The sequence below is a fragment of the Ciconia boyciana genome, chromosome 3 (assembly GCF_034638445.1).
Source record: "Ciconia boyciana chromosome 3, ASM3463844v1, whole genome shotgun sequence".
Lineage (NCBI taxonomy): Eukaryota > Metazoa > Chordata > Aves > Ciconiiformes > Ciconiidae > Ciconia > Ciconia boyciana.
The window spans coordinates 81,684,218-81,828,396 of record NC_132936.1 but is presented as its reverse complement, the minus strand read 5'-3'; the positions used below and the strand labels follow the sequence as shown (position 1 = coordinate 81,828,396).

The following is a 144,179-nucleotide window of genomic DNA, read 5'->3' as shown; positions in this document are numbered from 1 at the left end:
TTTGCATCTGCCTAGATCCCAAGTTCTTTAAAGCCCTGCCTTCCGTGCATTCACAAAACCCTACAGGCACATCTGCAGCCTTTCCCCCTGCACAATGCAAAGGCTAGATTGTCAAAGTTAAGTGCCTAAAAGGCAGAGAGAGCCGGGAGCATTAAATGCCTGAAGGCACCTAACTACTAGATTTCAGTGAGAGAAGTGTAGGTTCTTCTGGGGGGGCAATCTTATCTGTATCATTGGGCATCAAAACCTTTTTTAAAAAATCTGCCTCTGTATTCTTCAAGTTTTACAGCACTCAGCAGTCTCAACCCTTGCACTACGCTACAAGCAACTATTAATAATTTCTACTTCTTCACTTGTACTAAAATGGGATTACAGTCTCAGTCTGGGCATCTAGGTGTTATTGTAACAGAAACATCTGTTTGACACTCAGGACTTCACTGCCAGCACACACGAGAACTGAGACTCCAGCAGGTTCCGCTGAGCGAGAAAAGTGGATGAAAATCGAAACCTGCCAACGATCTCTGTGTGTGTGTCACTTTAAGAAGATGGCAGGGCATATATTTGGAAAGCCAGCTGTAAACCCCTTAGATAGGCTTTGGAAAAAGCCAGCCCATCATGCACAGCAGATGCTGGCTTCATAAATGTCACAGAAGGCAATGATGTAACCTGCTGTACTCTTCGGCTGACATAATTTATGTGTGCTATCATACAGAATGCTAATAGTTTTTAAAATACATTTTTTAAAAGTGTTAACCAAATTAATAAAACATGTTACAAAAATCTTGGCTAGTTTTGCATTTCTCATATGATTAACATATGACAGTGGTTAACAACTAAGAGAAATTTCCAAGAACTTTTCAAATTTTTGATTCATACAGTCCCTTTTAATCAGAAACTTTCTTTTATCTGAATTCAGTTGTATGCTTTGTTAAGAACTGTAACAGCAACAATACCAGGAACTTCCTTATTATTATCCTATTTATGCCAAGGAGTCTGATTGCTACCCCCCACTCCCATCCCAAATTTAAAGGAAAATGGAAAACTGTTAGGGAAAATTAAACCCTGCCGAGTGGTTGCTATGCATTTTGAATAGCCCTTTTGTGCATGTATTATACATACATACATCCTACATGAACCTTTTATTGGCTAAATTTGTATCTAGTGTATGTTTATTAAACAGCCAAAAAAAAAAAAGCTGCTGTTAAGAGGCTGCCTGTTTTCAGCTCTCGCTGCATTGCAGCAACACTTACAAGATAGCTGAATAAAGGACAAATGCTCAAGTGTTAAAGATCCTTTTTTTAGCATATGAAAACTTTATGGCTTCACACTTGGAGTTCTCAGAAGTTCCCTTGTTTCCAGGATCTTTTTGGGCTCTTACTGAAACCTTTGAAACGAATTTTTTTAAAGCTGACCTATTGGTCATTAAAAACAAAAAAGCAGGATTTTTCTCACCAGCCTTGCTATTAGCCTATTGAAGATATTGTACAACGATGACAAATCAATATACAAGCTATTTTAACTCTGTGAATTCCACAGCACCGTTTTATCTGAGGGATGTATAGACCCAGACCCCACTGCTGCACCTGGCTGCTGACAGAGCAGCCTTTTCAGACCCTTAGAGAGGAAGAGAAGGAATGAAATTTAATACCGGCACCAGAGCCTGCTTTAATTTAGACCTAGGACTGAAGGCATTTTGCAGTCCTTACTTAAACCTTCTCCTCGCAACATCTGTACTGAAATCAAGGGAAGCGCCAGCTGGAGTGAGGACCCCTTTGGATTCAGCCTGTAGGTAACGCCGTGCAAAACAAACTCGTTGCTGAAATGAGGCTGCCCTTGGCTAGGGTGGCACAAGGAAGCAGTTTAGCCTAACAAGCGCTACCCAACAGTTGAGGTCAATACATGCAGGAGAGAACTGGAACCATGTGAGAAAGACAGAGAAGTGAAGTCCAGTTACTCCAAACTGGAATTTAGCTGCGATGCCCAAGTTGGCACTTGACAGCTGTGAAAAGTACCAGGAGACATTCAATAAGAAGAAAGAGTCAGGACCCTGACTTTAGAGTTTATTTGAAGGAGAAGTTCAGGCACATCAAACAGCATCTATGATGGACCTGAACTGTGTTTGCAGAGGGCGGGATGCTTTCCTCCTCTTTTAGTCCATGCTCATTAAGGAGGGCAATTTCCTTCTGCTTCCTCTGGATGTGAAGTCTTGTTCTGGAGATATTTGCAAGTGAAAAATCTGACACTCAAGTGAAGTGAAGGCTTAGAAAACCAGTAGCTGATGGAGTTAATGACAAGAGGTATATGCTCCTAAATGTTAAATCATGGTGTGTCTAAGAGGAGTGACACAAAGCACTCTACAGAACAGATCAGGTTGAACTGAACGGCATTAATCTCCTCAGTTACACATTTTGCCAATGCTTTCTACCAGGAACTCTGCCCTAGCCTCCCTGTATAGATCCTCCCAGCTGAACACACTGCTGAACTATCAATACGTCAGAGTATGCTTCAGGAGCTAAGTTAAAGCTTTTAGAAAAAATGCAGCTCCAAACGATTTCCTCATTTCTTCTTACAAGCTAAGGTTGAAGCGCTTTTACAAGCGCTGTTATGATACCCTGCCCACAAGGATTCTCCAGGAATCCCCTGAGCTTGGACTAAAAACGTAAGACAGCGTCTCCACCATTCCTCAACACCAGCAATGACAGACGTGCTTGGAGAACACCCTGCTCCACCTGTCCTCTGAGCTGCAGCAGCAGTGAGGCTAGACAGCCATCACACCCATGTCTCACCAGCCTTTGGCTGCCACGGAACGGACAAGTATGCGTGGCACCAACATGTCCCGCTATGGTCTGAATGCCACCACAATGGAAACACTGAGGGACCGAAGGGCCAAAAAAAGACAAGTGCAAAATTGCTAGGGGATGTTACTCTTCACTGTTACCGTAGTGCTTCTCGACAGTCAAATAATTTGAACGTTTCCTCATCCATAAGCACCTCAGACAATTTATTTCAGGTGTTACATCTGTATTTTCTTGTGGCAGATAAGATCTTAAATATTGTTGCACACCTTATTGGCAGCGGTCACCTTACAGCACTGCTCTGAATGGGGGCTATCACAGCCATCCACAAGCAACACCTCCCGCTCACGTCGCTCACTCGGCTTGCAGAGCCTGAGAAGAGGACGGTGGTTGTTTCTGTCTCTCCCTTTCTTTCACCTCTGCTGCCCCACTGACAAATTTCTGGTGGACAGTGCAGCCTCTGGGGAGCACGGCTCAGTCTGCGGGGCCCAGCAGCTATTGTTAGCTCTGCTTTCTGACAAGTCTAATTCAGGACAGACTCTTAAGCTTGTGTCTGGAGTGTCAAGAGGTCCTGTAGAGGGATCTTCATCTAATCTCCTCTGGGATAGTCTTAAGTGTCTTGTTTTCCCTTTTCCTCCTGCTTGGGCTTTGTCCCTTTTGGTTTGCATGGCAGCTAAATTCTCAAGTTGACAGCAGTTACTGAGAATCTGGAGGTAACTTCAAGTATCTCTTTCACAGGAAGAAATTCCTCCTGTTTTCCTCAGCTCTACTTTGCATAGAGTGAGTAGTTGCCTTGGCTAATGACCTTAATTGCTCTGCTCAAAGACAGATACGGTGTCTGTGTTTGTCTCACAAGTTTTCCAAGGCATAAAAAAAAAGGCAAGAATAACCAATGGTTTTGAGCATGTGGTGCATGTTTTAAATAGGACAAAACCTCATATTTGAAGAGCTATGTCCATGTTCCTCTGCAGTAGGCTGGGAAAGGACACAGAAACTTTGTACCTCACTACATTTCAAAGGGAATAAGCCATTAGGAAAAGTGACCTTCACATCAGATTCCTAAATGCACACATAAGCAGATAAGAAAGTGCCCAAAGCATCAAGGATTCACAACTGCAATGTAGTCACTAGGAGCTGATGGAATATTACTGCACAGAGGTAAGAACCTGATGTTCAACAACCATTTTAAGCCAAGTTTCCTGAAAAAAATAAGGTTTGTTCAATAATTTTCTGGATGTTTGCCTATCTTCATGTATGCTCGGCTCTCTTAATGGCTTTTGAGTTAAATACCCAGTTTCCACCAAGTTTGATGGAGGTTGAAATTACACTCCAAGATACTAAATTCCTGCAAGTCTCATGAAAATGGACACCTGGGTTGAAGAAGGTGGTTCTGTTTGTGCCCTTATCGAGGAAAAATCTTCAGCAGAAGCTAAAGCTTACTAGGTGCAAGGAATCCACATGGGAGACATTATGAATGTCTCAGTCATGGGGAAAACCCTCAACTAGAGCCAACACTTTTTTAAACATCAGAGTATACAAGCACAAAGCAGAAGTCCCACAGAGATCACGCTCCTCCAGTTCCTCTGCCCTTGCCACAGAACTTCTTGCTTAAATTTTTAACAAATATTCTTAGGTGGATGATTCTCAGGTTTCCCGGTTTTGGTCACTATGGGCCATTTAAAACATCTGAATCAAAGGAGAAATACAAAGTATTATATAGGCAGTCAATCTACCTTATTCCTAGATTATTTAGTCTGTTACCACTTGTTTGTCTGCTCCTTCCACTTACCATCTAAATGCAGGTAATCAAAGAAAGATGAGTGGGAGAACTGTGCTAACAGTGTTCTGCACGGGCAATTGCTTTCTGAGGGTAATATTTATTTCATTTATGGCACTACCAAATACTACTGGCTAGGGCTGATGGGGGCATTTGCAACCACATGAAATTTAGCCAAATATGTTGTTTTACTAAGGATAAAATGCTTCCCAGAAACATATCCATTTCAACAATTTTCTGGTCCTGATCCCTCTAGTCACTTCTTATTACAGAGAGAGTGGAGAATGAACTGAAAGGTTTGAGTTTTCAAGGCTATATATATGAAAATCCAGTAACAAACGAGTTATCCATCTGATTCTGAAGGGCAGCCAGAAAAATATTAGTAATATCAGAAATTTATGTGAGTTGAATAACACAAAGCATTGAATGAAAGCAATTTGTTCTGAGAGGAACCGATCTTTGCATTATTTTGCTGTTGTATCTTACCCAGCTGTTGAATTCTGCCCCATTGCTAAAATTTCACACCCTCTGCTTGGAAAGTTAGGGATAGCGTAAAGAATATCTATCTTCCTCCTCCTATTACTGTTCAAGTGCTTGCTGAAGTGGAGATAACAGCACTTTTCCTCTTAATCAATGACTCTGGGTAGTTAAGTGGTATCATTTGAAGGGGCAAACTTTGAGTTAGGTTGGATTTATCTGTATGAATCAGCAGACTTTTCATTATCTCTATGGTTTGGCTGTTGTTACAGAACTTATCTATGTGGTTTAGGAGTTTGATGACAAATTACAACTGTCAATCTGGGTAGCTTTTCCAAGATGGTCACCAAATGAAAACTGAATGCCACAATATCAGGTTTTGTTATACATGTGCTCATTCTGTTTATGTTTGCATGATGGTGAACTTTGCTGCTGCCTCCAATACATGCATCTTTTATTGCCGATTTGAAATATTAGTGTCACATCAATGAAAGTAAGCAGTAAAGAGAGGAGGAGTGAACATCTTTGAAACTGCACAGAAAAGGCATGCACTTCCCACAATTTCAGAAGACCAAGCTCTAACCTAAAGCCACATCTCAGAATGCGTTCGCAAATACTCTTCTGAAAGCTGCCTAAATCTGCAACCAGATTCTGTTTCAGGATGTTGCCAAATGCTTGAACAAAAACAAAGCACCACAGATTCAGGATTATGAGAACTATGAATAACCACAGCCAAAAATAGGTCTTTTGGGATGTCATTGGGTCAAAGGAGTAAGGCAACAATGGCTGAGAAGGGAGAAACTTCTAGGAAAACAAAGAAACAGGATCCAAGGAGTACGAATGTGTCTTCCACCAGAAAAAAGCCCAAAACATAAAAAACCCAGCCCCCAAAACACCCCCCCCCCAAATACTTGGAAAGACAAAGGACTAGTAACCGCCTGTAACATGTAATACACCATGTGCTGATGTGCAAGTAAGGAATATTGCAAAGAACCAGGAACCTTGCCATTTTCAATAGAGAAACTGTGGCTGCAAGAGTTCATTAATTACTGGTGGTGTTCCTATTTGTACTTTAAAGCAAAGGCAGCCAAAATAACAGCGCTGAAGAATACCAGAGGGATAATCCAAATTCTGAATATTCTGCAGGAAAAAAACCTTTGTATACCAAGTGATCTTTGCATTTATGATAAAGTATCTTTGTTAATCCAGATATGATAGCAACTTTTATCTCAAAGCAATAGTGGTTCTAGCGAAAAAGAAAAACCGTAAACCAATAAATAATATTTCAACTGAGAAACAAAACCCTTGGAGCCCGAAAGACCAGGTTTGAAGGAGACGCTAGGTATGTATCAGCCAGGGTGACAAAGGGAAACAGATCACGTATCCAGACAACTTGTTGATGGATATGCTTGCCAAAGATAATTTAGTGCTGAACACAGAGCTGAAAGCAACCAAGTAAAAATCAATAGGCATCCAAGTGGTGCTGTGTAGAGCAGTTTTACAGAGGACAGCAGACATCAAAGTATGCAGTGAGAGTGAGCTGTGGCCTTTTCAGCCCTCAGAACTGAATTAAGTCAAACGCACATGGCTTCTTCATACAATGCTAACAGGATAGAAGGAAGACTTAAGCCCATCAGCAAGAACAGAGCAACGGATAAACCTCTTTGACTAAGACTTAGTTTATTTAGTCAGATGGGGGAAAAAAACGATCCACCAAAGCCCCCCTGAAACCATCACTATCCCATCTGTCTGTGTTATTAACAAAGACTTGTCCAAAGGCTGAGTGGTGTTAACAAGGCATCTCTGCTCATTTGAACTATACGAAGGTGCAGAAAGTCATAAAGTTAATACATTGTTAAACATTTACCAGACAATAACAACAAAAGGTGGTGAGAAATCCAAGAGGATCCACTACCAGCATTTATTTAAAGGATACGACTGCAGGCCATGAAATCCAAATAAAAGACAAATTTTTCTCTTATCCCATCAGCAAGTCAAACCTCATCAAATTCTTGCTTAAAAGATGGTGTGCGTGTGTGTGTAAATCACAAAGGTAAAGCACATCACATCTCTATTCAACCGTGATCCTCTCTTTCTTCCTAACCAGAGATCGCCACAAGAAAACAGAACTTCTCAAAGCACCGTTAAAGAACGAAGATGTGTGTTATACTGCATGCTCAAATGATGGGTAAAATCCAGCAGTAATATAGATCTTGGCTAGTGCACGAGAAAGTCAGAAAACAGACACAAAGCATCACTCACTGACAGTAATATAATAGCGTGCTCCCCCGGGACTGACGCATGCGGAGTACTGATTGGCCTGCATGTCTTTTTGGGATGCAACACTTAGTGGTTTTTTTCAAACAAAAGGAAACTGGGAGCCCTAGAACTCATGCAAAGAAAATGCCATTATCAATATAACTTTTCAGTGTTTGGACAACCCTGGGAGCTTTCATCAGGCTTCTTTCAGAAATTACAAGAATTCACATGCCAACTGTTTGTCCCTAAAAGTGCAACAACTGATGCCATTATCAACCCTTCCCTGCCAACAGGGATGAAATCGACTCCAGCCAGCTTCCCTCATGCAAAGATTGCTTATTCCAGCATGAACTGCATGCAAACTATTAAGCAGGAATTTGGAGATGATTCCTGCAATGTGAACCCACTCTGCTGGATCCAACAAGTTATGGCTGGACAACTGATGCCAAAGGGAATTTGGACATTCAGTGGATGCCTGAATCATCATCACCCAAAACTGTCTTGACGCTTATGAATTACAGATGTGTAATGTCCATTCTTGCCAAATTGATGAATGCGTATGCATTAGTAATGGACTCAAATGCACAAAGATATGCCAGTTCCAAGCCATACCAAGTGGCTGATGGTGGAAAGGAACAGAGTTTGCAAGATCACTCCAGTGAAGATTTGGCAGACAAAGATGAAAAAGAGAATAATCATGTTATCTGAAATACCATGTTCAAGTGTAGTCTTATACAAGACCTGTGAAATAAATATCTGACATGCTTCCACAGGGGGAAAATATGTTTATTGATGGTATATTTAAACTTATCAGTTCCCTACTTGTGTTCAGAGTCTCTTTTTTACCCACAAACTATGTAATCAGATAAAGTAAGGATCATCACCAAAAACATGCTTAGCAGCACTGAACTATACCACTGAGAAAGTTCTATCACATCCAAACAAAGGCTAGAGGTAGAAACACCTGCAAGGAGCTTCATAAGAATTTCAACCACAGGAACCATCAGCAAGAAGAACGCCTGACCTTGGCTCACCAGCTGTTGGCTGGACAAGATGCTCACTTGTACTTTGTAAGATCACCTCAAGTGGCTTCTTTTGGCACATGATCCAGCTGCTAAAAATGGGCAAACTGTCCTTACTGAATGGGAAAACAGACTTCAATGGAGACAATAAGCTAGTGCTAACAGCAAAAAAAGTGGTCCTGCTCTCTCTCTCTCTCTCTCTGCCCTGGCTGCTCAATTCCATCGTTGGCGGTACCATGTGCTATCTACTGACACAAGGATTTGTGTAGTCGTGCAGTGAACTAGACTGGGGAAAATGGGTCCAGCTACATCCCCTCCACCCCCACCCCCCTAAACTCTGTGAAGAGGTTATTTCCAGCTGAATCTGCTCCAGTCCACCATTAGGCTGCAAAAAGAAAAGCATGGTAAAAGGAAGAGAATACTACAAGGGCGAGAACAAGCAGCCAGAAGCAGAGGAAGTGTGGACCTACTGCTTTTATCAACACTGGCAACTTATGCCAGCTTAAAGTATTTGTCTGACTACAACCCTGGGATCTTCCAAATAGCATCTCATTTCAGCTTATATATTACCACTCCATAATCCTGTAATCACTGCCTGAAGCTGGTCAAAACACTGCTAGGGAAGAGTTTTTTGGAAAAGAGCTTCTTTTTCAAAAACTAAACTCCAACCTTTCTTCAGTTGTGAAAAGGACTGAATACCTGAAGACTACTCCTGCACATTTAGATCCAACATGATCCCTCATCCCAAAACATGTCTTGCCTCATTGCCCTTGACAAGTAGTGCTTCCCAATTAGCAAGCACCAAAAGTCTAAATCAGAGAACATCCTATTGGGAAGACGACTGAAGAGACTGAGAAGGAAAACCCAGAATAAACTTGCGAAAGCCAAAACTAAATAAATCGATCACACGTGTTCATAGACCATTTCATCCCCGTGGCTTCAGCACTCCTCTCCCAAACCACGGAAGCAATAACCATTTCCCATTCCCCTCTTTTCTTGCGTGCCATGCACAGTTTGTTGTCCAGGTCTGATAGCGTGCAAAACCTCTGCAGGTCTCTCACCCCCAGTGGGAAAAGCAAGCAATCTTCACGCAGTTCTAGATCACTCATTTCTGCTCACCAACGGTGTCAGCAACAAGTGCCAGCTTGAAAGCTTTAGGCCAGGATTTTAAAATAAATGTGTTTCTGTCCATCAGCCCCCATCCCCAAGATGCTTCGATTTTTTACATTGGTATGAAAAAAACCTTCAAATATTTATCTTTTCCTTTTCATTCTGTTCATTTTGGCTCAAATTCTTAGTTTCAATTCACTTGTTATTAAAGCAAATTGGCTTTTGATATTAAAATATTTTAAACATATTATACTAAATATTTAATATTAAAGCTTGCCATAATCTGCCATATTTTATCACAATGTAATATGCATTTTAATAGTCCGGTTTTGTGTCTTTTAATATAAAAAGCATAAAGAAACCGAGATGACTGAAATAAGAATTTCAACCTTACTGAAATAAAAACATTCAATCGATCTGAAGGAATAAAAAGTGGCATGTCTCTTCTATGACCAATATAAACACTTCTGCCTTCCACCCTGATTCTGAAAATAAGCATCCGTAACATTCATTTCCCGTGTACTTGCCAGCCCTAAAGACACTGACTGCGGGGCAGCCGCGGCGGGTACCCCAGAGCGGTGTTTGCTGACTCAGTGGGACGGGACGGCTGCTGCTGCTGATCCTTTGGACAAAGCACGCAGCCTGCAGTGCTCTCCCTGAGCTGCAGCTCCCTAGTAACAATTTTACTTGTACTTTTTTGTGAAATTGATTGCTGGGCCAAAACTTTTAGATTCAGCACCAGTCCTCGGGCTTCTGCATACTGATTTACTTCACCTGAATCCAAAGTTTCTTGGAGATCGGGGTTTTTTTACATGTGAAACAAACTCAGGCCGATTCAGATGATGATGTTAACCTTCTCAGTGTTCAGGTGATGAAAGAGGTCTCGTTTCAATCTAACGCCTCAAACCCACCTTTGCTGTAAAAGCCTCCTATCCCAGCCAGCCTATAAGACTGCCTGAAAAACTCCCGGGGCTCCAGGAGTCATTCTCTTTCCCTCATACCCCTCTCCAGGCACTTGCATCAGTGCTGAAAATAATACCAGAAACAACAAGAAATCCCTACTCGAGGGAGGGACCGCGCGTCCGGGAGGGAGGCAGGTAACGCAGTTCCCTCCTTCTCCCCAGCAGATCCTCCCCTCGACGGGAGCACACACGAAAGGTTTTTTGAAAGTGACATATGTCTAATTGGCTGAAAGGTAATATTCAAAGGCCCGCCGCTCATCTCTGAGCTCAGGGACTGCAGCTGGCAGAGTGTTAAATCAGTTAACAGTTGGGCCCATTACTGCGCTGCACCACTGCTGCTGCTGCTGCTGTTACCGGGGCTGCTGCCCAGTTTGGCTCATTGAGCTCCACAGTCAATGGAGAAGGCATCTCTATTGTGCACCTCAAAGCACGCTCACAGCCCCTGAAAGAGAAACAGGCCCCAAACTACTGGGGCAGATCGTATGACAGGATTACTTGCTTGTTGTTCCTCTTTCTTTCTTTTTTTCTTCTTTAGAGGACCTCTATTGGACTACAGGAAGGAATTATGTGAGGGGGAGACCGTATTACATAGTGACAGCTGGAAAACCGGGGATTGCAGACTAGTAACAGAGCTGGGTTCCTTCTGTGCCGGCTGGACACCTACCTAAGGCATCTTTTAATTAATTTGTGCGGAGAGTGATCTCCAGGACCCGGGCAGCGCAGAGCAAATCCTGGCGCAACTGATGTTAGTGGCAGCCTGCCCCCCGCGCTGAGGCGACGAGAGGATTTTTTCACAAAAGCAGACGCAGCGGCCCTGCTTTGCAAACCTTAGAGCACAGCAGCACAAGCAAGTGGTTATTGTTCTTACGGGATCCAACCGTCCAGATTCAGGAAACGTGTTAAAGCTGTGATTAAGCAGAACTCTGAACGCCTAACACTCCAGCCACAGCAGAGATCAGGTTCCTGGCTGGTAAAAATCAGTATTTCTCTAATGGTGTCAATAGACATTGACCGGCTGAGGAAATTCCCTAGAAGCTCAACAGTGCTTCTGTAGCTAGTTCTGAACCCCTGTCTAAGCAACATCAAACAGGCAACTTATATCCTGCCCCCGCCACCCCCCCCCGCTTTTTGCAAGCCAAGGCTATGTGTGCACACCTCAGAATCTTGTATGTGTGCTTGCAATAAAACATCCAGTTTGCCTTCCAGTGCTGTAGACAGCACTACGGACCTCCACCACCGCTGAAGATCAGGACAGTAACCATTACATAGCTACCCATGAAGGCAGCAAGGGCATCGCTATCTGGAATTTCAACATGACCCTTAGCTGCTACACTCTCCTAGAAATGTGCAGAGGTTACACATTTCTGGTAAAGTACATGCATGTGCCTCATCTCACCTTGTTAGTAGCATCTCAAAGCTTTGAAACTCTTTAATTTACCACTCTCACTGTTCAAATACCACTCAGTAAAGCCACACTGTAATCTATCTTCTCAGCCACATGTAGAAATCAGTGCAACCGTTTAATCTGAGTCTAAAAACTGCACAAAACATGCAGTCCTATCCTGTGTAAAATAGCATTTTCAGCTGGGAACTGCAAATCCTGCTGGAAGCTGGGCAGATGGTGGCTCATGCTACCAGTTTTTTGATTGAGGGAAAATCAAGTTGTCAGATCTTAAAGCAAAGTGTTAAATTCTGCATTGTTTTGATTCAAATTGCATAGTAGTCCAGGCCTGTAAAGGCAGCAAAACCCCCAAGCTCTATGACATTCTTGGAGGGCAGAAAAGATTGGCCCAATTTTCATCTCCGTACTGGCACATTTGCACCATTCTGGCAACAAACAAGGACACCAAAGTGGATTTAAAAGCAGAATGGCACCAAACGAGTTGCCACAAGAGAGGGTATAAATTTAGAGTGCTCAGGCTCCATTGTGGTAATTGTGATAAACGGCAGATAAATGCTTTTATCATAACCACAATAAAGGCAAGGTAAGAGACCTGGCTTGCCACTCGACAGAAGCACAGCGCACTACCTCACGCGCGCCACGGAATGAGACCCAACACTCAGGCACTCACCACAAAGCAGATGAGGCAATGTAAGTCCCCACCCTTGCTGGCCTTGCGGTAATTTGTTCATGTACTCGTCCCCGGGGTGAATAAAACCAGCCTGTTATGCCAAAACATCCTGAAATAGCAACATATGTTGAAGTTGTACATTATTATTAACACCTAGGATTATGTCAGTATGTATCATATCTTATCCAGCTCTACCACACACATCATGTAGTCTCTGAGCACGCAGGATTATTGTACTATTCAGTCATTTAATTAAAACGGTAATTGATGTATGGGGTGAAAAATAAATAGCCCTTTTCCTGAAGAGCTTACAACTTAGCCTTATGAAAAGATGGTATAGATATCTGACAGGATGTATGAAAAAATGGGAAGAGGATTTTTGTGTAGGAACAGAAGAAAAGAGAATTTTAGAAACATGAGAAGCAAGGGGAACTGGCAGAAAGGCCAGCCAGAGGACGACCGACTGGCCAGGCTACGGGTACGATTGGCAGAGGACTGTGGTAGGAGACAGAAAGGACAGGCTGGAGGACAGAAAGGCTAAAAGGTTTGCTTTTGCTACAGAGGGACTGCAAAGGGACAACATAGCTGAGAAAAGATTTTGGGAAAACAGGAAAGAGGCAAGGCTGGACAGAAGGGAAGGGAGAGAAATGGAAGGACGATGGGAGAGTCTTTGGCCCAGAGGCTGGGGCTGAGAGATCATGTAAGTGACTGCTGTCATCCAGGGACCAAAACCCCAGGGTCAGCGGGGACAGCACCGAGGAATACCAACACAGAAAACGAGAGCCCAAGACATTTCACAGCTTCAGAGCATTTAACACTACTGAGCATCCAGACTTTCTGCATCCTGAAGGCTGTCACTTTTTACCCTAGCTATCGTGGGTCAGCTTCCCCACAAAGTTCATTCGTCAGACGCTGCTCTATTCCCTGCACGTATAAGATGGTAGGAACTACAGGACACAGGCTCCTTGGCCCTCATGTCTGGTACGTAGCTCCTGTTGGCACCATGGCTGAGCTGGGGCTCTTGGGGCGTAGCGAAGGGCAATACGGTCTAGCGGTCTCAGCAGGCGAGGGCCGGGAGGTGGGCATGCTGCGCTTCTGGGGCCAGCTCTCACACTTTGCTTCTCCCTCTTTAAAACGGCGATACCACCTGCCAGCCCCACAGGCTTGTCATGAGGATTGATGAACGTTTGTAGGCATTTTTAAGAGAGGGGGAAAGCTCACCAGACAGAGCTGCAAAAAGGCTGCGTGTGGGCAAACAGTTTTATTATCACCGCTACGGCTTAGCATCGCTTTCGCTCCACGAACCGAGGCCTGCACCGTAAAGGAATGGTTACGTTTGGATTCAGTTATGTCAAGATTTGCGGCTGCCGGGCACAACTACAACACACAGCAATTACAGAACAAGTGACTCTTAACCAAGGGGAAAGTTGCCCATCTCTTGCCTTTCGCTTGGCTCCAAAGGTCCCTCTGTAGCCTTGCACGCCTTCGGGCCTATAGGTCTTTCTGCGCCATGCCAGTCACAGTCTCATCACCCAAACTTTCCGATCACCACCAGACGTGCTCCCTCGACCCCGGGCTCCCATCGGAGAGTGTGCCTGCCCCTACGGCCGAGCCTGTAATGCCAACAGTTTATCACGGGCACGGTAGCTCTGCTGCAGCCTTCTACATTTGCCCGAAAACTCGTAACTGGAATTTTGACCGCGCTCCCCCGGCAAGTGGAGGGAAAAGGCAGGGATGGGGCAAGCCGCACCACGGCGGGGCTGCCATTCCAGAGCACAGATAAAAGTGAAACCTGAGCGGAAAATGTTTGCGGTGCCACTGGCAATCAAGGGCTGGGTTGTCCCAGCAACGGGAACACTTCATCAGCTCAGCTAACAGATGGTCAGTGAGCAACAGGCAGCATATGTTCCAATAAGCACTGACATCAGCACAGATGGAGGGTGGGCAGGAGGCTGGCCCTGAAACATAACCTGACATTTCCTTCTCATTTGGTGCTGCATTGTTATAACTCACACAGGAAGATTAGCAGGGAAAAGTGAATAGCATTAGGGAATCTGCTCAGGAACCGATTACTAACACTTCACTGCAGTTTTAGATTTTTACTTAACCAGAGTGCAACATTGTTAACAACATTCAGGGGCAGAAAAGGAAAATGCAATGAGTTTTAACGATGGGGCTTTATTTTCATCACAGGCCGGTTTTCCCAAGAACACTAATTAACAGATTGCCACCTTCTAGGACTCTAGATCTCCAGTTCCACTGATTTCTACAGCTTTTTCTTTTACTCCTTCCATCCCTCCCCCAACAGAATGCACCCAAATACCCCACAGGATTAAAGAAAGCCCCACAACACACTGTCACAAAGGGTATAACTTTCCTCGGCCCCCAAATAAACTTTAATGGTTGCTACAAAAGACAGAAAAACAGCCACAGAAGGAAAAAAAAAAATAATCAAGCATATATCCCTGCTGATGAGCATTCAATAAAAACTAGCAATCAAAGGAGACTATAGGCCTTGGAAATCAACAACAGATTGATCCGGGACACAGGGAATCAGTATGCAAACAGGTTACACACAAGTTGTATATTTATAGACTTGCATTGAGGATAATGGGAAAGCATGCTGGACCGCTCCGAAAAGCCTCTTTGTGACAGACAGCAAGATGTCAAGTAGATACATCCAAGTGATGTAAGCGTACAGCTGTATCACAGGCAAATATTAAAGAAATGCAACATGTGCAGCAACAACCTTCTGTTACCTCGTGAGATACCTTTAGAAGTCTTTTCCTCCGCTAAATGCGTGGGAAAGTTTAGCAGGCACCTCCCTTCAATGCTAATGGGACTTGTATGTACATCCATCTCTTGTGTCAGCAGCAGAACAGAGCCTCCAGTGAAGCCAGTTTACAGTCCTGGGGGACTGCCAAGCTGTTTTGGGGATGGCAAACCCTTCCGTCTCTGTTCCTTGTGCCTTTCTTCAGAGAGCATGAATTTGATCAGAGATTTGCAGTCTGGATAAGCCCTGTACACCCCCCTATTTATTCACACAGTTTCTTCTCTGAAGCTTTACTCAGATACTATGCAGTCCTATAGCCCACTCACAGAAGGATCACCTGCCCTTCTTCAAGCTATAATCTCTCTGAGAGGTAAATATCATCAGCCCTCTTTTAGCAAAGAGCAGCACAGGGAGTCAATTGCCGATATTTTGAAGTGGCTTCTAGTTTTGCACACCTCGATATCTCGCCTTAGCATTACAGAGTTATTAGGGGTGATATTCCACATGTTTAGTGGCCACCCACTATAGCAATCAGTGCCCAATGGATCTAAGCTTCATAGAGACTTCTAAAGACGGCAGGCTGTGCTCCAGCAGATGACAATGGGCGTCACAAGATATTGGCATGTCTTGACCAAAGTCAGAGAGTTAGTAAATGACAGGTCTAGGAAGGTGCAGGGGAATTAATCAGGTTTCCTAACTCTGTCCCATATCCTACCGATTAGACAGAATCCTCTTACAGCAGACCAAATTAGATACTCATCAACTCTGAAAACATGTGTTCAGTGAGAACTCCCTAACGAACCATGTATGTCAATGAGCGGATAGACAATCACACACTAACTGCAGATTTCTGCGTAAGTAGCAAGGCGTCCCGAGCACGTGGTCTTGTTGCTGACTTCCAGAGGCAAGCACTGTAACTCTAGTAAAGCCATTTAACAACACTTTTAACCTGAAAAGACCGAGTAGCTCAATTATTTTTGATTCATTTCCAGCACAAGAATACCAGACTGCTGAGAGGTGCCCATTTTATGCTCTGGGCTGCTTTATGCTTTATGCCATCAATGACTTTTAGTGTATCAAAAAGGCAATCTGCAAGTCTGTAATTGTGTTGTCAGAAGCCCACCTCTTTCAGTGCTGTTTGGGGGATGCTCTTCCAGTCATAGGGGATGTTTTGTTTATTTCCTCCACCACACGTAAGCCAAGCTTGTACATACTTACTAGTTTGGTGCAGCCTCTCTGTCCCCATTACACCAAAGACTTTGTATTTCAAACATCACCTTTTAGTTCTTTGGCAAATCTTCACCGAGGTTAAAGCCGCACAGATCCTTTATCATCAATGGTCTTCTTACATGGAAGGTGAAGATGGTCGAAGATACACAAAGTCAAAATGACAAATTCAAAGCATGTGTTTTAATTGTGGCAATAACACTGACTGTTTACGAAACAACTGCAGGGTGAGCACATACAGCCAGTATCTGCCGGTTAAGGACACTTGGAATGACATTTAACAAATGAAGCCTTTCAGGATGAGAAGGATTGGTCTGGTTTTGTATAATGTGCTCTTTACCAGAAAAAATATCTTCTGTATCCCTATTTGCACTACATACGTTCCAAAATATGAGGCGAGGAGGGCATTGGGATTAGTTATCCAACAAGACAGGCACTGAGTGTGCCACTTCTCCCTATGTATATATCTGCATGAGACAGAGTCTGGACAGAGCTAGTTTCTCCAGAAAAACCAGCAGCCTAAGGCTGTTAACATTGACTAGATCTCTGGAATATTCCTGCCCCCATGTACATCCGTTAAAGAATCAGCCTGGCCAAGGTACCTGAGCACTCCCTTCCAGTGATTCCCTCAGTTCTCTGGAGCAGTACGGATAAGGGCTTGGACAGGTGGCTAATCTGAGCAAGGAACAGAAAGAGAGGAGATTGCTTCCATCTCTCCTTCACTCTCCAACTTCCTGATCCTCAGAATGAGCAGGACATTCATGTTTATTGAAATAAAGGTTGTATCTCTCTCCTGTTCACTGCCTTTGTTCTGGCTCACTGCAGCCATCATTCATAATGTAAGGCACCCACTTGTCAAAGGTTAATCTACATTGCTGATGACACTAAACTGGGTGGTGAGGTGGACATGTCAGAAAGGAGAGACATCTTGCAGAAAGACCTGGACAGGCTGGAAGAGTGGGCTAGCAAGAACAGTGTGAAGTTTAACAAAGACAAGAGCAAAATCCTGCACCTGGGACAACATAACCAAAGCGCCCAGTACAGGCCAGGATCTGCGTGGCTGGGGAGCAGCCTTGTTGAAAGGGACCTGGGGGACAACAAGCTGAACAGGAGTCAGCAGCATGCCACCACAGCAACAAAGGCAAATCGGATCCTGGGCTGCATCTGCAGGTGCATTGCTAGCAGAGACAGAGACATGATCGTCCCACTCTACTCAGCACTTTTCAGGCCACCTGGAGTACTGTGTCCAGTTCTGGTCTCCGTAATTCAAGAAAGACACTGATGGACTGGAGATGGTCCAAAGGAGGCCCTGAAGATCATCAAAGGGCTGGAGAACCTGCACTATGAGGAAAGACTGAAGGAGTTAGGTCTTTTCTCCCTGGAGAAGAGAAGGCTCAGGGAGGACCTCATCACAGTATTCCAGTACTTAAAAGGGCAGCCACAAAGGGGATGGCAGCTCTCTCTTCACAAGGAGCCACATGGCGAAGACAAGGGGCAACAGGTACAAGTTGCATCGGGAGATGTTTCATCTCAATACAAGAATTCTGGTCCAATATAAAAATTCGTTACAGCGAGAACAATCATTCACTGGAACAAACTCCCCAGGGATGTGGTAGGGTCCTCATCACTGGAGGTTTTCAAGATGTGATTGGACAGGGTGCTAGATAATCTCATCCAGGCTCCCTTTCCCATGAAAGGTTGGGCCAGATGATCTTTCGAGGTTCCTTCCAACCTGGGCTGTTCCATGATTCTGTATCTCCCACTGCTTAAAAAAAAAAAAAGAAGTTTTACAAAATGCTTTTGAGAAGAGAGGCTGGGTTCACCTTAATGTGGAGCAAGTCCTTCCACTAAAGGGAAGGTCCTGTGTTCCCTCACCTGCTCCCAGCTACCAGTTTCTGCCCCTCCTTTGTACTGGCACTAGCTTTTGGGCAGCCACAGCAGATGGACCGAGTAACTGATCAAAAACTAGTATTTATTTTTAGTTTCTTGAGCAGGTTAGCTGTCAGTCAAGCCAAGTCCTTGACTTTGTAAACAACACATGAGCGAAGCAAGTCTGCGGACAGTAGTTTTCAATTCGCTATAAAGCAGTCCACAGGAAATTTTCAGGACAGACGACAATAATATCAGTTGACTTCAACTTCTGTGGACGTGCAGTCACAAAGGTGTCCAAGAATTAAGTGGCAGACACTGGGCAATGTGGGTCTTTTCTTTTCTTGAATTTTAGCCATCAAAGCTGCAAAGTGCTAGTACAGACAGGACCTACAGCAGATGTGCTATACCTACAAGTAAAATCTCTGACAGGGCAGAGAAACGAAACCAGGGCATTAAAAGTCAGTCCACTGGGGGTTTCCTGAACATTGCCTTTGGGACACGGAGAGCAGGGGCCATAAAATACAGAAGAATCCTTACTGAGAGCAGATGCTGGAGCCTATGAGAGAGCACGACAAATGGTGTAGTTGCTTTGCCTAACGTCCCCATTAATATGAGGGCTTCAGTGATACGTTAAAGCGTTGCAAATAGAGAGACCCCAGCAAAATTTGCTCCGAGGAAGCATAAACAGAGCAGTTCTAACGAGGCTCATGCAATGTTAGGAGCATATTTGTGCAGGGACTGGCAGTGTTTTACAAGCAATTGCAGGTGCCTGATCTTAATGCTAGCAACCGCTTCTTTTTGTCTGTACTGTAGCCAGGACTTCTGAGTGTGAGAGAGATTGAATGCTTTGTAATGAAGGTATATTGTAACATTTCTCTCCAGGTGGCACTTTGTTAACAACAATTAGATCCTGATTGATCTTTGAAGGGCTAATTCTTATGTGGTTTGCAAGGGTCCTACAAGGAGCAAGTGTTGAGTGGGGGCACTTTAAAAGTATTAGTGAGAAAAAAAAGAAGAATAGTGCCATAAGAAATTTGCAATACAATGCCCAAGCCTCCTTTGCACCCCATAGTAATTTGTTCTTATTCCTGTTATTATCCCCTCGGGCACTAATGGTCACTTTATTAATTAGTTGAAAATTGCATTCTAGGTCAAATGGCAGCTTTTTTCCCTCCCATTGTTGCAAATTGCTAGTGGTATGGCCCAGTAAATGGCAGTGTTACTGAAAAATGGGAAAGATCCTTTGCTTTTCAAGATAAAGCCCCTGGACCAGCTGCACTTTCCGTGACATTTCTAAGCAGAGCATTTCCCCAGGCCTGCTTTTAAGCAGTTAGAAATTAAACAGAACTCACTGTCATTGTTAAGATTCCTAATCATAGGCTGTTACTGTATTTGCTCTCACCCTCCCCCCCATTTTAATTCTAGCTGAGCCTGTTTTCTAAGGTGCATCTCTGCAGTGCTTAGCCCCATTTTTCAGGAAAGTAGGCAGCGTGTTTAGGTGCCTTCGTTTCTGGTGCTCTAATGGAAATACTTTAGAGACATCTGCTTTAGCAGAAGAGGACAGATGCTTCGCAATTTCTGAGAAATAAGGTCCTGTCTGTGGCATCTGAAGTTAGAGACTCGAAAATTACAAATTGCTCTTGAAAATATTTGCTGGCTACTGAATGTAGAAATAGAGCAAACCACAGTCTCAGAAAACAAAATGGGAAATTACAGATTTTGTGAAAGTTTTTCATAAAGAAAACTCCTACTGAGGACAATAGATGTTTAGCCTTTAAACCAGAGGATCAGCCCACCAGAAGTGAACATCAAAGCAGTCTATTTTCCATTAACTACTCTCTGCAGCCTACTGTGCTGGATGCAATCTGTCACGCGACTTTGTAGTCCAGCAGTCAGGAAAGCTACCAGAAGTCAGAAGGCCTGGGCTAATTTCCCAGCACTGTCAGCCTAACACATCTAAAAGGGTGCAGTTAATCTGAAGTCAGTTGCACAAGCCATCTAAGACAGAACGTAGCCCTTAATTTCTATTTTTCAAGCAATTCTGGCCTCATATCCTCTTAATCTTCTTCTGTAACATTACCTTTAAACTGATTTATCTCCTTTTCTGGTGGGCCCAATTTAAAACCAACAGAATTCACAGGAAAAAACCTCCCTCTGGCCCTTCAGAGATTTAACTGAAGTCCTAAAAGAAGTGAGGGAACTTTTTGTACGGGACAAAAATGCTGCAGAGTCTCTTACAGAAACTTCACACATGCTACCCTCATATACCTAGAAGTACAACTGTTTTGGGGTTGAAACTATTCCCTCTCGAAAGATAGATCATGCCCAGCACACAGAAAGGCAAATGCATCTTATGCTCCAGCAGGCCGGACACTCTTCCTCGCAAAATCTAAATGCTGCGGGCTGGCACCAGCTGTAGCCCCTTAGCGAGCATTACGCGGGGCGGTTAACAACCCCGAATCACTGCACTCCTGGAGCACGAGCAACAGAAGAGGAGCTTCCCCCCCATCCTAATTTCTACAACAACAAGCTATCAGCCTTGCTAGGTTGGGCTCTCTCTACAGACAGATGGGGGTGTTTATCAGGGAGAGGGATGGTGGATTGATTAAGCGATAACACGTTAGCGTAAACAAATGCACAATGACAAATTTGGGATTTCTTTCCTACTCCCAGCAAGTAAGTGTTAGGACACACAAACTGGTGCCTATTAGCGCTTACAATTTTTTTCTTTGATGCTTTTTTAACTTGCTTGGAGCAAAAGTTTCTTACAGCACTATTTGTTGCCAAGAATTAATATAGTAATCAGTAATGCAAAGAAATAAAAGAATTCCCTCCTCAAAATAAAAGGAGGATGAATTTGCCGGTTATTAATTACTTATTTTGTTCGACCACTTCAGGAAATAATTCAAAACGTAACCTTTATGTAAAGCAATCACTGTCTAGACTTGCAGAGGCATCACACACAGTTGCAAAATGAGTCCAGATACACAGATAGTCAATTAAAAAAACCCCCATAACTGCATTAAGTGTATTGCAACCATGATGGAAGTACAGTATGCCCTAGGTTTCTGAACTGTTTTTAAAACCTAGAACTTTTGGTCTAGATGCACTAGCCACCTTCTTAATGCTCTGTGCTGCTGTGCATCAACTGTGTAGCTGCTCTCCCTCTTTTGTTTGGAAATACAACATCGCTAGTGGATGTTTTTGAACCTCTCCTATTTGCTCCTTTGTGGAGTCTCCCCTCTGCATAGGGAAGATAGAGTAGAAATTAAATCACACCTACAAAATGAAGGCTTTGTTAAAAAGAGAAGTATTGTGATTTGCCCAAAGATGGTTAAGATTCTTAGTCAGCCTTATCACCATATTTAAATGTGGTGATCTTTCATATGCATATTACGTAACAAGAGCTCTAGCTTTATCACCAGCATGCCTCAAACCTGGATAAACTTTACTCAAATTGAAAAGCCTCCAGCAGAATGTAGATCGGAAGGACTAAAGGATCTGATGGGTAATTAAACCAGAGGGTGAAGATGATTATCAAAAGGCAGCACATTATACACTTACATCCTTTTAGATGAGCTGCAGCATCATCACAAATGAAAATCCAAGTATTCTCAGAAAGTAAATACAGAGCCTGCTGGGCCCCTGCTATTAATAAACAAACAAATCCTTGACTAAAATAAAGCTGGATCTGATAATGCTAACTCCTGAGTGGTTACCTTGACTTAAATTTTCCAAATGCCATAAACGACATGAAAGTTTATCATCACTTTTCTAAAAATTATGATTTTTTTTCACTGAACAATGACTTTTTGAGCTATCTACAGCATATTTAGAAATCACATCTGAGATCAGAACAGCTCTTACAGTAGTTTTGCTCTTTAATAAGAGTCCAAAGGCCAGCTGCATACTTGGCTAATTTTTGAGACAGGGGGCACCATTCTCTATTAAAAAGCCTTCAGTTATCAAGCATTTTCAGAAGTCTTATATCCAGGATTGGTTTCTGTGCCTAGTATTTCTTGTGACTTCTGGCATGAGAAAGACAAGATTAATATATTTGAAATATCAATATATTTCACATAAAAATTCATGCCTAGATTAAGTATGTTAACATTGAATATATCCCTTTTTATCTATGTGACCGCTACTAATAATAGGTCATTCAATAAGTGATCTCATGACTAACTGTGGGAGAATAAAAAGAACCAACACAAAGATAAAAGCCTAAAAATATTAAATGTTGTACGCATCCCTCGTATTCTCTGTCTCTTCCTTGCTTCTCTAGACTCTGTGGTTTTCAGGTATGTGATTGTATCAGATTAGCAAATCAAGTCCTTCATCTCTGAAGGACTGGTGAGCAGTAGTTGCAAATATAATCAATGAGGAGAGGAGAGTCTTGTGGTGATGCTTATTGATGAAACACAATTTTGATATCAAATATGAACACCCAGTGCAGAATGCAACACTGTGTGACTGAAATTCTGCACTCAGAGCAGTTCTTTGGCCCCAATTAAACGTCTACCTCCCTATTTGTAATATATAGAGATATGGGAGACAGAACGTGAAATTACTGCCGCTGAATTTGTGCCTGCACTCTGACTTCAAGCGTGTTAGAGAGTCTTCAGGTGTGCGTTACTGTAACTTCTTGTGCAATGAGCAGCACTCAATACAAGATCAGAGCCAGTACTTGGTTTTGATTCCTTACCTGAACAAATGAACATTCAAGACTGTAGGGTTGGGTTTTTTCAATACAATAAAGATATATGTTCCCAGTTGGCACAAGCAAATACAAGCATTAGTCCTGAATTTGGTAGTAAGATGAAATAACACATTTAGGCCAGTGAGTATTCAGACAGAATACCCTGCCAGCTGCCTCTTTGTCTTTTACAGACAACTCTTCAACTCATCATGTGTTGTCTCAACTACAGAGCCCCAAGCGAACTACATACTTCCAGGTAAAAATCCTAGCCAAGACACTGTAGGTTAAACTTAACACCTAATGTCCTATCTAGGACTTCAAAAGCAGTACAAGCCAGCAGAGCTCTAGGAGTATCAGTTGCAAGAATGTATTCTTTAACAAATGAGCTTCCATGTTCTGAACCAGCTTCACATCTGTGGTGTGTAACGTTGAAACATGGTGTATTCAGTAGCCTGATTATGGGTGAGAAAGGTCTGGATGTCAGCTGCAAGGTCTAGGAAAGCAATGAATGCAAGGTCCTAATTGTATAGAGATACACAGACACTTTGCTGCTTGGAGCTGTTTTCAGTTTTTCAAGCTGTTTTCAGCAGCAAGTAATCCCATAGGCCGTATCTGTTGTTTTGACACTGTCCAATTACTATGGTACCTACAGCCAAACTTTCTGAGCACCTGTGCTGTCAGGGCCTTGAAGCCCACTGTCATGGAGCAGCAAGGGTGTGCTGCTCCACAAGGGAAGGCGAGCCAGCAGCTGAGTGGCAATGTGGATAGGGCAGCCACCTCACTGGGGAGCATGCAGTCCCACAGTACCTGAACAAGGGCAGAGCAGGTCTGATGATGGTAACCAGGTTCACACACCAGTCCTGTGATCACTGGATGAGTCTATGGTGATGAGGGACGTTCCAGGTCAAGCCAGGAAGTCAAATCAGCAAGGCAAGGGCAGAATGAGCAAGGTGCCAGGCTGGACACAGGCATACCTGCAAAGCAGATTAGGCGAGGACCAAGGGCAAGGACCTGGGCTTAAATGCAGGTCTTGAGCCAAGGGGCAGAGGCCTCCCGTGAGACTTTTCACAGCTCTCTCACACAGGTCTTTCTCACACACCAGCTGGATCCAAGGTCACGCAGCTGCAGGCAGCCAAACCCCTTGGGGGCCAGGAGGAGAGCCTGGTAGAGCATTCAGGGTGCAGACAGCCATGTGGCTGGCAGGCACCTCTGCACCTGGGACACTAGGAAACACTGGAGCTTGTACACTCAGCATCACTGAGCCCTGTCCTGAGCAACCTCAGCAACTCTGAATGACCTACCTTCAGGAGCAACCTTACCAGGTCATCAAAATGTATCTAAGAGAGCAGCCTCGCCAGACTCACAAAACGTCATGATATCCCTACACTCTCAAGCATGATATGCCTATGTGGCACAAACAAGTCAAGGTTTCTGCTTATTTACTGGGCTGGCCATGCTTCTATATCACCTAAAGATACTCTCTAAGAAGGAGGCTCTGCATCACAGAGGAATCTCCCATCAACCTCCCTAGGGAAGAAGCATATACCAGCCTGCCTCCCAGCTTAGCTGACAAGGGTCAATGTTTAAACGTGAACACGTAAACTTCTGATCTTCTTCCCCAACGTTTAATTACAGACCACCTTTGCAAAATAATACCATGTGTTTGATTATCCTTATAACCTTGCCCAGACAGCATGGCACAAAAAGATTTGTAGAGCTTTAGCACTGCTGTTCCCCTCTGCCTCAGTGCAGTGCTTGCTAAGGTAGCAAAGCAATTAAAACTGTAGTTTCCTGTTTTATAAAACAAGCATAGTCTATATGTTTTGACACTTATAGTGCCACAGCATCATAAGATTAAGTCAGTGTTTCAGTGTTTTCTGCAGTCCAGATTCAGATTCCCAATGTGATGGTGTCACAAATGAGCAAAGTAATGTAAGATGAATGATAGACAGAAAGAGGAAAGTTGACAAACGTCTTCTTGTCAGTCACTCTTTCTCTTACAATGACCATGTCACGATTTCTCTTGAGTCACAGTTGACTAAGTTATTGATGTTAATGAATGTTCTCTGAATCCCCTTCCAGAAGGGGAATAAACAATGGTAATAAATAAATCCACAATTTCATTGAACATTTGATGAAAGGCAGCTACCCAGTGCACAGGCTAGAGAAGGCAGTAAGCAATATAGCAAACAAGAAATAAGAACACTTTTCTTCACAAACATAGGTTCCTTCACTTCAAATCCACGTCTGTTTTTCGCCTGTCCTGTACCCCTTCAAAGTAACCCTGTAGTCCACATATTAAGGAAACCCTATTAGAATGGAATCTTTCTTTCAGGTCATGTTCTTGTATATGATTTCCTTCTACAGTCCATAAGCTTTATGGTACTCTGACCAATTTAAAGTTCAGTGAGACAGGAAAGTAGCACCTCTATGTTTAAACTTCATGCTTCTGCTTTCACTCTACAGCTTCATGCTTCTGCTTTCACTCTATGACTCCTGGTGGCTTTCACTCTATGACTCCTGGTGGGAAAAAAAATCTTTTGGCTTGGAAATAATAATAAGCAGCTTCTGCTTATGGTCTAACATTAGGAGGAAAAAAAACCTCACAGAGAAGCTAACAATTCTTCAGTAGTCAGGGTAATTATTACCAACAATTCATAACATACCACAACTAGCACAGCAAAACTCCCACTCTAACTGTATTTAACTTTGTTTATTGAGGCCAACAGAAATCTTTTCTCATATCAAAGCCTGAAGGGCAAATTACCAACAAATCCTGGCACACAGTTACATTCTTTTCAAATACACTGTTATACATCATGAGATTCCTGAAACTAGAGAACTTTCCATAAAACTCAGACCACATTATTCCAAATGGGTTGGGGGGGGGGGGGTTTTAAGAAAAAAGTGGTAGTACAATTACAGCCAGTGACAAATCAATAGAAAAAGGAAGCAGGAACGCCCCTATCATGACAGGATCCTTGGAATGCAAATCAGACACTGTGTTGTGTAAAAATTGTCTGTTCAAACTTTTAATAGAACTAGAAATCCTGTATTGCTGCCAAATTATTTGTTTAGCTGGACTGTTGCTATATGCAGAGTATGAAAGAATATATTTATTGGGTAACAAACAGAAAAATACATGCAAGGAAAGTATAATATTGAGTTACATATGTCTGACAATACTATTCACTTTGACATAACATGTATACCAAATAGGAACTAAGTTCCCCTGACAGTTGACTCAAAGGAGTTACCTGCAAAGGCCTAAGAAACAACATTAACTGAACAATAATGGACTAAACCCAACAGAGTTTAAAATCGGTAATTGTTGTACCATAAAGATAAGTGCAAGTTGTACAATAGCTATAGTACATCTTCTAAAATCAGATTTCAAAATTAGAGCTAAATTTTCTCTTTAGAATATAAAAATAATGCTTCTTCCTCATGCTAAGCACTTCTAAAGACATTTAATTTCAAGTGTACTTATGTACTATTCTAAAAATACACATATCTCCATAGTAGTAATAAAGTCTGTGTGATGAATAATAAGACCAGTGAAAATTAACACAGGAGATAACCAATTGCCCTACCTGTACTCTGTCCATTTACTCAGATCTCTTGGGACTACCTTATCAGTAGAGAGTGAAATCATGGTGCCACTAATATCTGCAAAAGATGCACCAATGATGTCAACAGGGAAAAAATATTACCCTGTGTGCTTCAAAGAACTGCCACTTAGGGAAAAAAAAAAAAAAGCATTCAAAATGTCTGTTAGTTTCCCCTTGATTTAGAATTTCCTTAAAATTATACTGGCCAGAGGCTCACACTGACACCCTTCCTCTGGGGCTAAAGACAGACGTAAGGTCTGGCATAAATCTTGAATGTTTCATAAATGACACACTACATATGGAGGAGAATTCTATGTATTCCAGAAGAGGACTACGCATTTGACTCAGCTCTGAAAGGCCCCAAAATAATAGGACATTAAAGCTGTAGCAGTTTTGTACATAGAAACTATTTTTATAACTTTCTGGAATGTTTTAGCTACCCTTTTCTCATTTTCTGAGACTGAGGAACTCTGAAAGTAAGCCATATGACAGAAAAGTAACATTTTTTTAACCATGATATGATTGCAAACACTTTAGAAGCACCCTTTTTTGTCCGAGACTGGGCACTTTCAGCCTCATGTAGCATAAAGGTTTAGCAGAAGAGACATTAACAGTTTTCACAACAGAACCAGATGAATTAATTAAATTTTTGCAGCTTTCTTCAACACCTAGGACTGGCCTCTACTTTTCAGACGTAATTTTTTAATGATAATTTTTCATAACTGTGTCAACAAGGTTTTCGTAAAGTGCTCCAAACAATACTATCTGGAACCTAAATTATACAATAATTCTTTCACAACATTCCATAATTTACTTCTCTAAGCTATAGGCTAGAAAAAAAAGTATACAAAATAAAATGGAACTGAAAATGAGGCATGATAAATTTCTGATTAGGGCCTTCCCACCACCATTCTTTAATACTGATGAAATTTTTATGATCTTCAGCATACAGCATTTCATAAAAATGTATCTTGTTCTCTTATTCATTTTCATCCACTTCCAGTAATGCATAGGGTCACCTGTGTGATCTAAAGACAAACAGTTGTGAGGAGCCAAATAAGACACGTGAACATCAACACTGAAACAATTTTAGGAGTTACGGCCTGTTGCAGGGTAAGATTTTGTGATCTGTGTTATGCAGGTGATTAAACTACCATAATGATGCGTTCTGGCTTTAGTGATCTATGTATTAATTATCCAGATCAGCACTTAACGTTTTGAACCTTAAGTTCGGCAAGTCTTAATGCAAGCATGAAGTTTTACAGCGTCTGCTACTCTCTGTTAGTATGGGTCATGAGATAGTTTTCAGATATAAATTTAATTTTCAAATGCTTATAAAAATAAATAATCCTGGCAGTAATAAAATAAGAAGCCTAAAACTGTGATACAGTTTCTGTATCAGTAAAATCTAGAATGATGATTATGAGAACTACACTAACAAGATACTAATCAACATTATTCAAAACAAAGAAGAAAAATAATCCAAAAGAGTGTATTTCCAACATGATAAACATTAAGGCCACAGTTCTCTGTGTAAATAGAAAATTTTGTCCATGTGCACCACCCCTGACTTCACTGTTCAGAATAGCCATAATCGTCAATAACTAAACATGCTCTTACGAAAATCTGCAAACTGTATCAGATTTCAAAATTTGCTCTTAACATTTTGCCTCTATCTTTGGACATCCTCTTTTACTGCTGCTCAGTCTTTTTTGAGAGCAGGAACAGGACATCATGCTTTCATTTTTCTTTCATCATATACCTCCCGTATGAGAAGAAGAGAGGTTATTATATAACTTCATATACTGAAAACGCTGAAGTACAAAATTAAAGATACTGTGATTCCAAAGCACATAAACAGACATCGGTTCCATAAACATCCACTTGAGCCAACCCAATGCAAAAATTGCTAGAAACCTAAGAAAAGCATGAAACTGCTGAAGATTACATAGATGGAGACAATTTTCAAATAGGTTGAGATGCAGATCAGTAAAGAGATAAACACGGTTCTAAGTGTGTCACCCACTTTGTATGTGACATAAGTGTTGTTGACACTGTTTTCCTCTGGTACAATTTTTACACTTCAGGATTTAAAATGGGATTTATACATAAATGCCTAATTTTTTTGCCTGAAGACAGTAATTAAGTAAAGTACCTCTGATTATTTTTAACTGAATGGGTATGCAAATGGAAGACATAAGAAAGTTGTAATCTCTAAAACAGTTTCTTAAAAAACACAAGTAATGACTTGAAGAGGGTCTTTTGTGGTACCAATTTACCAATATATGATCCTATGGTGTTGTTAAAAGTTTCATGTGCTCTGTTATTTTACATTTCTTTAGTGTTATTTATATTAACTCTATTTAAAATGAATTAATTTTATAATTAAAGAAATACATACATGACTGAAATTGAATCACAAAGTGAAACAAATCAATTTTTAAGAAATAATTCTGAAGTCAAGTGTTTAAATTAGAATTCTGGACAGGAAAAAATACTTAGTTCTCATAAGTAGTATTTATTACAGAAGTAAAGCACGACACATTCTTTCTGTCCTCAGCAGTGATGTGGTTCACTCCACACAGTCAGCTGAGATAGACAGAAAAAGTTGCTTAACCAGAAGTGCCAAAAGTAATAGCAATTTTTGGCTCTTGTAAGAAAGCACTGCATTTTACAGGAGGGTCATTTTGTTTCACCAGCAGATAATGTTTACATCAGTGATGTCACGTTTCAAACTTTTCAACAGGTTTCAGTAACAATGGTATAACCCTTAAGATAAAGGGTTAAGACACAAACCACAATTCAGCATGGATATGCCACATTATTCATGGTGAGCAAACTCATGTAATATACACAACTGTAATGAAAATATGCAAAACTTATAGTTTAAGTCTTAAAACTTATAGTTAGGAATATCTAACGATGTTGTAAAAACACTTCAGACTTTCCAGTGTCAAATGGACAAAATAATGTAGCTATACTGGGATGCTACCATGCTTCAGCTGGTACCTTTAACTTAAGTTTTGGTGATTCCGGTCTCATAGCAAGCTTAGACCTAACATGACAAATGATTAACAAGCTGAATAGCCTCAGCTTTGAGTGATTTCCTCTGCAGTCACATGGTTCAGTTACTCTGTAAAGTTCATAAAAGGAAACTCTCATAGATAAAAATTATGTCAATGGTAACTACCCCATCATCTCAGTTTGCTACCTGTACAAATGTATTCTTTACCGAGGAGGAAGGTGGAATCTTCTCCTCCGGTCTGGATGCCCCAATCCATATTCTCCACCTGCAGGGAGTAGGAGAGGAATTAAATATTTTTAATTAGCATTAAAACAGGAAAACAAGAGCTTATTCAGGTAGTCTGCAAGAAAAATTACATTTACACATATTTTGAAAAAAGAACATGTCCCTCTCCAGTTGGTGTATAATTATTGCTAGTATTTTGAGATGTTGGAGGATAAAGTCCATGGTGGCATTGCTCTTCTTAAACCTCTTGGGCCACTGTAACTTTTAAATCTAGTCCAATTAATGGGTTGGGATAGTGAATCATACAGGTCATACACTGTGGTTGGTAGATCAGACTGTGTAAATTCAGGAAGGGAAAATACACTATTAAGAACCAGACATAAGCTATATCAACAAACATTTTCATACTGGTTTAAGTGTGCCTATGTACAATTCTGCTTTAGTTATAGATTCCTGTAAGCAAAGTAGTATTCAAACTGTAAATGAAATCTTTTTTTCAGCACTGAAGTTCTACCAAGTCCCACCTACATTACAGTTCTGTCAAAATCCTATTAATCAGAAACATGTTTGAACACAGAGTATGCAACACAAGTGTGGAAGCCTTCATTAAATACCTAGCAAATGAAAACTTGCTACAAACTCAGACCCTTCAGTATAGTTGTATTACATTCAGGTACATGGTTTACAGTGTGCTAAGACTGAAGCGAACGTAGCCTTCTGAAGCAATTACATTCCATGAAGAAACGGGACTCTGGATAATTCCCTTTTGTCTTGGACAAAAGAGTTTCTCTTGAGTGAGACATACCTCCAACAATTCTGTGTTGTCCATATCTTTCCTTAACACTCATCTTTCCTTTCCCCTGAAAAACTGCTTTCAATTTTCCATAAAAGCTTTTCTCCAAGACGTGGTTTTAAATGAAAAATAAATCACTTTTGAAAAAGTGATATTTTCTAAGTTGAATTATTTAAAAAACAAAAGCTGCCCATTTCCCTTTTTCTCTTCTTTTCCAATAGAGAGATGGAAGAAAAACAAGGCAAAGGTGGATGGAAACAAAGAAAGCAAAACTATTTTTTTGGAGAGAACATAATTTTCTTAGGCAGAATATAGCTGACCCCCAAATCCAACAACTTCTAAATGCAAGCATGAAATTGTCAAAACGTTTCACTATTTCCCCATCTCACTGTTTATGATTCTGGTGGTAGATGACTGGTAGCTGAAATTATCATCCATTACTTCTAGCTCTCTGACAGCTCTTACTCATTATGCTCTCATCCCTTCCCTGGGTCCATCATACAGAGAGTTCTGATGTTTAACTTATCACCGGCAGAGATTCTCTATCCTTGCCAATACCTTTCACTACTTCTGATGTATTAGGGTATCCTTGATTTCAACCTTTCATGTAGCTGTTACACCAGCCCCATAGACACTCTCTCCCCTATCTCCTTTCCTTAACTTCGGCTCCCTTTTCAGATAGGTTTTCAAATACTAGTAGGAGAACCATTGTCCAAATCACTGAAATTTTAAAATATAGCTATAAAAGTATATAAGACAATGCATCGATAAGGTTAGACTTACTTTATTTTCTTTTTTTGCTATCTTTTGTATGTTGATTTAGATCTAGGTGGTAATTTGTATGCTATGACAAACAATCTCGGTGTTTATCAGTTGGACTGCTGAAGAGAGTGACAAAGACACATGATACTCAATAGTGATTTCCATAGTTCTTAGTGCTCAGTTTATTTTTAGCTATTTATAGAATGATGTAACAATGTGATTCAAAACAATGTATTACTGGTCTTAACTGCTAATTAATGAAGTTTTGTCTACCGATAAGCTATATGGCATGGTGTGTGGTGTTTCAGTCATGAACCTAGAATCCATAAAGTCATGCTTTATTACAGATGTCTGTGCTACCTCAGCTAAGACTTTTCAACTCAAAGCACACAGATTACGAAGTGCTGCAATACAAAGTTTTATATCTCAATAACAGAAGCCTAACCTTAGCTTTAAATTAGATACCTATAATCTGTTTAACAAGCATTAGAATGGACAGACACTCAGAATGGGATACAAAAAAGCCAGTGTGCTAAATAGGAAGTCTTCTAAATTAACAAACAAGAAACACTAAGGGAAAATCTTCCTCCCTGTGAGGCTTAGATGTCCTGCTGAGTTACATGGATGCACTCTCCATTTGTGACATACAGCCAAGAAATTTATGAAGAGAACTTTAAATAAATGAATCAAATCAAAACAAAACAAAACAAAAAAACAAAAAACAAACCCCCTGAAAACCCCAAACCCCCACAGCTGAATTTCTTTCTCTCAAAATACAGCTAGAGGATGAGATGTTAATTACAACAGATCAGTGGTTAGTATTCACCATAAAATGAGAGATGCCTAAGTTCAATTCTTGTTCTGCCTGAGGAGATTCAAACCATCATCTCAGAGAAATATCAGTGCTTCTTAGGTTTATGTTTTCTGGGTGGAGGCACTCTCTCCTCTGCTGTTGAAGTTGAGACATTGTCATGGAATTCTTAAACATTAACTGGTAAGAGAGAGCAAAGGCTGCCTAATCATTAGGTACACTCCTGACACAGAAGATATGGGTCCCACGGTTACTGTTCCATTACTTTTTAATGCATTTAATACAATGATTTATATATAATATGCAACAGCAGGAATCATACCAGTATACCATGGGAAGGTATATAAAGGAAGGGATAGATAGATATCAGTAATATTACTAGGAAGTTTTATCACGTAAGCTATCATGGAACACAGAATTGCTACTTTTTTGTTCTTTTTTCTCTCTCTTTGGTAATACACATACAGTAGAGACAACAGCTACATAATGAAGGAACCCAAATACCTTTCTTAATATTAGCAAACCTAGGAAAAAGAAACTTTGTCAAAATGAGTCATCTTGGCAGATCAGTTTAAAAGGAGCTCTAAAACATTGCAGGGCTCTCTTGTAAGGACAGATGTATTTTTCCAATAAATGTATTTTACTTATAACAGGGGCAATTTAACTGCACTTATGGGATCATGTTTTAAGAGCGTCCTGAGGTTAGTAAATAGGGCTAGTGCAGAAGAAGTCAAGATATTTTAATAATGCTACTGAAACACATTTATAACACAGTTCAGCACAGTTACTATGGAACATACTTTGTGCAATACATCTAGTCTTAAGATCTCTGGAGCTGGTCAGAGATGACCTGACCCCTGAATAGCAGGCTTCTTGAGATGGTCACAGTAACCATAACCAGTTTTGGTTCTGCTCAGCATACACACTCTATATTTTAGCTTTACATTTTACATGCACGATTAAACAATCTTATCCGTGAATCAAATGATAGTATCTCACTCTCAAGCATACAATAGTGGCAGCTGAAACACATTAAAAGACTTTACTGTATTTATTTATTATTTATCCCCCCTAATCACATCATCAATCTTCTTTGAAAACCTCACCTAGAAACATAGAAGAAATTCAGGCTCTGCAGACTTAATAAAATAATTGATCTTTCTTAGACGCTTCTCTTCCTTTTGCTTAGTTTCTTTAATCTACACGTATATGCTTTAACTCAGAATAATGAGGAAGTAAAACTGAATTATGTTAGCTCAACAGTGTTATCCACAGTGATGCTTCACTGAAATATCTGTTCTGTTCAAGAAGTGAGATTGGTGAATGACTTAAGATTAATGCCAAGACAAGACAGAACTGGCATTTGTATTACTTAGGCAATGATCTGGAAGCTGAGACCCTGATCTAGAAAACCACTTAAGAATGTGTTTAACTTTATTCATATGCTTAAGTGTTTTGTTGAAGTATGAACTAAGATCTGCAGCTAAAGACTTCAGACAGACTCTTCTGTGCAGCTGTGCCAATTTGTTTTAGAACTATTACAATTTTAAACACAGTTCAGCTGAGACCAAGCATGGAAAGTTTAAATACCACATGAAAGCTTTTTTCCCAGAACATTGTGAGTAAAAGATGACTGCAGATTATAATGCTACATTCTACCTCACCTTGCAGAGTTAGTTTTTGCTAATGGTAGTACACAACTATAACTGATGCAAGTTTTGTTACTGACTGCTGTAGCCACAGGGTAATTGCATACATACAAACACAAACTGCATATAGACACAGAGCTGTTATACTGTTGATAGAGACAATTCCAAATACACACATGTGCACACATTTTTTACCTTGTGGTTGAGGATTTCTCCATAGGAACCGCCTCATCTGGTTATGATATGGAGGAACAAAAGAACTTCTGTGTGTTTGTTGGAACCTGGGATTAAATTCTCTTTGTTGTGTTCCTGAAAAACAGTATTTACTAAGCAATTCTGACTGTGTGTAAGATTAAATGAAGAAAAAGACACAGCATATTCTTTTTCGGGAAACAACATTTCTTAGTTTTATTCCAAAATACTTATGCACAATTACAATTTTTCCAAACTAAAGTCAGCCTAAGAAGCATGGTTCTTGTCCTCATTTCCATCTATGCACATCATGATTACAAGCTGTTAACAAGTGTATTTAGAAACCAGATCAAAATTTTATGACACAGATTTGGACACTGCAGTCATTAAAACAAAACAGAAATCTCTGTCCAAATTGGAATCACAAATCATAATTAAAATGGTTAAGTACAGCTGTCAAGCAATAGCAGATGCTAACAAGGTCTGGTATCATAAATCACCAACAGATACCCTTAGTTTTGAATGTCCAGCACCAGTATGGTATAGTACCACATCAGAAGTATTGCTGTCACATAATACAAGGTACTGAACTAGCATAAAATCATTCTGTCGTAATTTGCTCAAGAAATTCTGAAGGGGTAATTTTTATCCTCACAGACATTGTAATTGATCAGGTATTAAGCAGGTAATAAACATAATACCAACATAAACACTGAGATTCAGTGTGAATTATTTCAAAACCTCAAAAGGCTGAACATTCAGGCTGATCTATGAATGATGCTAAAAACCTTTTAGATTTTTTTTTTCCCTGAAAGTCAGGCAGATCAGGTGGGGAAAACAAATGTCTTCAGTAAACCAAGCCATAAAGTTGGGGGGAAAAAAAGCAAGGTCTTAGGCAAAAAAGAGCCCAAGGTTGCCCGAAAGCCTTCTTATATTTTGAACGGTATCAGTCAGACCAATAAGGAGAATTCTCTCTTCAGTGCCACACTCAGACCCTTCAACTATCAATGTTAAAATAGCTCCCCTGAGGGAAAGGAAGAAAAAACTGAGTCATCTAACTCCTCCTGTAAAAATAACTTTAGTCACTGAGTAAACAGCAGTGATGTTTCTGTCAGTGAATGATATTTTACTTACTGCATGTATCTCACTATGTAGCTAGATGGAAATATTATTCTATCCAAACTTGGGAAATCAAATTCACATCAATTCCTAAAAGCAGGAAATATTTTCTTAGATCTCTCCTTTGGTTTCTTGGAGAAAGACCTTACAATTTACTTAGCTTGATGGGCTGCCTATGTAAATACTGCTGCTGTTGAAGGATAATTAAGCTCATCCATATATTGACTTTATTGAGAAAATTAACACAATGCCAACCTGTGATAAATCCATTCCCTCTTGGTCTGCTCTGTATTGTTCTTTTCTTTGCCATGCAAGCCTTGCAAATGAAAGACTTCAGATTCTGGAAGGGCGTATACAAAGACTTCTGCAGACAATAGGGTTAAAAATCAATGACTGTTCTGCTTTTCTCTCTTCAGGTGTAGCACAAATCAATCACACAGACAACAACTAAAAGACTTGTCTTAGCCACATTCATGCATATATGAAGGTGGTAGATCCGGTTTGCATTTTTTCAGGAAACAAAGTTCAAACATTTCATATTAAAAGTGGATCCTTGGAGGGATGAGTAGGGGTGCAGAAGGAATGTCTTCCCCTTTCTCAGTGAAGTTTGTTTTTCTTCTCTGCTCACATCTGTAAATCACTTGCTTTCCTATTCTATTACCTCGCACCCGTCGATATACTTAACTAGACTTCTATCAGCAATACCTCAAGCAGAGATGGTTCAAACCTCCAGATAAGGACTGATGAACTCATGGAAAACACACCAATGAAAATCAAAGTATCTTAATCTCATACATTAGAAACAAAACACAATAGTAATACATCAACTGACTCCTGACTGATAAAATATAACCAAGTCTAAAGAGAAATGGGGGAATTAAATAAAAATGTTTACCTTGTGGTGTCATGAAAAATTTTGTCCTACTGTCAAAAGGACAAGCTGAAGCTATTTAAAGACGCAATACTAAGAGATGTGATATATCCTTAACTTTCACTGGTTTTAGTGAGCTTTGAAGAAGTGTCAGATCTTAGAATCTTTTTCTTTTTTATTGATTTGTACTGGGCATGTGGGCAGTAGTACACATTGAAAAGAATTATGAAAAGACAGATTGTAGAGTAATAGCATGATTTGTGCTTTTCATAAAACTGAACTGATTTTTACAGGATGACAATTCCTTTTTGTAACCACCAAGACGGAGGGGGAGCAGGAAGGAGGGGAGAGGATTACAGATAAGGTAAAAATCCAATAGGTGGCAAGACTGCAGCAGCTAGAGATGTTTCTTAAATTAGAGGTAGAGTCTGAATCCCTGAATCCTCCCGCGAACTTTCCTAGCACATTTTTTGAGTTAACAAACCTCTTTATAGAGCCTTAAGCAAAACCCACAGATTTTTTTCTTCCACACAAACTGAGTACAGTCTGTGAAGAATACACACTAACAGGAAAAACCTTTCATTGTATTCTTGGGAGAATAAATTCAGAATGTGTTTATGAAGGTTGGATGAAAGGCATGATCGGAAAAGGACAAAACATATCACTTATGCTGACCCCATTTGGTAATTTGGTTTTAATTTAAAAAAATTGATCATGAACATACTCATTAGTGAGAAGCACAATAAAAAGGCTAATAAAGTGATAATATCATTGCCTCACTGCTTTATGAGACTATTATATCCAATCTTCTGTGTGGATAAACAAACTAATATGATTACTGTTATGAAAAACAGAGAACTAGCATAATATGAGCTTAGCATATTTTTTTTAAAAAGCAAGATGGCTCTATTTTTGATTCTTATCAGAAGCTTTCCATTTTTTATCTTTAACAGCTGCTAGGCTACAAAGAGCTGAGCTACACAAAAACTTGCCCACAAATATATCAACTGCATTGAATTTATACATTTTCTTCTTTTGGTACAAGAATCTGTGGGAAGCAAACCCTAAAATGTTCAAAATTTCTAGGATACATGTAAATATTTAACCAAGATTGTATTTCTACTGTAATTTTCATAAAGCTATTAACTGTATTTAAGCCCACCATAATCAAAACAACACTGATTCTGAGATCTCCTGAACTCCCTGAAGTAATGTTAACTGTCCAGACCATACAGAAGGGACCTTAGGAGTTAGGAGACAAGCACCGAACACCAAAAGGAGTAACTTTTTCCTACTACTTATCTTTCCTATAACAAAACGTCCCATGTAGAATAACTTTTTTCTGAATACAATGCTGTCACTATCATCAGATTAGATTTATGGTGCTTAAGGGTAGATTGCTAACAAACAAGTGCTGAAAGATCTTGGCTTCCAGCAGTACATTAAGCTCTGCCAGGAACTAAGTACCAGTTTTATTTATTAAAGTTGAACTTATAATAATAGGGAAAACCAATCACATAGGCTTGTTGCCTTGCCAGTGTCCCCAGCTAAACTGGCATCTCTTGGCAATTCTCCCAAAAACAGATTCTTGCCTCAAACTGATAAGCTGGAAAGCTATTTTATTAGTCTGGGAGCTATCTCTGCCATATATGTACCATAAAATTGTACCTAAAAAAGAAAAAGATATTTAAACTACTCTAAAAATTCACAGGGCTAGACTATTTTTCCCCACAACAGAACAGTTTATCTGGGGTTTGTTTAAACTCGAGTATCAGGCTTTTAAAAACCCTAACCTAGATATTGTAGTTGATCAAGCAAATTTCCAACTCTGTTCTAGGGATCTAAGCATCTTCCTTCGAAGACAAGTTAAAATATAACTTTAACCTGACCACATCAAGATTTTCAAATGTTAGCTAAAACATAGTACCTAACACATTTAAAAATACCTCTCAGCCAATATAAATTTTGTACAGATTTAGATACATATTGTAAAAGTTATTCACTAACCTGAATTCTACCCAAATGGAAAAGTATCAATTTCACACAGATCCGTATAGTTTTACGTTTTCCCATTTATTCTTTAGACCCTCTATTGTTTTGCAAAAGTCCTACATGAAAAACTGGATGAACCACTGGCCCAATCCAAAATCTACTGAAATCAGCGGACCAATTAATGGGAACCACAGGATTTGGATAGAGGCAATAGTCCTAATCATATGATTGATTCCGTATGGAAAGGATTATCCTCCTCCTCCATCCTGAAAACACATACATTCCACCCACCCACACGCGTTCCACTCATCACTCCAGATCAGGATGGTATGTAATTGGACACAAAATTAGAAAACAAAACTAATTATACAACAACTGGTATTGAATGCATGAGATTAAAATCATTCAAAACCTAAAACGTTTTTCTCTGTAATCACTTTTATTAATTTTAACCTCAAGTGATATATGTAACAGCAGGTAAAAACATTTCAAAGGTAAACTTTTCAAAAGTAATTAAATGGTACAGGATTTTCAGTTCCACACTGAAAAGAGACACATTAATTGAAGGTCTTAAGAGCTATCTGCACAGATGAGTACAGATCTACCCAAGCATCTCTCCACATATTCTGTGCTGGTGGGGCACGAGCCAGGTCTGGTCTGAGACTTCACTAGTGCATTAATACAGCCTTGCACCCAGTCTAGCAGACCCTACCTCCGAGCCTGGACAACATGCCACCCTAATGCAGCAGATATGGCCCATACCCGGCAAGACTCTGCTGATATCTCCCTGCCCTTGCCTGGGCAGACACGTTTTAAGTCATACTGGTTTTCTGGTAACATAGCATGCATTTGTACAAATCCCCAGCTTCTGAAAAGTGGGATTGAGAACTAAGTAAGTACTTAGAGGTACAGGAAGGTACTTGGTGAGATTCTAAAAAAATACCTAGATATATACCTTCCTCTGACTTCCAGTTCCTCTTTGAATTCACCAAACCTGCATCTCAAATTTTAGGTTCCTTAATACCTTTAAAAATATCACTCTTAAACACTTTAAAAATTATACCCAGTATTCTTATTTAAAGACATTCTTAATATGTTGCCTAAAATCTCACAGGAAGAAGATCTCATTAATAACTTAGTACTAGAAAACCATTACAGGCATTTTCATTTTTTGAAATTGACAACCATTTTGACACTTCTTTATATTATTTTCTGAGTAATGGAAACAAAAATAAAGGTAAAATTATACCTTCCTTCATAGTCTCAGTATTTCTATCTTCTTAGGGTTTTTTGGTGGAGAGGTTAAAAACAGAATAAGGAAGAAAGAAAAAATACAAAGAAAGGGGACCAGTGTAAACATGAATATTAAAACAACAAACAAACATGGACAGGTACATTTTTCAAAGCATACAGGACTGTCTAAGAGGATGCGATTACTCACATTGCCTTCCAAAAGCTCTTCCAAAGAGCAACCTCGGTGTGACTGCTGGTATTTTTCTTGAAAAAGTTTTCCATCGAACACTTCCCAAGGCATCAAATCATCCATTCTGAATGGAAAGCCACAGGCACTATTGGCCATGAGCAAAGTTGTAAGGCCACGAACAAAGACAGCGCCAAGATGTACACCTCTGGAGTCCACTTGTGCAAGCTGTTAACACGCACAAAAAAAAAAAAGGTAGGCCTCACAAATCAGGAAATATAAACAATCTTACCATCACATATAACCATGCGAACAGCAGAGCAAAGGATAAACAGTCCCAAAGTTGTGACAATGATGGTCCTCTACTGCACAGTAGAATTCATCAAAGGATTCTGTATCTAGTTTTATTCAATAAAGTGAAAGAAGTGAAGTTTATTTTAACAAATACAGCATCTCACTGAAGTTTTTTAAGACAGATATATTCAAAATGAAAACTGAAAGACAAAATAAATGGCTATTCTCCATCATATTTCTCAAGCATTAGCAGTTCCCCAGAAAGAATTCTGTTAGTGGAATGCAAAACATGAACTGGGAGTATACAATGATGTGTACAGTGATGCATTGACCTTCCACAGTTTGATCAACCGGGAAATGTTACAGCACTTAGAGATAATTTAAATTATAAGATTTGACAGAACAATGTTTATTGTACCCAAGGCTTTTATTTTAAACACTCTAAAATTTCCTCTGACTATAGTCTGAAAGTCAAATTATTTCACTTCAACATGGATGTCTCTGGAAGAAATACTGGAATGGTATGACAACATCCAGAAAATGCAAAATGGGAAACTCATCAAGACAATTAAAACTCACAGCCAAAATAAACTTGATGGGTGAATTTAACATCCCGCTGTGGCAGAGCATAGCAAACTATAAAAGTCTTGAATCCAATATGGGGAAAACTGTGATTTTAAGTATTGTGTAAACAGTACAAAGCTCCTCAGTGGGGAATGTCTTTTCCACAGTTTGTACCGAAGCAGTCTGTCAGGACCAGGGGGGATTCATAACAGTGTGGCCATCAATACTGTAATCCGTGGCAGCTGTTGTACTCTTACAGTACAGTTTTCCTTACAGTATAAGTCATACCAGGAATGGAATAGCATCCAAAATAGTCCAGAACAGAAAGGACAAAAATGTGGCTCAATTTTGTCTTAGCCCTAGCTCCTGAAAAGCTGTGAATTGCTTGTTTGAAATGCAATGGAAAGGGTTGGCCCATTATTACTAACAATAACGACATCTTACATCTTGAAAGATCCCCAAAGGACTTAAAGGTATGCAGATACACCATCAGTGCCCTATTTAAAAAAATCACAAGTAATAGCAGACAACATGAAATATTGTACTAATGGATCAGAACTTTTTCCTCCCTAAGGTCCACATAACAAAATCAGGAAACCTTTGCTAGGCAACACAGAGCTACAAAGCTTCTTCCAAAAGAGACAAACACAATAAATCATTTGGAGAATACAGCTAGAACCTGGTCAAGGACTTAAGTTTTCCATATTATTATGCAATGAGCTAAAGTCTGTTGCATAATTTGACTATGTGAAAGTGGCTTCTGTGATAGGGTTCCTCCTAGCCACAGACAAGGGGCAGTAGCATTCTGTTAAGCCGACTTGAAGATATGAGGTGTACCTCCACTGGCTGCTTTTTCTACAGTACAAAAGCAAAAGAGGACCTAGACATGATGATGCAGGCAAAAGATACTAGGCAGGGTGGTCCAGAGCCCTCTGGGAAGAACTTCTTCTGCCTCTAGTAATTCCTGGAAAGGCATCAAGCTGGCCACCAGGACACTGACCCAACATGACACTCAGTACTTGAAATTCACCCCATACAGACAACTGAAGACAACCACTGACATCCAGACAAACGCAGACAACACAAGCTAATTTGAGCAGTCATTTAGAAAATGAAAGGCCCATCCTATTCTGACTGTGACACTTCATACTTGAGTGAGGGACACCTTCTTCTCCCCTCTCTTGAAAATAAAAGTATTTTCAGCACGGGATCAGGCTATTCAGTTTCAGGAAGTTATTGTCTCCAGATGTAAGCTATCATTTTGCCAGCTGAGACTAGGAACTCCATGCACACTCATAACTCTCTTGCTCTGGCAAGTAAAGCAGGTTTTTGCAAATCATTTAACAATGCTGAAAGGTACTTGAAAGAGGAATGTGGTTTAAGTGAACCAGTATTATTTGTACTAAAGTAGACTGTAAGAGTGCACACAGCCAGTTATCATGTTGCAGCTGAGAGATTCTTATATTGCACTAACCAGCTTGTTTCTGATCACCTGATCAAACCTTAAGACCTGCTAAGGAAATGAGTCTGCATCATTACCAGCTTTAAAATGTAATCTGCTTGGTTTGTAATCACAAACTAAGACTTTATGAGCAGGAAGTACAAAGAGTAAGAACTGCTGGGAATCCTCAGAACTCCCTTTTTTTTGTAAACTAATCCAGCTAGGGAATTCTTTCAGAATTTATGCACCCTGGTCTTGTTCTCAACACAACAATAAATTGAACTTTAAATAACTTCAATAAAATAGAGCACTTTGACAAATGGTAAAGTTTTGCTCTTAAGCTATAAGGAAAACGGACGTGTCAAGCTACAATTAGCAGTAAAGGCCAAGAGTGACAGTAGCACACCAACCAGCTGAATCAAACTGGGCCAAATTTATATCAACATGATTTATACCACCAATAGTCTCTTTATTATAGATCAGTACAAAACCAGACCGAAATTCCCTGTCATACAAATCAGTATCTTCTGTCACTGAATTATCAGTAAGTACTGATAACGTCAAAAGATTTAAGTGCTGGAAACAAACTTTCATGAAGAATAATGAAAACGAGTATTTAAGCTGCTGAAGAGAAAAGAGTAAATGCTGTCATCTGCAGCAAGCAATTTCCCATCTTCTAATTTAACGGCTGTGTACTATATGACTATTAATTCATACCTTTTTGTCATTTATTGACAAAGACACTTTTACTGTCCTTTTTAATTCCACTGGTACCAAGGATGTAAAACAGCTGTTAGAACAGATTACTAATACTATATGTGGATGCTGGGTGCCATCTGGGCCATAAATCTTAAAATAAAGCTTTTATATCTTTATTTTATTCTGAAAACTCTAAGCATAGACCCAACACAAATATGGGATTAACCCAACTTTCTTCAGTGATGTTATTCAAGTTAGTGCAAAACAAATGCATACGTATTTGCAGAACAAGTGTCTAAACAAGAATTTGAAAAATTTTGCTTTTGATGGTGACGCACAAAATAGTAAAATACAGAAGAGGATTTGAAGTGCTGCCTCAAGCTGGAGATCGGTGTAGTACTATCATTGATGCTGTTACTTCTGCCTAAGTGAGTATGAAGTCTGAGCCGCCAATACAACCCTAGCTGTGCTCTTTTCAACTACACTTGAGACATACTGGTTAAAAAGATAAAATAATGTTGCTGGTGACAGGTTTTACAGGTACAAGACTTCACTGTCTAGGGGTATTAATCTAGATCTTTCCTAAAGCACTAAAGTATTGGGGGGGGAGGGGAGGGTGGTGGTGTGTGTGGATATCAGGTAAGGCTTGTTTTTTTAATGGAAATCAATATTGGCAAGACCAAGGCAAGAACTATCAACAGTGATTTCTTTATTTTAATAAGACAGGAAATACATTCACTAAAGGGTAGTTTCTATTTTCTATTGCCAGTTTGGCAATGAAAAACAAAGAAAATGAAGGCACAGTGAGTCTATAACAATGAGCCTGTGCACATGGCAAACCACAGACTTGTTTTGCCATGGGAATGCTCACAAGTGCTCGGTGTCTGCAATGCAAAGACGTCACGATGAGGAGAAGTGGAAAATTCCAAAAGAAAAGAAGGCTTGCCTTCCAGGGCATTACACCCTAGAGATTACTTCTTATTGGAAATGGTGTCTGTTCTTTTTACTATTTTTATAAACTCGGGACCCCAGTGAATCATGTGAGATACACCCCTGTGATCCCGCTGCTGCTACTCCTCCCGCCAGCTGATGACATTTGTGTGAGAGAGACAGGGAGTGCGTGAGAACTGCTCCTCCTGCACCAGCTGCCTGCGCTGTGCCCCTGCTGCTGCTCCTACCAACAGCAGCTCCCCACCCTCTCAGCGTTTGGGGAACAAGATTACTTCTCCTATTTGCCAACATTAACTGAAGACTGAGAAGAGAACTCAAAGTTCACAGTTCTCTAGTATCATTGCAGCAGAGGTTACTGATATCATGCTTAGAAGGCCTGAGCCGAACTGGGTAAGCCCACTTGAAAAGAGCGAGAGAAGTGCTACAGCACCCACGTCACTAATGTATAATGGTTTTTTCTAACAACTTGAGAAATGTCTTTGCTAGAAGAGCCATCATCATAGACTTATCTCATAACATGCCTTTTTCTGCTCTAGAAACATAGGGCTTTAGCCCGTGGACCACAAGTTCAGGCTGATCTCTGTGCTCGTGCGCATCCTCACTGACCACAGAAAGAAGGAAAGTGTTTGCTCACAGGAGCAATTTGCAAATCTAGACCCAGAGACTGTATATCCTGCTGAAGAGTTTTTACTTACAGGAAGAAAAATACATTGATCTGGTATTGCAAATTTCAATTTCAAATTACATCTAAATAAATAATAATTAAAAAATAATCAGGATGTAAAAATACCTTTATGTTTTAAGGAAATACTACTAGTCCTCTGAGTCATCTTTGTGGATTCACAAGTGATTTTTTGATAGAGGTGTAAACTTTATCCTATGCACTTTGAAAGCTGCACAACCTATTTTCAGGAACATACTAAAAGACCCCACAACTCTTTCACCACTCTACTCTATGGAGTTTAGAGGGTTCAAATTCTGTTAAAAGGATGAACAGGTTCTACCACAGTTGAAATGTGAGGGCAAGTATCTAAACATGCCAGATGTCAGCAGACACAAATGAAGGCCAGAACCATACCAACCAGCAAAGCCGCCTCGCTATGTTCGTTTCTAGAAACCAAGGAGAAAGGTAAAGATATGATAATAATTTTACAGTTCTTTACTTGTGCTACTTTACACATCATCTGTATCTCAATGCACTAAATACTACACTTCATTTAAGAACTGGTTCCTTTAGTAGGATTTTCAACAACATTCTGAGGACACACTTTTTCAATGAAAAAAATTTGTATTAATAATTGTTACTTAGGCTAAAGTTGTTCTTATGCATTTCATTTTTTTCCTAATCTGTTGCCTTATTCCTGTGGTTGAGCTGAATACAGAAGATATAACTATGCATAACATTTTGAAATATAAATTTAAAAAGAAATAACTTAAAAATTACATAAGGCATTTCGCCCCCACCCTCTAAAGAACATACCTGTTTCTGTTATAAAAAGGAAGACGCAACACTCAAGGACAGGTTAGTATTTGCTAATTTCTAGTTAAAATTAATCAGTTGAAGAACAATAATTAAAAATCTATGAAATTTGACCCAAGCAGTAAGCTGCTGGAATTCAAGTGATGGTGATCAAAATCTGAGTACTTTCCTAGTTTAACCGGTTCTTTTTAGATCCATTTGAACTCAGTCAGTATATTATCAGTATACTACTTCTTACATTACCTCCCCCAAACCCACCTGTATCTTAAATGATCAAATATTTAACCATAGGCAATTTATGCTTGAGCAATAAAAGCAGCAGGTAGATCCTATCTCAGGAACTTGTCATTAAAACAGTAAGGCTTAGCTTTGCCTGGGAGATGTAAGGCACATTGTATTCCAAACAGAAAGAGATGAACTCTCAACTGACAACAACTTCACTAAAGTTAAATTCTCTGCAACGGAAAGTATCACTAAACAAATTCTTTCAACCAAAAGACAGAGTCCTTTCTTGAATTCCAGATCTTCCTGCCTTCAGCCATTAGTAAAAATTCCCAGTGTGAGTTGTCAAAAGATGCTAAAACACTGTGCACTGGAGCTATATGCTCTGTTCTTGAGCAAAGATAACCTAAACTGATGCAATGGTGGTAAATTTAAGGAGTGTTATCCTACAGAGATGGGCTGGTAAAACAGTACGTTTACTTGGCATCAGTCAGCTTTAAGCAATAGGCTGCTGGGAGTGCAGTACATCACCTGCTTCCTTGACCTGTCAAACTGAGCGGGGAGAGGAGCACCAGTATTTTGAAAACACGACTAAGGTTTATTCTGATAAAAGATTACAGCTTAAATTAAGCTCTTCCTGCTTAAACACGGTGTGTGCAAAGGAAAATGGGGTTGAAGAGAGATCCTATGAGGGCATCTGCTGCAACAGAAACTAGAAGAACCAGTTTTTAAACACTTTTGAGGCTTCCCAGTAAATATTTAGCAGTAAACAACCCAATTGTTTAGTGTTTATACGTCGAGGAAAGTTTATTTACTGGGTTTTATCAGGAGTTTGATGTAAAATGATACCTCTCTGTGGAACAACACTGTTATTTACATTAAGCCAAAAACTCCAATGAAGTCAACCTAAAAAAATCTTAAAAATTGCTTTTACCTTTAAGCACCCTACAAAATAACACAAAAGTACTACTGCTAACCAATCTGCAACCAGATAAAAATCTCCTTCAGTTACAAAAAGATTGCTTCTCATTTCTTGTTTAATTTTCAAAAATATCAGCCTTTATCAGAGCTCTTAATTGTATCTACAACAAAACCCAGCATAAATGACATTTCTGTGATGATGAATATCACCAGTTAAAAAGTTTAGCCCCTTCAGCTTATTTGTACACAGTTATGTAATGGACAGCACACTAGCACCTGCAAAAAAGTTTAAAATAACATTACTTTTCTTATTTTAGCCACAACTTCTCAACTCTGATCTAAATGATTACTGGGCTAATGACAGTCCATAATATACGTGACATTTACCGAACATTTGAATAAATTTTGAATTATAGTCATCAGGCTAACCATCTGACTGTAGCCCAGCCAGCAGCCACATCCTTTCTATAAAAGTGAATGGATTCATTAGGATTTTAATTTTTACTGTCTTAAATACATGCTCTTGGTTTTGGTGACATACTTATCTTTGAACTTCCTCACCTTTCCCTTTCCCTCACATAGATAATACTGGATTTATTTGGTAGCAAAATGTATTTTATTTATTTGGGACTCTGAAAACTCTTATGATCACATTTTCTTTCCTTTTTTTTTTTTTTATACATTAGTTAAATGTTGTGGAATTATGAGAAGGGGAAGTATTGGTAGCTCCATCTGCCTTGCAATTAATGAAGTTTGTCCCTGATGGGGGACAAACTGCTGACAGACTCCTGGTACATCTGCACCAGGAACTGATGGGCTCCTGTATGTGCTATGGCACTGGCATCTGAAATGGTTCAGTAATTATCTGAAATTCTTCCCCATGCCTGTAGCAACGCCTCCCTCTCACATGGATGCCTAATAATGTGATGTCACATTAAAGCTTCCTCCTGTTGGGCAATTTAGAGTGCCTTCCCCTTCTCCCCAGCTGTCTATTTAAAACAATCGACAGTAACTTATTTCTCTCAGGGACTCCTACAGCTCTGTCAAACGTGGCTGAAATTAGCCAACATATTCAAAAGTTATTAGGGGACACGGAAAAAAATTTAAAAACCATACAAAAGGTCACTTCCCTCTCTTAGTTCCAGTAACTTTCCATGTAAGCCTTCAAAGATCAAACTTCTTCCACTGCCTTACTTTCTGACACTCACTATGTATTTCTGTACTCTACACTGACTAGCTCCTTTACCAAAATCTTTAAAATGAGGGGCTTCATTTGCCACTACCTGCATCTTGACCATACTCTTGATCTAAAGTCCTTATCCACACCTTACCCCAGCCCTTTCCCTTTGTTTAATCACAGGACTGGTCCATGGAATGAAGTTTTAGGAGTAGAAGTTCTGCCACCAACACAACTACTCAGCAGAGTGTGCTTGGCTACCTTTGCTAATGCAGTGTGTCCTTTCACAGCCGCAGATGATGTTCGCAAATGATAGCTGGGTTAGGCATGCAACTGCTCAGTGTGCTGCTGTCTGGTGGAGTATCTTGTGGACATTTTTCACAGTGTACTGTGAAACTGTTGCTGTGGATTAAGACATCATTGTGACTACAAAGAAATTTTCACAGGTGGGAGTTCACTGTTAAACTGTCCAAGGCTTAATTAGCCAAGCTTAAAAATTAGCTTTGGTTTTTTCTCCCCAGAATCAGAGTAGATGTTCAGATCTACTTAATTGTCCTAATGTATGACCATTCCCTCTCTTAAGCTGTTTTGAGTATATACTTTTTAAGGGCCTGATCTATTACCCACTGAAACCAACAGAAAAAACAGTGAACTTCAGCAGAATTAGATTAGGCAAAATTTAGTATGTCTGAAGCTCTGCAGCTTCCAGAAACATTATGACAACTGTTACTAAAGTCATGTCTGGTATATAAGCTCTTCAAATAAAACTGTCATTGAACCAAGATGGCTAGTATAGAGAATTCCAGGAGAATAAATACTGTTTGCCAGGGCAATACAGGTTTTGTTGTTTGTTTTGGGGTTTTTTTGTTTTTTCTCCTAGGGTTTCTTTGTATTGCAAAGCAGCTGCACAATAAGATTGTTGATACTAAGGTTCACCTTTTGAAGTTAAATGGTCCAAGGTAAACAGTTCTGGCTAAGGAATTTTCCAGGTGTTAAGTCCACAGGTTGAGGAAGAAAAGAACTGGTCTGCTTCCATTTCATGACAATCCCGAGGTCAAAGACAAACCGAACCATGAATCAATGCAGCAGTATCTCAGACGACCTATGAAAGGAACTGCCAACCTGCAACCTGTGATCAGGTATGTTCAAGATACTACGAACTGATTTGTAATTAAGCTGCAATAGAGTATCCACTTCCAGAACACTTATTTCTTTTGGAATGGAAAACTGCCATACAGGGCTTGAAAGTTGCTACCTTCTAGCACAAGAACATCAACCCCACGCTGTAGTTTAGATGAACACATACAGTGAAATTAGAGAATCCTTGTTTGGTGCGTACAGCTGTTGCATAAAGATGGTCTTCTGAGCTATTCCAGACCGACTATGAATAAAGGCTTTAAAGAAAAGAACATTACTTACATGTAATAGTATTCTACATTTTCTTGTATCAGCACTATGTCAGAGCAAATTGAATAAAATAGGGAAACAGTTTATGTGAGAACAACTTGGCCATTTTTAAAGGTGTACTTAACATGGAGAAGAATGCTGTTTAAAAGAAAATGCATGCTCTGTAATAAGCCAAACTTTGGGATCTGAGCACTTCAGCCAGCATTGGACTCTGCAGGCCCTCTGCTGATGAAATAAGCATTCACTGACGTTCCAGCCTCAGGAACTGATCCACAGCCATTTTAAAACAAAAGGTACCTTTTTTTTTTGGCACAAGGTGCTGTGCCAGAATAAACTTCCTGCAGAACTACTACACTTTCAGCTTCCTATAATTGAAAAATATTACTTGCCATTGTTGCTAGACTGAAGTATGCCTCTGTGGTATTGAAGCCTCAGTGTACAAATACAACATACAATTGTATAGTTTTGCTAAAAAATAACACTGAGCAGACTGAGGGATTGTTTTTCAAAAGTGTATTGGCATAGCTCTGCTTTTATTAAATTCAGTAGTAAAGCTCTCATTGACTTTAGTAGGAACTTATGGAACTTCAGTCCTAGCACAGAAATATTTTCTGCCAAGATGTATTTCTGTATCCTATATATATATTCTGTATATATACGCAGAAAGTAAATAGAAAACTATTGCTAAATAGGAAACGATACTTAGGTATGCATTAACCACCCTTGCTAAAACCAATACATACATAATTTTGTATTTGGCAAGGAACTGAATGTCTCTTCTTTTAAATCTATCAGAGGAATATGTAGCAGTCTAGCTGAATGTAATATACTTTTTTAGTTAATGTGCACATGCTTCCTACTAGTGCTGGTGTGACACTAGACACGCTGATTAGATTCCTAAACAATAACTAAATCTCCCCATAAATCACCAATTTTGTTTGGAGGTAACACACAACCACCTTTACAAATCTGGTGTTTATTGTCCCTGTGTGTTGTTTCCTCGCTTATAACACTGGGATAGAATTGTCTTAACGAGTGATGATGTTTTGAGGTGCTAAGATATAACACTGGTAAGGGATGTTATAATGTACATGTATCACTTTTCTCTTAATACAGCTCCATTTCTTCATAAAAACCTCCTCTAACCACATCTCAGCTATTGTTCGGTGAACGTCAAATGAAATAATCCCAAAATAAAGGTGAAGGGGAGGAGAATATACACGCAACATCAATATTAATGTTAAGAATATATTAAAAATTCACATTTATACAGCACTTTTGGCTAAAGAACTTCTATTATTGAGACTACTGGTGCATGAGTGTTACACGTAAGAACTAAAATACAAGAAAGAACTGAACAATTTGACCAAAATCATAGAGGAAGCAACAGATAGGAACTGGACACCATCTTGACTTTTAACCCCTGGACAATGATAATGTCAATCAAGAATACACTTGAAAAGAAAGGGAACAAATCAGTTCTTGGTTAGCCTGGCTGTTTCTGATATCTTCAAGATGAACATTTCTACGACAGTAATTTGAAAAATTCCAGTACCTCCTACAAAGCACTGTAACCATATGCCTAAAGGCTTGTTTTATCTTCTTTCTCCATCCACCTATAAATGGCTCCTTAGGTCATTTCAGAAAACAGTTTTGCTTCTCCAAAGTTACACATAGCCATCTGCTTCTCCAGGGAAAGCCTAGACAGATGTGCAGCTTGCATTCCTGCTCAGGCGTGACAGGGGCACGCAGGCAGGTGCAGGCAGCCCTGAGCAGATGACAGGCAGGTGCACGCGTGCCACCGCTTCCTGATGGCACGCTCCCTTCCCTCCCCGGCTCCAGCCCCTGCACGTCACCTGCCCTGTGGGGACACAGGTCAGCCCTTAAAGGCAATGGAGAGCAACCCCACCTACGCCATGCAAACACCACCTCCAACCCTCGTGTACTGCTTGTTCTTTCTAACATACAATATGCAAGGAAGTGAAAACTATTTATCTCATGAGTAAACGTACACTTTGACCAACATGAGCTTGGCAGGAAAATGTCAGTTGATACCAGAAATTATTTGCCCTCTCTGTAATAAGTTATCTCTGACTTTTTCAAAGCTGTCAGTTTACTTAATATTTTGGGAGAGGTTTATTACTCTCACTACCAATAAATACATTTCACCTTCTGCAGTATTATTGAGCATGGATTAAAAATTAACAGTAATTTTGTTATCTGAAATTCCAGAGTGTCTTTTAACTTAAACATCACGAAAAATTCTTTATGCTATATAAAGCCTAAAAGCATTTTATAACTGAAATATTGCTCCTATTTCCTTGCTGTTGAAACCTCCCTAAAGAGCTACAGGGCAGTAAATGAGAAAACTCACAGAAAAGCAGAGCAAACTTATACAATTATGGAGAAAAATGCAAGATTGTCTTCCACGGAAAGGAATATGAATCATCTAGTTTAAGGCCCTTGCTCAAAAACTTGCTCAAGACTTTCTCTGTAAGCTAACTGCGTCCAACTAAATGAACACACTTTTCTCAGAAGGTAGAAGAGCTGATCTAGTCATGCTGGGGTTTGTGTTTGTGCCAGTGACACATAACAGAATTCACACAGTTATGTGAATTCTGATACTTGAGCTTATGTCAAATGTAAAAAATGTTCAGGGAAACAGACTCTAATAATACTAATAAATATACCCAATTTGGTAAAGAAGAAAATGGAGGAGAGCAGGGCAGAACAGCAATCTTGTCTGGAAGTTGAGTATGTTAGGCTAAGAAAGTTTTTTTTAATATGTTTATGAACCAACAGCAGCAAAGAAAGGTAGAGCCAGTTGTCCATGCAACAGGACCAAGAAAACTTGAATTTCTTCTGAACTTCAAAAGATGATTATGAAAATAGGAACAGATTTAGAGATGAGACTTTCAAAAAAATACTGTAAACAGTGACTAACTTCAGCTCCTGAGACCTAATTGTATTTGCACTAATGCTTGATCCATGCAAATGCAATACTTCACTCTCAGTAACAGAATGGGGGAGCCATACCCACCACTTCAAAGTCATTAGAGAAAATAAATAGGTTCTGCGGTACTAAACTAGGCATGCAGGCCCGGGAGGCCAAAACACAGCTATTAAGAAAAAAGCAGAGGACGGAAGCCTGAATACATTCAGCCTTAATATACAGATTTAATATAAGCAGGTTCCTTTGACGCAACTTTCTCTTGATTAATCATGTAATTTTTTTTAATGTTTTAAACCAAAACTAATTTAGCTGCTGAAAGACTTGAACTGTTTCTGTTTGGATTAGTTTATTTAAGACTATCTTGAGGAAATGAGAAGAAAGTTATATTTCTGAGGTTGAACAGGGACTGAACCAATCTCAGCTTGCAATCACATCCCGTACTGCTGACTTCTGTTCCAGATTAGCCCAGAACACTGAGAAAACCTGAATACTGCAGATGAGAGAATGGGCTGGGAAGCAATTCCAAGATCAGTAAACCACCTCAATCCCTCCTGTTCCCTACCCCCTGCCAGTTACAGTCTCACCTATCATTTTAAAAACACTTTTGACAGATGCAAATTTGGTGGGACTATAAAGCCTCAATTCAGTAAAGCATTTGGGAATGCACCCAAATTCCACTTTAGTTAATACCAACATATGTCACAGAAGCAGGTCCTATGTCAGAGAGGTTTATCTTTGAGATCTTTACAATATTCTTACTTGTATTTTATGTTTTCCTCAATCCAGTTAGACTTCCAGCAAATATTTATTAGGAAACAATCACACAGGCACAATAAACATACACTCCCTGGGGAAGAAAGGATTTTTTTTAAACAATTATATTTTGAAAAATATAGATAGCTCATAAAGCCTGTTTGGAGTCTGTCTGAAAAGTATCACATCTAATAGTGTTGACAAGTGTAGCTTGGCTTGCCAAATAGGTCAGAAGACTGAAATTCTGGAATGTTCAGAATCTGGTTATTATTTATGCTTTTCTGTCTGCATGGCAAGGGAGAAAGAATACCGAGTTTAAAAATACAGAATAGATTTAGCAACATCCTTCTGAAGTTTGTGGGACCCTAACCAAGATACCTACACTCTACTCTAAAACATACTGCTTTTTTGCATGCATGTGGCTAAATATCCCTCAGGAAAATATTCAGAGAAAATATCTTGTGTAATATTGGTATAATACTATTACCAAGCTAATTCTGCTTCCATGACACTGTACAACGGAAAATATTTGAAGGTTCCATGCAACTACAATTCTTGCTAAAGCTACTTCTGCCTGTGAAACTAGTTAACTAGTTGCTGAGTATTTTTTATTATTATTATTCCAAAAGCTAATTAAGTAATACTTAATATGTATTTTGTGAAAGTTCATTTGCAATCAAATTGCAAAGACTCTCTGGAGCTTATAATTTAAGATCTAAAATGACTGTGCTCATTTCGTATCAGTAATACTTTTAAATAACGGAAAGCACTTGAAAAATTGAAGGAATACACTTCAGTGCTTGACTTTCTTATACCGCATAGACAGCCAAACTGTTCCTTTTACGGGTGGTACAAAAGATGTAATTACTCCAAAGCAGATATTAAGGCATAACTGGATATTTTACGGCAAAGCTATAAAGAGCTTGCAAATGCCATAAATTCCAGCAGTGATGTGTATGTCAGCCCATGCATCTGCTACTAACTTTGAGTTCATATTTTCTGACATACTTTTCACTTACTTTTTAAAAGCATTTAACAGGACGCAAATGTCATCTACTAATTTCCAGGTGTATTTCCTTTTTAACCAATTTTTCCCATCTCATCTTTGGCCACAACTTTCAGAAAAGATGTGATTCACAACTTTACACCTCCAATACAAATTTTTCACATATTCACATATTTAGAGAAATCGTAGAAAAAATGTCTTTGTGTTTATAAGTCATTAGGGCCTCTCCTGTTTGGGCAGTATTTTACATGCATTACAGGTGAAAGATGATCTACAATTGCACTTGTAAACAACCATGGCCAGTACAATATAAGAAACAAGACTGCAAGCATGACTGCTGGTGCCTCTTTTTCTCCATGATAGCCTCAAAGTTAGACTGACGGCTCTCTGGGCTTTTTGCCAAAACCGCACAACAGATTAAAATAGAAAGAAGGGAAATAGGCAACCTGGGGTCCAAAATTTAATTCTGACCTTATGTATAAGCTCTACGGGAGGCCTGGGCAAAGCAGAACGTTAATCTACCATATGAGGGGGGCACAAGGAAACTAGAAAAAAACTTATGAGAAAAAGAACATATAAAATCTCTTCTCTATCATGTGCACATTTTGGTATTTTGAAACCATCGATCTTGAAAAATAATCAAATCTTCATGTATAAACATTAAATAGTTACTTTCTGAGAATAACATAATGTGCATTTTAGTTATATGTCCACAGCCCGCCTTCTTTCCGCATAGGATAAACTATATTTTTTATAGCTTTAACCCACTTTATTCAAACCATGGACATTTCTGTTTCATAAATTTGTGGGTTTATGGATCTCATTAACTATGAAATATGGATAGCATATCAGAAAGCAGATTTGAAAGTGAAGGCTGAAAAGTTCTCTTCATCCTATCAGAACAACAGGCTCTATTTACATTTTCTCTCATACTTCACAGTGGAAGTTAAGTTTTCTTCTGCTAAAACTTATTTGCTAATGGACCCCTTTGCAGAAATAGAGCAATTTTTTTTGATCAAATCAGTGTTCTTCACAGAACTGTTTACAAGGAGTAAACACTTTTTCTACAGTTAAAATTACAATATAGTATTAAGTCCAAAATTGCAAATGAGCAAACATTTTCATAAAATTTTGCAGATGCTAACTAAGTTTAACATAACTTCCTTGAAAGCTCTGTTATTAAGTTGTTTCTAGGGACCACTTTTAACTCCTCAGTGGAGAAAAAAAAGTATGGTAAACAGATTAAACTCTGTTCCTCTGCTTTCCTACTATAAAACCCATATATTAATTAGCTATGTACTAGTGTCATTCATTGCACTTGAATCCTTAAATTTTAAACACAAATACCTGGAAAATTAAGCTGTTAAATACCTATTGATACCCTATTTACTAACTACTAAAATAACAGCATAACTCAATTTTGTAAAACTACTAAATAAACATAGTAATGAGTAAAACCAGTTTAAGCTATTCTGAGATGAAAACTTGAAAATGAGATGCTTGAATTACAATGCTCAGAAAGCTTGCTTTATTGATCATTATTTTTAGAATATTTATATAAGATATTCTATGAGTTTAGCCTCCTGCCCTTCCAAGAGAAAATTCACAGGACATTATTAAGTTCATCTACACACCACATTTCAGAAGCACAGAAACAAGAAACAGACCATTTTTTACTCTTCCTGTGAAGTGAGATTAACCTCATACGAATCTTCAAATTGATCCTGGTGCTACCACAAAATTGCAGGTGGCTTATATATGAAGAAAAAAAAGTATTTTTATGGCAATTAATACACCATAACATCCTCTCTTGATATAGCTTGACAAGTCAGAGATACACAACAAGCTAAGAAACAGCAACTATTTTCCACTGGGAGATCCAGATCATCAAAACACAGGAAGGGAGGTTAATTTGAAGGCAACAGGGGAAAGTTTTGAAACTGTTATTCACCTATTCACAACCTCAGAAGGGAAAGAGGCCAAAATCTTTCCTCACTATTCTCTTCAGTGGGATTTATTCTGGCTCAAACTACTACCAAAGGCACTACTGCGAATTTCAATAGAGTAAGACAGTAAGGAAGCGCTCTACAAAATAGCCTGATACAAAACTTTCAACTGCATTATATGAATCTTTTGTTGTTTTTTAGCACAGCAGGCGGCATCATGCGTCAGTGCATGAAGTGCTAACATAAGCAGCAGAGGGATGTAACTTTGGAAAGTACCTGCCAATAGCATGCGTAAGTCAATTCCAACAACATACTGTCGCTTCATAGTAATACATGATACAGCGAAAGACCAGCTTCATGTTTCAGGTACTTTTATGTCAACAGTGGAAGAGCAGACACTATCTGATCTGCCATAAGCTTTCTGGGAAAGTTACAACATTTTCTGAGCAACTTTGAGTTAGTAGATTGACTGCTGATAAGTAGTATACATTGATTAATATTATGTGTTTGGATGCAACACTTAGATTTATAATTTCATAGAACCACAACACAAATGAATCACACAAAGACATCTAATGCAAACGGAATACACTTCCAAGCACTTTAGAAACTTACAGGATAGTACCTGTAAGTGCACCTATAAACAAATTGTTTCAACACTTCCTGCTTGTGCTTGGCTTCCTTGATGTTTTTACTGAATGACTGCCACAACAGACTTGATAAAATGATACTCTCAATGTTAAGTGCACCTCTATGTGCAATAATGTCTTTGACAGAAATAAATCCTACATTTTTGCTGTTTTCCATATTGCCTTCATCTCATTGCTTCCTTTTTGTTACACAGATCTAACACTTGATCAGCTGCAGAACAAACTTGTGATGAATTCCGAAAAAATTGATAGGAGGCTGGACTTTATCTGTTAATAATGAATCAAATAATGAAACTGGAATCACACTGGTTTTGTTATTTTGGTCCCTGTGCACTAGCAACCAATGGATAGTAACAGGAGTGGTTGGTTTACCTTGCTATCAGCAAAAAGTACTTTTAAAACTCTAACATGGGCTGTTCAAAGTAACAGAGAATTTATTGGAAATATAAGTAAGATTTTCAGAGTGAAGATACGTTAAGGTTCCAACCATTTCTAAACCCTTCCCTTCCTATTAAGTAAATCCACAACTCAAAGAGCCATTGCCATGTGCAGTCTGTGCTGTACACTGCTAATACTTTGAATACAATCTCAAGCTATGAGATTGAAAATACTCTTGTATAATTACATATGCAAGAAGAACTATTTAGAAGGTTCTACTGCAATAACCATCTAGGAACCTGCTTTTCCACATGTGGATTCAAGAAGATAGGAAAGAAAAAAATCAGATTTGCACAGAGTATATAAAAATTTTAAAAATAACTCCTGAATAATTACAGAATAGAGTGATCCAAAAGGTCTTCACTACAGTGGGCCACATTAGGTAACAAGACATTTCTTCTGGTTGCGTTTATGTTATGTTCTCCTACAAGTAGTAACACCAAACTTTATTTAATATAGTGATTTTCATACAACTTATATCTCAAAACACTATCCTCCTCAGGAAAAAAGAATGAAGCAATGTTGCAAGACAGGATTCACCATTACAAATTTTCCATCAGCTGGAAGTCTGGAAGCCAAGTCAGGAAGAAACCTGAGACTAATTTGCTCACCCCTAGGACTTCAACCACTAGAAAATGTCCTTTCTATTTTTTTTTTAATGTGATTAACAAATGTAAGTATCCATATGAACTGTAGAAGGTTAAAAGGCTATATATTTACCATGACCGTCAGTTCCTGTACCTGACAAAACTTAATGCAGAAGAATTTTCCCCAAAAATATTTATCCCAAAGTTATCGTGAACATTTTATGTTACTCAATTATTCCAGTCCATACCTGCAAACCTGCCAGTTGAGCAGCTGACTTCCCCTTGAGGCAGAGCACAAGTGCCAAAAATGCATTTAAGTCCTCCAGAGAGAGGCTACTGACCTAAAACAGATGAACATATAACACATTATCTGAAGGCTCTGAAGAGGAACTTTCTGAAAATTGGCTCCTCCTGCTCAAGCACATCAAACTTAAATCCATGACCTCATGAAGTTACGAGCACCATGAATGCATCGTCTAGGAAAAGACACTTAAAGGGAACAAAATATTTACTTTCACAACTTGAATGAAGTGCAAACCCCAATACCTGTGCATAGTGTATATACGTGGATTTCCACACACCAAACAAAATGCCCACCCTTCGTGTTTTCCCTTCTCCTCTTCCCTTGGAGTTTCTTAATAACAGGAAATTTCTTCATCTCCATAACACTAAGCATAGTTAAAAAATGAGATGTAAAAAAAAATAAAAATTGCTTTATAATCAAGACCCGGAATAAAAAACACCTCAATGAGCCTACAGATGTGATGACCATTAGGATTTCTTTCAAATGCTTACATGGTTATTTGTTGGAAACTCTAAAAATAATCTAAAATATTTCAATTACCTATTTTAAGCTAAATTTCAGGATTTAACAAAACATATTTGGATTCTTTTAGTTTTTTAGGTTACATATTGAAGTGGGAAGAACTCAAAACCATAAGAAAACTAAACCTAAAATGTTCAAGTGGGCAAACAGAAAGAAAAATTCTAAATTGATGTAAAAGTTCACTCTAATACTTCTAGCAGAAAAGGGAGAATGGAGGTATTTACTGTTGTGAAAAAATATTCTGAGATTCTATAGAGGCACATGGTCACCTCAGTAGAAAGACAGCACCTCTAGACCAGCTGGGCTGATTCCCTGACAGTACCAGTCCAGTTCTGATCACTTGCTTCCTCTTGTAAGAACACTATAGATTATACATGTGCACCAAGACCAAATATCTGTTGCAAATGTTGAGGCTATAAAGAGGGCTCTCAGTGAGATCCATAAAGCATTACAATTCTTTATCAATTAGAACTTGAGGGAAGGTTTCTCTTGCAAAGTGTGGAAACGTGCATTGTGGGCTTACAGCACTGTTCAAAGGCTGCCTAAAACTCTGCATTGCCTTTCTTTTAACAGCTTGATTTTCAGGGAATGTTGTGTATTTCCCATTTCAATCCATTAAGAGTTTCTATTAAGGCTATTAAAAATCAAAAAGCGACAGAAAAAATTAAGGAGAGAAAAATTAACAAAAAAGTATGATGTAAATCAATAGAAAAAGGAAAAAAAACACTAAGAAGCTGTCTATAATTACTTCATTCATTTGTTTGCTTAGGAGGACTAATCCATTCTTTCCTCCTCAAGATAAAAATTATTCAACCACTATTGAAAATTTCTTTTCTTTTTTTTTTTTTTAAATCAGGCCTTGCTGCATATCCCACTGTAAAATACTTTGTCTTCTATGACTCTTTTAGAACTTGCATAAAGCACAGGAATGTGAGGGGTATCAGAAAAGTTTTAAGCTTTCAAAATGCTCCTTGGTATTCATTAACTCCACCTGGCTGCTAAGATCTGATAATGGCCCTACTTTACCCTGTATTTCAGTCAGGTGTCACCTTTGTGTAGATGGCAACAAGAGAGGTTTACTAAACCTGCACATTTTATACATTGCAGTAACAGAAAAAGTGACTTTCATCTACAAAACAATTCTTAATGCTTGCACAATTTTGTCCTAAGAAAAGTAAGTCAAAGACTGCTTGCAAGTACAAGCAAGGAAATGCCCCCAACAGAGCAGATCAGCCAAAATGCTTACAAATATCAAAGCACTTCTTTAGAGAAATATTTTATTCAGTAACCAAACTTGGTGAGTTATCACACTTCCATTGTCAGATTTCTTCCAAAACTGTGAGAGCTTGAAAGAGAAGTCTCCCCTTTCTTTGGAGGCTCCACAGTTTGATATTTGAACTCATTCACTCCTTTTCCTAACTTTAAAGACAGACCTATTATTTTGTATTTTTTTTCACTATTTTTGTTGTTAATTTGGAGGATATTTGAAAAGCACCCTCACTGAAAAGATTACTCTTCAAATCGACACTTTCTTTATATAGTTAATCTTTGCTTATTGGAAATTTTTTCTCACTTTAAAAAAAAAAGCATCTGAAGTTTTCATTAAATACTTGCACATAAATTTTGAGGAAGCCAGATGAGTTGGTCAGTATGCTGGTTCCTGCAAAAACCTAAGTTTTAGGTTAGATTAAATGATAAGTAATGAAATTTTTAAGAAGTTTATTTCTCCCTCACATGAGCTGAAGGAAATGATTTTAGCCTGCTTCAAGGCAAGCTACAATTGCTCAACTTAAATCACCTTTGGGGTAACAATCCACCTTTCCTCTCTAATACAAATGTAAGACTAAAGTGTAAAGTAAAGACAAGAATTAGGCCACAGTTAGACAGCATTGTTTTCTCAGCTATAAAACAAATGGAAGCAATATGGCCAGCTCAAAGCATGGTTGCTGACACTCTTGCTCTCATGTTTTCCTCTCAAACACCCCAAGAAAACAAATGGAGAACTAACCAAAGTTTAAAACAACTCAGCAATGAAAAACATTTTAATCCAAATCAATGCTCTAGTCTGGTTCACAGGGTAGACTGTATCAGTGCAACTCAGAGGGCAGAAGAGAATCAGGAAAACGGGATAGGTGTTGACAAACTGGCGCTGCCATGAAAAACCTTCCATCAAACTAAGCCCTTTGCATGATCTCTCTGCTATTATTCTTGTTGAAAACATGAGCTGCAAAACTGTTTTCATTTCTGTTTTTATCATTGGATAATAAGTTCTGAAAACTATACCCCTAACAAGCTTTTTTTTTTTCATTTTATTAATATGCTGTGGTCAAGGCTCAGTAAATCCACATTTCTGTAGCTGTTCTGTCCTGTTACGCCTCTTCTTAACCCCACTAAAGAAACCCTTCTCAAATAATTTAGTAATCATGCTATGAAAGGGTGTACAGGATAGCAGAATAAATAAGTGAAACAGTGAAAACTGATAAATAAATGAATCTGTGACTTCATATCCAAATATGAAAACCCTTAAAGTATGTTTAAAGCTAAGTACGATACGTATCTTGCTGAATTGAAACCGCATGGCATGAAATAATGTTTAATGAGTTTCATCTTCAAAAAACTTTCCATTTATATTCTGCTATACAAAAATTAAAGAAAAAAAAGAGCTATATGGCTCATTTGTATAATTCCCATACGTACTTCCTCAATGCATCATCTAAGTTTGAACAAACATGCATGAAGGGAAAAGAAAGGAAAAGTCAGGGAGAACTTGTTTTCATGTATCACACACTAGTATAAATTTGTTATTGAGGAAAGTCTGAAAAAGCAAAACAAAAGACAAAATGCAGTTCAGTGTAAGTAAAAGTGCAACAGAGCTTATCAGATTAGATAAAGGCATTATAATTTTCTCATCCTCAGAGAGGAAAATCTGCTTGCGAGATCAGCATTTGAAAGGTGGCAAGTACAGACAATATATTACATATCTAAGAGAAATGTAAATAATGAAGCAATATTGTATTTAATCTTGTGTTCCTTTTTATTACGATTAAGGTAGTCTGCAGGCTGCCAAATGTTTGGAATTATAACAGAACTGCTACCTAATGATCACCTATTACTCAGAATTTAATGAGAAGAGCCATATCCTCAGTTCTGGCTTGAAACTGAGTAGATTGACAAGATGGTGTGAAAAAGTAGTGAGAGCCGACTAAATATTTATATTGTCTGTTTGCACAGCCTGTATAGTCACCTGAGGGAATGTCTTCTTTTGACAACACAAAGGAAACACAAAAAGAGAAGCTTTAATTTGCAAACAGGTCCCCAAAAGCAGGGGAAATCCCTCAGTTTATACTCTCTCTTTTAAACTGCCCAAGGGGCTTTGTCATGGGCATGCAAGAGTTATGATTAACTACTAAAAAACCCCAAGTGTTTCTTGAACAGGATGATGCATGTTAAATGGAGTAATTAAAAATACTGTAATGCAGTACTATTATATTTGATCAACTATGCCTACAGTAAAGAAAAATCCAGCACAGGCTAGCAAGAAACAGTTTATTAGTCAATCACATCTATCAGGGTTGACAGCTGAAGAAAAAGCAACTGTCCCAGTTACCTGCATCATAAGATAGGCCAGCAAGCAGCAGAATGCTGCAACAGGTGCTTCTAGAGCTTGGAGCTCTTCCATCCTGTCCTGAAGGTGAAAGCATGCCAGAAACGTACTATACCGTTGCTTTTCCACGTCAGGTCCTTTGGCAAACCACAGTGTTTTCAAATTAGGTGTTCCACCTACAAAAGAAATCCATTATTTTATCTTGGCAGCAACAAGACAAAACATGCCTACTTCATTACAATCTGAAAGGAAACAACTGATCTGCTCTTGGCACTTGCAAGGACCACAGAGTTGAAAATAAAATGTATTTGACAAAACTTGGCATTTGAAAATAAAAAATTAACAAAAAAAAATTAAGGCCTGTAATTTAAACAAATTGTATCAAATACAGGCACGTTTAAGCAGAGTGGACTGAATTCAATTGTTACAACAATATAGACAACTTGAGACATCAGGCTTTTACCCTCTGCAAGAACAGTTTGCCTACAAGTGTGTCCTTTCCCTTGGGGATCCACAGCATTAAATGAGGTTAGCTTCATCACAAAATAGTGATTCAGCAGAAAACAACCATATCTGTTTCTTCTCTCTCTCTCTCTCTCTCCTAGAGCTAGCGTATCAGGAGTCCTTGAAGGATCCTCGCATTGCATCCCTTATAATCACCTGCCTTAATGAACAAACTGGTCACCTATGCCATTTGCTGGCAAACACGCTGTTGTGGTTTAGCTTCAGTCAGCAACTAAAAACCACACAGCCACTCGCTCACCCTCCCCCTCAGTAGGATGGGGGAGAGAATCAGAAGGACAAAATTGAGAAAACTTGTGGGTTGAGATAAGAACAGTTTAATAATGCGGGGGGGGGGGGAAGGAAAACAGTAAAAGAGAAAGAGAGAGAGAGAGCAACAAAATCCAGGGGAAAAAACCCCAAGTGATGCAACCACTCATCACCTGCTGACCAACGCCCAGCCCATCCCCAAGCAGCGATCGCTGCCCCCCAGCCAACTCCCCCCAGTTTATACACTGCGCATGACGTCATGTGGTATGGAACAGCCCTTCGGCCAGTTTGGCTGTGCCCCCTCCCAGCTTCTTGTGCACCCGGCAGAGCATGGGAAGCTGAAAAGTCCTTGACCAGTGTAAGCACTGCTCAGCAACAACTAAAACATCAGTATGTTATCAACAGTATTCTCATTCTAAATCCAAAACACAGCACTATACCAGCTACTAGGAAGAAAATTAACTCTATCCCAGCCGAAACCAGGACACACGCATTCTCCACAAAACACTGTGCTGGTAGGACTCCTCTGCAGTAGGTCCTAGTTTGGGAACAAAAATCAAAGCTATCTGGTATTTTGCACTCCCTAGGCTACTGTATGAAACGCTGTTGCAAACACACACAAAAGAACTGTCATCAGTTATGTATAATGTATCTTTCCACACTTTCTATAGTATGATTAACCCTGGTCTCTAAATCCTTAATATTTACCCCATGATGCCATCTCCCAACTTGTGACATGTGTGAACTAATTTAAAATTTGCTCCCCATTTAAATTACATTTAGTCCATTATCAAAATAAACACTAAGGCACGTGAAATAACAGAACAGCTAACTGGTTATGCCTAAGAATTCCAATTAAAGACAGAATCGTCCCATAAAGTACTGCTGCTTCTGTAGTTAAATAAAAAGAGGTGTGAATTTTAAATGTGGACTAATTAAGCTACATTTGGTAACAACTTTTCTCTTTTGTGTGACATGCAGCAGCTGTAGTCCAGTTAGGAACACTTGGTGATAATAAATGGTTAAAGTGACAATGTGCTGAAATCTACATAGATGATGTTTATTTAACCAAGAAAGCCCATTAACCAAATGGTACTAATTATTTGGAGAGGGGGAAACTAGAAGAGAAGTTAGTATTTTCTTTCTTAGTCTCCCTGATGGATGTTTCTTTTACTATTTTTAAGACTAACTCTCCTGTCAAAAGTTTTAACCATGTAAAGAACTACCATCATACAATCTGTAGGGAAATATATATATTAAGAAAAAATACCAGTTGCTTGATTGGAGTTGGAAATGCAGGTTAGTGATAAGACAAATACTGGCAGTGAGTGGGCCAGTACAGGCAGCACAGTAAGACTCAGATTACTGGTTTTGATACTGGTAATTGCTGCCCTAAGGAAACAAAAGAACAGCAGAGACTGACTTCCAGGAAGAAAAGCAAAGATAACATGCATAAAAAAAAAAAAACAAAGCCAACTTTTCCTACCAAGGCTGAGCAACTTTAATGTGTGAGACAATTTTTACATGGGTAAACTCAAATAGTTTCGACAGTTTTTGTTTTCCAGAAGGTTCTCAATCAGCTGCACATGAAAAGATACACCAAGAACCCATTAAAGGGAAGTACTCTTCCCATCTGTATAGTTTTTTTAAATTAATTGCATCCAGAGGTATACCTAATAATAGAAATCCTTCTTTCTTCAGAGTAAAACCATGAACTACATCAATAATCAAGATTATGTATCTATATTGAGAGAGCTCAACAAAAAATTCAAGACATCTCTTCCATAAACAGTTTCTTATACTTTCAGAAACAACATCTACTTGCGCCTGGGAAAAAGAGGTACTGATGAATTATGAGTTATTTACTCTGGGAAAGAAAATTTGACGCTATCTCCTTTTAGAACATAACAACAAAAAGCATTATTTTTCTGAAAGGATCTCTTCTACAAGTAATTCAATTCCATGTAATACCTAAGAGCAATCCATTATATTAACTCTTAAATGAAAGACAAGCAAAACAAAGAAACAAATACACTGAAGTTTAATGACTCTCCCATCATGCGTACAGTCAACAACAGACCTAAGATTTACATACAGTAGTGTCCTGGTTTCAGCTGAGATAGAGTTAATTTTCTTTATAGTGGCTGGTGTGGGGCTATGTTTTGGATTGTGCTGAAAACAGTGTTGATAATACAGAGATGTTTTAGTTGTTGCTGCACTAGTCAAGGACTTTTCAGCTTCCCATGCTGTGCCAGGTGCAGAAGAAGCTGGGAGGGGACACAGCCAGGATAGTTGATCCAAACTGACCAAAGGGCTATTCCATACCATATGATGTCATGCTCAGTATATAAACTGGGGCAAGAAGAAGGAAGGGGGGGACGTTCGGAGTGATGGCGTTTGTCTTCCCAAGTAACCGTTACAAGAGCCCTGCTTTCCTGGAGATGGCTGAACCCCTGCCTTCCCATGGGAAGTAGTGAATTAACTCCTTGTTTTGCTTTGGTTGCGTGCACGGCTTTTGCTTTACCTATTAAACTGTCTTTATCTCAACCCAGGAGTTTTCTCACTTTTACTCTTCTGATTCTCTCCCCCATCCCGCCGGGGGGGAGTGAGCGAGCACCTGGGTGGTGCTCAGTTGCTGGCTGGGGTTAAACCACAACAAGTAGACCCCCAAAACTGTTCTCTGCTCTAGTTACATCCTCATTACATACTTTACAGCAATTAGAAAACATTCCTGAAAGAGAGAAATTTACTTGGACAGGGAGGAGAAATATTTTACTTTCTGAACACATCTAAGTGTTCACTAAATTAACCTTAAAAAACCCCAAACCTGAGTAACAAAAGGGAAACAGAACAAAACAGATATATATAATTGATACATCTTTACTGTGAAGATTAGTCATGAGAAAATTATCTATCCTACTGGGGTTGTAGGAACCACAAATTCCTATGAATTACAGAGAGATACTCAAACGCTGCATATGCTGATGGTTATCCTCAGCATGCACAAAACTGTGTGAAAACCATATTCAGTACTATGTAAACTGTAGTCCTTGGGAACTCCAAGAGCATCACAAAGACCTCCATGGAGGTCAAGAGGTACTACTTACCTAAGCACAAAAATGGACAACCAACAAGTTAAGAGAAAAAGCATTGATCAATTTTTTTTTTCTTTTTTCCTTTTCACTCACACATTTAAAGACACTGTCATATAGAAAGCATTGTGATAAACAAGAGCACTTCAAGGGAATACATAAATATTTATTTCATTTGTTTGAACTTCAATAACTGACTTACGAATATGCAATGCTTGCAAAAGTTGTGGAAAGCATTAATACTAAGATATCCTTGAACTCAAGGCTTATACAAAGGTGATCCTCACATTCATACCAACTTAAAACATGTCATCATTGTGTATATAGATATAAACATATAATATTAACTGTTCATGTATATTTGAAGTAATGAGTATTGAAATTTCATTTTATAACACCAGTAATAGAACTTTACCACTTCATCATTTTACATGCTCATGTAAATACTGAGCAATAAAAATAAGTTTATAAAAATGTACTTGCTAGGAACACTCAACATTAACTTGTCAACAACTGTGGCCAATTTTAAAGATACCATAAACCCAAATGCCGATTAAATCTGACCATTAAAGAAGCATTCCAGACACAGCATTTTGAATATAAGCGTATTCATGACATATTCCTGTAAGATGCAATGATTAGAATACTGAAAGTACATCCAAACTCTTGTGGTATGAAGCTACAATATCCTACATATTTTCAGAAATAAAATGAAAAGCAGAATCCATACATTTCCAGTAAAGACTTTAAAACTTCCCCTGTTCCATATAAACTGCACACATATCAAATAGATCAGCTATGCTCACAAGATACGGATGTTAAACAGTATTTTCTTGGATCACAGATCTTCTAAAAAAATTCATTTCTCAGAGACATTTTTTATCAATTTAAGTGCTGCTCTGTCAATGCGTGGGAAACATCATGATCACATTCATTCAGCTGAAAGGAAACACTCCAGAAGGGAGAAAGAGAGACAGAGAATGCGAGCAAGCGCAGATGCGAATTCAGAATACTGTCTCTCAAGAAAAATACATATACATAATACACACTATATTTTAAATATATTTTAAGCTATCATCTTACAGCCTTTAGGATTTGATATTTCATTTGAAAAAAAAAGGTAACATTCACTCTATCACTTGCAAGCTCTTCAGATGCAAGACTGTTCTGCTGTTTTATACACACATAAAAAATCAGTGGGAATTCTGCTTTTTTTTTTTTAAGATCAATGAAAAATTTAAAATATTTATGGTCATGCACGTTACAGTTCAAAGTTCATATCAAATATTCTTTCTTCAGACTTTTTAATCTAAATCAAATTCAATAGAGTCAGGATTTCCCATATATTCTCAGTACAATTCTAAAGTAGTTGTAATGATGAGGTTATAATTTTTTCCAAAAGAGATAAAACAAAGAACCTTCCCAGATTAATTGCACCTGTGATTTTTCAAATAGTTTCTGGTAAGGTTTCTTCTCTTTTTGAGTAACCTGATCTTGATTGACAGCTTTGAACTCTAACTTCCTATAACAACTTCTTTAAATTTAGCTCTAAATATGACCCCTGTCTGAAAAATGTGATGCGCTGTTGAGAACCTTATTTGGTGAATTAGAAAGTCATGCTGTGGAAAATAAAAGATGCATGAGCGAATGTAAGGCATACAAATATGGACTGCAAAAATTTTAGAAAAATATTTGTTCGCTGAAGGAATGACAACAGAGCACTAAAAATAAACACCAGAAGTCCTCCTCCCCTTTTCTAATAGTCTGCTTGAACAGCCTTTCATTTCTGAGTTAGTAAAGATTATGTCTGAGAAGATGCTGTTTTTATAAACTCCTCTTATGTGGTTGCTATAAACAAACACACACAGTGATTTTAAATCCTGTTTATTGTCAACATGAAGGTGGGTTTTATGTGTAGCATGTTTGCAGAGCAGTAGAACCAGAGTGCATGAGATTAAGTGGATTCCTCTCCAGAAAGGGAGGAAGGTACTATATTATCGGGGAAGGAAAATTTCACAACAATAAATACAGTATATTTGCCAAGCAAACTGAAATGTAACTACATAGCTATGGTTTACACTTTGTTGAGTTTTGTTTGCTTGTTTTACAAATGCATGTTCCCAAACCATTGTATGCCAAAATAAAACAGTTGTACAGGACAGACTGATCAATTTTTACCCTGCATATTCATATCCATTTGGAAAATTTCACAGCAATTTCATGCTATCATCAAGTCAATTACATAATCACTCTCCTAATATTGTATCGGGGTACTGGACAGTGAAAGTACTGTATATCAAATGAAACCTTGTTGTACTTTGTCTATGTAACTCATTTCTTTCCAAACAGTTCCTTTCAAAATGATTTTGAAAAGACTGATATCTAAAGAGCAACTGTTTCTCCTTCATCCTTTAATTTGAAGACGCTCATTAAATATACGAGTTTCAAATATGAAAATAAATGTACAATCTTAGCATACCTTAAAAGAAAATTTACTATAACCCTAGCAAATTAAAACCAAGTAGGTTCTAAAGCAATCCCTAACAAAAAAAAGAAAAAAAAAAAAAAAGTGCATGCATTTCAATTTCTGAATCTGGATTTAGACCAGATCAGAACAAGGACTGCTACAGAAAGCTCTGGGTACTGAGGGAAGAAGCACTGGTAATTACTCTCAAAAAGTCGAGTAGATAATAATTTTTCTTAACAAGATATCAATGGTATTGTATATCAGTGGAACTAACTCATTTCATATGAAAGTCTAAAAAAACCTCTGAGCTCCTGATGATAGCAGATGACTAGACAGAGCGAGCAAGCTCTGTGAAACGAGAGATAGAGGGGTTATAACTACAATAGCATGGACAAATGAACAATTAGAACAATTTTCCCTCTGAAATAACAAAATTGGTACAGTACTGTTTACTTCCTATCCTAGACTTGTATTGCATGATACAATTTAGCGATAAAGAGCTGAGTGACATATACAGTGCCCAATTTTTTCACTAAAGTATATGATACCTCCTCATAAATGTAACACACTCCTCATAACACTAATATCACTAAGAGTGTTCATGAATGTGTTCCTTTACCAAAGGAAAGAAGATAAGAACACACAAAACACTTGATGCTTAAGACAGTAGAAAGAGCTTCACAGAAACAGATAGCCTAATTATTTTTTATTAAAAGCTGGATTCTCTTTTTGGGTTGTCACAGGTGATCTAAAAATGGCAGTTTTTTATGTTCTCTACCAGTCTCGTTAAAACACACTCTCAAACAGCTTAATAGAAGAATTTTAATATGGCCCTACACACCACTTATCCTGGCCTCAGAGCAGTATTTAGAACCTCTAAGAAATTGTTTGCATTTTAGAACTGATGTTTGAATTAGCACTGGGTTTAACAAGACATAGTAATAACATGTAGCTCAAAGCTGAATCCTATTATCATTATACAAGGTAATTAAAAGCAATTACAGGCATGCCACATTTCTACTTTAGCTCCTTGTTCTCCACAGTCATTTTGGATTCCATATCAAATGTGATGATGGATTGTCTAACCTGATTTTAGTGATGTCATTATTTCAGTTCAGATTTAAACACATTTTTATTCTACCTGGCATAGAAGGTTGTACAGGTTGTATCAGCTCCGGCTGCTGGAGAGGATTTCCAAAATAGACAAACCACTCTTTTACCAAAGGATAGGCTCCACCTAAAAAAGACAGAATTGGATCAGTAAGTCAAATGCAAGTATTGACACTAGTGCAAAAGTTGGAAGCAGTGGTGATCAGGATTCTAAAGTAATAGAAAGCACTTCATAATGACTTGTTTGCTCAGCTTCTTTAAAAACAAACCAAGAGAAATTAGTTTTAGTATCTTTATGACAAATCATCAGAACAAATGAGGAGAGTTTGAATTATGTACTATAAACATGAGTTTCGAGTTGGGAACTGCAGCCAAAAATGTAAGTACAAGCGTCTGTGGAAAGCATTCTAAAATGACTTTCAGCCAATTTTAGGCCTTCCCATTCCAAGGCAGTTCAGGAAGCTGTGGAGGCATCTGGCAGAGCTTAGGGACCTGCATGAGCTACCTCAGTCTCAGGGCTGTCACACTACCACATATGCAGGCAGTCCTTAATATGATTCTCCTCCCAACTTGCCCTGACATTTCCTGTGTCAGGGTTTGAGACAAAATCTTTATAAGGAGGCCTTGATGGCTATTTGAAAGCTGACAGCAATGGAGTCATCCCACTGTCAGATGCAGGCTTTTACAGCCCATTGTTCCAGACCTTTTATCTAGTATAAAGGGATTGTTTATGCATAATAGCTCAAGTGGCTTCCTACCCCCTAACCCCTACTCTGCCCTGCCCCCCAGTAAAGAGTAGGGTGCCTCCTAAATTAAAAATTTCACTACTTGAGTTGTGCATCTAACTACTTGATGCTTTAAAAAAAACAAACAAAAAAATTAAATATCCTCAGAAAAAACTCGAGCATCTAAGAATTTTTGAAATGCAGTCTATCCAATTTCCAATAGTCAGCTTATAATTATTCCAATGCAAGTCTCTATTAAAAAAAAAACTAGAGTCATTACTGTTGTTATAAATGGTGCTTCTGCATTCTGTCCAGATTTTGTTTATGGTAACCATGTCATAGTGCCCTAAATTTCCACTCTCTGTAGTCTGGTAAACAGTATGAAGTAAACAGATTTAGCTAGTCCTGGGCACTTAGAATAGTGTTTTCAAATCTTTTCCAAGCAAATCTCAAAGTTGGGGTTTTTTTTTCCTTCCCTTGCCCCTTTCCAGATTCACAGAATTGCATCTCATTCCTTCCAGCTCTCACCCAGTGCTGAAGCCACTGTTCTTTAAAAATTCCTGCTTTTTATAATCAATTCCAATCACCCTGCACTTTACTGCACAAGTATTTCTGATGCCACATTATGAACCCTAATCAAAAACTTCACCTAGCTTAAATCTCTAGGTGAGAGATAAACCAAACAAATCTCTCCAACACTCTCCCTCCCTTCCCTCCACCACCCCAAAAAGTTTGGTCACATTAATTTCCTGATCTCATTCATAGCTCAATGCTGCAAACGACTGTTAGCATGAATGAACAAGTAGTGTGCTATGGTGCAAGGGCAGAAATTCCTCAGATGGAGTTCTAGTGTCAGGGATAAGAGAGAGGGAAAAGAACATGACAAAATCTGTTTTACAGCCCTGCTTCTCCTTTCTTCCTTACCCATGGACCTGCAGCACAAACTCCCAATAAAGGTGAGGGACTGAAGAACCAACAGCTGGACTATGAGGGATGGCATTACACCTGGCTTGCCATGCTTCACTGTTCAAAAACTGATGACATTAAGAATAAAATGAAAAATGCCTACACTGGGGGGAAAAAAAGCCTTAAACTGCACATTCCAGTAGCTGAGTAGTCCCACATCTTGATTATAAATCATTGCCTATGATAATGCTATTTCGTGAACTAAACCCTCCAATTTAATATCCCAAAGTCACTTTCAGAAACACTCTGATGTTTTAACATTCTGTTTAAAGATTTATTATGTAAATTACTCTGCTTTATTCAATCTATTCAGCTCACTCAGCCTCCCATATTTCAGCCTGGCTTCTTAAGGAAGCAAGCCTAATACAATTAGGACATCTGTCTTATAATTAATTCTTATAATTATAATTAATTATAATTAATAAGTTACCTGTTGTATCTGAACGCACTCGATGGCAAATCAAGACACAAGTAACTATGGAAGAACTAGAGCTGAATAAAAAGGTAGATGGAATTTGGAGAGAGCAGGAGGCAATATACTTGAGAACACCATATATTGCAGGAGGGAGTTGTCAAGGACATGGGGAGAAGTTAAGAGGATGTTAGGAAGGAGCATGGAAATATAAAAGCTTTGCCGAGGGGAAGCTGGCGGGGACAGTCACTCTGAGTTCCACAACTCACAGAACAACTTATCAAAATGTCTCTCGATTCCAAATGCCAGTGAAATACTATTTTTACATCACTGATTGAGCTCCAGAACAGTAATAAGAGAATTACAGCAATAGGAAATCTCTAGTTTTGTTCTTTTAATGTATGTGAATGTTGGTACAGGACGTAGCACCACATCATCTGAGTGCTCTTCACTATTATAGTCCATTAGTAATAAAAGTACATTACTGTTCACATAAGTAGCCAAATAAATATAGCTGAAAGCAAGGTCCTGCAAACTGACAACACATTAACACACCAAGAACAAAATGGAGACATGATTACTAAATGCCAGCCCTCCCTGCATGGAAATATCTCTGGAAAAAAACTGATTTTTCAAACCTTTTTCCCCACAATGTACAAAATAGCAGTTCCTTTGTTTAAATAGATTCTGAACGGCCTGTGGAAGCACTGCTTAGGAAGCCTAAGGAAAATATCAACTATGTGCAAAACACGAGACAGTTGGAAACGCTGTTATGTGTGCTGCTCTACACCTGCAACAATGCCAGCCCTCCTGAGTGGTCACTGGTGATAACTGGCAAAAATTCTGCTAATGGACTGTTTTTGACAGTGTCAAAGTGAGGGTCAGTCTGGCCTGCTAATGTTAGAACTGGGAGTGATGCCAGGACTTCCAGGAGCTGGCCACAGGCTTAGGCTACATTACATAACCTCCTAATTCGCAACAGTCATGCAGGTGCAGGTATTTCCATGGACTGCACTACTGCCAAAACCTGCCAGCTTTGTTCTGGAATCTTCACACACAAAAGAAAGAGCTTGTCTGGCCTATCAAGGCGCATTATTTACTGTTACTTTCCCCTCCTTCTTGAATTTTTTCCAATAGTACTGTTTTCCTAGGAAAGATGCTAAAAGTTGGCAATTTGTATATCACTATATGCAATATTCCATGTAATGATCAGAAATAGCTCAATTAACTATAAAGATACTTTTAAAATCACAGGAAATAAATGCCATGTTATCTGGATCACCATCAACCCCCTATTTATTTTTGTAGGGTCAAAAATAAGGCTGTGATTCTAGCAACATTTCCATGAGTAAAGGAACACACACGCTTACCATATACCAAACTATACCAAAGGCATAGATAGCTACCTGAGCAATTCTTTCAGCAGCACTGCTAACTTTTACAGGCGACCACTGATTTGCCCATTCCCACTCCCTGCCATTCCCTCGGGCTGTTCCCTCACAGCTGTTTGTCGCTACACACTTTCAGATGGGGAAACCAAGAACCAGGTTAGTTACCTGACTGTGGGAAAGGGAGGGAAGAGAGAGAAAGGCTATTTTCAGTTTCTCAAACTAGGTCACCACGCAGCTGCACAAACAACTGCACCAGCACAACTGAAAGGTTGCACAGGGACTGAAATGAGTGGCTGTGCAAGAGAATTACTTAAACTGGCACTGGCAGCAAAAGAAACACTTATCACACTATGGCTTCAGGCAAAGTGGCATAGTCTAGGCAGGTGATTTCAAAGGATATGACAACATCCAGCTCCTATGGATTCCTGGGTGTCTTAGGCACCCTTGGAAATCTCAACCTAGACATTCAAAACTAAGTTTCTTGTTTCAGGGTAGAGGAAACAGTTTACTTTATTTTTAACCTGTTCTTATTAAAACTGTAACCACTGTTTTTACTAAATGTTGGCTGCTTAGCTATCCCTATTTAACAGTAAATAAGCAGATTAGCAAACTGCAAAGAGGTCAGTTTCCAACACAGGAATCTTGTAATTGAGGGATTTTAAGGAATAAAAAGGAGGATCATTAACATATACATCTCCACTGCAAACTCCACTGGAACGTTGTGTAGAGTTAGCCAAGTTAGCTTCAAATGAGCTACACCAGCAACTGTATCAGAATGGCAGCAGACTCCACATGGACAATTTAATTGGTTGACTCCTTCCAATAAGCTCCTTTTTAATGCTAATCCAGAGTAATTCTACATTATACTACAACCTACATACAGTGTAGGTTACTTCTTCCCATCCTACCCCTCATCGAATTACAAAAAAACAGTCAACTTGACCTCATCTGAGGGAAACTGTCAAAGGATTCTACTTTGCAAAGAACAAAACTTCCTTGTAGGTCTAGCAGCAAATTCATAAAAAATAATGCTGACATTTACTTATGAATTCCCATACAGACTCTGATTAATGATCTACACTCTTGACTTAGAAGCAACTATACACTGGAATAAAAAAACAACCCATGAACTACTAGGAAGTGACATGGTTAAAGCAGTTAGAGGTACATAACATGCACTAAAAATGCAGATTTAATAGGGGTGCCCATGGAGACACACTCTACCTACCTTTCTGGAAGGATTAAGGATTGATGGTGCACTATGATTTACTTTAGAAAATTATCTCTGGAATTTGAAGCATGAACTGAGAACAAATTATACATGTTATCTGTGGTTTTATTCTAAAATCACTTTCCTAAAAGAAGACCTCTTTCACGTTCAAATTTAATTTTCAATAAGATTCTAAATTAATGTTTTTGTATTTCAATTCTAATCATCTTCATCTGAGTACTACAAACACTGTAACACAAATGCAAATCTGCCTACTACCCTGCCATCTCACAGCAACAATTGTTAATGAGAAGTTTTGGTCTGGGTGTTTCTGAAAACATCAATGAATATCCTGCTGCTTAGAGGAATAAACAAAACCCAACCAAGTTATAATTGTCTACAAAATTTAGAGGCAGTAGGCCGAAAAATGAAAAATGACAGATGTGCATGACTACTGCTGAGATTTTTGCTACTCTCTCCAAATGACTATGTAAACTCTGATTCAGTTTTTCCTTTTTTTTTTCCCCTATTATGGCGCAACTTCAACCTCTAGTTGCTGAAGGAAGTCGGGTACTTAATTACCTTTCTGTGCCTTTCTAAGCACATAGTTTGAATATTAGTTCTGATGGCAGTGCATTTTCATCAATAAAATGTAAAGCGATTACCAAGGAGAAATCAACATATTAAAAAGAATAAAAGTTCAGTACATTTTTAATCTTCAACTCGCTGCCTGAAAGACACTGTAAAGATAACATTTAACTAATAGAAGTCTTAAGGACATAAAATTTGTCCAAGGATGTGAATAAAGAATTTTGTCTTAAAGCAGAAGAATGGAAGCACAGATATATATACTTGCTACAGAATCTGTTCATACCACTGGATAAAGAAATCATATTTTCTTCCACTTCGATGAAAGAACTAATAATGACTGGCATGACTACTTGCATTTGTATTACTACAGTAAGTATATTTGACTATCCACTGTTCTTAAAGCTACACTTATCAAAGCAACATAAGGTTTCATATCCTCTCAAACTTTTACAATCTTATAAGTGTCATTGTTTTGCTCAATCTTTTGATCATTAACAACTTTCACAGCTTCCCATTTAACAAGGAAAAAAACCTCAATTTTTAAAAATCTCTTTAAAAACACTGAAATTGAACAGCATGTAGAAAAACTGCAATTTCATTGTCACATCTTCTCTTGATTCCTTAAGAAGTACACTTCAGCTGCCCACAGTTTTTATCCTAAATGCCATGATGTAGCCACTGAAAGAATGAATTCAAGATTTCATATTTCAAAATTGAAAGTATACTTGAATAATGGTGTAAGTAGTTTAATCCTTACCTTTTCCAGATTCCAACAAGACAGAATAAATATGCTGACGAGCAGGGCGGTAGATAAGTGCCTGTCCAGGAATCTCTGTATCACATTCATCTTCCAAAGAGTTGCTGCACTCAATCTCTCCATTACTCAGGATATTGAAGATTGTATAATTTTCAGATTGGATATGCTGTTCTTTAGCTAACTGTTTGTTCAAAGAAGGAAGAAGGCATTATCTCCAAAATTAAGAAGGATCAAAAAGTAACAAAATGTATTCACTGTTCGAGGAAATAGTACTTTCTCTATCAGTGGAAATGGAGGGAATGGCCAGGGAAGGAACAAGTGCTTTTCCAAATAACACCAGGATAGTATATTTTCAGACATCTATCTTTTTGTGGACAGGAATCCCCAGGAAACCCATCATTGCCTTTCTTAGCCCCTCCTTGAATTCTTAAAACTTGGGGTTTTTAATGACAGTGTTTTACAGAGTAATTATTCTTAAAATGAATTCTGAATTCAGACATAGAAAAACGAGCTGCCCTCCTTTAGTCACCTGAAAATGTATCTTCCATCTTTAAATAGTGAGTGAAGGCATGACAAAACCCAAACTTTTAATTTTATTGCAAGATGAACTACATAAGACAGCTCCATTCCTTTCCTGAGCTGACTTTGTGTAGTTTACATTGCGGTGAAATTAAAATACTTAACTTCACCACACTTCTACTTTGCAATAGCTCTTCCCCAAGAAAAGAAATACAATCTACTCTGGCGAGGAAAACCAGGTCTGCAGGCTGTTGCTGAAAAGCAGAATCACAGCATCACTCAGGCTGCATCTTAACCACACACTGGATGCAGATACATCTGGCTACAGCAGCTGGCTACAAGCAGCCTCAGTACCAACAGGGACTGCTGGTCTGGAGCTGCTTAGATGCAGAAGCAACAAAGCTGCTCTCAGGCAGCTCAGAATTTCAGTAACAACTGTAACCTGGACTGGCCAAGCGCTGACCCAGACAGACTTTCTACTTCACAACCCCAGACCAAAACTACGGGGGTGTTCAAACAGCTGAGCGAAGCCAATTATTTCCATGGTGTGCCACTAATAAATTCTCCTGGACCCATGCCGTATGGTGAAAAGGCACTGAAGTTTCTCTGCTCTGCATTCCCTGCATGTGTCACGCCATCTGTATTATTTGGGTTGTGCCATCCATGCAGTTACCTCAGCCTCTTTCACTGGGAATTACCAGACCACTGGCCAGAGCCTAATTCACCATTTCTGCAGAACTGCAGTATCTGCAAGCCTGGGAACTCAGCAGGTCAAAGCTGCAATCAATCACTCGGTCATTACTGATCAAATCTAATTCTACTGAAATGTCATACTCTCAGAATAAATTCTCACATGAGGATAAAATCAATGATAGGCTTCTGTGTACAATGCCAATCAACAGAGCATTTTCTTATAGCAATAAATTAATGGTTGCTCTGGAAGAAATACTTCAGTATTCTTAATATATGTAAACAATGTAATCCCCCAAATCTACTTTTGTATAAAACAAAAACAAAGAGTTAAGTATTTCCTAGCGTGATTTGAATGAAGCATTGAACTATTTCATACAAACCACTGTCACAGATATGAGATAATTTGAAAATACTAGTTTCTTACAATTTGCCAATAATCTACACATCCTTATGTACTGAAAAAAATACAAGCTGATTTCAAAAGTATTGCTGTATTCAATGCTGTATCTTGAAAAATATTTCTGATTTATACCTACTGTCAGCTAGAAAGTCATGCTCTTCTCTGAGAGAAGTGGCAACATGAGGCTATGTCCTCAAGGTTGGAACTGAGCTGTATGTCATTTACGTGCAGTTCAGATTATATGCAAGGTAAGCAGAACTACACATGGGTTTCAAAATATGAAGCAAAGCACATGCATTACATATACAAATATTTAAACACCTGTAATTAAAACAAAAGACGAGTTAGCGTGTCTAGAACTTTGACTGTAATTTCCTTGGCCCAGGGACTGGCTTAACATAGGATTTATGCAGCAACAGTGAGGCATTCTTCAATGGAGTTTCTAAACATTATTATTTTATTACAGCAGTAGCTCAGCATGACACTAGAGAACTGCAACCCTTCAAATGAAAGATCTAGCCAAGAAATAATGACCACTTGTCAGAAAGACTGCATGGTACATTCTCTTAAGGAGCAAGGATATTACCACTATTGTCCTGGCCATAATCCAACCTAGATAATTACATCCTGGCTAATTTTTCCTTGCACTTCAAGCATAAACAATATTTTTCAACACTTTATTAGGATGTAGGGTGGTTGTTTTTTTTAAATAACATCTTCTATTTAACTACTACAGTCAAAAGTGACATGTATTGTATCTATGTGTGGTTAATTAAAAAACCCAAATATATCTGCAGTTTAGGTGAAATTAGCATTGTATAGGTTACAATGTAGTTTTTAAATATTTTCAAGTCTTTTTAGAAAAGGAAAATGTAAATTATAGGATTACTTTAGAGCAATATGAGAAAACAGAAAAATAGTTTTAAAGAAAATGCTCAAGGCAAGTAAGAGATAGACAAAAAAAAAAGACTCTCTATTTGAAGTCCATAGGTACCTAACAAAATAGGGAGTAACAGATGGCTAATATAGAGTCTAAAATACACTACCTCATATAAATTTTTTTATCAAATCTCAATATGTTATCTTAATTGCCATGAATTTACAGAATTGTACTTTAGACTTACTACTATTGCATAAACTCTGATGCAAGGTAGCTCAGTTTTCTATTAGCCAGGTAGGCTACCCCAGCTCATATATCCAATCTCTCAGAGTGACCCAATCCAACAGTACTGTATCTCACCCCAGCACTGGCATATCTCTGCCCATGTGGGAAGCCATAAGTGAAGCTTGCTAGCGTAGCCCTGCCCTTTAAGGATTAACAAGCCACTCGAAGTGCTTTTGGTTCCTTCAGAGACAATGAATCTGAAGGATATAATTAACCTGATCCAAAGATAACAAAATACAGATTTATAGGAAGTTTCCTCATCTCCACAAGAGCAACTTCAACTTCTGCATTCTTAGCACAGCTCCCTTTGATACCTTGACTGCATGTGCCAGGCACAGCCAAGCAGACCACTAACCAGCTGCAGCTGACCTGTGGGTTCTCAAAGCAAAAAGCAAGTCATTACATTGTGCAATACATGGGAAGTGCATCTCTACACCCAGCTACAGGCCTATACAGGAGCTGCTCCCCATTATTTGACCTGCCTGACACTTCAAAAAGAGAGGAACCACTTTTAATTAAATGTGCAGCATCTGCCCTCATCGTGATGCACGTAACAGTCCTAACCATGGCTGTACTTAACAGACAAAAGATTTTGCTCAAGGAAATTTAAATCATTGGGTTCGGTGTACTCATTACCAACTTCCACTAAGTAGTCATAGCAATAAAGTGACCATTAAGCTTTAAAAAACCAACATACCTGAAAGATTTCCTTATCTTGACACATGGCTGTTTGTTGTTGAAGGGAGAACATTTGGCAATTTGTTACATTGGGAGGAATCCATGGAGACTGCTGCCCCGGCAAAAGATAGGACTCCACTCCTCTGTAAAGTAATGTCTTGTCTGATCCCAAAGGTAGCATCTCTTCCAAGTGTTTCAGGCTGCTGTACGAGCATGGAACTTTTGAGATGTAATTTGCTACAGCTAGAAGTATGTTTGTTCTTCTGTTGTAGCTGTTATTCTTGTGGGGACTGGTCACTAAACATTTACGCCAAAAGCCTTCCAACAAGCTTTCTGGAACAACATCATTGCCAAGCAAGCAAGCAAAGAGAGGAAGGTGTGTCAAACTAAGACCCAACGCACGGCAAAGATCTTCTCGAGAGTACATAACAGTGACCAGTCTGTCCAAACGGAGCTTCTCAATGGAAAAGTAGGGGCATGTATTATAGATGAGGTAGTCACTATCTTGCCCGAGAATTCCTATGCAGTTATGTTGCAAACCATATGCAGCCACCTCAAAGTCTGCCTCTTGCAGTGTGCACACTGTTTTTTGACCAAGCGACTTCAGGGCAAAACGTGTAAAAGTAGGCAAAGCTGAAGGAACAACGAACATTCCTCTCCCTGGTTGTTTCCTGTGAGTCTTGATAAACTGAAATATTCTGGCTATTTCCTTGTTATTCTGCAACCTCCGTTTGATCCACTCATCTCTCTTTTTCTCTTCTACCACTCCGTCAAAGTAAAACACCAACTTGATACCAGCTGCCATAAAAGCTTTAATAAAATCCTCTAAAATGGCAAGGTACTCCCGCCACTGGCCACCACACACCCAGGATTCTGGTGTGTACCAGTATCTAACACAACTCATGGCATCTACTACAATAACAGGCGGGAAATCAGGATGATCAATGCGATGTTTTTCTGCCATTTCCCTCAGATCTACTGTTCTGCATGCCTCAGGGCAAACTCTTGCCACAAATCCCTGCAGACCTTTAATGCCCATGGCTGATCTCCGAAACTCACAGCAGTCTGAAAGAAGAAAAATAAAGACATTCTAAAATGCAATACTGAGAAACGTAATGAAATTCTACAATCAAAAAACCAGCAGCTTGGAAACTGAACTGTTATTTTTCTGCTTTTGCTGATAGCTTGTTGCATTGTCCTGGCCTTTAAACAGTTTCAACCAGTTTTCTTCCATTCAACAAACTGGACGTAAGTGCCCATTCACTTTGCCTTCCACTTCTGCTCTTTATATCACTGAAAACTCTAAATAGCAAAAGGTTTTCATAAATATGACTTTAAAAATTTCAGATTAATAGCGTAAAATATAGAAAAGTACAGGCTGCTAGAAGAACAAGTATAGACATAATTAAAAGCTTCATAACATCTTAGCCGTCCGTGTACAACACAGGAATTAATGGCTTGATTTTCACACTAAAAGTATACAAATGTCTTTAATTGAAGTCAGTGGAGACAAATACTGAATAACTTTGGAAATCAGTCTTATATCTTGATTATGCAAATGGCTCAGTTACCACCTGAGTTTATAGACAGTAGTCCATTGATACGGCACCAGTTGCAATACCTCTACTTCTGGAATGGTTTTGGTAGTATCAGTTCTGCTTTGAATCAGAAATTCAATCCATTTTACCATCCTGCCATTTGAAGACATAATTTTCAAGACCTGTTTAAAGAATTAGAGGTTTACCTGTATTTTGTGAATCTACAAATCTGACCATCATTAATAGTGAAGTTAATATGGTCAATGGGATTTCTAACACACACAGCAATTTTGAACCAATCTATTTTAAAAGACACACATGCAAACATTAGCTAGACATTAAATAATTAAAAATGGAATAAGCCTATTTTCAGTTTAGGAAATACCAAAAGACTGAAGAAGAGAGTCTCCGAATTCTGTGGCAGAACTTAATAGCATGCCAAATGAACCAATTTACACATTCTGTAGAGAGTGAGTTGTGGGATAAAATTAAAACTGTTGATGACCTCCATTTTTATTTCTAGAAATCTCAGTGCAAAGAAGTTTGTCACAGCCTCTACGATAGATGTGCTCTTTCCCCTACTACAGCATTTCCTCTACCACAGCACCATTTTATTTTAAATGACCTTCCAATGAAAAATTGAGGTAACAAGCTCCATCAAGCTTTGTTTTCTTCTTTATTCTCAGAAAATCTGTTTTGTTTTTATTTTTATTCTACTCAAAAGTCAAATCCCTTCTCAGTTAAACAGTGAAGAAATTAACTATGTTTTAATTAAACAGGTACAATTTTTCCTGGTTTTCACACTGCTGATTTCTGACATTTCAATTACAGACTGTCTCAGAAGTGTTACATTACAATATACATGCTTATGGCATAGAAAAAGAAAAAAAGGAAGTTGAATTCACAAAAGTATTGTGAATTGACAGCTTTTAAAGATATTCCTGAGTCCTCGGAACCTAAATATCTAATACCCTCCAGATACAGTTTTTGAATACCATCCTCTTTAATCATAGAATGGTTTGGGTTGGAGGGGACCTTTAAAGGTCAGCTAGTCCAACCCCCCTGCAACAAGCAGGGACACCTTCAACTAGATCAGGTTGCTCAGAGCCCCGTCCAACCTGACCTCGAGTGTTTCCAGGGATGGGGCATCCACCACCTCTCTGGGCAACTCATTCATGTTTCATCACCCTCATCGTAAAAAATTTCTTCCTTATATAATGCAATATTAAATACATACAAAATAAACCTGAGAGCATACAGTAGACCTCATTGTTATAAAATCAGAAATAAATGTGTATGAATCTGCTTCATTGCTGCACATAGATACAAGGTAGGGCACTGCTCTCTCTATGATGCTACTTCCAGTGTTACCTGGGTGCCCTTAGGACTCCAGCCATTTGCTTTTCCAGGAAAGCTGCACCTCTGATTCCAAACGGTTTGAGCACTGGTAGGTTGTCGTTTTTTATTACCTTCCATGGAGACCTAGCAATGGGTGTGAAGGTCTTCATCTTTCAGTCACTAACACATGCGGTCAGACTAAATGATCTGAGGTCACTACACAGACTGTATGCCATGGCAGGTCTTACTTCTGCAAAAATGCATCGCGTCCAAGCAAGTTTTAGTTATGATTCAGTACAGATTCTGTCCATAGTGGCTAAACACCTAGAGCAAGAACTGTGGTAAACAACTTACTAGCTATACTGTACTGTAATAAATGGAAAGAAACATTTTCCCACCTCCTCACATCTGTATTTGAAGCACTCTTCTTGCCTAACAATTGAAGCAAGTCTATGATACAGAGATTATCAGAAAAATTTCCATTACCAGTACTAGTTTAGCTTAATCAATAGCAAGTTCACACCCAAACACATAAGCAAGCACCTTGGCCACTACTAGCATTTTAATATTACTATCAAACACATTCACTGAAAGTGTAATCAAAAATAAAGAGTTTATATTCTGTCAACTATCCTGTTTCACTACTAAACAGTAGCAGTCATGTTAAGGAAATAATCCATCACAGCAGCAGAAAAGAGAACAAGTAAAATCTACTGACTTGAGAAGTACTTTCATCAGAGGCACCTCAGTAAAGTTGGCAGAATCAGGACTAAAATGTTTTATGGTGTCATGCTAAGTTTCCCCAAGAGTGGAAAACATGCACATTCTGTGCAACAGATGAACAGTTTAAGGCTGGATGCTTATTTCTAATGTTACTTGTATGAAATAGAGATCTCGGGTTACCGTAGGATCTCAACTGCACTACTATCAAGTGCATGAATCTGCGGGGGGGGGGGGGGGGGAAGTTTTCTTCACAAACTGAAATAATCAAAAACATTTTCACCCTCAGTTTTGTAGACACAAAAATTCAGAGATGACCCCTGCAACAGCTGATAATACCACTAAACTTCATCTTGTCAGCAAGCAACTACCACGATACAAATTTTATTATGCCCATAGTAATACACAGCATTACAAAAGGTTGTTGGCAGTAACGTTCAGAATAACGGCTCTAGCCCTCACAACAGCCCTCTAGCCGGGGCCCACAGCACAAGGGACGAGGAGCAAAGCCCTCCACTTCTGATGGGCAGCAGTGCACGGACAGGCCCGCAGCCCCCCACTGCCTTGAAGGGCCGGAGCCTGTCCCAGAGGCACGAGAGAGGGAGGCTGCAGGCAGGCAGGTGAAGGGCCAGCGGTACCTCCTGCCGCTGAGGGGAGGGCCGAGGCCTGCACCGGGCGAGGTGCGAGGGCCGCTGCGTCCAGCCCCGGAAGGGCCGAGCCCCTCCCTCGGGAGGCCGTGCGGCACCCGGGACATGCTGAGAGCGAGAACCGGGGCTCCATCCGCTCCCACCCCCGCCAAGGCCCCCCCCTTGCACTGCCCCCCGCGCGGCGTGGCCGTTAAACGGCCGCTCGCCCCGTCCTAACAGCACCCCGACACTGACCCGAGCCTGCGCTTCCGCTTCCCGCGGGGGCGGGGCTGCGCATGCGCCCGGCGGGCGGGCCGGCCGGGCCTGAGGGGATGGGGCTGTCGCCGTCCCTGTCCCTGCCCGCCCCCCGCCCTGCCCGCTGGTAGCGCCGTCCCCGCCCGCCCTGCCGGGGACAGCCGGCTGCAGCGGGCCCCTTCGCATGACAGCGGGCGGGGGGTCGAGGGGGGGCCGGGCTGGTTTGAACCGCGGCGGTCCCCGCCCGCGGCCTGGTGTCCCTCGGCTTTGTACGGCCACAATGGGGCCGGAGGGGCCATTGTGCCCCCGAACAAACCCAGCCGGGACGGGGGGGGACGTGGGGAGATGAAAGCGTCGCGCACCGAAATGGCTTGAAAACCCCCGAGTCGCACACGGGAGATTTATGTCGCCCCTTGGCTGCGCGGCCTGCTGAGCGGCGCTGGCCTCGGGTGAACAAAGCGGCCCACGGCGGCCTGGCGGGCGGCTCCAGCAGGGCCCGGCCCGGCCCGGCGCGGGGAGGGGAGGGGAGGGGAGGGGGCCGAGCTTGCCTTGCTCTGCGCGGCGCTGGCCCGCGGAGGGGAGCCCCCGGTTCCCCGGGGCGCGCCCCGGCGCGCAGCGCGGGATGGCGGCCTGGCTGCCGGCGTGCCGGCAGCGCGACCCGCTTCCACCCCGCCGGCAACAGGTGGGGACCTGAATAACTCCACATCTTGTCAGGGGGGAAAGAGGGACGTGGGGGAGCCGGTGGGAGGATTAGATCAGATGTGATTGCCGGTGAAAAATTAAACAGAGCGGTGCTCAGGGGAGCACAGATTAATATATTTGGTGACTCCGCATGCACAAAGCCTCGCCATTGTAGCCGTGTCTGAATGCCTGTGAATAGGACGGAGCATATGTGGCCTGTCACCGCAGGTGCCCACATCTGTTCGTCTCCGGGCAGATGCTCTCAGAAAAGGGGAGAGCATTTCCAAAAGCTCGGGTCCGCCCCATCCATACCCATCCTCTCTCTCATAATCACCTTCTGCAGAGGAGTTTCTGCCCCCTTCTCCCCCCCGCCTTCCCCGCACATAGATGCGGAAAGAAATAAAAACGACGCAAATTGGAAGTGGCTCGGAGAGCCCTGGAAACATACGATTGAACTGCTGCCCCCCCTCCAAAGTTTATTAACAGCAGGTTTTGCGCTGCAGCCAGCGCACAACGCACGAGACGTGCACACCGTGCAAAGGGGGCTGCAGGCCACAGGGGAACAGAAAAACCCTTCGTGCATGAAATGCAGTACGGTACGGCGGCACGCTGTGCTGGCTGTCACAGGGAAGAGGAAGAGTGGTCTCTGCAGCTACTGTCAGGAGTGGTAGTTTGCAGCTACTATTTACAGTTCTGGCTTAAGACGATGAACAATAAAACCGGGGAAAAGAGCAGAGGGGGTTTCCCTATGAGAACTGGTGAACGCAGCGAGTATTGCTACTGAAGTCGGTAGCAGAAGGGAGTATTTCCAGCCATCCAGCGAAATCTCGTAGCCAGAATGCAAAACATTTTTCTGAGAAGTGCTGTCATGTTTTTTATCCCACATACATGATCTGAGCCCAGTGGCTCTCCCTCCCTGCTCTGTGACACCGCGCCGAGACAAGCCAGGCCTCAGCGCTGCACGGGGTTATGCTGGGCTTGCCCGACGGGGCAGACGGGGTGCTGGGGCGCAGGGTCCAGGATCATGGGCTATTTCGGGTTGGAAGGGACCTCAGAAGGTCATCTATTACAAACGCAATCCGTGGTTTCTAGCGTGGCGAAGATCGTGAGTGTCCTCGGAGTGAAAGGGGGGCAAAGAGGCCAGTTCTCCAAATGGGAGGCTGAGCTGCTGCCCAGAGGGGCGCGGGCAGTGAGAGCATTTGAATCGCCGTGTCCCAGAGCCGAGACCGGGGCAGGCAGCGGGACCCGCCCGGCCCAGGGCACCCACGGGAAGTTTGGGGCAAAGATGCTGTCCCGGACCGGGGGGAGCCTGAGGGCCCGGGGGAAGCCTCCTGCCCCCGGCCCCCTGATGTCCCCTCGTCCCCGGGAGGCCCCGCGGGTCTGCCCCCCGGGCGGGCGGTGCGCGCCCTGGCAGGGGTCCGCAGCCCTTCACCCTTCCCGCTTTGGGAGCAAGGACAGCTCACGCACACGAGTGACCAACTTTATCCCTCGTAGTTTCCCACGAGCAAAATCCCGTCGGAAGCAAGCCAGGGAGCAAACCCAAACAAACAAGTAGCGCAGGGGAGCGGGGCGGGGGGGGGTGGGAGGTGGGGGGGCTCGCTTTCTCCTCGTGTGCAATCAGTAAAACACATATAGGGGCCACTTCGGGATTTGCCCAGGGAAGGGTTGGAGAGCAGCTGGCTGCGGTAATCTCCTCGGGAGACAAAGGAATGCCCCGTCGGTCCCAGGATCACAGGTAAACACACAACTATTGTCATGAAAATGAGGGGCTAGGATAGGGCCGGAGCAGATGATTTGCGATTTGAAAAAGGGGGCTGGGGGGGAGGGAAGGCCCGGAGCTGCTTATCTATCATCTGGCCTCGCTGTGTGCCAGCTGAGCCACGCGACTGCCCTTTCTTATTCTAATCAGCACATGCCTTTGCAACTTTGGGCTAACCTACACGCTAAACTTCTTAATCCCCCTCCCCGCACACGGCAAGGGCGGCGGAGCGCCCCTCCGCCACCGCGGCATCTCCACGCCCCCCGCGCCCGCCGCCCACCCGCCTCGGGTCGGGGCGCCCGGCGGCGGGGCCCCGGGCAGCGCCGGCACCCCGGGCACGCTGCCGAGCCCGGGGCCGGCGGGGGAGCCAGAGCCGCGGCCCGGCGGCTCCCCGCCTGCCCTCCATCGCGTCCCGTCCCGTCCCGTCCCGTCCCGTCCGGACAGGTGAAGGGGGCGTGCAGGGAGGGCTGCGGCGGAGCGGCAGCCGCGCAGACATACCTCCGTGGGGACTAGAGACCTAATTAAAATATTATGCACACTCGGCTACACATAGCTCCACACGTACACGTCCCTCCGCCGACGCACCGTTCGCCATATGCCCGGAGCCCTCCGTCCCGGGAAAAATCAGGGTTGCGCGCCAGCGATGGCAGCCCGTCGCCCTAATTAACGCCCCCCCCCCGCTTTGAAGTGACTTTTCCCATAATCTGGCTCGCTTAGAAATAAAAGCTGCGGCTGATGCGGAGCTCTCGGCCGCGCTGCTGCGCGGCGGGGCCGTAAATCCTCGCCGGGGCGGGAGGGGGGGCCGGCGTTGCGGGAAGGGTATCAATTAGGGGCAGGGAGGGAGCGCACAATACCCCACCAGCCCCGGCGAGCCGCTGGCAGGCGGGGCCGGGCCCGCCGCGTCCCGGCCGTGCGGGGTCACCGCGCCCCGGCGGGGCCCCGGGCACCGCGCCCGCCCCCGGGGGGTCCCGCCGCCGGCTCACCCCGGCGGGGCGGGCGCGGGCGGGCAGGCCGTCGGGCGGGACCGGCCGCCCGTCCCCGGCAGCGGGGGTCGGTGGCGGTGCGCGGGCGCGGTTATCCCCGCGGGGGCGGCGCGGGGGCCGGCGGGGGGCGGCGGGCGAGCGCGGTGCGGAGACACGCGGTTGGGAGCGAAAAAGCGCCATTTGGTTGGGAGCAGATGGCTGGCTGGGGGGCTGATCGCGTCTAAAGGCGTGTCATCCCCCTTCAGCGAGAATCCCTAAGGGCTCCCCTTGTCTTCGAAATCAATGAAAATTAAAGTCCAGAGAATGGATGAATAGTTAGACCTCGAGTCCCTCCTTTGTTCGCCTCAGCTACTGGTGGGCAGGAGTTAAACTACAACAGCCTCCTATAGAAACACTTAAGTTAAACAGTCTCCCCGTTAGCCCGGCATCTGAAAGAGAGAGGGAGAGGGGGGAAAAAAGCAGAAAAAGGAGCTTTCTGCTTGATTTCCCCAATACAGAATCGCGTGGCATAAATTAAGCCGGAGAAGAATGAGCGCCGTGGGCAGGATCCTGCCGGCTCTCACGGCGCCTTTCAGTCACGCTCAGCAGCGGTAATCGAGAAATCTGTGCCACGTCAATTTAACAAATACCCGGTACCGAAGGGGGGTTGTTAAGGATTTGGGGGCAAGTTTTTTCGGGTCTTCCCCCCCCCATCGCTGGGTTAAAGCCCTCGCGCGTGTAACTTTTTATTTCCAGTTTTTTAAGCAAGGGGATGCTAATGGACCAACTTTCTATCTCTCGTAGATTAAAAGATCCGCGGTGATATATCACTTCTCGCCTCCACCGACGAGCTACCCCAAAATTTCCAGGCAGATATTGCCCCCCCTCCCCCGCCCCACTCGCTTAGTAAACCGGATACGAAATTATTTTTTCTTCCCTCTCTCTCTTTCCCGGGGATAACGCCGCAGCAAAGTTTGCGAAGCAGCGGCAAGCCACTTGAAAAGATGTTGACGCTAGGTGGCAAAAGTAATGTGCAGTGAAATCCGGCCTTGCTGCGGGGTGCACCCCCCCGCTCCCCGCTGCAGAGGCTGGGCACGGCGGGGGCGGGCGGCCCATCCTCCGCCGCCCGCTCCGCTCCCTCCCGGGCCGCCTTCCCCGCGCCCTCGCACGGTGCCTGCGGGACCGCTGCTCCCCTCTCTGCCCAGATATAACTCCGGGGTAAAAAAAAAAACAAACCAAACATTCCTGTACATTTCAGCGTTCTCTTAAGCGTCGAGGGGCGGGGAGAGGGGAGAAGGAGAGTACCTGTATGCAGATGCTCGTTCGGCCGAAATGGGCTGTAAAGGACGCACGCGTTGGGCGGCGAGTCGTTGCAAAAGTCTGGATGGTTGTTTAAGTTCCGAGGGTACCGGCCTGGGTTTGGGGTGGGTGCCCCGAACCCCCAGTAAACGAACGTGGGCTGCTACACTCCTGGAACAGTCAAGAAGAGCTGGGCGGAATGAACTCATTAGTGATTTTCTTTTAATTGGTATTACCCAATGCTTTTACTTTAAGAAGTCTTTAAGAATTTTTTTTGCCTAGCGCATTGTAGGATAATTTGTGATCAAGACATCTGCTTCAATGAAAGTCACATTTTGCCATGCAAATGCACGTTTCAACCCAATAAAGTCGCCATAATAAGGCTTTTAGCACGGCATACCTACAGTGAGGTTATTGTAGCCAAATCCTCTCCTTTCGCCCACAAGCTTAATCTGCGCTGAAATGATCTGTTACAATTAAAATGACATTTACAGAGACAGTTACACCTTGCATCCTAATGAATCCGCCTGCGCCTATCCAAGGTGTTTAAACAGAGGGCCCGAACAAAGTGGAAAACCCCGCTCCGAGTGACATGCCAGAGTCGCCCTCCAACTTTTATCCCCGCTTCCATCCGTCATTAAGAAGCTGCTCAAATGGTAATCATCTCTGGTCCCTCTTTCACCGCACCAGTAAACTCCTTTCCATGTTTTTAAGATCAAAACAAAAGTTCTAGTGTCTGATGGATATGTAAAAAAATAATAAGGTGACGGTTGGGGTAAAGTTGGGTTGTTGGTTTTTGGGTTTTTTTGTTTTTTTTTTTTTTTTTTCTTACGGAGGGGGGAAGTGCTGGAAGGGATTTCTTTAAAAAATGTGCGGACATTGTTGTAGAGGCAGTAGCGTGCGCCGAGGGGAGCTCTTTCTCTCCCTCGCATTGTGCAGGGAGCAGGTGCTGTCTACATTACCATACAGCTGAGAGCACAAAGAGCTAACTGATTCAGCCCTCACACAATAACAAACGGCCTTAATGACAGCCACGCGAACGACACACACCAAACTCACTTTTTACTAAGCTGAAGGAGGAAAAAAGAGAGAGAGAGAGGGCGAGGTTGCTGGCGATGATGATGATAATCATAGAGGGGTGCGGGACCCGGGCGGAGCGGGTGGCTCTCTCCGGCAGCGGCGGTGGCGGGGACGGGACCCGCCGAGCCCCGCAGACGGGTCCCCTCCACGGGTCCCTCCGCGGAGCCGCCCGCGCCCTCCCCCGCCGCCGGGACCCCCGGGGACCCCCGCGGACCCCCCTTCCCTCCGCCGGCGGGCTGAGCGCCGTGAGCGGAGCCAGGGGAAGAGCCGGCGCCGGCTCGGTTCGCGCAAATTCGTCCCCCCTCCCCAATTGTCCCGGTTATGCCAGGGGAAACGCGGTGTGAATTTCAAGGGATCAGATTCCCCTGGTTGGGGCTCGCTGGCTCCCACCTCCCTCGTCCCTTTAAAGCCGAAGACGCCCCTTGGAGTGGTCGTGACCAGCGAGTGAGTTAGTTACTTTTTGGGGGCCCGGCGGCTGCTTTGCCCGTTTCCAGAGGTAATTGCAGCCCGCCGTCCCCGGGGTTGTTTTCTCGCCGGAGCGCGTTGCGCTGCCTCTCTCCGGTGCAGAGGGGGTGTTACCCTCTCCCCGGAGCAGAAGGGGGATTCTTGCGGTTACCAAATTTGCAGGAATGTAAATGAGCACGTTTTGTGAGCGCGGAGGGGAGGGGGAGGAGGGTTGCACATTTTACAGCTCACTGACCATTTGGCGATCCATTGAGAGGAGGGTTTGGAAAAGTGGCTCCTTTGTGACAGCTCTAGCCAGATTGGGGGGCTGCTCATTTGCATCTCATTAGGCATGCAGGCGGCCGGCGGGATATAAGGGAGGCAGGCGCCCAAGGAGAGGCAGATCCTTAGCGCTTCACCCTCGGAGAGAGCCGCCGAGCCGCGGCGCAGAGCAGAGCCGAGCCCAGCAGAGCCGAGCCGAGCAGAGCCGGCACCCCCTCCCTCCCCCGTAGGAGCACACCCGGACACGCTCCGTGCGCCGCTATTGAGACACGAGCTTATTTTTGTTGGCTGGGATTCCTCTAAAAACAAAAGTAAGCCCACAACAAGGAAAGAGAGCTTCGCTTCTTTTGCAAAAAAAAAAAAAAAAAAAAGGGAAAAAGGGGGATCAAGGCTCCGACGTGACCTGCCGCCCGCCGCCGCTGCCGTTTGACACCCGCCAGCCCCGACGTGCGCAGGGCGAGCGCAGCCGCGCAGAGCCGCGCAGAGCCGCGCAGAGCCGCTCCCGCATCTCACCGCACCGGGAATTATCGCCGCTGCCGCCGCGTCCGCCGCTGCCTCTGCAGGGATTTGCAGATCGCCGATTTTTAATCTTCCTTGGGGAGCATTTTCTCTGCCTCTGTTGGGAATTAAGTTGCCTTTTTTTTTTTTTTTTTCTTCCTGGAGAAAAGGAGGAGCACCGTGGATTGGGAAAGAAAAAGAGTTTAGCAGATTAATCTTAACCCTTTTTTTTTTTTTCTTTTTTTCCTTTCTTTTTCTTTTGCCATCCGAAAGAGCTGTCAGTCGCCGACAGGCTTCACCTAGAGGTATCGACAGAGGGAAAAAAAGTCAGAGACACTCCTGAAAGAAGGAGACCGTGACACTAACTCTTCCAGCTCTGCTGGGGCGAGCGGCTTTGGCCGCTGTGTTTTTCCCTTCCCCCGAGAGACACTTTCCCCTTTCCCCTCTGACGAGAAGACAAGGGGGAGGAAAGCGAGGGCACTAGAACTGCCCCTCCAAAATGGGAGGTCGGTTCCTGCTGACGCTCGCCCTCCTCTCGGTGCTGCTGAGCCGCTGCCAGGTAAGTGCCGGCGGGGCGGGGGGCAGAAGTACCTGCGGCCGTCCCTGCCCCGGGGCTCCCGCGGGGGTGCCGAGGGCCGTCGCCGCCTGTTGCAGCCGGGAGAGGCGGGGAGGGGGGTCGGGGCGGGGGGTGCCGGTCCGGCTGATGCCCGGCGGGGCTGGGGTCGGGCCAGGGGAGCGGGCTGCTCGGCGGGCTGACGGCCGCTGTCCCCGCCCCGCAGGTCGGCTGCTCCGGGGTCTTCGAGCTGAAGCTGCAGGAGTTTGTCAACAAGAAGGGGCTGCTCAGCAACCGCAACTGCTGCCGCGGGGGCGGCCCCGGCGGCGGCGGGCTGCAGCAGTGCGACTGCAAGACCTTCTTCCGCGTCTGCCTCAAGCACTACCAGGCCAGCGTCTCCCCCGAGCCGCCCTGCACCTACGGCAGCGCCATCACCCCCGTCCTCGGCGCCAACTCCTTCAGCGTCCCCGACGGCGCGGGCGGCGCCGACCCCGCCTTCAGCAACCCCATCCGCTTCCCCTTCGGCTTCACCTGGCCCGTAAGTGGGGGGCGGCGCGGGAGGGGGCGGCCCACGTCCATCCCGTCCCGTCCCGTCCCGTCCCGTCCCGTCCCGTCCCGTCCCCTCCCCTCCTCTCCCCTCCCCTCCCCTCCCCTCCCCTCCCGTCCCACACACCCGGGCCACCCCAGCCGGGCGAGCGCCTTTCCAAGGGGCCACCGATCCCCGGGGGTGTCTGGGGGGTCCGATGACTCCGGGGGGGCTGTGGGCGCTGCCCCCTGGCCCTGCCTGCTCTCACGCTCTCCCGGTGGGTTGTCTCTGCTCCTTCTTTCCCCAGGGCACCTTCTCGCTCATCATTGAGGCTCTGCATACGGACTCCCCTGACGACCTCACCACAGGTAACTGTCCCAAAACAGACTCTTCCCCGGAATAATCCCAGCCCTGCAGCCCCACTCGGCCCCTCTCCCTGCGGTGTGCAGTGTGTTCCCCCCATCCCATCTCTGCTCCCCTTCAGGAGACCACGGGAAGAGAGGCCAACCTGTTGGCACGCAGCCCTATCATCCTGCCTCTGTGGCTCCCCTCCCACCAGAGACCCCCAGTGGAGCGTCCTCCTACGCCCCTGCCTGCTTCGGGCTTCCTAATCACACCTCTCCTCTCCACTTCCACACAGAAAACCCTGAGCGCCTCATCAGCCGCCTGGCCACCCAGAGGCACTTGGCGGTGGGTGAAGAGTGGTCCCAGGACCTGCACAGCAGTGGCCGCACTGACCTCAAGTACTCCTATCGCTTCGTGTGCGATGAGCACTACTACGGAGAAGGCTGCTCCGTCTTCTGCCGCCCCCGGGACGATGCCTTTGGTCACTTCACTTGTGGAGAGCGTGGCGAGAAAGTCTGCAACCCGGGCTGGAAGGGCCAGTACTGCACTGAGCGTGAGTGTCCACCTTCTTGTCTCCCCGGGCGCCGGTTGCAGCAGTGTCCCCTGAGCTCTCAGCGAGGCGTTTCTCATCTCCCCCATGGGAGAGGGGGAACCAAGCTACAGTGGGTGGAGATCTGGTGCTGCGTACAGGCTTTACTGGTGCGGAGGACGGGAGGTCCTCAGCATTTCCACAGAAAGTTAATGCAGACAGCCCCTTCTCAAGCTAATAAGGTGTCAGTGCCAACATTACACTCTCGCTCAGTTACTGTAGACGTCAAAGCTGATAGCAGAATGTTCAGCAGTTGCTTGAGGATTTATTAAAATATATCAGGACTACTTTTTATACCTAGCCACCCCTTCAACCATGGTACGTTGATATCATCATCTACAGGGTACATGGCTTCAGGAGAGGGAGCGAGGCTTTGCAACATCCGTACGGCAGGCCTTTTGGTAGGCTTGTTATGGTCTGATGTCTTGCCACTTTGTATTGAGAAAAGTATTGAGAGGTCCAACATATTCTCTGTGGCCTTTAGCCCGTACATTTCTCATTTGGGGTACTCGTAAACTGCCACTAACAGAGATTGTTGCACCTGGAGCCACAAGAACATTCAACTTCTTCCCCATCTCTCTTTTGTGCCATTGCCATGATCATTACTGCTAATAAAGCAGTGAGGGATGTGAGTTTTAAAGTACACCTGAGCTTGAAGTTGTTGAGGAATGTGGTGTGTTGATACAGCAGGAAAGCTGGGACAGTAAGCAGATCACAGAGAGGATAGTCAGGGATGTCAGATACCTGCAGCTTGGTACAAGATTACCGCCCTTTGTAGGTACGTAGGGGTGTACACCCAAACATGCACACAGAGCTCCTGCTGCAGCATGTGATGGCATTCTCTGTTTGTGTGTATACAGGGATCTGAAGTACGCTGGCAGATGACGTACTGGGCGAGTGCTCCTCTCCAGTCATCAAAGGGCCAGCCAGGCAGGAGAAAAGAGTTACAGGCTGTAAAGCAGCCTCTCGGTTCTCTGCTTGTTGTGTTTTTGTTTTTCTTAAAGCCCACCTACACTGTGGTCTCAGCTGAGCTGCTATCAAACGAGCCCAGATTGATTATTCACAGTGTTAGTGGATGCTTTTAGCAGTTCATGGTACAATGTTGCACAATAAACAGCAGGCAGAGGGGCTCGCGTTTCCTTTGATAGTGTTTTAAATGGGAACTACAACCTTTCCCATGATCAAAAGTGCCTAGCCCAGTTGTGTCAAGGGGTGGGGAAAAAGGAAGCATTTTGATAATGAGCTCTTTAGGGGCTGTCAGCACTTTTGCATGCCTGTACATCGCTGCTCTTCCCATAGCGAAGTAGAAGGCTGTCCGTCTTTCCTGACTCGTTATGTACGCTCTTCACTCTGCTTTCCCTCTCAGAAAAAAACAGCTTATAACAGCGACACAAACCTACTAGGCAGGGGAGATGTGTTTATGTGTGCATGCAAAAAGAATGTTTTGCCGTTAGCGAGCGGAGCTGCCAGTCGCAGATTGCTTCCCGTCGCCTTGCCCCCAGCTCCATTCTTTCCAACTTGGAGGCGATCTGATTATCAGCGCCGATTCTTTCCTTCTTTTTCTCCCCCCCGCCCCCTTCCTCTCGCATGCCATTGTCTCCGGCTGGCTTTGTTGAATTAAAACTTTGCAGTGCCTGCTTAATGAGTTCCATAACCAGGCGAAGTAATGAGCAGAAGTCCCTTTTTTCCCTTCCCTCATCCTCCCTCCCGCTGGCCCGCTTACCTCTTTTACCAGGGCTGCACCCACCCTCCCGCCCCTTTTCGGAGCGGGGCGGAGGGGGGGAAGGAGGGAGGAAGAACTTTAGACTTATTTATTTGAATAAGAAAAAAAAAAAAGTTTTTTTGCAGCGAAATCACGCGCGTGCCATAGATTAGCTGTGGGCAGGGATAGGCTGCCCGGCCGCCGGCCGCCGGCCTCATTGGCTCCGGGGCCGGGGTATTGTTGCAGTGGGGCAGCTGCTGGGAGAGAATAGACAATAGAGCAGCTGTCTTGCACTGGCACCCTGCACACCAGCTGTCCACTCTTATCTGCACACACACTTTCGGGGGATATTAAGAGGTGGAGCTGTGTGCATAGAATTGGAAAAAAGGACTTCTGACCCTCACTGGGAAGGGAAGGGGGGTGAGGGGCTGTGGGGAAGGCAGCAATTGTGAGCCCTCTTTTGTCTGTGTGCAACTGTATTAAGAAGAATGCTCATCCCCGGTGATAAGTAAAGTGCCCAGTTACGGGGCGAGATCAATACTCCTGCAGACTCCAGAGATTAACTCAGCTGCGCTTAACTGCCCCAACCTAGTAAAAGGGGCTCGCTCCCCACCCGCAAGGTGCTCTCGGGATCGACTTGTAAAAGGGAGGCGGTTTGGCCCCGGTGCTGATGTCTCTCCCTGCTTGGTTTGTTTACAGCAATTTGTTTGCCTGGATGCGATGAGCAACATGGCTTTTGCGACAAACCTGGGGAATGCAAGTAAGTTTTCCACTCCCCTCCTGCTCCCTTCTTTGTCTTTAATGTTGATGCTCTGGTGTTAAGTAAGCCATTGGTCATCTGAAGGGTCGGTTTAAATGCCTTTCTTCATATTAGATGGTAATTTGAGAAATCCAGGTGATGCCAGATCAAAGTATTAATCTACAAGTTAAACATCAGTGCCATTAATATTAACCTACCGAGTTTACAGTGCTGTGTGTAATGTTTAGCTGTTTGTTATTAGAGTAAACAAATTAACTACTTGGAACCATGGGTCTATCTAAGGAAGTGGAAGAAATAGCGGGGACCGATGAAAGCTGATGCTACGGTTGGACTCGGTGACTTTCTCACATGAAGGATCACTGAGGGCTTTTAGGAAACTTGATCCCTGGCATCAGTGTGTTTGCAGAGTTTGCGATAGGGTTTCCAACTGTGAGAAGTCTAAATCTGATGAAACTTTGTTGTTGTTTTTTTTTTTCAGATGCAGAGTGGGTTGGCAGGGGCGATATTGTGATGAGTGCATCCGATACCCAGGCTGCCTTCACGGTACCTGTCAGCAGCCGTGGCAGTGCAATTGCCAGGAAGGCTGGGGTGGCCTTTTCTGCAACCAGGGTGAGTTCTCTGTCCTTGCCTGAGCGTCTGTTTTAAAACGCAGAAAGCAAGCAGCTATTTCCAGCTTACCCACACTGTGCTAGCCTTTCAAAGTAGCAAGTATCTTCACTGCCCTCTTTTTTAAAAAAATCTTTTACAGACCTGAACTACTGCACCCACCACAAGCCCTGCAAGAATGGTGCCACATGCAGCAATACTGGTCAGGGGAGCTACACTTGTTCTTGCCGACCCGGGTACACAGGCTCCGACTGTGAGATTGAAATCAATGAATGTGACGCCAACCCTTGCAAGAATGGTGGAAGTTGCACTGTAAGTTTGAGTTGCTTGTGCCATCTGAAAGCCCAAGGGAGGAGTTAATGTCAGTTTTGCTGATTTTCAAAATCCCTTTTTGGATTTCAAAGCAACTTCAGAGAAATATTTTGACCATTTCTCATTTCTTCCCCCCAGGATCTCGAGAACAGCTATTCCTGTACCTGCCCCCCGGGCTTCTATGGTAAAAACTGTGAGCTAAGCGCAATGACTTGTGCTGATGGACCATGCTTCAATGGTGGGCGATGCACCGACAACCCTGATGGGGGATACAGCTGCCGCTGCCCACTGGGCTATTCTGGGTTCAACTGTGAAAAGAAAATTGATTACTGCAGTTCCAGCCCTTGTGCTAATGGTAAGGCCAAACATACTACAGTGACCTTCTAGAAGGCGACCATCCAGTTACTTTGGCTTCTGGTCTGGAGTTCGTAACAAGGCCCACTGATCAATCATGGTCCATGTCATGTCAATAGTTGACTTGGTGGAGGAACTGTACTTAAAAAGTAATGGTGTGGTTTGGGCCACTGCTGCAGATCACATTTTCTCGAGGGGTTACTGTGGCCAGGTAACTTGGCCTGAAGCTTCATGCATAAAAATGTGGAAGATTATACTTGCAAATGTTTTGCAAAGACTCTTTGAGGTCTGTGGATGCAAAATGCCATACAAGTGCTAAATATTATTACTTGTAATCTGGTAACAGTAATCTTTCTCTTTTGGTTAAACTAGTGAAGACTTTCTTTACTGCAGTCCTCCTCATTCATTGCCACTCAAACTCTGTAACATGAGATTGTGGTGTTAACCTGATCTGGACTAGCTTTGTTGTCCAAGCTGAGTGAAACGTTAAAAAGGGAACAGGATGGAGAATGAAAAATAGATCTGATTAACAAATATCTTCCTTAAAAAAACACCTGTACTTTTAATGGTGGATCAGACTTGGCAAAGCTTGAGATAACCTCTCAAAAAGAAAGCTTTTCTCGGCTGCCGGTTGTGACGGTCGCCCTGAGAGCAGCAGGTAGGAGGCTGTCAGGTCTGGCTGCCCACCACTCAGTGCTCATCCCCCTTGATGTCTTGCAGGAGCCCAGTGCGTCGACCTGGGGAACTCCTACATATGCCAGTGCCAGGCTGGCTTCACTGGGAGACACTGTGATGATAACGTGGACGACTGCGCCTCCTTTCCCTGCGTCAACGGAGGGACCTGCCAGGATGGTGTCAATGACTATTCCTGCACCTGCCCCCCGGGATACAATGGGAAGAACTGCAGCACCCCGGTGAGCAGATGCGAACACAACCCCTGCCACAACGGGGCCACCTGCCACGAAAGAAACAACCGCTACGTCTGTGAGTGCGCCCGGGGGTATGGCGGGCTCAACTGCCAATTTTTGCTCCCCGAGCCACCTCAGGGACCAGTCATCGTTGACTTCACCGAGAAGTACACGGAAGGCCAGAACGCCCAGTTCCCTTGGATCGCCGTCTGCGCCGGGATTATTCTGGTCCTCATGCTGTTGCTGGGGTGCGCTGCTGTGGTCGTCTGTGTCAGGCTCAGAGTGCAGAAGAGGCACCACCAGCCTGATGCCTGCAGGAGCGAGACTGAGACCATGAACAACCTGGCGAACTGCCAGCGCGAGAAGGACATTTCCATAAGTGTCATTGGTGCCACTCAGATTAAAAACACAAATAAGAAAGTAGACTTTCACAGCGATAACTCTGATAAAAATGGCTACAAAGTCAGATACCCATCAGTGGATTACAATTTGGTGCATGAACTCAAGAACGAGGACTCTGTTAAAGAGGAGCACAGCAAATGTGAAGCCAAGTGTGAAACGTATGATTCAGAGGCAGAGGAGAAAAGTGCAGTACAACTAAAGAGGTATCTCTTGCATCTGAGTGCGGGGGGCAGCTTGACTCTGAAGGGGGTGTGTGTGTGTCTCATAGGTAGTGTTAAGCAACAGCCGTCTGACCTGTGTTGTCTCTTTTTGTCTTCAATAGTGATACTTCTGAAAGAAAACGACCAGATTCAGTATATTCCACTTCAAAGGACACAAAGTACCAGTCGGTGTATGTCATATCAGAAGAGAAAGATGAGTGCATCATAGCAACTGAGGTTAGTACACTGCCTGGCAGTTGGAACAGCAGAGAAAAGTCTCAGTGCGCAACCCTCATCTAACACATGTCAAGGCAGCTAAACTGTTTTCTGTGGTGCCACAGTGATTTGTACCTATTGAAATCCAGCCAGCTCGAGTTTGTCGTGCTGCGGATGTTATAAAGACAAGCTCAGTGACTTGCTGCTGTGGATGTTACGGGTGCGACGACTTTTGCAGACAAGGGTACCATAACAGTGTGATTGTGGTCTGCTGACCCACCCCTTAGTGTGCTTCATGCAGAGTCTATTCTTGCCCGGTGTAAAGAGAGAGTCCCGACCCTCTGCAGCCTTACAGCCCTCCTCTTACTTTCCGTTAATCTCTCCTGATCTCTGCTCATGTTTTCTCTCACCAGGTGTAAACCAGAGGCGATATGACAAGGTGGTTGTTCAGAACAATTTCAGAGGAGACGTGCCCCGATGAATGCTGCTGAAAGAGGAATGGGAGATAGATTCCTTCACTGACTGCTGCTGAGAAACTAAATTCAGGCTTGAGCTGGTTCTCTACTGAAGTTAGCAAAGTGACTGCAAAATAAAGAAACAAGATGGACACCAGGCAAGGGTCTGTGTTCAAGGATTACTGTTGCACTGCCTTTTATGAATTTTATCATTGCACTATGGTCAGTTGCTTTTCTATATATATTTAAATGAATGGACTTAATTACTACATAAGAAGCATGCACTGCCTGAAGTGTATATTTTGGATTCTTATGAGCCAGTCTTTTCTTGAATTAGAGACACAAACACTGCCTTTATTGTCTTTTTTGATACTAAAATGTGTTTTTACTAGGTGAGAAAAAGTGTGTTATTTTTTTTAATCTGTAAAAATATTTTCATGATAATTGTAAAGCTTGAGTATTTTGTGATGTTCATTTTTTTATAATTTAAATTTTTTGGTAAATATGTACAAAGGCACTTCGGGTCTATGTGACTATATTTTTTTGTATATAAATGTATTTATGGAATATTGTGCAAATGTTATTTGAGTTTTTTTTACCGTTTTGTTAATGAAGAAATTCATTTTTAAAATATTTTTCCAAAATAAATATTATTAATGATAACCAGAGTGCTATGTTTATTCCATAGCCAATGATGAACTGACTGAACCTTGCAACCAGGCATCTGACAGGCTTCTGTGGACTCATGGGTGGATGGGGTAGGACCAAGACCTATCACAAAGGCTGGGGAATAACTTGTTCTGTGTAGACCCCCCTCTTTCCCTTCCTAACCTTCTGAACTGTTAACCCCACGGTTGTGCTCACTCTTACCCCAAAGTCGAATGTCTGACAAAACCTTGAGTAATGTTTGCTCAGTCATGTTGGGCTGTGTATATATAAACACATACGGCATCGCTTCCCGAGGAAGAGCGATGCGAGTGCGCTCTGTCGCAATCCAGATGTGGGGCTCGTCATGACTCAGCTCTTCATTTCTCATAACCTCAAACACTTGCCTGGAGTCCAGGGGAGTTTGGGACAGCCAGGGCACGCCGGCGAGGGCCCCCAGCTCAGGTCCTTGATGCACACGCATGGGATGTGAGCTCCCCCGGTCACACCTGCCAGGGGGTGGCACTTCCTTCTCCAGGAAAGGGTGACGCTGAATTGACTGGTGGCCACAACTCTCCTGGCTATGATACCTGTCTGAAGTGTTAGTTGCATCTTTGGTTTCCACTCTGCCTGTGGCGCCTGCTGCTTTCATATTGGAGCAGGGTGTGATCCCATCCCTGGGCTTGGACCCAAATGCTCAGGCAATTTCCCCAGTTTAGTTTGCTCTAACTAGCTCTCCTTTAGGTTGTGCTGCATGTTAATTAGCAGAGGCCCTTCAGAAACAGGCAAAGTGTTCTTCCACTTCAGGAAAAAAAGGAAAATGTAGGAAATAATTTCCTTTTTGCTCCATTAAAGCTGAACCCAAATCATTGTGGGCCACCTTCCACAGCTTTGGAGAGCCGATGAAAATCTTCTGTTCCCATTCACTTCAGGGGAGGGGGATGCTATCCTAAACACAGAGAGTGGGATAGCAGATATAATCAAGCAATTATCGCAGCTGGTGACCTATAGCTGTAAAGTATATATGTGCTCCCCTTGTTTTAGTGTACAGAAGTACATGAACCACTGGAACTGTACTTTGGTGTGAGGTCAATGGAAAACTCGCACTGACTGCAGGGGCTTATCTGTCTATAAGGCCTTCTTGCTAAGCCAAACCTTAGACAAGATCTACCGACTCACTTCTCATGAAGTGACCCGCCAGGGTCATCCTCTTCATTTATCCCAAAGTGTCTTTTTAGGGGGTTTTCATGAGGAGAGTGATGTGAGGTATTAAAAACCAGCCTGTCAGTGATGGTCTGAACAGCAATTTCAATCTGAGCAGTAACATAACAACCTGCCAATAACCAGTCAATGCATCATATATTAAATGAGGCATGACGGTGTGTATGGCAGCAGGTGTTCAGAGCAACATAAGCTCACAGATTGGACAAACAAGTGAGACTTGGTAGGTTTTATTGCCATCTCTGTTGCTGACTTCCTCTTCAACCTTGGGGAAATCACTTTATTTCTCTCTGTTTCCTCTTCTTCCCAAGCTTTTTGGAGCAGGCTTGTGTCTTATGATGTACTGCACTTTGCACAGTCAGTGCCATGGTCTCAGCTGGGCCCTCTTAATACTGCTTCTGTAGAAACAGCAGTAACAAACGGAAGGTCATTGATGGCTGACTGCCTCTGTAACGTTAGGTCTTTAGTGCTACAGGAAGTACTACTTTAATATGGTGGCAGGTAAAGGTCTGGAAAAGCAGCTCCTTGGTCTTGTAAAGAGACACAGCGCCGGCATCTACCTAACTTCGCTTAAAATTAAAACAGCTTCGGAAAGCTCAGTTTGTCCAAGCGTGCTAATTACCAGAAGTGCTGAGCTTGGTGAGCAAAGGAAAACGTACTGTGGGCAAAGCGAAGGGCACAGTCTTGTCCTTCTGAAGCACCTTCTGAAATGATGGCTACGCAGCTGAGCCCAACGGCTTCTTCCATTTCTGTCTTGAGCAGGGTTGGGGCTACTGCCACATGTAGGATTTATTTCTTGTACAGGATTACTAAGTCCCCCAAGTCTGAGTGTGTGTGCATACAGGGGCTCTCAGTGACCAGAGCAGGTTGAGGCGTGCAGCGTGGAGCACTGGATCCACACTCCTCACCTTTAGTACCTGGGCCTTTCTGGGGAAGAAAAATGGATGACCTGGGCAGGGTGTGGAAGTCTTTTGTATGTTTGTTTGAGAGAGAGGGGTTGGCACAGGCAGGGGCCGAGCCGTGCGTGCAGGCGGAGCGCACCATGGGCAAGGGGCAGCGATGGTGCCTGCCTGCCTCCCTCCCGAGGAAGGGAGCTCTGCTGCCAAAAAGCGGCAGGAACCTCCCCGTCAGCAGGGTCTCCGAAAGGCCTCCTCGTTCTAAAACGAGAGGAGAGCCTGCCTGGGGAGGCCGTTTAGCCCGGACAGCTGAGAATTCAGGGCCTGATCCAAAGCCCATTAAAATTAATGGAAAGGCTCCAACGAGCTGCAGGGACACATGGCAGCGTGCCCCTCCTGACACAGCACGTCTCCGGCTCTCCCCAGGGAAGCTGTACGGACCGATGCAGCTCGTGTCCCTGAGGGTGGGGGACGCGAGAGCCCACGGCCGATCCAGCCAGGCCTGCCCCTGGGCAGCTTGTCCCCCCGATGCCGGCCCGCGCGCTGTGACAGGGCCTTGGGGCCTGGGGTCCCTCCTCAGGCTGTCGCTGTGGCACCGTCCCTTCATGCCCCCACCTCAACCTGAGACATCTCCTCCCCTCCGCCCTGCAGTGGCCAGGGAGGGCTCGGCCTCCTTCGGTGCCAGGTCTCAACAGGGTGGCCGGAGAGGCACCCCTCAGCCCACGCCTCTGCCTGCAAACCTGTTTCTCTGTGGCAAGCGGCTTTTGCAGGGTTGTCAGGAACTTCGAGGCACTGAAACAGCAGGAGAGGTTAGCTGCAGGGAGGTGTTAGCTGCCCTGTTTGTGGAAGGGGACTCTTTAAGCGAGGTGTGTCACAGCTTTCGAAATGCAGGAAGCTTTGGGTTCAGACAGCATGTCTCAGGTTTAATTGCAAGACACGGGTTTATAAATTGCTTTAAATTGATATTTGTGCTTACTTTGTACACAGTGCAGGAGGACAGCTTGGGTGTCAGGAAACTTAGGTACTATTCCTGGCTCCACCACAGACCTGATGTGTAACCTTGGGAGAGGAAGGATGGTCTTGTGGTCAAGGCGCTGCGGAGGGACTCAGGAGGGCCCCCTTCTATTTCCAGTGCTCCCTCCAGACTTCCTGTGCAACCTTGGACCTGTGTCACTTAATCTTTCCAGGACCTTAGGAAAATGGGGGCCTCCTGGTTGTGCTAACAGGGAGAAGGTCATTTGTGCTTGTGAGAGGATACTGCGGTGGTGGGGAATGTTAAAATACTCTCCAAGGTGAGTAAGGCTATTTCCTATCTCTGCATGTCAGATTGCTTGTCTGCGAGGTGGCGAGCTATTTTTGCAAAACGCTTTCAGATGCTTGCATGGAATAAAGACCCCTATCACAATTGAAACATCCATCATCTCAGGGAGGATACGCAAACCCTGCACCAGCAGCAAGGAGAAACTGGAGTGGGGAGGGAGGGAGACGCGGTGGTGTAAGTGTGGGTGCAGTGTGACGCAGCTGTGTGCCCACGGCCCAGAAAGGATGCCACACATGGCGGTGTTAACGGGGGGCCACAGTGCCATCAGCCTCCTCTCACAGATCAGCACCTGCAATCGAGGTCTGTAGCCAGCTCTCTGCTGTAGCAGGCTCTCTTCCAGCAAAACCATTTTGCAGGTAGAGATGCAGATTAAACTTGGTGTGGGACTATGAGGGACGAGGAGGAAAGCTGCAGAAATGATACAGATAGGAATTCTCCACTGACAGACCCTGGGAAACCTCCCTGTTGTAACAGCCTAACATCCAAAGTCATATATTTCAAAGAAAATGACCTGAGAACTACTTCTAGGCCAAATCCCAAACTGAGTAGCAATCTCTCATGATGCCTGGCATCTACTTCTGTCAGATGAATGGGGAGCCTCTCTGTTCCCTTCCCTCCTTGGGAGCCACTTTTTTCACCTGGCTGTTAAGACCTGGCTTTCTGCCTGTGTCTCTGCTACCTACCATGCAAGTCAGAGAAATCGAGAGCCTGGCCGCAAAAGACCCAATGTGCACCAGGAGGCAGATTTTCAGATGAAACATGGGGCCTACTGTTGTGAAAATGTGACGGCTGGTCCTGCTGCTCGCAGTGAGGCGGAGGTGGACGACAGCCCCGCTGCTGTGCGGGGGCTGCTGCCTGGTGAGCGGGGCAGGGAGGCAGGGGAGATGGGGCTGGAGGTCACAGCATCCTTGTGACAGGTTGGCTTTTTTTCTTGGGAAGAAACATCCCTGGTCTTTTCTCCCGCTGCTGCTGCCTCATGTCCTGCACCAATAAATTCAATGCTGCTGGGGTTGCTCTCTGGCCCTGCAGCCAGTCGGTATGGATCAGTCTGCATCCATAGTGTTAAAACTGCCTTGCTCTCCCAAACTGACTGCTTACATCCACACCGCCTGCGGGGAACAGCTCCTGCTTTGTGCCTAGGAACAGCCTGGGACACTGCTAACTACGGGGGCAAAAGCACGACAGGGACCGCTGTAGCAATGCAACGATACAGACGATTGCACTCCAGAGACCAGGAGCCGCTTAATTTCCCAGCACAGATGTATCCAGAGCATCTTAGTTAGTGCTATGTTCAGGAATGCCTTACTCCTTGGCATAGACAAGGAACGCTGTGTGTCAGCTGTGGGGGTAACTATGAGGGTCAGTGCAGGCTCATGTCACCTGCTAGGGGCAACTATATAAACTGGCATTGCTTACTTTAAAGCCTGCTCTATGCATGGGTTATATATGACCAGGGTGATTTTTTTCATGGTATAAAACTATACCAGCTGAATGGCCAGTGTGGATGCAGCTACGTTGAAAGGAAGGTCACGTACATCAGTGCAGATGCCTTCCCTTCCCTTGTTTATTTATCTAAACAGCGCTAGTAAAAGCAACTTCACACCACTGTGTTCTCCAGAGCATGGCTGTGTGGCTATAAAGATGCAGGTATAATTCAGAAAATACATGGCTGTTCGGACAAGGCTCGAGCACTTACAGTTGCGCGGGCTCAGGACTGCGTGTATCTCCACAGGGTAATTTCCCAGGGTGCTGAAGGCTGAGCAGGAGAAAGGATCAGGATGGGGGTGTCCTGTGTTCTCTTTTGTAACATGAAACTGGAACTTTGTGAGGACAGCACTTTCTGTGGGAAAGGACAGAGCAGATGATAGACAACTCTGACCAGCCCTTAGTGCAGGGAGGACACATGCTGCAGAGCCATTTCTGCACCCAGCTCCCACCACTGCCAGAATGTCCACGCTGGAGGCAGGTGATGATCATCTCTAAGCAGAATTTTTACCTAGCAGAAAATTATGTTTTTCCACAACATTTCAAAGTCAATATTTTTATGAAGGAGATTTTCAGTGGGGAAACTGTTTTTCAGCTATGGTAAACTGAAATACCCTCTTGAAAAGCACTTATGAGTTTCACTTTCTTCGTGAAGCAAGATAGCAAAATGACAAGTAAGTGCTTCCCGGCAGACAGCAAACTAGCTGAAAACTTCCTTTCTTTTTCTTTTCTTTTCTTTTTTTTTTTTTTTTTTGCTTTCCAAAAATAGAATTGATCCGGGAATTTATTTCATTAAAAATTTGTATATTTTACTTTTGATTTTACTTTAGAATGTGAACATCTTTAAAGATAAGTTCTCCCTCTCATCCCATTATCTGGCCCTAAGTAGTACTTCAGTGGCCTGAGGAAGGTTGTGTTTAACACAAGCAAACTGCAGGATTTGGCCATACATCAGAAAATATTTTTAATGTATTTCCTTGTAATGCACAAGGAAAAACTGGCATCCTCAAGAACAATAATTACATGAGGCACAAAGCATTATGAGATATGAACTCCTAGCATAAAAGGCTAATACTTTACCATTAATATAAATAAATTAAACCTCTTCAGAATGTTTTCAACAGGCAGAGAGTCAAAATACCTCCTCTACATTTAAAATAAAAACTGTACGGAGGAGAATCAGGCCTCCAACACTTGGATCCAAGCTCCGCATCCAAGATAATTTGTCTATTACTTGTGTGCTTTCCTTTTCAAGGCACTAAGAGATTTTCCTTTACGAGGTTTTCCATATATGCAAACACGGGTGTTTACAAAGGCCACCTGTCTGAAAAATGTAAGCCCCTTGCTTCGGTCTGATTTTACCTTGGTTTGAATCAAAGGGCCCGTGGAATTCTCCATTGCCCCGCAGTGGTGATGGTTTGGCACAGCTGCTGCTGCTGCTGCTGCTGCTGCGATTGCCGGCGTCTTTGGAAAAGTCAGATGCCCAGCGCTCTCGCTCAAAGCAAGCGGGATTGTGCAGAGCAAAAAACTAACGTGGAATGACTACATATTGTGCTTGTCATAGCCTGTATCTTAATTTTCTTTCTTTCTTTCTGTATCAGTTTAAAGAAAGGAACTGTGAAAAATGTATGATGTTGTGTAAGTTCTAATTGACTTCAGGAAGTGTTATCTGGAATGGCAGTTGTGAGCACACAAACTCAGCAGACTTATCTGCGTTATCTAATTACCAGACTATAAAGTTCTGCTGACATTTCCTTTTGATAAATACAGTACACTGCTTTCTTTATCTGTCTGTATTAAAGAAACAATGTTCTCCTAAATCCAACCCCATGCATGCTTTTTACTAAAACAATGATATAAACCCCAAGACTAACAGAATTGTTGCCACAACTTCATCAGTCCTAAACGAAAACAGTGGCTTTCAGATGAAAAACATTATCTAATGGTGGTAGGAAACCACTACAAATCTCAATGTTTAAATGGTGAATGAGCATGAAACAGATTTGACAGATATTTATTAAGCAAAGAGAGATCTGGAAAAAGAAGAAGGAAACAAAGACCAGCAATATTACAGGTATGCTTGCATTTCTTCACTGCTGCTGATGTGTTTAACTATGTGCAGATGTATAGAATCATAGAATCATTTAGGTTGGAAAAGACCCTTAAGATCGTCGATTTCAACCATAAACCTGCCACTGCCAAGTCCAGCACTAAATGATGTCCCTAAGCGCCACATCTACATGTCTTTTATATTATATATTATTTTGCATTATATATTGTTTATCATATATACATTCATCATAGTGTTTATTACAAGGTTTTCAAACCAGGATTGCTAGAGCCAGCTGAACTTTCAGAACTCCCTTCTGCACGTGCACAGGAGAGTTTTGGATGATTGTGGAAAGCAGGACTTCCCACACCGCACTTTGGTGCTGGAAGCCTGCAGGTAATGGATATAAAGGAAAGGTGCCTCTAAACAATGCTTGTTGCTGTTTGATCCCCTCTGTTTTCTTCTGCTATGCAAGAAGAGGTTTGGGTGCCTCCTGCACTGGGAAGGGAAGGGGCAAGAGGCAGGCAGGGGCTGTTGCAGGAAGAGGTAAGGCAGGGCATCATTTTGCCTGGGGAACCCCACTCCTCCGGACGGCGGTGGGGAGCCGGGGGGGGTCACAGAGCTGAGCTGGTGAGGGAAGGCGGGTCAAGAACCTCCTCACCAGCTCCGCAGGGGACCCTGGCTGGGCTTGATCTAAACAGGGAGATGGAGGCTCCGACAGAAGACAAAACTGACATAGAAACATTACAACACCTGTAGCACTGAAACCCCAGCTTGTAAACCCTCTGAGTTTCCATTTGCCCCAGTGAGAATTAGGCATAGGGGGGCCACGGTGGTTGTGGATCCTCTGGCACCTGTACACACCCACAGTCACTGTATGCCCCTGTGACCAACTAACCAGGGCATATCAAAGATTAGAGGCCGCGCAAGTATTCAGCAAAAGATATGGGATGTTCAGTGGTTTTTAAACCTACATTTAGAATAAAGAAAGAACCCAAAAGTGAAAAAGAAAAGCTGCGATACCATGCTGGGGTAGCTGTAAACACACGTTGTAGATCAAACGTAGCCACCAAGTTCTGGGGATGTTCCAAAGAGCACTTTTCTATCAGATAGCTAGAAATGCTAAAGGAAGTGTTAATGACGGGAATAAATAACAGGTGCTGGGAGCAGCTGTTACTGATTAATGACTTGTCTTTTTTTAAATAGGTTTTCTGTTGGGGGAATCAGACGTTTTCAGTAATGCTCCATTGTCAGACATTCGAGGAATGTTTTTTCCTTTTTCTAATAAAGTGCTCCCCCATTATTTCTAAGGCAAACCAGATTCAAGACTCAAGCTAAATTAATATTTGAGTTTCAGGCCATCAATAGTTGAGAAAAATCCAAACTATAATGCTTCTGAATTGCACAAATGACTTGCTTTCTTTCCTTTCTTTCTTTCTGCACATTTCCATCTTGTGTTCTCTCACTCTTTCTGTTTTTTTTCTCTCTTTACCTCTCCATCTCCCTCTTGCTGTTTACTGGAGGTACCTGGAGATGGTTGTTCCAATGCTGTGTATATTTGGCCCTGAAGTTGCCTTTTTATAAGCATATGAGGGATGATGAGATTGAATGTTACACGAAAGACTGGCACTGCTGCCATTTTTCAATGATGAAGTAATTTAAAAGTCATTGAGGACAGCTCAGTGAAAACATCTGCTCTGTGCCTTGGGGCCATCAGAGAAGCAAACAAAATAGTGTGATGGAAAACAATATGGAAAAAACAGTAATAATTGTAATTATTTTTTATTTAATAATTTAATTTTTACATGCATCTAAAACCACTTCAGAAACAGTGGCAAGTACCATAATATCCCATTTTTCAGCACAAAAATGAAGGCACAGGGACCTCTATCCTGGCCCTTTTGAAGTCAATGGCAATGCTGCTATTGACTTGGAGATAGGATTTCTTACAGAAATCTAGGTCACCCAAGACTGCCTTTCCAGTAGTCTAGAGCCCCATCTCCCTGCATCCTAAAATGGACAGAGCCACAGTCAGTTCCCGTCTCTGCATTTCAAAACAGGTAGGCTCAAAACTGGAATGAACTGCAGAGGTTGACAGTGGAGGTGACAAGGCATATGTAAAGGCTTCTGTGTCATGATAAAATGCTAGGGTTTCCTTACTAAAGGGTAGGTAAAGATGGAACATGACAATACATGGAACAGTGAATTGGCTTCTCCTACTTGCTTGCTGGAGAAGGCCAAAATAAGAGGACTTGAAACTACAACATGTAGTTCACCAGTAGAATTTAGTGCCTACGAACAATTTTGATGTCATTTCAGGAGCTTAGCATGCTGTAGAAAAGCACTGTTGTTCACATCAATAGTGAGGATCTCTACAGCTACATTAGAGATGATAACTAATAGAATGCAAGCCTTAATATGCTGAAGCATAACATTACCATACCTGGGACATGTCATGTGTTACATACTCTTCCAAGGCTAGTTGCTGTCCTTACTGTTCATTAAAAATCTTTGCCTCTTTCTTTAAAAGTGACTATTTAAAACCATCACCAAAGACAAGATGCGGTATTAAATAAACGGGGATTCGTTCTGGTTTAGAGACAGAGCTGAAGTGAAGAGTTGAGATCTGCTTCCCTGCTGTCTGGGAGTTTTCAGAAACTCTGAGTTATCTTCATCTGGTCTTGGTTTTTCATTCATCTGAAGATAATGTTAAAAATAATGCTATCATGCTATGACTTCCGTGTACCGAGCTCCTTAATTATCTTTGCTCATATAAGGAAAATGCAATGATTTGGCAACGGAGCTATAAGTAGGGAAGAACACAGCACTATTCTGTACAAAACCAGTTACCTGTGACAGTTTTGAAGAGAAAAGCAGATATAACTGTAAATATGAGGGGAAGAGGAGAAGGTTATGGTTAGGCAGAAGGTAATGGTCCTCACTGACATGGGTGACAAGGGCCATTCACTTATGGTCTATGAGGATAAATCAGCCCCTGTTCTGCGCTGTGCACAGTGGTATCCACTGACTGTGGTTCCAGGGCGAGCAGCGCCACTCGCTGCGTCACCACGGCCGCCTCCTGAGCCAAGCAACACCAGGGCTGCTTGTGGAGCGGTCCCAATGCAAACCTAGTGCTGTCTTGTGCCCTCAGCCCATTTGCAAGACGTAGAGATTGTAGTTCAAGGTAGCACAGACACATGGCTATGGTCCCAAGCAATTCTAGAGCATCCATGCACAGTAGTCTCTTTTTATCATCCACCCACTGTATTTCTCATCTGTAACCGCATCTAAGATTTTTTTTTCAGCTGACATGACCCAAACAAAAAGTGTCTCTACATTTAGATTTGCTGATTGTTATGAACAAGCCACTTCACAGTGGTTCCAAGAAAACATCCTGGGCTAAAACAGTTTCTGAGAACATGAAGTGCCAACCCTAATGGATCTGTTTGATTTTGCATGCTAGTCATGACCATCCCTGACTGGTTTAAAGATCTTCAAGAAGTATTCCCTCTGCCCAAAGAAATCCATTCCACAGTTTTCAGCATCCCTCTCTGACAACCAGGATTTCAAATCCCTTTATCTGGAGACAAACAGAAAGAGTGTGCTTGTGGTGAATAATTTGAGCTGATATTCTTGCCAGCTGTTAAGGGACACATGCAAAAAAAAAAAAAAGTCAGTGACATCTGGTCAGCACTGATATTTCCTAACAGAAGTATTTGTTTCGGGGTGGGGAAGGGGTGGTGGGGGTAAAGAGAAATACCATCTCCATGCACCCCTTTGCCCCCTTTTGAAAAGTGAAAGCGATAACATTGACCACAGCAACTGGAACAAAAATTGCAACTTACATCATGGGGAAACAGTGACATTACATTAGCCCATATTACACAATGGTTGAGCAGTTGCTTTCACACACTAAGCTTTCAACTTTAACTTTTTTTTTCCCCTTAAGCTACACAATGGATTTTTTTGCTGAGTTGGAAAATATCAGGAGACAGGCAGAAAGCCTTCCTTTTGTTCCTTCATCCTGCCGAGCACCTCATCATAAAGATTTTTTCCCTTCTGTTCTGTTTTGCTTTCCCAACTTCCTTTCCCCTTTTCACCCTCCCCCACTTTTTTGTCAAATAAACGTGACTAATTAACAGCATGACTTCTTTCCACTAAATTGTAAAACCACCTCCTTTAACTTCATGAAGGTGATAACACTGCATCCTGGTTTGTTCTTGGGAAGTAGACTTGTAAACTACCTTCTAAGTGCTTTGCTTCAAGTGATGGTTTTTTTGGGCCTCAGACTGGAAGACAAGTTGACTTTAGTTTGAGAGTAACTTCAGCTCTCTCCTTCTCTTTTGGGCCTTTTCACGGAAGTACACCCAGCTCAAGTCAGTAGATAATAGAAATCCCAGAATGGAAACACATAAAAAAAGTTGTTTCCTGGGGTCAACAAAGGACAGGAAAAGAGCCAACAATTACTTAAATAAACAGTATTCAGAGAAACAAAAAAAATAAAAAAATATATGCCTGTACAAACTGAGTTACATATGGGGGAAGCAATGGTTTAAAGCAACCCAGTGCTCATTCTGCTGAAGTTCAATACTGTTAGGAAAAGGAAATCAAAACCAAATAAAATTCAGAGGGCACTTACTCTCAGAAAAACATCTCCCCCCCCTCCCTTCTCACCTCATAATAATACTCTGCTCTTATATAACACTTTTCATTCTAAGAGCAGTAATGGCTGCAGGGTGGACATTTCCTGGGGATTAATGACTGGCTGAAGGTTAATGATTTTCTGCTGCACCTCAAGCGAACAGCTCCTCATGATTTGTCAGTAACTCTTCAAAAATAATGCCTACACCTCAGCCGTTACTGCTTATTAAGATTAGGAATAGGAGAGTGGTAGAATAATTGTGAGTTTGGTACCGTGTAGTTATCTTAGAAGAAGCATGGCAGGAAAGAAAGTAGAGAGATGATAATGTCTTTAAGCTGCAAGAGAAAGATGCAACATGGGGAATTCAGCATTTGCTTACTAATGACTACTACTTACTGTCAACATGCCAAAAATCAACTATACTAGCAATCTCTCTAGGCATTTCTGGCTTCTCAGAGAAACCATAGGGCAACTGCAGGGGAGAACAGGCAAGCGAATTTGCCCTGCTGGGAGAAAATGCTTTGTCTTCATATCCAGAATGCTCAAGGAAAAATCCAGGCTTGACCATAGGCAGATGATCTGTGAATTCAAAGTGTGGGAAGCATTTTCTCCCCAGCACTGGCTCAGCTGCCAGAATAAGCCATCTTCTGAGAGTTTCCTGGCTGGTAAAATTTAATGTTCTTTTGCAGAAATCAGTGTGAAGGCGGGAGATGGGAGTCAGGATGCTGAGAAATCCGTGATAATGGTGGGTCTGGCCCTTCTCAAGTCCCTGCATAAGGAAGGACATGTGAGGACACAGTATTTATCTTCTTCATTCCTTCGGGCTGTGCCTCCTCCATTTCCCTCTGCACTTTGGTGTTAGAGACTGGCTCTCTGCCCACAAGGTGGGTGAGGTGCTCTGAGTCAACCCATCTGATACGGTAGACCTAGAGTCTCCATTAAAGGAAGGAGCCCTAACTCTCTTGAATAGCTACTTCCAGAAACACAAAACCTATCAGAATACATGTCAGGATCAGCTAAGCCACTCAATTCTATCTAATCTGCTTCTTCCTAATTGTAATATCTTCTCAGAAATGTGAGTTCAAATGGGTAAGACGTTTAAGGCCAAGTGAGAAGAGGTATGCTTGTGCCTCCAGTTTGCTATGGTGCCACTTTTTACCTTGTGAAGTGTTACGGATGAAATTCATGTCACCAGAAGATCAGTAAAAACCCATAGGTCCTTAGCATTTAAGTCCTCAAACCAAAACTTCACTGGCACACTGGTTTGTTCTGGCTGTATGTGCAGAGGCTGTCTTTGCTCTATTAGAAAAACCTAGTGCACTCTGAAGCAACATCAAAAGGTCCAAGAAAAGGTCCCGCTTGACTCTAGTATTTGGAATGACCTCTTTTTTAAAAATTTCTTTATTAAAACACCTAGAAATAAAGAAATGAAGCAATGAAACTGATGAGAATACTTCAGTTAGGGAGAGACTATATATATATTTATCTACATCTATATCTGTATCTGTATCCATATCTATATCTATCTCCAGACATGCACAGATACACCACACACATCACCATATTCTGTTTCTTTCTATTAATTCCTCTAAGATTTTTTTTTAAATGAAACTGAATTGTTCCTTCAAATATTTTTGAGACTGTCTTATCTCTAACAAATTAATTCCTGAGGCAACTAGTGGCAGCTATTATCTTCCCCAGGGCTCCCCTGCCTAGTGTTTATTTTCGGAGAAGGATGCTCTCACAGTCAGGAGAGGGGTCTGGCACTCCTGAATCGTGGTTCTCACACTGCCCAGAAATGAGGACAAGATTTTGGGCTAACTGCTTTGCTCCAATGTCCCCATCTCCCAAAAGGGAATTGTCGCACTTCTACTTCTTGTGGTGCTGTGGATGCATCCCTGAACATCAGTACTTCAATTATTGCCTCCACAACAAAATAGAAATAGCAATGGGATCAATTCTATCAGGAGCCAAGTGGCAACCTCACAGAGACCGCGAACAGCCCTTCAGAGAGCACATAGCACTCCAAGTACAGTATAATCAGCACTTCAGGTGCAGGGGCTTGGGAAGAAAAGTGTTGCATAATTAGGTGGGCATAAGTGGTGAGGTTCAGCGGTGAGTGGCAGTGAAAGCCTTTTGGATTATGAGTTCTTTGAGAGCAGTCAGAACTATTTATTTAAATTGTTGATCTTGCATGGTTGAATTTCAATGTTATTGTCACTGAAGCAGCATTGAATTATAGAGTGTCACAGGTCGACTGAACATGAGAGCAGAGTTAGCAGGTGATCTGAAGGACAAGAAACACTTCTGCAGTAGAGTAATGAAAATGAAGCTAGTCACATCAGGAAGGTTGCTCAGAACAGAACTTAACTTCATGAGGATCAGCCTGAAAGGTGTGCTAACAACTAATCAAATATTAATCTTATTTACATGACTCATTCAACTACAGCACCTTGAGTCACCAGTGAAGGATCAGGTACTAACACACAATAAAGGCATAGGGTGGGATTGAAATGACCTCTTCCAGAACTTTATACAAGAGCTAAACAAGACTGAGGCACAAAGAGATTAATTCAGAAACCCAGTTCTCCATTGCTGGGGAGGCACCTAGCATCATTCAACTTCTGAGCTTTGGATCACAAAGTTCCCTGAAATTCCCCCACTGATGCAGGAGCTTTATGATCCTCGGGGCAGGCACTTGCCTCCAGGCCAAGCTCATTGAACTTTGGAGACACCTATGCTCTGCCTACGTGCCCTGATGGGGCTGATCTCTCGGTGTGTCTGGATCATGCTTAATGCACCCCAAGAGCATCGAGGCCCTTACAAAGGATGCTAGGTGTGGTGGAGCAGGTGGCTGCTTACCTCACTGAGCGCACAAAGACAGACAAAAAAAGTGAGCATAGAAGGATGAAATGTATGATTTGCAGCCATTATAGTTTGCTGATCAACTGGCAGCAGCAAAAGTGATGCAAATGATGCTCTCAGCTGGTGAGTTAGGAAATTTGTGGGGGAGGAAGGTAACTATACTCCTATGTTGTCCCTCCAGAAGTGAGTCCAGTTGAAGATGATGGCATTCATGCAAGCAGTACATGACTCATAATCTGTGATGGTCAAGCTGATAGCCAAAATTAAGTTGAAAAAGATTCTAGTTTAAGGAGTGAGAAAACAAACCCTGCTTTGATGGAAGTAAAGCCTGGCCTATCGAAACCAGAAACAGAAACAAACTCAGACGACTTCTGTAAAGTTCAGGTGGCAAATTCTGAAGAATGAGAATATGCTGAAAAAAAGCCTGCTGGGGACAGTTTGCCAGTAATCTGTGACTATACTATTGCCATGAAAGCTCAGGACTGAAACAGTTTTCCATAAGGAGCAAATTAGGCCTGACCTTGCAGAACCTCACAAGCAACTGAGGATTAGCACTAACAGAGGCTATTTTGAGTCACGGAGGGTCTTCAGCTGTGAGGTATTTCCCATTTTTCTATTCCTTTTTTCCTCTTGATGCTTTCTGATCCTCAGCTGCAATGCAGAGAGCCTGACATGGCAGTGAGGTCAGCTTCAGCAGGTAAGATCAAAGTTCAAAGGCAGATGCAGCCCCACACTGTGCTCTCTGGCCAACACTTTTTCATTAATGGAGGCACAATCCAATGATTGCAGCAATTCTTGGCACATACGCAGTCGTGGCACTAAATCCCTCCACACCGATTTTTGCAGAAACACAATGGGGATCTCTGCTCCTTGCTCTGGCCTGTCATCTTTTCGGTGATTGCAAGTAACAAAAAAGAAAAGTGTGTGTGTGTGGAGAGAATACCGTATTTTACAGTAGGTGGATGGGGTCACGGTGCGTGTGCATGGCCCGAGTGGCAGTGTGCAGTGTACGCCTGGAGCAATGTGCACTTACAATTAGTTGAATTTCACTGTGTTGGAGATGGAAGCTGACAGGCCACCACACAAAACCTCCCCGCAGCCAGACTCATGCTGAGATCCAGAGCGGAAAAGGATTTTAACTGAAAGGCTTTGAAGGCTTTAAATACGGAGGTAGTGAATTCATGCACTGTTTACCTTTGCAGGCCTGGCTTTGACTCTGTCTTTCATTTTGCTTTAATGAACTAGGTGGTCTCATGTAATTCCCAATTACTGCAAAACTCCAATCCCCTAAATCCCATAGCTTAGAAGTTATGAATATTCACTGAGGCTCACTCAAATTCTGAGGAGGTGACAATATTGCAGTATTTAGACAGAAACAGCTCAAAAGAGGTATATCCTCACAGAACTGTCTATTACAGGGGCATAACAGCTTCTGAACAAGCATGTGCTGGTGGCTTCACTGGGGTACTGAATTAAATGGACTGAGCCACTCTGGACATTTCTCTGTTTCCAACTGAAATGGCTTTCTTCCATTTGCAGCCTATTTATTCTGATATTGATCCAGTCTCTGAAAAGACCAAATTATTCAGAGGATGGCCAGAGACCTCACAGGTGCAATTCACCTCTGGATGATGTTTCTACCTGCCCCTGAACATTTTTTTCTGGTTTGTATTCTAAGAGATGAGGGCTATCATATAACATACATGTACGTTTTAGTTTACCAATTGATGCTACACGAATGAAATTCCTCTTAATATAATTCCTCACCCTTCTGTGAATCACAAACCTTATATCCCACAGCATACTGTGGAGATGGGCTCATCCCACAAACTCTCCCTTCCAGCTCCCAGCTCTGCCCTTTCTCTTCCTTGCCGGTGGCAGGACATTCACCCCAGCTCTTTACCATGGCAGCAAGATTCACCTTGCACCTACCTTACTGGCAAACCTCTGAGCAAAGGGAGCTTAACTTGGATTAAACAGGGAAAGAATCCTAGGGAGTACGAGATTCCAGCCAAAGCCCAGCTAGCTCAGTTGTCATAACACACATCTCTCACTTGCAGTCCTCTAAGTGCTTGCTCTTCATTCTCCTGCCTAAGGACTGACTCAGGCTGAGGTGGGACCAGTGCCTGTTAGACCATTACCTCTTCCTATGGCCTTCCAAATAATTTCAGCTAGCAGGAAGGCAACAGCTCCCTTTTAGATTTTGGAGATACCCTGAGTATTCCCACTCTTCAGACTCTGAGCTACAAGGGAATTCAATGTGCACAGACAGCTTTGCTAGCAGTCAGCGTTCATTAGTGTCCAGACTGAAGCTGCTAAAAGTTTCCAGGCACTTTCTTTTCTTGACAGTAATATGGGGGATCACCAAAGAAAACTGAAAAGGAATTTCTTCCATGCAGACACATCACTTATTTCTCTCCAGCTCTAGAGAAATGGAGTAGAGGGTACATGTGCTGGTGAGGACCACCACCAGCCTTCCACAGAGATTGCCTCTAGCCACGGTCTATCTGATGATGGAAAGGGAATGGTGGGAGCTCAGAAGGGCACCACATGAGAGAGCATCATGTCTTTTTCTTGTCCCTGCTTTGAGAATTGAGGTGTTGCTTTCCCTAGCGCCCAGTCTGCTAAGTAACAGTGATGCTTGATGCGGGTGCTGAAAAGGACATTTGTGGATATGTGAGAGAGGAGCATGTATGGCAAAGACTTAGTTGCACAAGGCATGACTTGCAAAACCCAGGTTCCTCCTAATCTCTTTAGGCTTCTTTTCTTCCTTGTCCCTATCCCATGCACCTATGTCTCATAGCTGTAATATCACACAGCCTGCTTGTGAAGTGCAATGTCGGGAGCAGCTCATTCAGATGTCAGGAAATCCACTTGCAGCATGGATCCTTCCACCTGGAGAGTGCCTGATGGACCTCACCCTCTTATACTTCTGTGTGTATCCCTGAAAGGGGAAACAGGTACTCACACAGTGGATTTCCCACTTTGCAAGGCTTTGTTTCACAGCTTTGCCAGCAGTTCTGACACCCTTCACCGCTTTCCCTCTTGTCTGCAGTGGCAGGCACAGATTTACCTTGTAGAAAATGTCACTGGCCAGCACCATCTGGGCAGACTTTGGAGCACCTGTTGGTGCCCCAGTTAGCCAGACCATCCTGGCACCTCTGGTGTCCCATGGCAAAATCACTGTTCCCAGGAGGCATCTGAGGGAGACAAGGTGGCTGTGGCTTAAAGTGTAATTGAAAGTCCGCCTCATAATATCCTCTTCATAATACATTATCTCCTCATAACAGGGGAGGTATCAGCTGCTCAGAGAAACACTGATAAAATTCATGATTAAAACTGTCCTCTCCAGGGCATTAGTTTTTATTAACCTCTTGAAGTTCATCTTTTACTTCTTCCTTTATTATTTTAACATCTTAGATTCAGCTCACTTTGTCAGGTTCCCCCTCACATGAGCTTGTTTCATTAAAAACTGAAATTCTCTGAAAATGTTATTAAAGTCCTTTGGACGTACCTGCATGTGAGTGAGCCCAGATGTCCTTCCACTGACAACAGTGGAAGCTGGACTTAGGCCTCCTTGCTCCTGTTTTGCAGGTGGAATTGTAACTATAGACCCTCAGGCCCCGGGGACTGGGCTCAGTAGACCCTTTCAGAGTCCCATGCTTGCCCAGACACCCTCCCATGGGGCCACCAACAAACATTGGTATCCACCTGCAATGCACTGCAGGCCTGGGGCCTTAGTGCCCCACATCCTCCCCAAGAAATCTGTGTTCACAAGAGGTCTTTACCACTTCAGAGGACTCCCCTTTGCCCTGAAGTCTTTTGTTGGTTCAAAGAGCAGATGTGGTGCAGGCAACAGCAGTGCCAGCTTCCCCCCGCATCCCCCAGCACTCACCTGGAGGGAGCAGCTGAACAAGAGGAGGAGGTGGTTCAGCCCTACTGCTTTTTCCATTCTTCAGCCTTTTAGCTGAGCTGGCCTCAAAAAAGTACCAATTACTGCCACTTGTAGCAATGGCCTTGATGATGGGGAGAGCTGTCAGCTGGGAAGTGGACTGACACAACCAGTTCATTTCACATAGGTCAGCAAACAGCCATCAGATTAAAATGATTTTTGTTCGCTATCGACCTGGGCTCGATTGGAACCAGTGACCCGGAGATGAAAGGCTCAGAAAGAAGGGTTTCTATTTTGTGTATGGTCACACATCACTTCTGTCTCCACCTCACTCATTTTCTTGTCCAAAACTCTTTCTTTTCTTTTTCTTTTCTCCACCCCAAAAATTATAAATCCATCCTCTACTCTTTTAATTGCAATGCACCATATGGGGATCTGTTGAGGTTTTGTTAAGGCTTCAGTAATCTATTAGTCATTCTCTCCTTTGTGTTACAAAAGATCTATCCTTCAAGAGGCTTGTATTGATTTCAGCATTTCTGCAGCTTGTTTGAGTTTGGAGGGCACTTTGTGAAGTAAAGCAGAGCCTGGTTTGAAATCAACAATGATAGCAAAATAACACTAACAGTATCAGGAACGATCTTATAGAGAATTCATCATGCAAACTATACAAGGAAAAGTTAAATGAATGGGAAAGGAGATACACTGGTAGCCCAGATCTGCTTCTTTTGGGGAATAAAGTAATGTTCTCTTGGGTCTGAAATTTATCCATTTTTAAAACATGGGCAACTCTTTAATTCTACCTTATCACACCCTTCTCTCATTTTTTATTCCCTAGCCTCTCCCTACAACATATAAATGAAGCTTCTAACCTTTTTTTTGTTAGAAAAAAGGACTGGGAAATTAATATGCTTAACCATTTATTTTTGTGCTAATATATTGTTCCAGACCTTCTCCATTTATCCTTTGTTTGAGAGAGCTTCCCTCTCATCTATGCTTGTGTTTAAGTCCCACTGTAATAACAAGAGTCTCAACATTCTCCTGAATTAGGATCTTTGTTGCTTATGAATTTCATAAGATGCTCACAAATCTTGGTTTATTTTTAGCACATGGATAGTTTTTTCTTTCTATGCCAGGGACAAAACTAAGAAGATATAAATGGGACTAAAATAAAATTTTTGAGCTTATAAAAATGATACCAATAAACATGTGGGACTCTGTAATGGGTGTCCTTACCATGATCAAGACATTAACACCCATTTTTTAAGGATGGCAAAGAATATCTACATAAAAATGCTACATTCTCTCTTCTCCTAAATGAATAGTGCAAATATGGTAGCCCACTACTTAAATCAATGTAATTTTCAGGCATTCAGAACAAGGCATTTTCCTAGGACCATATTTCCTTGTAAAATTCATTATCTGTGATAAACTATTCATTTTGATTAAACCTGTAATCTGTCCCCGAAAACACTGGTTATTAAACATCCTTGCTACAGTTGAGCAGTATCATCATCATCCTCACCACCATCATTACCATATGAATCGCTGGTAATAACTGATTTTGTTGGGATAATTGCTTCTTTGTCATGTCTGCTGTTGCATTTCCAGCACATGGGTGATGGCTGAAGACCAGGAATGGGCAGTAGTTAATCTCTCCAGACACTTGCACTTAACCCACAGAAGTCTGCAGGCACCAGCCCTTATTCTGAAGCTTTTACCACTGACAAGCTGGAGCTGGCTAGCACTGGTCTTTGGGTCTTTAGAGGGAGAATTCTTGCTTTTTTTTTGAGAGTGAGCCCTTTTCATTCAGGTGGTAATACTGAAAACATGGACCCCAGAAAAATAGTTCTGGAAGGCACCTTTGGAGGTCATCAAGTCTGTAGCACTGCACCAAGGCACGATCAGCTCTACCTATGTGATATATCTCCCTTCCTGAGAGATATTTTCTAATTGCTTCTTTAAGACCTTCAGTGACACAGATCCTGAAATGACTCCCAGAGACCCAGTTGGGTGCTTCACTGTCACGACTGTCAGAAAGTTTTCCTAATGTCTGAATGAGCTCCTGACTTGTAGACAAGGAGAGCAGGTTATTCTCTTCTTCTTTATTGGCAGCCTTTCACATATTTGAAGACTCTCATCCTGGTGTCTCTCAGACTTTTCTGAACGTGTCCACTCCAAGTTTTTCAGCCTTCTCTCATCTTCTTTGGGCTTCCTCCAATTTCCATGCATCTTGTTTCAACAAATGTGTAGACGTGGCACTTCGGGACATGGTTTAGTAGGCATGGAGGTGTTGGGTTGACGGTTGGACTAGATGATCTTAGAGGTCTTTTCCAACCTTAATGATTCTATTATTCTATGATTCTATGATTCTATAACAGTGATACTCAAATTTGCACAGAGCACCAATGGTGAGCTAAGTACAGGACTGTCATACACTGACACCACCTGCTATAAAGTCAATATATGTTTATAACATGAAATATATTATAATATTACATATATTTATGAAAATAGATAGAATATATTCTTACGTTTATACAAGCCAATTTAATATAGCAGTGGCATCATTCATTAAGAGCATATAATAACTGCAGTCTGGCACAGTCCCGGCATAGGGCTGGCACCTGTGGCTTTACCAGTTGTTTTTCTTAGGAAGAATGCTATTCTGTCCTTGAAAGACTGCTAGGCTAAATCATGTTGCCTCTTCCTCCGGAGAATTCACTTCCAGCGTTAGAAGATTTTGACCCCTGTTTTTGTCTAACTAGAATGGATTCTAGAAACAGGATTGTTTCTGATGAATTGTACAGCAATATTTTTTGCTGAGAGGTCTCAGGCCATGGACTTTTGAGTGTTTTTTGCCCATCTGTCATGCACAGAGAGTATACAGAATACATTATTGTATGGTGCGATGGCTGTGTGATACTCTGCTTGTTCAGTGAGGTAGCTGGACCCATGACAGCTCCAAACTGGAAGCTATGGCTAGAGGGGTGCTGAGCCTTTGCTAAGATGTCCTGCTGAGAGATGCAGGAGAAACCACCTTGGATCCATGCAGCATTAATACAGCTGCATGGCTGCTAGAACAAAGTTTCCTTGGTTTTGACTAGGGTGGAAAGAGTTTGTGCTTGCCTGGAGTGTGGGCAGAGTGAGCTTGTGTCAGTCTACAAAGCTTTTTGCAGCCAAACCCTAAGACAGTGATGCAGAGTCTAGGTATTTCTTTAATATGTTCTGATTCATTTCAAAAAGTCTGGCCCCTGGAGCTTTTCTGAAATACTGTCTAGCCAGTTGTTTCCCAGCCTGAGCACAGTACACCATCGGCTGTCCAAGGAGCTGGCTTATGGAACAATCTTCCCTTTAGAGTGCATTCAGCCACAAGGTGAATGTTTGAGGTACCTCGTGACTGACAGAAATGTGAATGGCTGTCACAAGTCTCTGATCCAGAAAGCCTGATAACAACTCCCACACTGCGAAAATCTCCAGACTCTGTATCACTTCTTCTCCAACCAGTAGCTGGTTTGCAAGACCACAAAATCTGGTACTGTTCAACAGAGTACTGATGCCTAAATAGAATGGGTCCACAAATAGGACTCTGTACTGTTACAGAAACATGAACAACAACAGAAGAGGCAGTGCACAGCACAACCAATGATGGAGTAGTTAAAGCTTGGAAAAGTGTTTATTGCTTGATATTGTGCAATTCTCTGAAAATGTTACACATATCAACAAAGTCTCTTTATTACTGTGCTTAGTTCCTTTGCTGGCTTATTTTTAGGCACAGCTTCTGTCTACAAGATATTTCTGGGTAAACCAGGGATTGCATGGTATGTGGACCAAAGCAAATTGTGTGAATGCTGGTAAATGGAAATTGCAGAGTTTTGTTCAGCTTTCTTGACTATCTGCTGTGAAAGGAAGTTCACTGTCTCTGGCTGCAATATTAGGAATAGAAAATTATGCAATAACAATAACAACAACAATAATAATAATATGGCAGCAATTATACCACTTTTGCTCTTTCCTCATTGATTTGCAAGAATAGTTGGCTTCAATGCTTTGTATAATACTATGTTCAGTTGCAGTTATTTGCTATAAGAGGCATTAGTGCTGGACAATGATGTGGTGACTTTTCTTAAAATCTCATAGTTTCCTTTCTAAGGGCAGTAGTTTTATTTAAAATTTGGCAATGAGCTCCTGTACAGCATCTTGGCTCCTATATCGTCTAATCCGTATTTTGGCATTGTTTCCTTGAAGCTCAGACTCAGGGATTTGGCATCAGAGCCCAACATGTTTCTCCTCTCACTTTTCTCCCACTGCTCCCCACTAGCTAAACTGGAACAAGAAATAATGACATCCTACATGTTCCAAGTGAGGGGGGAAAAAGTGGCCTATGGTAGGACTGACGGGCCTTGTGCTGTGTAGAGATTAATTCTCATTGAGGGAAATATTTGACTTGCAAGTAGATATTGAAATCCTGTTTGAAAAACTCATGACTTTAAGGTATATGGGTGAAAATCAGAAATATTTATTCTGTTTTCTTTTTGTTGTTGAGTTCTTACTTGAGTGTAGGGGAGGATATTTCTCCCAGGAACACTGTTTCTTCAGTGCAGAGTAAGAACTTCTTTTACCTAGTGAGTGGCTCACAATGCCTGGATTTCTCTCTCTGTTTAAGAAACACGTAACACCCACATGTGCTCTGATGCTCGTTTCACACAGAATCATCCAGGGAAGCCAAGCCTACCTGCAGATTTACTTGGGGGTGAGAAAAAGGAGTGGCAGTACCCTAAACCAGCTGTAGGCCCTGTCTCCCTCACACCTTTTTGCACTCAGGGAGTTCCCAATGTCCATCAGCCCAAGCAGAGCAGTGCCTCTGGCCAGCTGTTGCACCATTGCTCACGTGCGGTATGACTACAGCGTACTGAGACAGTCCTGCCAGTGACTGCACACCTGCCATGTGCCACACATCCATATTTCTGTCCGTGATTTCTTGAACTGGTTTTGATGCCTCCTCTGCATGCTCTTGCCAATGTGACGCAGTCATGAAAATGCAGTGGTGCAGCCTGCAGCTTTGGATTGGCGCTGCATTGGAAGTTATTGACGAGTTGGTATAGACCTCCTTTCCTCTTGGAAAGAGGACTGCTTTGCACAGACTAATGAAGAGTTTGTTTGTGATTTCTTAGATTTCCTTTAGGGAGTCTATCACAGTGTTGATATGCTAAAAATGCAGTACATTTTAATATTTTCTCTGGATAGAAGTGATATTTTACTGTAACTGTGCACTTATTATAAGAAGAAACAACAAAGCATTGGCAAAATATTGAAAGCAGCAGGCAGAAATAAGAAAGTGTAATGAAAAAGGTAAAATCAATAACAAAGGATAAGGGATGAAATGCAGAAAATTTATAAGGGAAAGCCAAAGTTGGGTAAATCCCTATCTGGATCTGCTGAAGAAAATGAATGGGAATTTTTTAACTACAGTAGGAACAAAAGAAATCCTAATGATGGGATATAAATATTAGCGGATGGAGATTACAAAAAAGGATTCCTTGGATGTGGAAAAATAGGTATTTCACAGCTATTTTTTTTCTTTTCTTGATGAAGTTCTATTTTATGAAGATCATAGAAGCTCCTTTCAGACACTGGGTTACTGGAAGGAAAGCAAGGCAACATCTTTTAGTGATAATCATTTATAAACCATCAGGGCTCAGTAACTTATACCCAGAAGTTCAGAAACCATTGACTGAGGAAATCTTCAGCTTATTGACATTCGTTTTCAATTCATCTCAGAGTACCAAGGATATTCCAGCTGTACAGAATGCAAATGGCCTGCTGATATTCAAAGAGGGCAAGTAGGATGACCCAAGTAACAGTGGCCCAATTAGCCTACCATTTATCTGAGGGGAAATAATGCTTATAGATTATATATAATATAACATAATATAACATAACCTAACCTAACCTAATATAATATAATATAACATAATATACTATACTATAATATAATATAGATTTTAATCAATAAAGAATTAGAAGATGGAAATACCTTGGGATTAATGACACCAAAGAAAGCTGATCTTGTCGAATAACTGCCAACTCCTTTCAAAGTTCAACTTTTAAAGATAACTACAGAAATACAATGTATTTCATGCAGCATTCATGTTATGGGACACTAATTAAGACTAAAGTTCTTTAAAATATCACTAGATCATGTGATAAATAGATTAATAGCTCTACACTGGCCTGTATTGAAGAGAAGTTGTCCCTGGGTAATTATCTTTCAATGAGATTGTTCGTAGTGTGCTTGACAGCAGCCAGATGCAAGCCTCATCCTGCTCATCTTGGGGTAAAAAAAAATGCCCTTCTAAATACACATTTACATACAAAGATTAGTAGAATGGTTGAGGACACAGCAGTCATATGGAGCAAGATGATCATCTGTCATATAAACACAATGTGTTTAAAATTGCAAAATGGTGCACACTTGGGAGCAAAGAAAGTGGGCCACTTCTTAAGAAAGTGGGGTTGCTTCCTGGAATACAGCAATTTTGGAGAGGGTTGGCACTCACAGTGGACAAGCTGCCTGAGCATAGCTATGGCAAAGGGGTCAAAGCAGTCCTTGGATCTGCACAGGATTAGCAAGTGAGAGTAGGCAATCCCCACTTAACAGGAAAGAAAGGTCAAGAAAGTGGCTTCCAGTGAATACCCTAAGGAGTTCAACCAGTTTATACTGTCAAAAAAATGATATAAAGACACAAAGATTGCAAAGAAATCTACATACTTTCACAAGACGAAAATACCAAGTTCAGGAAGGCTCTTTTACTCCAGTAGAGCCAAATCAGGCAAAAACGAACATTGAAGCCAGGCTCACTCAAATGAGAAACTAGGCGCATGTTTTTGAAGACTGAAGGTCATTAAAATACTGGCACAAACTACTACAGGAGGTAGTAGTTTCCCATTTTTTAATTTCATCTCATTAAGACAGGATGGGTGATCTGTTTTAATCAAGTACAGGTAATTAGGCTCAATATGGGAATAACTGGGCGAAATATGATGGCATATGGTATGCAGAAAGTCAGAGCAGATGATCTAACAATCCCTGTGGTCTTTGACTCTGTGAAATTATGAAATCTGCCCGATCAAATTTGGTGCTAGCAAAGTGCTGACTTCCAAATCCAGGCTTGGCCCAGAAGAGTCTTTAACATCTTTGGACCCAGGCAGATCAGCCTGCTGTTATTGCAGGCTTCACAAGTAGATCCTGGAAATTCATTGAACTCATTGAACTCATTGAAGTCATGGAGCATTGAACTCAGACAATTTTACAGTATCAACCAACTCTGAATCGGTCTTGGGAGGCTGAAGAAGGTGGTAGGCAGCAGCAGATGTTTGCTGCTTAGCAGTGACTTTATACAGAGGGAGTGGTAGGGCCAAATCTAGAAATCAGCAAAATCAATGGGAGGAGTCTCACTGACTTAAGTTGGCTTAGGATGAGGCAGAACAAGGGTCATGGTGTTTCCACTTATTTATATAGGAACAATTCAAATCCAGGGGAAGTAATACAGGGTTTAACATAAATACTATATGCGTGCTACACATGGAAGTTGATGGGGCATTCATTCTCACTCAGTGGCTATTACGTGCTGAAAGCTCCTCTCTGAGATGTCAGACATATTAGGCTTTTAAATATTTAGCATATCATAAACTCATAGCTTGCAATGTCATCTTTGCTGTTTTCTGTGAAACAGGTCCCAGCCTTTGACTACTAAAAAGCTGGGGAGAAAAATATAGAAAAACTAAGGAGCATTTAGGGTCTGACCCAAGCTAACAGGAGGTACAAACCACCAAGCACAGACTGACATGCAGGCATCTATCCTGCTCCCCTTGATGCCACAGAGCAAACAGCCCTACGGCCTGTGCTGGCAATAAGGACCATCCTTCCATCTGAATGATGCTCCAGCGCGTGGTGTGGTGTTGAATCAAGTTGCCCTCTCCAGGACTTGCCAGCAACGCTCCCTTCTCCTTCATTTTTCATCCCAGGAATGTATTAAAACTAATCAAAGCTGTCTCCTTTACCAGGCCCTCTGGCTTTGCGCAGAAAAAAAAATGAATGAGTTAAAGGTAGGGCATCAGCTACTATGTTGAATTTCCTGTCTTTTGTGGTCAGCCTATCTTACAACACCCAGACATTATTTCCAGGCTGTAGCGGAGACCCATCTAGATTTGTATTTACTAATGATTTTAGTGTATGTGGGGGCTAGTCACTTTTGTGAGCAGTTTTGTTTTTTTTTCCATGTTCTGTTGTTCTTGCTGCCGCAAACACTTGTGCCTGGAGAAAAAAAGAATTAAAACGGGGGAGAAAAATAGATCGGCCTCTATCAATTGGCCTGTTCAGCAAAGAAGGAATAGATTTTACTCTAATCTGTACCATTAGCATAACAAGAGAAATGCTGGAGCAGTTGTTAATAACAGCAAAGAGGTTGTTTAAGTCAAGCATGTGTTTCAGCTCCATGGGCTGATTAATCTTGTCACCATTTTTTTTTTTTTTTTTTGTTCAGAAAACTTTTCACTGGAGGCAGAGGGGAAGGGAGGGGGAGGGAAAAAAAAAGCCCCCCAAAAAAGAGGCAGCAGAATAGCCACGTCCCCGCCTTCAAACCTGTCTCTGTGTCTACCCTTACTTCTGCCTGGATTAGTCGACATAAAGCTGTTTTCTACAGCCAGGGCCCTCAATGGCAAGTTAAATTCAGACAGATTGTGAGGAGTGGAGAACATGGGCCTGAGAAAAGGGACCCGGCTCCCGCCCTGACCCCGCTTTGTTCCCCCGCCGTGGTCACCTGCCACCCCGCACAAAGGCCCGCGCCGCCGCCGCTGCCGCCGCTGCCGCCGCTGTGCCGCCCTGACCCGCCTGGCCCCATTGGCTGCCGCCCCGCTGTTGCCAGGGAAGGAAGGCCGGGGAAGGCCGGGAAGAGGCCAGAGGAGGCTGGAGGAGGCCAGGAAGGCCGGGGAAGGCCGGGGGATCGGGTCCCAGCAAAGCCAGCCACCCAGCCGGCCCAGCCGCCGGGCACTGGCGCAGGGCGGCTGGGCGGAGGCCACGAGCTGGTGCCTCGCAGGCGACGGGGAGGAGGTCGCTCGTGGCCGTGAGGCCTGGGGCAAGCGCCTGGGCGGCACGCTGCTGCCAAGGTCAAGGTCGGGTGGCTGATCTCCCCTGGCGTGTGATCTCCTCCTCCAGTAACCCCTTCCTGATCTAAGTGCAGGCCTTTCCTGCCTCTGCTTCGCTTCATTTTAATCTTTGTTTCGCATGGTGGGAGTTGTAGCTGCTTGGCTAAATTAAAAGCAACCAAACAGTGGGTGAGTGAGAGCAGCCTCCAGCTCATGCTTGCTATCAAAACCTACCTGCAACACGGCAGAAGTTTTTTCTAGTTTGCAAAGGGATCTGCTGGCAATAATGCTGGAGGGAGGAGAAGAGACAACAGATCCTAGCCTAAATACCCTGCTCACTCATAATAAAGGAATTTTGTCCATACTTGTTCCTGCTGCTGAAACAGAGAAAAAATATTGCTGCCTCCTTGCAGTATTTCCTGATTCAGGAAAACATTTATACACATGCTTGTCTGTAAACGTGCCAGTGCTGCTTTTCATTCAGCGAAGCTGCTGGCAGGCCTGAAGTTAGTTCTGGTTTACAACGCTGGGGAGGCTTGGGCCCCTTGTCGGCGTCAGAGGGGCAGGGTGCGCCCACCATCTCTCGCAGGGGCCCTTTGCTGGCTTCAGCCAGACCACGAGCAGAGAGGAGTCAAAACAAAGAGCAACAGAGTCCCTATGATTAGCCTGAAATAGGAAAGAATATCCAGTAAGGCTCGTTGAAGCAATGTGATGCCATTAGCGTGCAAATCTCTTTCTGTTGAAAGCGGTGCTTTTGTGCCTCCTTATATCACACCTGGAGTTTGCTGTATTTTACTGAGGATCTCAGGAAGGTCGTAGTGCCCTTCATAGTAGGTCTTACCTTGGTTCACCTTGTCACAGGAAATAATAAACGCACAGCTCGCCTGCAAAAAAGCTGCCAGTGAAGGATCCTGTATCCTAATGGAAACAGCAAAGGATACGGTGGTGCCTCAGGGAACTATAGACTCAGAAATGGTGGTAGGTTTGGAGCAGTTGAGCTTCCACAGCCAACCTGGGAGGAATCTGTAGCTTGAAGTCTGTCATTCAGAGCATTTGTATATTGTGATCCTGCTCAATGATTCTGTCACAAATCATGTAATCTGGCTGCTAGGATAATTTTATTGCTTTCCACCTATGAATATTAAATGTTTTATAAAAGTGGGTCACACAGAGTTTGTACCTATGGATTCCTTCATATGCACACACTCTCTTCTTTTTTTTCAAAGAAATCATGAATTTCTCCATGCAAATCTGCCTGTGCAGATTTTGCAGCCATCGTGGAGACCAGATGCTGTAAGTACAGAGGTCCAGCTCTAGGTGGTCTCTTTGCTTCCCCTAGCTCATCCTGTCTTAGCAATAGAAAAGCTGCAAGTGAGTCACCCAGCCATGGTTTTCCTTCTGTTATCTGTTGCCTCTGGCAAAAGGATTTCAGAGTGCAGAGAGGAACTCGATCTTGGATTCGGCAATGTACTTTTAATGATCTTAACCAACAGCAGCTCGGCAGATCTGTTATCTAACTTCATACCTGGCTTAGCCTGTAAAGTGCCTTATTCTCCCTAGCCTTTTATGTGCACAGAGAGAATGTAAAACAGTTTTAAATCAGACTTCCTCATTTAAATTTATGATAACACTGAAAATGGACTTTAAATAACTGGCAAAAGTGTGAAGGCAAGATGAACTGGTGCCAAAAAGAGTAGTAAGTCTGTACAGTAGTTGTTCTTTATGTTCCCTCCATGCTGGTCCTACAGTCAGCATTATTAGAGCAGACAGGGTTAAAAAAGCAGTTGAAATAACATGAGTTCCCACTTAAAACAGGAATCGCAGAGATATGAAATAACACAATTTCCGCCTTCCTCAGAAGCCCTCTCTCCCAGAAAATGTATATAGGTGATGCAAAATATAATACAAATGAGGCTAACAGGGGAACAGTAGCGAAATGTAGTCTTGTAAATGCTGCCCTGATATTTGCTTTGTCACCATGTGCTGTATTGCACCGCCTGACAGTTCCTCAGTACTGGGCAGAAGGAGAGATGAGGATTGGGGGGGGGCTTAGTTTTAAAAGCCTTCTTCACAAGTTACATGGTTGTTCCGCCCCCCCCCTCCCCCCGATATTTTGCTCTGCTCTAAGATGGATTTAAAAAATCAGCTAATTATCAGTATTGCTTCCAGAGTCAGCCACCTTGCTTACTTTAACTATTACAAAATTGTGAAAGTACCTCTGAGGGGATTTAGGTATGATTCCATACGTAATAAGTAGCCCCAAATTAATAAAAAGTTAAAAAGAAGAGGGAAAAAAGAGGATAAAAGATGTATGAATGCATATGGGGAGATAAAACATCACTCATGTCCTATGTATTCTAGGGAGAGATATTTACAATTCTTATACAGAGATAGAAATTACCATAAATACAGCTGTAAGTGATAACTATATTATTCAAAAGTCTACACTGTTACAAATGACCTGGAGGGAGTGGGAGGGGCACATACACGTGAGAGATGCGATGTCTATTTTAATCGCAAAGATTTATGTGAACAGAATTGACTTAAAAATCCAACCACTAGGAACCTGGCTGTCTTTTAAGTGGGTTTTGGTCAGGAGGTACATAAGGGCAATAACTTTACAGAATTGTAAACATGGTTTTACTAGTAACATCTGTTGCGCTTTCTTTCTCCTTGTCCCATAGTGGGCTATTCTAAGCTGACACCAAGGATATTGTCGTGAGTTAAAAGTGGCTCTCTGGAGACCAGACCGTTCTGCGCTTACAGTCTCTTACTCTAAAAGTTCCCAGGAGAAGCGCTTGACACACTAACTGTTTGACAGAAGGACAAGGCAAGATGACAGCTTGGGACGCCTATGTCCATCAGAAGTCTCAGTCTGTATCCCACTAGCAGAGGGTATTTAAAGATCAGACACATAAATAATAGCATTCACACACATTTGGTTACAATGCTTAATAGCCGTATCAGGAATCAGGAGAAAAAACAATGCATCCTTTATAGTATCTTTAAAGGAATTAAAACTACTAGTTAGGACATTTTTTGCTTTTTGTCTTTTTGTTTGTTTGTTTTTAAACCTCGACTTTACTTAGCGCCAGACTGTCATTATTTTAAAAGCAAAAAAAAAAACCCCAACAAAAAAAATCTGTTTCACTTTCCCATCCATTGCAAGCCCTGAAGGTTTTCCTTCCAAAAATGGTCCAGCCTGTTTCTTTTTACTTTAATGGTTTGATGCATAGGAAAAGGGTTAACTGCATAACTCAATCACACAATATCTTAGATTACAGATAGCCTGCAAGAAAAGGTTTTGCAGCGTGGTAATAACTACCACTGCATCGTGGGAACAGGCTGTGGCAGACAATGATGGAATTGACAATGGTGCATACAAAGGCCACCTTTGGGAGAAACCATATCTCACAGCATGCTGGGAAAAGTGAGAAATAGTAGCAGATGCTGTCAGGACTATAAGCAACAGATGCCTCCTGGCCAGCGTTCAGCCAGTACAACCAGATCACACCATTCATAAGCAGGGAACATTTTTTTTCTCCCTCTCTTTGTAGGAGGGAGGTAGCAAATACAAATATTGCAGAGGAATTAAAAACAGCAGATGGTGGCAGCAGGATTTGATGAGATCAGGGTCAGGTATGGGTATACATTTGGTAGTGGCATTAATCATCCTTTCCCTTTGGGAACTGAAAGTTCAGGCCACTAACACAGCATTAAATTGACCACCTTCAGGTTATGTTTTACTTACCCAGTCACCCTCAATACCCCCTTGTCATCCTCCCCCCACTTCAACAGCATGGCCGCATAGCTCTCCCGCACAAGGCTCTGGTAGATTTAAGAGAGTTTAAAAGAACATATGTTCAATATTTGGTTAATTCAATTTGTGCTTAAATCATTAATAAGCCAGCCAATCCCGAACAGGAAACGTTAAAAGCCTCCTATTAAACCCACTGCATTATCTCTCTCTCTCTTGTGCCAAGCTGGTTGTTTTCACCTACAAATGCTCTCTGTTTATTATTGGCTTGAATATATTTGGTCACCTTTCATCTTCCATCTATTGCTCGAGACATTTAGCTTATAGCTCTCATCATAAGAGCTCCAAAGGAAATGAGGAGGTAAATAATACAGATCCCTTGGAAAGACAAAGTTGGAAGTGTAAATGAGCTTTCTTGCATGTGTTGCTCAGTGCATTGGGTTCAATACAGTCAGATCATTAAAGGAATGTAAATGAACAGTTCGTTTCAGAAAGTGACACAGATTCCTTTTCAGAAGCTTCAGATTTTAGTTTTGAGAGTGGTTTGAACTCGTTACAGGTCTCTGTGCGAGGACTTGTCAAACCTCTGAGATAATTTTTCAAAAACAAAATGTATTTTCTCCCAGTCACTGCTCTGTTACCAGATTGTTGAGTAAGCAGGATGGCGATGAAGGCGTAATCATTCTTCTGCTAGGGTTGTGGGTTTATTTGGCAATTAAGAGAACACAGTCCAGTAATTAGACAATCTGCATTCTAGCATTGTCTGTGATGCTGGTTTCCTCACCTTAGGAAGGTGGTATTTTTTCCATTCCTCAGTTTTCTCTGTTGTGAAACAGAGATTTTCATTATACTTGCATCAAAGGAGTAGTGTGGATTCTTAAACAAATTATTCTTCATTTGCCCAGTGAGTTTGTAGAGTCTGAAAAACATGGCCAGTAGGCATGTTGTGTCAGATGCCAGAGCCTGACAGTTTGGTGGTTGTAACCTGAAACTTTGACACATAAAATGTAGGTTCTGAAATTCAAGGTGCAGGAGAGGTGAGAGCTGACTTCCCTTTATTGAATTTCTTTTTTGAAACTCTGGTCCTAGGCTTGCACGGAGTGTTCTGGGAAGGCACCCAGCATTGCCCCAGCACCCTGACTTTCCAGGCCAGTGGACCTTTCTGGCCACCCAAAGCACTGATTGTCTAGAGACATAACAGGGAGTCTGGCAACCAGTTGTGGGTCAAATCAGGTCCTCCAATCAAACCACTAGATTTTACTTTACATGATTTTGTAGATATTTGCTATCTGGATCATAAAATTCTACATCCTCATTAGAGGTTTTTCTTTTTTAATTCTTACTCTAAAATTCATCCTAATTATCAGTGAGTTAGGATTTGGAGCATATTGTATCCATATGCTGGGGATAAACTGGAGATTAGGGAGGTACTATTTAATTTATTAATCTGTCTGTTGCATAAATACGCTAGGATGAGTAAGAATGAAAAAGATATTCTGTGGGCAGCAGGGGAAGAAAATATTTACAGTTTCCTCTGCATAAGTTTTCCTTCTCCCAGATTGTTACCTTCAGCATCATCAGATTCATTCACCTCAGGGTCTATGGCTTGATCATTCTCCTACTAAAGCCAGGTGACTCATCACTACTGAAACGGTAAGAAGACAGGGCTTTCATTATTCAGTATACTCTTCTGTTGTAATTATTTAACAGGAATGGGGGAAACTTGTGTGTTCAACAAGAGATTGCCCTGGAGACAGATGTTACTTCCTACTTACTTTTGCACACAGAGTATATGAAAAAGGAATTCTCTCAGTTAAAAGGCAGCGGGTCTAAAACGAATGGAAGGGTATGATTCTTCATGCTGAGTTGTTTCACAGAGCTCTGAGCCAGACGGGACAACTAGGTAATTTAGTTTGACCTCCTGTTTATTAGAAATGATTACATTTTTCCCACTTACCTCTCTCTCAAGCCTGGTTGAATGCATGCTTGACTAAAGCACAGCTTGTGCTTGGCTGATGCACATGTGATTATCTGCTGAAACTCACAGCTTTGGGATATTAATAAATAAAGAAAAAGCAGTAGACATCTGTATGGATAAAAATTTCACCCACATGAATGCTATCTGGTCTTTGATTATGAATAATAAGGGTCTTCTGGGACATTAACATTCAAGGTATCTACAGTTACAAAACTGAGGGCTTCATGAGGCATTTTATTATTTTGAAGGCTCTGGCATTGGCCACTGTATTACGATACCGGCAAAGTTATGACAGAGTAATATTTATTCAGTTACTGCTGTGATATCCTGCTCAACTGAGAAGGTATGGCAGACCTCTACTGGATCTTGTTGGATGAAATGTTTGTATCGAAATCTGGGCAAGCACTCAATTTATGACTGTCAGCAGCTAAATGCCTACAGAGTAGCATAATCAAAGAGAGTGCTTTTACTAGATAGATATGGTTCCTCTGACTGAAAGAAATCAAGCAACCATATTGGCTCTGACTTCTTTGAAGTCTTGAAATGCACATGGTTTTGTTGTACAAAGTGCCAGATTGAAAGTGAATTTTTGTGGAGTCCAAACCAGACCTTTCTCTTCCAGAGGTCTGGATAACAAACTAAGCTGACACCTGAACCAGACACTACAGAGGCCTGTAAATACGAATTTGAATGATGATGTTTTGGAATCCATGTTTAGTTATGGAGCCAGCTCTTCAGAAATGGGAAAAAACTGTCCCTGAAACCGAGCAATCCTGAACTTTGAGGTAGTGAATTCTTGCAAACAGAGTTATAGATTTGTTCTCCTGAAATACCTTTGATTGTAATAAAATGACACACTTAAATATGTTGACTAAACAATCCTATTCCACGTTATCCTTTGACACGCTAAGAAAGACTGTATGTATTAAGTACATGCTACCTGATCCTTAAAAAGACATGTTCTGGGGATTGGCAGCAAAGAAATTTCCCAGCAGAGAAGGCAGAGCCATGCCCAGGGTGGTGCAGGTTAGCTTTACAGCATGGAGGCAGAGTTGAGTGCAGGCATGGATGTGGCCAAGGCAAGACATGTCCATGCTCCAGCGGGGATATGGGAATGCAGCTTTGGAGACTTTGGAGCAACTTGGATGGCAGCGCTCTGTGACTCCGGCAGGGTACGATCCTGCCTGGTCCTGCAGTCCTGCACATACTGCGATAGGGGTATCTAGAGTTAGCGCCTCAAAGATCTAGCCTGACTTTAAGAATACTGACCTCCCTTTTAACTTATATGGGCGCTACCAAAAGCTTTTTAGCGCCTCTGCAGATCAGACCTTTGATTGAAATTCCAACAGCTGGATGGAGCTCCGACCTCCCATACCTGCCTCGGAGGATCAGCAAGATCCATTCTTCTAATTTCCAACCAGTGAAGAAAAAGACTTGTTTGGGAACGTATTTTTTATTAATAGCCAATTGTGTGTGGTCAACACAGTTCTCTTTTATTACTCTTCCAACAAAGTTCGGAACCCCACTAGAGATTGCTAGTGAAAGCAAAAATTAAAAAATGGATCTTTCAAAGCCTAATCAAGCTTGTGTATTTGTTTTCCTGCTAGGTTTGGGATAAATCTTTCCACCCAATAGGAAGTTCTTTTGTTTTAACTTTCTGTCTCGAGGAGCCGATCATCAAACTTCCCCCAGTGCCCGCAAGTTCAGCTGTCATTAGTCCTTTCTTCTGAAATGACTAATTTCCATCACTCCATGTCATCCATGAATGGGAAAGTAATCAGCACCATTTAGAGAGAAAAACCACTTGAGCTGCAGGATCCTTTTCTGTCTGTCGGCTGATTGTGATTTCATATCTTTTATGTAAAGCAGACTTTCAGAGCTGTTACCTATTTAAGGAATTTTTCAATTAACATTTTTTTTCTTCAAGAGTGACCAGAGCCTTTCGATTCCACCACAAAGGATTGGCTTACTTTTCATATAACACTGTGGTCAGCTCAGTTCCTTCATCCTGAAGGTCTTTTATTTGGCAGTGATAATTTAGTTTAAACCCTCACCAATCAATAGGTGATCAATGCACAGCAGGAGAGGATTTCTATTGAAAACCCATTACACTTCAAGGGACTAAAAATTTCTCATTTGAACAAAAAGTGCTCCAACCTTATTCAAAATCTGTCTAATTGGCTCTTGGTTAAAAACAAAAATAAGCCTAACAGGGAAGAAAGTTCCATATGAACATTAAGGAGAGACTGAGGTTAAGGGCTGGTCCTGAAAGGTAATGAGAACCTTTAGTTTTTGAAGAACTCAATCTTTCAGGACTTGCCAAGGCTGGGCTCTAATGTTAAAGTGCATTTTATGAAGAAGGTCATATTTATTTGTAAATGTTTGCATTAGGATTGATTTTCCTTGAGTGTGAAGTATATTATTTCCAAACAATAAATCCTTCAAAATGCACAGTTTTTCTGCCTTCACAGGACGGGGTAAAATCAAATCCCAGACAACACGTGTAATCCATTATTAGCCCATCTGTTAGCTGGTTGTTCTTCTAACCAGGGAATATCATAATCACAGGGTGTAAATATTGTAAAGCTGGCCTCAACACTAATTGTGATATAGAGGCTTGTGCTTTCCTGCAGAATGATCCTCAGCTTTCACCTGCGCTGTGAGCCTGATCTGATGCACTGACCTTGTGCGGAGCTTTGGCCTTGATTTCTGTGTCATCGCTTCTCTCTCTAGCCAAGACTCCAGGACCACACTGACAGGGTCTCACGACCACTTCTAGGGCTGCTGTGCGAAATGCCCATTGCAAGCTCCTGTTTCGGCCAGTGCTGGCTGGATCCTGGTCTCACCTAGGTGAGGTGAGAGAGAGCCATCTCCTCCACAGCTGCAAGAGCACGGGCTCCTGGCAAAGCAAATAGCTGTATCTGTGCCCCAGCTGAGTGACAGCTGCCACAGAGCAGTAGTGGCTGCCTGGTGGCCTCAGAAGGAGCAGAAGAACCATGAGTGCACCTGTGCAGGTGGGGCCCCAAGGAAGCCTTCTGCTGAGCACCACCTCTCCAAGCCATACAGGGATCCCCTGTTCTCCTGCTCCAGGACAGGCTGTGCCCAAGCCACCTCCCTGGGGAAGAAGCAACAGCTGCAGGCTTCTCAGGAGCGAGGGAAAATTGTACTTCTCCATGTGATCCGCAGGGAGAAGGGAACACCTTGATCGCCCATCCTTAACCCCACTGAGCAGCAGATACTCAGGCTCTGGGTTTGCTTTGTCCAACCGGATTAACCCAGAGCCCCCAGAGAGCACTGGTATCCTCTTTGACCACTCCTGGTGCGGGCCTCCTGATGTGGGAGACCCTGTCTCAGTGAACAGAGCTGTCCTCCCAGGTGCCCTCCTGCCCACCACCCATCCTACCTGCTACCGCTTTGCCTGGCCTTCCCCCTGCTGCCTCTGTTGCCAGAGGTGAAATCCAGCCCTGTGCAGAGGGTACAGCATGGGGTCCCCGTGCCACTTAATTCCTCCTTAATGCCCATGTGCAGGGGTAGCACTCTGTTAGCCACACAGTTCTTTGTCCTGGCCTTCTGCACTGAGTTGTCTTGTTATTTCTGTCCCATCCCACTTAGACATCAACAGATGAAACAGCTTCCTGGGTGCCTAAGTTTTAACGCAGTGAGAGAATACAAACAGTGACACGGACACCTGGTTAATAACTCATATCCCTCCCTCACAACTCACCGTTTCCTAATCCGTGGTTGTTTCAAACAGCAGAAAAAGAAAGCACGGCCACTTTGGAGGTGTTATGTTCTTGCATGAAGGTGGAGTTGAAAAAGTTACCCTTAGAAAACCATTGTTCCAATTCTCATGCTAGATGTTTTCATTTTCAAAGCTTTTTTAAGATGGTGAAAACCCCAAATCATTGTCAGAATGGTCTGACTTTGCAAGAGTCTTCTCCCGTATATTTTATCAGAACAATAATTGAATTTTTTAAAATCAAGCACAACAGATTTTCTTAGTGGAAAATAACTTCATCAAACGAAATCTTTTTATGTGGAATTAAAAAGACCCACCTTCAGCTAAGAACTTTGTTAAAGATTTTGGTAGAGAAAAAGAATATCTGAAAAATACCCTAGGAAGTCAGGTAAGAATGTATCCACTGAAAATTCTGTAAAACAAAACCAGTTTTGATTTGCACTCTTATTTAGTAAAATAATTTTCCTGAGTTTTGGGCAGTTCTGCTTGAGAAATGTAAAGAAGATATAGATTAAATCTTAGAAACTAGAAGTTTGGGACAAGTTTGGGACAAGTTTGGGACAAGAAGTTTGGGACAAACATAATTTTGTTCTTCTCTTTGTGGAAGACAAATGATTTTTCCTCTTCTTACCATGTGTCTTCCTGCAGTATGCTTTGTCCCAGCCAGGACATTTTTTCACAGAAGTAATTATGGACATTAAAAAAAAAATCCTTATAAGTGTTACCAATTTCACTTTGATTAATAAAATATAAGATAAAGGGAGCTGAGACACTCTGCAGCATTAAAAATACTCCAGGAAGGTGAAGACATTTAGGTTGGTTTTATTTCAGTTCATTTCAATTAGTTTCTGTCTCTCTGAAATTTTTAATTTTCTACGTCTACTGAAGACTGCCTACCAAGATCACCTGTGTGGCAATCCCTCAAGGTTTTAGTGAGGGGGCTACCCCTGCCGAGGGACTCTGAACTTAAAGGAACTTTTAAATGGAAATGGATGCAATGACCAGTACATTTCCTGCAGATTTTTTTTTTTCTCACTGAAATCTGTGTAGGTGGCTGGAAAATCTTTTTAAACACATGAGCACAGAATGAATTGTTAGAATAAAAGTGCGATGCAGCGTGGTTTCTCTGGAGAAACCCCATCTCCCATGTATGATACAGCACACAGCTGTGCTCCACGGTTTGTGGAACAGGTTTGTGGCTGTCCTATTTCCCCTCCTCAGCATTGTTTGGGATTTTTTTGTCAGGCCGCCTTCCTATAAAGCCGCCTCCCCTGGGACAGGGGCTCTTGGCTGCCTTTGAGAGGCGACCCGTCCTGCCACCGGCCCCAGCTCTGCAGCCCCGCAGCATCCTCCTGCACAGCCCCGGGCCGGCTGCCTGTAGCCAGCACTGCTGCTAGAGGGACGTTATGGCAGGAATGGCTAGTTGAATGTAAAAAAAAGCGCCCCAAATTCCAAAAAGCCAGAAAAACATCTTATTCATTAAGGACGTACTCATCTGCTGCTTCGCTTAGGGGAAATTATACAAGTAATCATGTTGCTGTAAGTGGGTCGCTCTGGTGAGCAGGAGTGTCTTGCATGGGAGGGTTTGCAGGAACCAAACCATGGGTTTGGTCCCAGTTATACTGGTTTAACTCCAGGGTAATACTATGCCAGTACTTAACTGGGTTTGGTTTTAATTAACAATGGACATAAAATATTTCTGCTGCTCTAAATTCAAGTGAATGTCATGTACATAAACACAGCCACTCCCATCCCAAATACTGTCAATAATTTTTTTTTTCTGAAATTATTTCTTAGTGAGTTACTTGCCTCTCTTCACTCATTTTAGCGAGGATCAGTCCTGTTCCATGTGGCAGAAGTTTACCTGTTGCTGATGTGAAAGGCGGGGCCCCACAGTTCCCATTATGGAAAGGGTCTTGTAATCCATGTCCTCTGAAGCTACCGATAAGCCCTAGCTATAAGACCCACACCAGACTCACCACCCAGACCTGAGCTTGCTTTGTGCTGCAGTGCAGTTCAGATTCCCCTCCTAGTTTGGCCTGATCCAGAGACGGACTTAGGCTCCTCAGCGTGAACTTAATACCCCAGCTTTCATGCCAGAAGCATCTTCTTGCCAAGCATCCCTTAAACGTCATCAGACAGACGTTAGGTAAAATGAGGAAGCATGGGAAATCTCAGAAGGGATCCTGTATTCAGACTTCCAGATCCGCCCGCAGATCCTCTTGGAGGATATGGGTCCAAATAACAGTGGTATAATAATAACAGCAACAGAAATAACAGTCGCGTATGATGCCTACTTTTCAGTAATGTACTCAGGAAATCACGCTATAACGCTGGTTCTTGAGCAGCTTTTGCAGGAAGTGAGGCTTCACAGGCTGTCAGTTTAGTACTCTCGCTCTTCCATGCCACTTCCTCGCCCATTAGCCAAGATTTATTTTGTAGGTAGATGTTTTGCTTTCTTTTACAGAAGAACTGGGTGCCCTCATTTCTTCCTTTCCATTTTCTGATTTAGCAGCAATCTGGTAAAGCTGCTGACATTTCCAGGAATGTAGTCTTCCATATTGATATAAAATGGTGACTATCAACTTTGTACTTAGTTTTCTATACACTGAAAAAATTCCCAGGGGATTAGTCTAAGCATCTCCAATGACCATTAAAAAGTAGATAAACAAGCATAAGGAAGAGCATTTATTTTGACAAGACGAAGTTTTGGCACCTTTACCCATGCTCCTTAACCCCTTATACGGAGCACTGACTTCAGCAGGCTCCTGGGACAAGGTACTATTCAAGAGGGCGAACTGAAAGCCGTCTTACTTCAGCCCTGAGTAGTTAAAATCCGAAAAGGTGCATTGTGCTAGTAGTCCTTTCATAGCGCCAGCCTCTTTAATGATAGCCATTTCTCCTTCTGGAACGCTTTCTACTCCTTTTCTTCTCTGTTCCTCTCTCCTCCTTTTAAGGCTCCTTTGAGCGAGTGCTGTGCCTCTTGTTTTTATTTTCCTTTGCCTGCTTCCTCCCTCTTATTTGTTTAAACCATTCCCTTGTTCATCTGCTCTCATTTTCTTTCTGCCTCTGACCCCCCCATTCAGTGTTATTCTCTGTTGTTTTTTTCTGTGTGGGTGTGAGCACATTCTCCTGCCTTATCAGCTCTCTGGCCCTTTCTCTACAACATCTGAGTGGATGCTGGAATGATCTTTAGCCAGAATCTCCCTAGGGGTCTCAGTCCCAGGCTCCAGAGCTTCTGAAATGAGATGGAAAAAGAGAGACACCCTGGCAGCAGCTTGTCCCTAATGGCCAGATGGCCAGCACTCACATTAATACAATATCAGGCATTGCTGTAGTTCTGCCTTGGAAACTGCTTGCCTGTGCTGGCATCTTCTCACACTCCTCTGACAGCCATGCCAGTCCCAGCACCCTCTTGGGAAAAGAAATGGAAATGACCACATAAATACTTTGAATTCAAGTCACTGTGCAACAAGAATCATCTAATATTTTCATGCGTGAATGTTTACGTTATCCCCTCCCCCTGCACGCTCCCCCCTCTGTCCCCCTCCACTTCCATTATACATTGTCCTTTCCTGTATGTTTTGCTGATATTGAATTCAGCTCCCTTGCAGCCTGGGACTGATGTTTTTGAATTTACCCTAGCTTTCATGTGTACATCCTTTCACACTGTGCTTTGTCGGGTGGGAGACCAGAAAGCAATTGCACATGTCAGGACTGGAAGCAGCCAACTATCTACAAAGAAACAATCGGTTGTTAATGTTTGGCTATGGTTAGATGGAAGAACAAGCAGGCAGTGCCTTTTTTTTTTTCCTTTTTTTTTCATGACCTTGTAATACCGTGGGGCTTTGCTTTGTGTCATGCCATTCCCAGAAAAATACGGATGTGAAACAGAACGTTTTGTGGCCGATGGCAGGATCAGAGGAGGCAGAGGTGGAAAAAAGCTGTCGAGTGCATCTTGTGCTCACAACCGCTCTTCCTTCTCTCACCCGGAGTGCGTTATTCAGCCTACCTCCCTTGCCAGGGCTGCCCCTCTGGGTCTAGCTTCCCCAGAACTGTGCTGGGCACGGTGCAGTGTGAGCAAGGGCTGCCTGTAGGGCTCTTCGTCCTGGCCTCCGACAGGGTACGGTGCGGTTCAGCTTTGGTTGTTGTCAGCTCAGACCTGGCCTGCTGTAGAGAAAGATGTGTTTGGTGTCACTTGAATGTCCAGGCTGCAGGTGCCCACCAGGCGTGCATGCTTGTCTGCGTGCAGCAAGCTCGTGTGCCAAAGGAGAAGAGATACGTGCCCACGCGGGAACGTCGTCTCCTCCTGTGGATCCCAGAGTTTCCTGCGCTCATGTGTCGGGACGGGTGGGCAGCCTGAGCATGTAGGAGCACCTATCACCTCAGTGCAGCACCAAAGCATAAGCCGCTGAGCAGAGAGGTGAAATGTGAGGCACATTTTTATTCTTTCAGAGGAACTGTGTGTGGAGTCCCTCCCTCCCTTTGGTAAGGGACGGCTCGCCAGCCCAGTCCTGCTGGGATGGCTCAGGTGGACATTCCCTTGCTGGTGCGAATAGGGGCACCAGCCAGTGTTGTGCATGCAGCTTTGTTTGCTTTTTAACCTCTGCTTGTCTCTTGCTTGTCTGTCTCCCTTACAGCTTTCTAATCTTTCCTGGTTTTCTTTTACTTGGAGTGGAAAGGGGAGGGAGACTTAATCCTATACTGCTTCCTTTTTTTTCGGTAGGCTAACCCTTGCTTGTTTAGGATCTGACCCTGTTCCCAATGAAGTAAATCCCAAAACTCCCATCAAGTTCAATGAAAACAAGAGTAGGCTCTTAAACCATTACTGTTATTAAATACATTACGATGATGCTAATTACTACTGCTATGACTACTATGTCTACTACAACTATTACTATTACTAGTATTGCTAGTACTGCTATTACAACTAATAATGTGATTTATTACCTATTTCTTTTTTCTTTGAATCACTTGGTAGAGGCTGGGAGCAACACATGCAGCTTAAAGGATTTCCAATTTCTGGCTGAAAAGACAGAAATTATTTTTGTGGGAACCTTTAGCCAGGAAATTACCTCTTATGCTAAAAGAGGCAGCAGCATTTAGTTGAGTTTACATCTAGGAAGTGAACAATGGCTGGAGTTAAAAAAGAAGGAGACAGAAACAAATAGAGCTTGGCAGATCTGGCTCAGCTTTGTCGGAGACGTTTACGAGCCTCTCAAGCGGCTTGGATGTTGCAGGTCTAACCAGGCAGTGCTACCTTCAGACTTAGGGAGACATAATGAGAGGGAGAACAGGTGGCCCGGCCCTGTATGCACAGAGGGTTAGTAAATATTTGTCGGCAAACAGGGTTGGCATTAGTGCACAAGTCTGAGTGGGCCTTCATTAAACACAGTTTCTGCTTCAGATCATTAATTTATTTTAATTACGTGTCCACTGGTCAGCGCGGGTTGGGGAGACGCGGCGAGATGAATGGGATGCCGGGAGGTGAGGGGCGCATGCGGGGATGCCCCGTGCGCGGCAGCCGGAAGGGTGCCCTCCATGCACCCAGCCCACGTGTCCCCTCTCCTCCCTCTTCCTCTCACCCGAGCGGTAACGAATTTTGCACAGGACATTTCCTCTGGGATTAAATAATGCCTGGCTGGGGTTAATAGCACTTGGCTGTGCTTCATGTCAGCAGCTCCACCTAACTGGTCATTAATCCATGGCCTCAGGGGAAGTCCTGTACTTCAATTATTGTCGGATTAATGAGATTAGATCTAGTCTGTACCACTCAACAGTTAATTTCCTTGTTTGAATATTTAAAATTGTGTGAGTGATGGGGAAAAATGTTATGCTCTTAATATAAAAATTTCTCATCTCCTTTATGTAAACTGCGTCATGGGCCTTTGTTTGATTGAGGCAGCACTCCTGAAGCGACAGCGGGTACTGAGGGAATCGGTAAGTGCAGAAAGGTTAAGGTCTGTGGTAGAAACAGAAATTGCACTAACCATGGCTGTCACGTTAGAGTTAGTGCAATGGACTGACAGTGAGTTCCACTTAAACACCAATCAATATTAATGGCAATGGAGAGAGCAGCTTCTGGCCTGAGCAGTATGTGAAGTAGTTCTCGTGCATATTTATTAGGACATAAGTACGTAGTATGGGATCCTCTTCTGCTGATCTAATCTGGTTATATTATCCAAGACAGCTAAATATATAGATAGTAAAAGCATATGCTGATATATCATTAACTTGAACAGCTAATATACAACTTAATTTTCCTCTATGGTGCGAGATAGTCTTGATTCATCTATTATTTCCGTCTCTGGATTGCTGAACTTTTGTTCGTGTCTTTTCTCCAGGTATAAGACAGGTTTTGTCTTAATCTCTAATGCCAACATATGTGCACCTTTGCATGTGCGTATCCTGAAACCACTTGCATCGCTCTTCTCTCCATGCTGGCCTCTGCTTTCTCATTTCATGCCCGGCAATTAAAAGCGGCACAGCTGCCCACCTTTCCTTCCTCCGTGCTACTGCACGCTGACGAGGGTGCTGCTGTTCTGCTTCCCAGACCCCGGACTTGCCCTCCTGTCCTCTGGCCTCGGCTGCTGGTGGGCACGGGCAGGAGATGCTCCCTGGGCTCTGGGGTGCTGCGCAACACTGCACACTGACCCCCGACTTTCCCAAGAAAGAGGAGGGAAGCTCACAGATTTCCTTAAACTTCTGATGTGTTTTCAAGCAAAACTGAAGTGGCTGTGAGTGTTTTGTGAGAAGAAATACAATATAGGCCTAATGTTTTTTTTCAAAAGCCTAACTAAAGACAGAGATATCCCCATTACAAATCAAAACTAGCAACTTCCGTCCAAAGACTGGATCATGTTAAGTATAAATCCGCAGCGGGGTAGGGCTGAGGAACTGAGACTCGCATATGCCTTTAAAGGCAGAGGCTGCAGCGCGGGGCTCCCTTTGGCGTTGCCTCTCCTTCTAGCCCTCGAAGCCTTCATCCCTCGCAGGGCGGTGGCCATCTCTGGGAGGAGCGATGGAGGCATTGCCTCTCTGCTCAGCCGTTCCCAGCCTCTTCCCCAAGGCACTCCCTCCCCAGACCGGCGGGGGCATGGGATCAGGTCCCGTGGGACAGGGGAAGGGACCAAGCTGGGTTTCTCACTTTCTGGGGGGTTGTCCCGGCCCAAGTACACCACATTAGAAGGCCAGCGGGGCTGCTGACACTTGTCCTCCGGTTGTGTTTAAAGGGTAGGAGGGTCCTGTTCAGTTCTTGGATGTAAAGCACTGAAGCATTAGCCTTTAGAAGGGGAGTCAGGGTGGTAGGTAAGCGTGTGGTTTGTACAGTCCTCAGTAGGGTGGTCAGAGATTTAAGATACACTTGCCTTTCCCCAGTTTTCCACTAGCTGCTCTATAAGGCTGCCGAGGCATAAACTGCTTTTGACACCAGTGGGCAAAAAGTGTGCAAAGTGCCTGGAGCGCGGAGAGGCTCTGCGCTCCCTCCTTCTTTGCGCGGGTGATGCCAAGAGCCCCAGGGCAGCGGAAACCTCGGCAGGGCTGAGATCAAAGGAGGAGAAATGAATGGGCAGGAGGATTGGCCACCAACCCTTTTATCAATACTAAAAACATCAGTTCAAAAATAGCAGCAGGTAACCCGCAGGCATCACGGGGTCTCAGCAGTGATCTTATCTAGCCCAGTATCCTGTCTCTGATGCTGCTGTTATTGGGGACTTGGATTCATTAGAGGAAGGTGTATTAGACTCCTCAAAATAGTTACAAAATAACTAATTCAGGCAATGTAAGTCATTGTCTGAATTACACAGAAAGCGCACAAGTCTGTATCTCACATATATACATACGTAAAATGATTCTGTCTGCTGTAACCAGATGTCCCCATTATCCATGTAAAGGATAGAGGGCATCGTGAATTTTTCATGCAGAGTGATTTCCATTTAAGTGCTGATCTGGATAACATTGATCTGTAGTCCCCTGCTCATGCTATTATTCTTTCATAGACACGAACCGTTTTGATTCTTCCAAGGGGAAATATAATTTTTTTTGCCTCCATATTGGCGTAAAGAATGGGACCCAGAAATAAAAAGAAAGGATGAATGGAGCAGGAAGCCTGCGTGTGACCTAACAAAGAGAAGAGTTTTATAGAAAACTTTGTAAAAAATGCAAAATGTTGACCAGAATTATCCTGTAGGAAAATGATACATTTGATTATTATAGCCATAACAATGAGCTTTAGTTACAGGAGTGGTAAATTGAGTATCTCGCTGGGGACAAGGCTGCAGATTAGACTTCAACTTGGAAATGATATACATTCAAGTAAGCTGAATTTGATCCCAGCCTGACCGTGTAATGGGGGGGGGACGGGGGACGGGCAGGGAGAGCAAGAAGAAAGAGAGAGAGAGGGAGAGAGATTATAGGGTGTGTGGACCATATTATGCCTGTGTCTGAACCTGATCCACCTGAGGAACCAGCAGGATGATATGGTGGGGGCCCACCTTGTCCCTTTCATCTTAAAATTCAGAGAAAAGAGCTGTTTGCATCAAAATTTGTCCTCTGTTAGAGTTTTGTTTTGTCATAATCCTCCTCAAAGCCAGGCAAGGATGGGCAAACATCTACCTACATGTAATTCACCTGCATACCCAAACACGTGGCAAACATCAGGACACCTGCTAACGCGTGCAGAAAAGTGGCAGGACGTGGTGAGGGAGAAGTTCTTTACTGTATTGCTTGGAAGATGGGCTGAGGGGAGCAAAAAA

General features: G+C 42.4%; 2 protein-coding genes across 6 annotated transcripts; one reads left to right on the top strand and one right to left on the bottom strand.

Moving 5' to 3' along the window:
- Positions 1-25,753: 25,753 nt before the first annotated feature.
- On the bottom strand, positions 25,754-82,879 carry FAM120B (family with sequence similarity 120 member B). Of its 5 annotated transcripts, none has more exons than XM_072856299.1 (11): positions 82,859-82,879; positions 78,401-79,446; positions 74,927-75,107; positions 68,906-69,001; positions 61,438-61,610; positions 57,253-57,345; positions 39,537-39,743; positions 35,488-35,596; positions 34,117-34,230; positions 29,868-29,946; positions 25,754-27,684 (listed from the first exon to the last, which is right to left on the bottom strand). In XM_072856299.1, exons 2-10 carry the CDS (start codon positions 79,418-79,420, stop codon positions 29,885-29,887), a joined length of 2,055 nt encoding a protein of 684 aa, XP_072712400.1. In that variant the 5' UTR covers positions 79,421-79,446; positions 82,859-82,879; the 3' UTR covers positions 25,754-27,684; positions 29,868-29,884. The 5 variants fall into 5 exon arrangements, with proteins under 5 accessions (XP_072712400.1, XP_072712396.1, XP_072712398.1 ...); XM_072856295.1 differs by having other exon boundaries at positions 29,889-29,946; XM_072856297.1 differs by lacking the exon at positions 82,859-82,879 and adding an exon at positions 81,291-81,514 and having other exon boundaries at positions 29,889-29,946.
- A 6,621-nt stretch (positions 82,880-89,500) lies between these two features.
- DLL1 (delta like canonical Notch ligand 1) lies at positions 89,501-98,309 on the top strand. Its single transcript, XM_072856294.1, has 12 exons — positions 89,501-89,676; positions 90,137-90,422; positions 90,643-90,954; positions 91,250-91,310; positions 91,583-91,840; positions 94,278-94,338; positions 94,817-94,947; positions 95,087-95,256; positions 95,395-95,611; positions 96,331-97,123; positions 97,243-97,357; positions 97,750-98,309. The coding sequence occupies exons 2-12, from the start codon at positions 90,363-90,365 to the stop codon at positions 97,753-97,755; spliced, it is 2,184 nt and encodes a 727-aa protein (XP_072712395.1). The 5' UTR covers positions 89,501-89,676; positions 90,137-90,362; the 3' UTR covers positions 97,756-98,309.
- The last annotated feature ends 45,870 nt before the right edge of the window (positions 98,310-144,179 follow it).

Bases quoted from the DNA above. Each gene is read 5' to 3' on its own strand.
- FAM120B (XM_072856295.1), bottom strand. From the start codon at position 79,420: ATGGGCATTAAAGGTCTGCAGGGATTTGTGGCAAGAGTTTGCCCTGAG. The intron at 69,002-74,926 runs GTAAGGATTAAA...TGTCTTTTTTAG, and splicing joins CTTGTTGGAATCTGGAAAAG to GTGGAGCCTATCCTTTGGTA. The intron at 29,947-34,116 runs GTAAAAAATGTG...TACTCCCTGCAG, and splicing joins GAGAAATCCTCAACCACAAG to GTGGAGAATATGGATTGGGG.
- DLL1 (XM_072856294.1), top strand. From the start codon at position 90,363: ATGGGAGGTCGGTTCCTGCTGACGCTCGCCCTCCTCTCGGTGCTGCTG. The intron at 94,339-94,816 runs GTAAGTTTTCCA...TTTTTTTTTCAG, and splicing joins GACAAACCTGGGGAATGCAA to ATGCAGAGTGGGTTGGCAGG. The intron at 95,612-96,330 runs GTAAGGCCAAAC...GATGTCTTGCAG, and splicing joins TTCCAGCCCTTGTGCTAATG to GAGCCCAGTGCGTCGACCTG.